Below are 117,023 nucleotides of genomic sequence, written 5' to 3'. Positions count from 1 at the left end.
ACATGTGCACCTGCGGCAGAGCGGGCCAGATGGTATTTCAGTGCTTTGCAGTGCTGAGTGGACCTGACTTGCATGTGATGGATAAAGGATTGTTCTTTATCAATGGCTTCTGGCGAGGCATGTGACCAGTTTCTAGTTTGTGGCCACATATAAACAAAGGCAGCTTCAAGCAAGCGGGGGTAGTGGGGAGCGTCTCCCATGGACGCCTCTATGCCCGAGTCAATGGGAGTGGAACAGTGGTGTAAGTGACACCCAGGGAAAGACTCAGCTCAGGCTGGTGCAAATCTGGAGTAACTCCATTACAGTCAATGGAGCCACACCAGGTCTACAGTTACACCCTGGTTTAGGTGAGACGGTAAGTGGCAAAGCGTACCTTGCACCCCTCTGGCATTCAGCATGTGGGTCACGCGCTGGGGCTGCTGCAGGGGGAGTGTAAGGAAATACAACTAAGGAAGCAGTAAGTGAAAGCAGCTCCCCCCCCCCCACTCTTCAGCTTATGCCTGCACCATCCCCAACGGGCCCGAGGGCCAACTTCACCCCTGGGGGAAAACTCTCACTGACGGAACAATTGCGTTCATATCTGACTCTCAGCTCCTGCTCCAGGCACGCAAGGCCCCAGAGAACAGGCTGGGTACAGGGCAGGACAGATAGCTCAGGGGCGGGACAGATAGCTCAGTGGTTTGGCCTGCTAAACCCAGGGTTGTGAGTTCAATCCTTGAGGGGGCCACTTAGGGATCTAGGGCAAAAATCAGTACTTGGTCCTGCTAGTGAAGGCAGGGGGCTAGACTCGACTCAATGACCATTCAGGGTCCTTTCCAGTTCTGAGATAGGTCTCTCTATATAGATATAGCTATAGATATATATATACACTCCTCATCTAAAAAAAGATATACTGGCACTAGAAAAGGTTCAGAAAAGGGCAACTAAAATGATTAGGGGTTTGGAACGGGTCCCATATGAGGAGAGATTAAAGAGGCTAGGACTCTTCAGCTTGGAAAAGAGAAGACTAAGGGGGGGACATGATAGAGGTATATAAAATCATGAGTGATGTGGAGAAAGTGGATAAGGAAAAGTTATTTACTTATTCCCATAATACAAGAACTAGGGGTCACCAAATGAAATTAATAGGCAGCAGGTTTAAAACAAATACAAGGAAGTTCTTCTTCACGCAGTGCACAGTCAACTTGTGGAACTCCTTACCTGAGGAGGTGGTGAAGGCTAGGACTATAACAGGGTTTAAAAGCGAACTGGATAAATTCATGGTTGTTAAGTCCATTAATGGCTATTCCCCAGGATGGGTAAGGAATGGTGTCCCTAGCCTCTGTTTGTCAGAGGGTGGAGATGGATGGCAGGAGAGAGATCACTTGCTCATTGCCTGTTAGGTTCACTCCCTCGGGGGCACCTGGCATTGGCCACTGTCGGTAGACAGGATACTGGGCTAGATGGACCTTTGGTCTGACCCGGTACGGCCGTTCTTATGTTCTTATGTACGTTCTCCTGGTGCCGGGCTGAGTACCGCTGACTGAATGGCAGGTGGTGACGCGTCTGTTCTTTAAGAGACAGCCCGGAGATAATGCTGAAGGCCTCCTAAAACCACGTGACACTATGCCAACCTTCAGCACCGACTTGGTCCATTGTCAAACAAGCACCTTTGTGCTTTGGCCCATGCTGCGCCCCATAAACGGACTCATCAGCCTCCTTCAAATCCCACCTCAAAGCTCTCCTGTGCAGTGATGCCGACAAAAAACGTGATTAGGGTGCTGGGATGCTGAGCCCATGTGTGTGCTGCCGCCCAGTGTTGTTTCATTGGTTCCTTGTGCCCCCCACCCCTCCTGTTCGCCTGTACCCAGCGGTTGTCTCTTGGCTTATGCTCAGATTCTAAACTCTCTGGGGCAGGGGGCTCTCTCTTTGTTCGGTGTTTGTACAGCGCCTAGCGCAACGGGCCCCTGGGCCCTGATTGGGGCTTAGGGGCTATGGTAATATAAATAATAATGGCCAGGGTAGCTGCTGCTGCTGCTAGGATAATCTCCCGTGGCAGCTTAAGAGGATGAAATATACAGTTATTTCAGCAGCTGCCACAGAGCTGATTTACACAAGCACTTGCACTGAAATAACAAATGGTGTGAACCAAAACCAGTGTAGTCATTTCTGCGTGAGGCTCTGTGTTACCAACCTGCACTGAATCAGCTTTAGCCACTTCCGTCCCAAACGAAGGATTTCCACCCCCAGGTTCGCACTGTTGTCACTGTCTCAGGTTTAGCCCCCTTTAGTCCTGCTGCTGCTCTCTCTGTGCTTGCAAGGAAAAATTAATGAATCTAATAAGGCAGCTTTAACGTCCAGTTGGAGGATCCTCAGAAGAGCATGGAGTCACATTTATTGTCTGGTTAAAGCTGGCAGAACAGGGGCTACTCGGAGTTTGACTAATGCTGTAAAAACCATGATCTGTTTACGAAATTCCCCTTACACTAGATTGGAAGCTCTTCAGGGCAGGGACCGTGTCTCCCTCTAGGTTTGCACAGTGCCCTCCACAATAGGGTCCTGATCCTGATTTGGGAGCTACCATGATTTCTATCCTAAGAGGATATAAATCGGCGCAGCTCCTTTGACTTCACTGGAGGGACTCCAGTTTACACCTGTGGAGGAGCGGGACCGTACCAAGTCATAACACCAGTGCAATTGAATAGTTTTGTGGGACTAAAACTGTTTCCATCACTGAACAGCAGGGCCTATTTGGGAGAGGACTATGACGCAAGCGCCTTTGTGTATATATAAAACTCGGATGGTCTCAGGCAGATCTCACGCACACATTGCTTAGCGTAGGGGTCTCAAACTCCCAGCCCGCGGGCCAGCTGCGACCCCAGAACCTCCCCAATGAGGTCCATGGGGCTGCAGCATTTTGGGGCTGGGTCTCTCCCTTGGCCCCATCTGCCGCCCCCAGGCAATTTACAATGCACCGGCAGTGCAGGGGAGCTGAGCGGCGTCTGCCTGCTCGCTCCACGTGTCTGCCAGCCCCTCCCTGCGGCCCCGGGCCAGGCTGGGGGGCCTCCGCGCGCTGCCCCCACCCTGAGCGCCCCTGCGGCCAATGGGACGCTGCGGGGGCGGTGCCTGGGGGCAGCAGCATGTGGAGGCCCCCGGCCTGCCCCGCCTTGGAGCTCCAGGTAAGCACTGTACCCCCCAACCCCCTCCCAGAGTCTGCACCCCCACCCCCTTCCCAGATACCCCCTCCCATCCCCAAACTCCCTCCCAGAGCCTGCACCCCCACCCTCTCCTCCTGCACTCCAACCCCCTGCCCCAGCCAGAGCCTGCACCCAGCACCCAAACTCCCTCCCAGAGCCTGCACCCCAAGCCCCTACCCCAGACCTCCTCCTCCACCCAAACTCCCTCTCCGAGCCTTAGGCAGGTGGGGGGGGGGCGGAGTTTGGGGGGGCGGGTTCTGGGCAGCATGAGTGACATTATTGGCCCACTGGTGGGATTTGAGGACTGGCACTGGCCCTAAAGTAAATTGAGTTTGAGACCCTTGGCTTAGAGGCAAACAGACACATTGGATTCACGCCCCTAACAAATACAGCACCAGGCAACAGTTTGCAAATGAGCTGTTTGAATGGTGGAAATTGCTCTGCAAACGGCGTGTGTCAGACTCACCCTATGAACATGCAGAGAAATAAAACAACCGGGTGTGGAACAACGACCACCAGAAGCTTTATACCAAAATCAATATTAATTTTCTTGCCTTTCCAGGTGCTGGTCTCCTGTTGGGGCTAATGTTGTTCAGGCATGACATAGAATTATTGCTCAAGGGATCCAACCAATAAATAAACCTCTACTTTAACAGGTGTTATGCCAGAGACATTTCAAAAGGTAAAGCAATTAATAAATCCTAGGCAGAGGCAGCGGCACAGACATTTCTCCTTCTGTCAGCGCCATTCAGCTGGAAAAAGCTGTTTAGACTGGCTTTTGCACCCATGTAAGTGATATCAGATACGGGCCCTGAGCGTGAACAAGCAAAACTGCCTCGTTCTAACTTACGTTGGGAAGCTTTGAATGAAAAGGTGTCTTGTTTCCTTCTGCCGTTGCTCTTCACTTGCCTGTCAAGTCACTCTGCCCCTGTGGTGGAGGCTTCACCTCTGCAACGTGATCCCCCCGCTAGTGTGGGCTGCTGATCCTCAGTTGTACAACACCTTTAACAGCTCTTCCATTCTCCGTCTTGACCAAACCACCGTGTGACTGTCAGCGCAATGTGTCGGAGAAGGAAGTGACTCCAAAAGAAACAAGCTTCCAGCCTTCTCCATCCCCCCTCCACCAAGGTCTCCTGTGTGCTCGCTGTCTGGACCTTGACATCCTACTTGTCCTCACTAAGCTAATCTATTGTGGCCACTTTTTCTGACACTGGTGTCCTGCTCTAGCTCATCTGTTGAGCAGTGGCAGAATTCCAGGGCTTTGCAGGCCAGCTTTCGAGTGGAGAAGAAATCAGTGATCTGTGTATATTCTAAGTGTAATTGGTTTATTTGCCTATGTACACCAGTCCTGAAATGAGATGATCAAATAGCATGCAGGCAATCCCTACTTCCAGCAATCTCAGCCCAGCACTAATGATCTGATGGTGCACCAAGTAGTGATTCTAGCACAGAGCAAACCTTCTTGCTGCTTTCAGTTGCTTCGACTACAGCAAAGCTTGCAATCAAACCTCCAATAACACAAGCAGTTCTTCAACGACTAACAACTTGCTTACCTGCTAAGAAAAAGAACGTCGACGACTATGTATAACAGTGGCACCTGGTGACACCTGCCATAACCCTATTTTAAGTTTTCCAAAGTGCCCATCAACCTAATATCACAATACTAATTTCCCCATCCGTAAAGGTCCATCATTCACTAGCACTGCCCCTGTACCTCTTTCTGATGACGCCACATCTGTTGAAATCCCCAACTATGCTTTTATCTTCTGTCACCTTTACTCCTCTCCCATCGTTGTCCTTTCCACGATATATGCGAAAAGATGCTTTTCCTCTGCTCTCATGTAACAACCACAATCAACTCCATTGTCAGACATCTCTACTGGAGCCCCATTCATTTCAGGATCTGGTTCAAAATGGTTTTAGACTTTCTCCAGCTCATCTATTGATTGTCTCGCTCTTTACTGCCCTCTCCAATCTCCCCTTCCACTCAGCTGCAGCGGTCTCCTTTCTGTTCCTCCCCACAACTGTGCCAGTGCTGGGCTGAGCACCATCTCTGGCCACCTCCGTGAACTTTCCTGGCTCTCTCTGCAACACAACCATCTCTTTTTATAACATTCCCTTTCGCTCTTGTCCATGCCGCTTATCTCCTCTCTTTGCAGTGGAACACTTTCCATGTGTGCAGCAGACAGGGTTTAGACATCTCTGTTTGCTGTCGTTTGCTGCAGTGTCACTCTGGGATTTAATCCTGTGAAGCATTGACAGATGCATTGTGTGTGAAAGAAGCTAGACCCAGTAGCTCTGCAGGCTGGGTGGAACAGCAGCCGCCGAGAGGCCACCTCTCCCCTGTATGCCACAATGCCACCGTTGAGATGAGATGAGTGCGTGAGCTGGAGATCTCTCAGCATAAACAGGACAGGGTTGCTGGGCAGGCATTCGTTGGGAGGGACCCTGCCTTGGGCCACCACAGCCTGGATTTGTCATCCTCCAGGAATGCTGCGTTCCCCAGGTTTTGGGGAGTGCTGAGGGATTCTGGGGCGTGTTTCAGGGCAGCGTTTTTTATATTATTATATACTGTGTACTTCAGTTTCCAGGATGGGCTCATCGGGTGAGATTTTCAGAAGTGCCTAAGAGAATTAGGCATCTCAATAGGAGATGGCACATGACTCTAATGGTGCTGTTGGAGATTCCACCCCAGCGTGGGCCAGGCCAGGTGGCTGGAGGGATTCATTTGAAAGGCAAAATAAAAATATAAAATAAAAACAGCTTGAGATAATTTCATTTCATCTCCCCCAGACACAGTTACACGTATTTAAAGAACTAACACAACAGAATGTACTTTACTGGAATTCACACAAGGAAAGGGCAAACTAGAATAATAATTAGCAACGCAGTTTCCTAGAGAAAGGTTTATGTTTCAAGGTTAAAATCTATAAACAGGCCAATCCTTCACCACCTCCATGAATAGCTTAGAGTCACTCTATGAGCATTAAAGACCAATTTATCTGCCTTGAACTGGAGAGCAAGGACCTGATGCCAGATAAACATAAAACATTGAAAGCCTGGGTAAAAGCGTCTTCATTATATGTATCTACTTTTACCAGTATCAGTCCGCTTCTAGAGAGCTGACATCATGTGCCTGGCTAGAGAGTCTTGCTGGCATTTCAAGGATGCGTTCTCTGCTGCTCTACCTTTCTTCAGAAATATTAAGGCCTTGCATCTGCCCTTGGATACACAGCCCCCAAATCATCTCGCGCTGAGTGACTGTGACACATGAATGCTACTGTCAGTCACAACAAAGGCACCTAGCCCGCCTAGTAAAGAGGCGCCAATCACTTAGTTTTCTTCAGGAGTTGGCTCAGTGCAAATGAACAAGGAGAAGGTTTTGGGGTCCATTGGTCCCAGTCCTGCCCTTGGCTCCAGGCAGCCCCTTGCATCCAGGCAGCGTCCCATTGAAGTCAATGCAAGTCCACTTACGGAGCTCTGACTGCAGACTTGAAGTGCATTTACATTGTTAAAAGGTTGCTATTTAATGCATTTGTTCTATTGCATTTGTTTTTATTCTTTTGAATAGGGCCTTAGGCACTTTTGCAGCGGCTAAAGGACATACATGAATACAGTAATTATATTATCATTACAAGCACTTGGATGCTGTGATAATGGGGGTCACACAAAGCCCCAAGAGAGATTAAATAGGATAAACCAGTTGTTTAACCAGCCTCCTGCCAGCTCTCTCTTTCTGGCAGTTCATGTTTACACCCGTCTGGTTTGTCCTTTCATAGTCCTCAGCTGTTCTTCTGCACATGCATCCACCGGCTTTGCTAACGCCAGCCTTACTGCCGTAACAGAGTGAAGAATCAGGGGCTGTATAATTACCTGGATGTAGACCAACACAGTCCAGTGCACCTAATACTCATTTTGGGGTTACACCCATTAATAACTCAATTTTCAAGAATGCACTGGAGAAAGAAGGGGCCACATCCAGCAGGGAGGTAAATGGTGGTGTATATTACACCTATGGCAGAGCAGATTTAGATTAAATCTCAGGAAAACCCTCCTAGCTGTAAGACCAGTAGGACAATGGAACAGACGCCTCGGGAGGTTGTGGAAGCTCCTTCACTGGAGGTTTTCAAAAGGAGGCTGGACAGAGCCATCTGTCTTTGATGGTTCAGACACAACAAATCTTGCATCTTGGCAGACTAGATGACCCTTGTGGTCCCTTCTAACCCTGTGGCTCTATGATTCTGTATTACATGGCAGGTGAATGTTTGTCATAAAACAGATGTTTGAGTTCCAGGTTTTCTCAGAAGCCATTTTATGGCCTCCAGATTGTACTGATCTCATGGATAGACTATGCGTCCCCAAGACAGATGGCCAGAGATCTTTCTGCTCTGAATTGACACTTCCCTTCTCCCTAGGAAACACTGTGATGTGTGACAAAATGTGCGACAAGGAGAAACATGCAGGAGATATGGCTACACATTCCCAACGAAATGCTTCAACGGAGCTCTCTCTCATTGAGCTGGTGCTGGTGCCTTTGATTAAAATCTTAGTTGCCTATGAATGGAACCTTTAACAACGCTCCGATTTTGCTAGGTGTTAAATTCTCCAATAAGAAGTGGCGTTAAATATTTAAGTAGAGAAATCTGAACATAAATGTAAAATACTTCTGTAAAGTAAACAAACAAATCCAAACCAGGAATTATTCTAACAGGAGTCAGGTGACAGATTGCCTTCAGAAAAACAGTTTAAATAGTTCAAAACATCCACAAAGAGGTTCTCTAAAAGCCAATTGAATAATTAGGCTGTATTTCACTCAAATAGTAATCCAGTTTAGCTGTGACCTAATTACCATTTGACACAGAGGAAGGTTCAGAACAGCAGATTTAATTTACTCCTCTGTGATATTATATGATTGCTCCGTTTGATAGCATTCCCTTCCTCACGATCCCTAATGAAAATAAGTGTCTGTAGGCCAGCAGCCCCATGTTCCGGCAGTAGCAAAACAGCAGACATTGTCCCATTAACTTACTGATAAAGTTTGATTTAAATACCAGGAGCGCTTTATGTACTTGGAAAAGGGAAGCTACGCACCATCCATAGGAGAGGAAATGACTCACCCCTTACTGCTCTTCATTTCAATCCCCCCAAATTTCTCTTCGCTCTGTTGCACACAGTAATTTTTCACCATCATCACCAGCCCAGAGCAATTAGAGTTTCTGCAATCCTGTCACCAGACACCTGCCTGCTTCTTTACTCACCTACATTCCTTTGAAAAGCTGGCCCTAGGTGTCTCGCCATTTGTAACTGTTTTACCATTGAAGATTTTGGTTCTTTGAGAAGGCCGCACCGCAGCAGCATTCAGCAGAATGGCACAATCACTGCTGTACCCGACTGCTGTAAGGAAAGGAATTAAAACAGTTTCTAGCCTGGTCACTACAGCAGCGCAGTAAGACACCAGTGACCACGGCGAGCTCTCGAAGTGCTGCCTGCACTCGGAACGTGACACGTTGCTAACAGTGGGTGCAGCCAGACACAGTTGAACTGCCATGTGGAGACAAGGGCAAACCCGGTCCCGTTCAGCCCACTTGCAGAATCCAGCATTGCTTTGGAAATGGCCAGTGGGGCAAGTGTGAAACCGGCCAGGGAACCGTACTCACTAATAATAGACGGAGTCAAGCATTACCGTAATGTCACCCTTTAATAGCAATTATGGCCTTCGCAAGGAACGTGTGTTTACATGACTTGTAATACTTTTCTGGGCGCCTTCTGGCAGCTCTCTAGCGCTACCTGGAGCTCCAGTTCCATGGGCGTTTTAACTAGTGACTTCAGAGGGAGCCAGAGCAGGGCATAAGTCAGCAGGTGACATAACAATGTTGTTTCCACCATCCCAAGGAGGCAAAGTTTTCCAGGACAGTAGGTGCAGCATGATGTTCGTGCTCAGAACATGGGTGTCTAATCTGTGCACGTCCCTGGTTGTGCTACAGCACCCACCTCCTCCACAGTCACGCGCAATCGCTCATCTGAGGCCCCTGCTCAGCCCAGTCAAAGCCATCAGGTGATCCCTGTGCAGCCAATAGGAAGTGATGCAGCTATTGATGGGGTGACATCTGTCAGAAGGAGAAAACCACCCCAGATACCGGGTGCGGGCTTCCGTGTGGCTGAAAACATCGTAATACTTCAAAGTGTCAATCATGACATCAGAATCAGCATCGTAGGACTGGAAGGGACCTCGAGAGGTCATCTAGTCCAGTCCCCTGCACTCATGGCAGGACTAATTATTATCTAGACCATCCTTGGCAGGTGTTTGTCTAACCTGCTCTTAAAAATCTCCAGTGATGGAGATTCCACAACCTCCCTGGGCAATTTATTCCAATGCTTAACCACCCTGACAGTTAGGAAGTTTTTCCTAATGTCCAACCTAAACCTCCCTTGCTGCAATTTAAGCCCATTGCTTCTTGTCCTAGCCTCAGAGGTTAAGAAGAACAATTTTTCTATCTCCTCCTTGTTACAAACTTTTATGTACTTGAAAACTGTTATCATGTCCCCTCTCAGTCTTCTCTTCTTCAGACTAAACAAACCCAGTTTTTTCAATCTTCCCTCATAGGTCATGTTTTCTAGACCTTGAATCATTTTTGTTGCTTCTCTCTGGACTTTCTCCAATTTGTCCACATCCTTCCTGAAATGTGGCGCCCAGAACTGGACACACTACTCCAGTTCAGGCCTATTCAGTGCAGAGTAGAGCAGAAGAGTTATGGCTCATGTCTTGCTTACAACACTCCTGCTAATACATCCCAGAATGACGTTTGCTTTTTTTTTTGCCACAGTGTTACACTGTTGACTCATATTTAGCTTGTGATCCACACTGCCCCCTCCCCCCCATCCCTTTCTGCAGTATTCCTTCCTAGGTAGTCATTTCCCATCTTGTGTTCCTTCCTAAGTGGAATACTTGGCATTTTTCCTCATTGAATTTCATCTTATTTACTTCAGACCATTTCTCCAGGTTGATGCAATGAAAAATCTCTGTGGCACATGCTACAATGAACCGCATACACTCTTGCTGGTCAGGCTGCCTGAGCTGCCTTTTACTGTTTTCAGAAAGGAACTATAGTCAAATGAGGGTCTTGGTGTTTTACTATGTACCTGGTGTCGCAGTGGTCAGGGGCAGCCCAGCCAGGTGAAATTTTTCTGCAGGGGTGGCAAGAGACATCTACATCTTCACCCTGGGACGGCCACTGATCTTGGCACGTCAATGGCTGATGATTTTGGTTATAAAATGTAAAGCACCCCTCGGTGGCTCCACCGGAAGGAGCTTTCTATAAGGGAGAGGCTGCTTGCTGTGTAATTTCGTTTCTTTAGAATCCAATGGCACTGAGTAACTGCTTTGCTCTTGCGTGAATCAACATTTGTATGACCTGGCCCTCAGTTCCCAAAGCAGTAAACCTCTGAGAAGGTAACATGAATTCTTAGCATCATACTGTGTCCTGCTCGGAATAAGCATTAGTGGGCTCTAGTCATAGCATTTAATAACCTTGAGTAAGTGCAGTGACAGGCAGCAGATAATTCGTGGGCACTACTCCACTGGAGCGGGAGATGTAATTGCCAGCTCGTAGACATGCCAGTCCTAGCCCTGCTTAAGCTAGCATGGCTGTGTCTACCCAAGCTAGAAATTGTACTTCCGGCGCCAGTGTAGATGGCCCCTGCGGGTAAAGCTCTGTGTAAAACACTGGCATCTTATGGCAGCCCAGGACAGCAGCGAAGGGACACAGACCCATGGAGCAGAATGGCGGGTTGGCAGCATTAAGGGAATTTCTGTGTTAACAGGGCTAGCCTCGTGTCTTGTACCAGTGGCACAGCTGAACAGTATGGCTTGTGTGTGAAGTGGACTTATTGGCGCCCATCTAGCCGATGCCAACGTGAAAGCTGCAGGGTGAAGCTTGTCTCACAACAGTGGGCAGGCAAGGCCCCAGGAACACTGTCCCCAAAGTCTTCTGAAATCTCATCAGCAAAGCTGTTCAATTGCAGCGTCACCCCATTTGACTAGGCTCAAAAAAAAGTCTGCGTCTCTCCCATCTGCTTTGGAAAGTGAGAGGTGCGAAGATCAGTGCGTTTATTCCCCATTAACATTGCCAGGGAACTGGTGCTGTTTTACCTTAACAACAGAGTAAAAAAAAAGAAATCACTCACTGTGCTTATAAAGCAAACCAGACCTGAGCAGAGATTTGGGGACCCAAACTAAACCCCTTCCTCCTGGCAGACATGTCCACCACACACCTCCAGATCGGGGTTCTTACGCAGTACAACAGTGAACTGCTGGAATTTAGGAAAAGCAGTGTTGTTCTGAGGACAAGTCCATCTTGGTTAAGGCACAGAGGAATAAATCCACTTTTTTGGCATCACCTAAATTCATGTAATTCATGTGTGACAGTAGTGGAGTTTCATGTTCCTCAGGGTTTCATTGCGCTTTCTGGGTTTTGGGGAATGGACGGGTAAAGACATTTGCAGGAGCTAATGTTTTGGCTTAAGTTATTATGCCACAGCCATAGGAATGTAAGAAAAAAATTAAATACATTCTGCTGATATTAGGTTTTTTGGGCAGGGTACATTTTAATTGGGGACGGGTAGAGGAGAGAAGAAAACAAAGTGAATATTTTCTTGTCAAAAGACCATGAAAATAATTAAATAAGAATTATTAAACCAACAAAGTTTCTTTAATAAATTAATAGCAGCATCACAAAATCCTGGGGGTGAATGACCAGAAAGAAGTTGGGAGGTGACAGCATTCAACCATTCACAAAACTGTTCCCATCTGCTGGCAGGGAGGGAACGTTGGGGTCATAAGGCTGTCCTCTCGTATGGTTATCTGAACAGGTAATATACATCCAAATGGTTTCAGCTGAGTAGCAATGGTCACCGGAGGTACAAGTCTCAGGGTGAAAGTCTCTTTTTTAAACATTTATAAAAGTATTGTAGCATCTATGTTCAATTCTCAGTATCTACATCCAAATACAGGAGGTTCCCTTTGTATCATAACTACTGTACTTGCATGAACAGGATGGAAGGTTCCTAATCAAGGATGATCCCTGCATGTGGACTCTGCTAAATACTAGGATGCCATGACATATGAACTGTTTATACATGTGCTATAAGCTAGTATCATTCAACTTATTGCTAGTACTTTTAAAGTCTGTGGTTGCTCTTTTAAAAATCTAGATAGAGAGATTTATTTTTGGAAAAGATGTGCTGTGAATTCGCCCTGCAAAAATGCTCAACAAAAGGAAACACACAGTTCTGATCTCCTCCAGCACTTGCAGTATTTCAAACCTGAGCTAGAGAAAAGGGCAGCCACGTGAGGAGGGAAGTGGTGTCATTGTCCAGCCCCTCTTCTACCAGCTGCGATGACTTCGTAGACATACAAATGGCCGCATGAGCGAGGAGACGTACTGAACATTCAGGCCAGTGCCTGTGTAGCTGCAGAATACATGCTGCCTTCCCGCAAAGCAGGAGCTAGAGTCACCACAGTGGCACTCTGGTCCTATGCCAGTGTCACTCCATTGATGGCAGTGGAAGAACTGCAGATTTACACTGACATGAACGAGAGGAGACTCAGGCCCAGGGACTTCAGTGGGATCGCACCAAAGGCAAACTGGAGTAATGCAATGGTGGATCAAGCCGTGGCTGTGGATTCCTGTAAGGGCCACAATCAGATAACTGCTGTCACGTGCAATTCAACAGTGTAACCCCTTCACTAAAGCAACAGCTCCATTCTGCACTGCCTTTGTGGGTCCAGTTGGTGCCTATGAACATGACAAGCTTATAGTAAAACCAGTTCACATTAGGCGAATGCAATTCATCCTTGACATGCCTCACCCTTGCTATTCTCGGGCTTTTCACAAGCAGAGACTGCCAGTCACGCCAAAGGCACCTACTTCACAGGGATGTCGTTAGGTTTGTTAATTAGTTAAAGAAGGTATAAGCCGCTAAAGACTAGCTCTGGCATGATGCAGAGTTCGGAGCCAGCAGCACTGTCAGGGCCGGCTCCAGCATTTCTGCCGCCCCAAGCAAAAAAAAAAAAAAAGCCGCGATCGGGATCGGTGGCGGCAATTGGAAAAAAAAAAAAAAAGCCACGATCGGCGGCGGCGGCAGTTCAGCGGCAGGTCCTTCGCTCCTAGAGGGAGTGAGGGACTTGCCGCAGGTGCCGCCCCTCTCCCTTGGCCGCCCCAAGCACCTGCTTGTTAAGCTGGTGCCTGGAGCCGGCCCTGAGCACTGTGCTCCAGAGCCTCACCCGAGTCACAGTTCCTCGCCGACTTCCTCGTACCGTAATGCCTCACTTAATGTCCTCCCGCTTAACGCTGTTTCCAAGTGACGTCGCTGCTCCATTAGGGAACAGGCTCGTTTAAAGTGGTGCAATGCTCCCTTATAACGCCCTTTGGTTGCCTGCTCTGTCCACTGCTTGTAGGATTCTGTGGAAGAGCAGCGACTTTACAAGGGAGCATTGCACAAGTTCCTCTTCTCCACCTCCTCCCCCTCCCTCCCAGTGCTTCCCCCGCCGCCAAACAGGTGGTGCTTAGGACTTTCTGGGAGGGAGGGGGAGGAGCGGAGATGCGGCTGCTCTGGAGAGGAGGTGGAGCGGGGATGGGAAGAGGCGGGCCTGGAGCATCCCCCGGCAAAGTCAGCGCCTGTTCTTCTCCAGGGAAGCTGCCACTGCTGCTGCGAAGGTGCTTCCTAGCGTCCTTGCCTGCAGCAGGCTGTGCCTGTGTGGGGTAAGCCAGGGGCACCTCCCAACACAGTACAGTACAGTATATAGTGCCTTTTGTCTGCCCCCCCAAAATTTCCTAGGAACCTAACCCCCTGCATTTACATTAAATCTTATGGGGAAATTGGATTCGTTTAACATCGTTTCACTTAAGGTTGCATTTTTCAGGAACAGAACGACAACGTTAAGTGAGGAGTTACTGTAGCTCCTGGGGCCAGTCGCTTACTGTTGGTTTATACCAGGTGGGCTGGTTCCTGGGATGGAACAAGCAATGGCCTCACTTACTCTGCTGCCCCTGGGCTCACGGGGCTGGGAGGGGTCTTTCGCCCTTGGGGAGGCTCACAGTCCAAGGCATAACCAAGCAGCAGCCCTCCCAACACAAGCATGAAGTCTGGTTTGCGGTGGCAGGATGCGCAGAAGAAAGCAATGCTGTGTCTCCAGAACTGTGACACTGCCCGTCTCAGGCTGCCGAGAAAACGAACATGTGAATGAACAAGGACATGTGAGACTGGTGAGAGCAAGAGGCTAGGAAAGATGAAACTGAGAGCCCTAATGAAACCAAAGCCCGCATCCCTAGGTAAAGCAAATGACCTGAGTCCAAAGACATGCCACTCAAAGCAAACAGCCTGACCCAGCAGCAAGTGAAGGGCACTAGGCTGATCTAGGAGCTGTCAATAATAGACTTTGCTTGCAACTCTTCCCTGCACTAGTGTGGTGTAAAAGATCTGAACAGGAGCTAACAGTTGCTTCAGAGCCAGACACTGGGCCAAACTCCATTCACCTTTCTCAGGTGAGCCACCATCACATGTCCATCAGACAAAAAGGCATGAGAAAGCGGAGCAGAGCCTGGCCCACTGTTAGCTCAGCATCTGGTTATTTTTAGGGTTCAGGGCAGAGTCAGAGACACTCTATTTACAAAGGAAGGGCCAAGAGAGTTTGCTGGTTTTAATGCCGCCTTTCTAAACCACTACGAGATTTCAGGAACCCAGGCTCAAATGACCCTGAAAGGCCAGGACTGCAGAATTGCGTTCCCTAGTTTTGTGGCATGAACAAGCATCTGCTAGGGACCAGGCTGTGACTGCCAATCTCAGCACACTTGGAAATGAACTCAGAACTGAAAACAGCTCTCCAGTGTGAAAGGTCACCCCGCCCGCACCCCCAAAGTGACCAGTCTGGTTAGCCAACTGTTCCCTTGCAATACTGCTACGCTTAGCGGAGGGATCTCTTCCAGGAGTCTGGTAAGACTTGACGTTGCACTGTTGCATGGCACTTAACATGGGTGAGGATTTAAAGTATATATTTACTGTCAACTTAAAGAAGTTTTCCTGCTCAAGTCCATTTCCGTGGACTTGATCTATAACTATGAATGGGCCACTCGGGACCCCAGCAAATGCCACCGGAGTAAGAATTCAGCCTTTTTGTTCCTACACTGGAAGAAAATGTCAGCATTTTGTCCAAGATGAAAGCAAAATACTTGATATTTTTGATCTAGTAGCAACAGTAAATATAGAACCTTAAACCTGCCCTCGGTGTATGTACGATTTAAAGCACTGGGCTGGAAAGATGAATTTTTAAAAAAAAGCTTTGTTCAGGATGCAGTATTTACATTGTTCTTGGACTGACACATACACTTTTACACAGGTAGATTTCAGCTGCAGAGCCCCGGGTGGGACTCGATTACACGCAGCTCACCCTTTCGCTTACAACATTGCAGCTGTTTATCGACAGCTCTGAAGTCCCCGGTTGCATTTCTAAGCCCTCCTCAGTTTCATCCAACTCCATGCTGTTGAGTTCATTGCCATTTCGGTAGCTATTTAAAGTCAGGTCTTTCCCGTACGAAGCTGTGGAAGCGACATTCAGACACTGGTTTTGTTGCAGTGTCGATTTTTTACTGGGCTTGTACTGGCAGCAGATGTAGTTGGCAAAAGCCCTGCGATAGGTTTTATTGAAGAGCGTGTACACCAGGGGGTTAATCCCAGAACAAATGTAACCAACCCAAACAAACACATCCATGAGTTCGCCCAGGAGGCTCCCGTCACAGGCTTCCTTGCAAAGAACGGACATGATGTTAGTGATGAAAAATGGACACCACAGGATAAGAAACAAAAAGAAGACAATGCCCAGGACCTTGGAGGCTCTGCGCTCGTTGTTGATAGACTGCATGGTCCCTTTCCGAAAGAGCACAGCTTCCTTATTTACGGGAGAGTTCAAGTGGGAGGCCGCCTCGTGGTTCTGGAGCATTGAGATGTTCTCTGTGTTGTTTTCTTTTTTGAGGCAGTTCATGCTGCTCCTTCGCTGCTTGGGCACCTCGCCGTACATGAACACCGTCGCTTGCTTCTGCAGCACCTGGACAGTCAGGCAGTATGAGATCACCATGATGATGAGCGGGATAAAGAACGCCACGAAGGACCCAAAAAGGACGAAGTTCTCATCATTCAGAATGCAGCTCCCATTCACAAACACCCTGGAGTCATCCTGCAATCCTATGACCGGGATGGGCATGGATATCCCTGGAAAAGAGAGAGCGAAAGCAGACTGTTACTAAAGCAGACAAGGACTCCGGAGAGCGTGTGTAAATGATGCGTGCCTCACACACACACACCGCATTTCACCCCGTGCCTAGAGCTGTTCCAAAGACAAGTCAGTAACCCCAGGAGGAACAAGAACACCTGTTGTAATGCTCAACCCCACTAGGTGGCAGCACGGCTCTAGTGACAGAAAGACCTGCCGTCTCGAAACATCGTGCAGGCATATTGGACTCCAGCGCTGATGCAATGAATCACCTCCCCAAGGTTTCAGTAGAGCTTCGTTCCCAGGCTGTTATTTTGAACGTTAATTCTGACCCGCAGACGCTGTCATGGCTGTAGACACGGTGGCTATTTACGACACCAATGAGCTTTGCTATACTCAGGCTGGCACCAGGTTTGGGGAGACTGCGAGGTCACAAGTGGAGGACAGACCCTCGGAATTTCTGAGGCAGGCCCAGGCCAAACACAAGAAAGTGACAACCAGCGAGCTTGTGTGGCCAATCTGTGAACCAATATTGCAACGACTGTAAGAGAAAACCAGCCTGGTTCTTCCTAGTGCTCTGGGGGAAGCACAAGCTGACCTCTGTGGTAGCTCAGCCTCTGGGTGCACAACACCTCTCAGGATCAAGCTTCTTGTCTGTAATTGTGAGGGGAGAGCAGGGGTTTCTGTAAGCTGCACAACCTGTGTGTCTCCAGGTACGGGGGCTATCTCAGCGTATCCCTGGCAGTCATCATACAGGCAGTCTGGTCTGAAGCCTTAGAATGAAGCAATTGTGACGTCTAACAATGAGGCATGCATCAAATAGTGCCTGTCTGATTCCTGTCCCTAGGACCCAGAATGCAACAGGCTACGGGTGTGTACAGGCTGCCATGGGAGGTACGCCTGTGAGAATAGAAAGGGCGGAGGGAACCGCACCCCCCCAGTGTCAGTGAAGGGGTGAAGGAGGCGGTTGTGAATGGGCCAGTCTCAGAGCTGAAGTCAGAGGCACACAAATAAGGCTTTGGGCTGAGACGGGAAGCCCACTTTAAATGAATAAATTAAATTTTACTAGGGTGCATCTTCCAACTTCCCCAAGTACTGGGTCTGCTGACAAAACTACAGGAATCCCTGTATTGGCCAAGGGGGTTTCCCTTGCTCTCTGCACTCATCAATGATTTAGATTTAGATAGTGGCACAGAGAGCACACTTATAAAGTGCGCGGACAATACCAAGCAGGGAGTGGTTGCAAGTGCTGAATAATCACCGGGAACACTGAAAAGATCAATAATTGATTAAATATGTGCGGAAGCCATTCTGCTGCTGGCTGCTAAGCCACCCCTGCTGCTCCTAGTTAAGTGTTTAGATCACCAGCAAGCTCACCCTAGGTTTATACTGTACAGTATCATCTTACTGGGTGATTATAATCTGCGGGGGGGAAACACTTTGCAATACCAAGATCTTGGTATATAAATTAGATATCCATTGTCTTGTGTGTGTCATGTTTAGAAGTCCAAAATCTTTATCTAAAAGCAGAGAGCTAAATGTGCTATTAAGCATGGCGTTCTTTTCCTGCCTTTGCTAAGTGACTTCCAGGATCCTGAAGAATACATCTGAGAAATGTCAGCATCATACATTTACTATTTGCCAGTAGGTTAGTGAGGGAATTTCTGCTGAAAAGCAATGACGCCTATAAATGCTTCACATACCTAACGCTTGTCCTTCATTGTCCTGAGCTACATCTCCATTATCCAGCCATCTCTCCCTCTCTGCAGACTGCCAAAGTTCACATCCAGGCTCTCATCATCTCATGTCTTCACCAATGTCATCGCCTCCTCTCTCACCTTAACTACGGCAACCTTAACCCTCTCAAGTACATTTAACACCCTGCTACTAAAAACCAGCTTAGCTTCTTGGTTCAGTTGCTTCATAGCTATTGAACAATTACTGGGTCAGATCCTGCGGCCCTTCCACAGGGGAGTAATCCAAATGAAGTCAATGGAGTTATATCAGAATAAAACCGGGACAGTGCATGTCTGAATAGATTTTTTGCTACAAGTTGTTAGTAAGAAACAAGCCCACTCTATTCAGAAAATAACAAGGGTCCAAATTCAAGCATGATGCAACTTCACCGAGTTCAATGGAGTTCCACCAGAGTTGGATTTAGCCCACAGTGATTAGATGAACATTCACGGTGTCATTATGATCACATAAATAGGCAATGCTTTTCTATATTATGGAACCTAATTCCCTTCTCAGTGACACTGGCATGAATCAGGAATACATTTATATCCTGTATTTATATTTTAAGTCAAAGCAGATAGCTCTGTGGAAAAATAACAACTGCCGTCCTATTTTGATATCGATAACTGCAAGTGAAACATGTTTGTGAAAAAAGTTTTAAGGAATTCTTCTTGGGAAATGCTGTTACCCTGAAGAGTGATTGTGTGGCAAACAGGATGGGTCAGGCAGGCCTGCTGCACTTCTAAAAACGTTTGTAACTTTCACATCTATTAAAATTAACTTAAACATACCTAAATTATGATGGCTGACAAGTATATTCTACTCTGGATGCATCTGATCGGAGTCATATTTCTTAATAACAGGTGAATATTTAATTTTGTGATGCAGCAAAGCCAGTTGTTGCAGGAACCATCTGATGGCAGGGAAAGGGAAAATCTCCGTTCTGAGAAGGAGAAATGAAATGACTTAGGAGCTGGTGCCAGTGTCAGACTCGATTTCAGAGCTTGAGATGTCCAGGGTCAGGAATGAGTCAGATTGTAAAGCCAGAAGGGACCATTAGCTCATCTAGTCTGACCACCTGTGTAACACAGGCCATTAAATGTCCCCTGCTCACCCCTGTATTGAGCTCAGTGTTGGATTACAGCATGTCTTCCAGCAAGGGAGCCTGTCTTCATCTGGAAGTACCAAGAGATGGAAAGTCCACCACTTCCCTGGGGAGTTGTTCCAATGGTTATTCACCGTCCCTGTTAAACATTTGTTCCCAGTTTGTCATTTCAAATTCTCTGGCTTCAGCTTCCAGCCATGGGCTCTTGTTCTGCCTTTCTCTGCTAGACTAAAGAGCCCTTTGGTACCCGGCATCTTCTCCCAGGAAGGTACGACATACTTGACGTCACCTCTTGATAGGTTAATCAGATTGAGCTCTTTAAGTCTCTCACTGTCAGGCATCTTCTCCAGCCCTCGAATCATTTTTGTGGTTCTTTTCTGCTCCCTCTTCAGTTTTTCAACATCCTTTTTCAGATGTGGGCACTGGACCTGGACTCAGTGTTCCAGGATCGGTCTCACCAGTGCCATATGCAGAGGTGAAATCACCTCCCTGCTCTGACTCCCTATTCCCCTCTGTATACAACCCACCCACAGCATCACCCTGGGAACTCATGTTCAGTCCACTATGACCCCATAATCCGTCCCAGAGTCCCTGCTTTCCAGGATACAGTCCCCCATTCTGTAGGGATGGCCTGAGTTCTTTGTTCCGAGATGTAGAACTTTGCATGGGGCTATATTAAAACACATTGTGTCTGAGTGGGCCCTGCTTGCCAAACGATCCAGATTGCTCTGATTGACTGCCCCAGACTCATCATTGTTTACCACCACTCCGCCAGTCTGTGTGTCATCTGCACATTTTATTTTATATTTTGTTTGAGATTACTGCGTGGGGCACGGGTCATTTGCTGGAGGATTCTCTGCACCCTGAAGTCTTTAAACCATGATTTGAGGACTTCAATAGCTCAGACATAGGTTAGGGGTTTGATACAGGAGTGGGTGGGTGAGATTTTGTGGCCTGTGTTGTGCGGGAGGTCAGACTAGACGATCATAATGGTCCCTTCTGACCTTAAAGTCTATGAGCCTATGATACTGCTGAAAATGTTGAATAGCATCAGGCCGAGAACTGATCCCTGCAGAACCCCACTAGAAACACCCCCATTTGATGATGAGTCCTCGTGGACAACGACTTTTTGAAATCTGTCCGTTAGCCAGTTCTTAACCATTTCATATGCGCTCTCTTGATACTCCACAGTGGTCAGAGATGGCAGATGATTTGGAAAGCCTGGGATTATGACAGATTCCAATTTCTAGGAGGGCACTTATTCATTGCCTTTGAAGAAGAAAGGTTAGAAAAGCACAATGAACACAATAACTGCAGCATGGAGAACGTCGGAGCTTTCCAAAGACTGAAACAAAGAGATCTTTAGAAGTTGATTAAAATATGCAAATGTTTCCGCATAAATTCCTTGCTTTAATCAACCCTCGCTGTCCTGGTTTCGAGGTTTGACAGGGGTGCTCCTCTCTCCCCGTCTGTCTCAAGGCCCAATGCCACAGCACTTTTATTGGGTAGCAGAAGCAGATCCTTTGACTCATGGATGCTGTGGATGGGAGTGGGCAGGAGAGCGCTCGCCATCGGATCTTTGATACGTGAGTGCACTCGGTTAGTCTCTAGGAGTGTGTTACGGAGCGACAGGACAGCAAGTTTCTATTAGGGAGCGGGTGAAACAGTCCAGTTAAGGTAAGAAACGCCCTGTATCCCAAACATTGCCCCATCATTCACAGATAACCTCTTTTGGGCTGTAAGCACCTTCATCCCCAAACAGTCCTCCCTCCAGCCTGGGACCATCTGAGCTGCTCGGTTGTCTCCTTGGGAGAAACCCCCAGCTCCTGCTACCCTCAGGGTGGTGTTTAGACCAGCTAGCCCTGCACTGCCAGGCATACTTCTGATCTCATTCAGTCTTTGTGCACCGGTGCTTGCCTGGAGCTATTCCTTAATCACAACCCAGTGACTGAGACCAGGATGAGGGCCAGAGGCATATTTTTGAGGGCAGCTAGATGGGCCACTCCAATACCTGTTCTGTAGCACAGTCAGGGGCCACTGCTAAATCTGCCCCTTCCTCAGGACTCACCTTCTGGGAGTGGCCAAGTGACACCCCCCTTCTCCTCTATTCCACCTTCCCCCATTTCTCCCAACCACAGCCATCCTCCCCATCACCCAGCCTTGCAACCTGAGGTTTACCTTTGGCTGCCTCTCCCTCCCCCATCCATGGCATGGCCAGTAGAACACATCTGGGAGCTCTGTGCCTGTGACACTTACCTAAGCTGTGACCACAAGAACAGAACTTATGAGGGCAAGACTGGGACTTGTCCCGAGTCATCTCCCTGCCTTACCAGCCTGACCTACTTGGCAGCCATTTTGCTAAAGGTACGCTCTTAACACAGCATTCTCCCCAGATCTGGCTAAATGTATTTGTACGAGTTTACTAAGAACCCTTTGTAGCTCTTCAAGGGAGGGTCCATCTTTTTGTGCTGTGTTTATACAGCGCCTAGCGCAATAGGGTGCTGGGTCCATGTTTGGGGCCCCCAGGCACTAGAGCAGGGGTCAGCAACCTTTCAGAAGGGGTGTGCCGAGTCTTCATTTATTCACTCTAATTTAAGGTTTTGCGTGCCAGTAAAACATTTTAACACTGTTGTATGTAAAGTAAATAAGGTTTTTAAAATGTTTAAGACGCTTCATTTAAAATTAAATTAAAATGCAGAGTCCCCCCGACCGGCGGCCAGGACCCGGGCAGTGTGAGTGCCACTGAAAATCAGCTCGCGTGCCGCTTTCGGCGCACGTGCCATAGGTTGCCTACCCCTGCTCTATAGCAATGCGAATAAATAACTATTATGTAGTAGACTTCAAAGCAGCCTTTTCCTTTCCTGCAGCTGACAGGCACGCAACAGGTCACACAACAATTTCCAACCCACCCACTCCTGGGGTGCTCAATGCGTCTTTAGCCAAGTGGCATCTGAGTGGGAAGTCTCATTTCAGAGCGGCACACAGTGGAAAGACCACTGGGATAGTCTTCCTGCGCCGCCTGCTTTCAGATTTTTGCATCTCCTCTTTGGCACAGGGAGAGCAGGAGGAAAGGGAGACGGAGCAAGACCCTTTGTTCAACAAATTCAATTACAGTTGTTGTCTTAATGCCCATTTCTTGTCATCTTTTAAGGCGTTCTCAAGCCAGCAGCTCAGTTCTCTGAATGCTGCTGAGAAGCCGTAGCGGTCAGAGGGCAGACACTCCTCACAATATAGTCTCAATTTATAAAACAAAAGCACAAATGACCTCAAACACATCTTTGTAAAATATTTCATTATTTGATCCAGAGATAGTCTCGTAAAAAATGCCCAAATGTATATGTACCATTGAAAATGTAATGTCACAGACAAAGTCTCTCACCGTGAGCAGACAACAAAACCCAATTGAGTCAAAAGCAATTTTGAAATCAAGATTGGATATTTTTGAAAATATCTGTTCCAGGAATAATTATTTGGGGGCAGATCTCTGGCCTGTGCTATACAGGAGGGCAGACTAAATGATCACACTGGTCCCTTCTGGCCTTGGAATCTATGAGCACTAACAAAGTTTTTTGCCATTTCATTTCCTAGTGTTTTGAACAGAAAGAAAAGTTGTTGGTAGGAGCTAGTGGTCACTGTAGCAGTTGTAGTTAGCATGGAAGCCAAGTGGACTACTGATCCTGCCCCTATCCCCTTCTCCTCCACACAGCCCCACCAATCAGCCTTGTCCCTCCCAGTCTGGCCATCCTCCCCGCTGGCCCCATCGTACTATTTTGACCAGACTTCTCCCCACCCCATGTGTGTGGGGGGGGGGGGAGGGGGGACAGGGACGTGTCCTAGCAGTGTACCCAGGTTTCCAACTGGACCCAGCCTTGAAATCCAGCTATCTACCCCAGGCATGACGGGAGAACCCAAAGACTCTTTTTAGAGCCACCACAGTTTTCTGAAAAGGAGCTGTATTCTGTGCACTGCTTGGCCCCTCACATCTCTCCTTCCCCACAGCACTACACATCCCCCTGCAGCACAGGAGGCTCAGCGAGGGGTGCAGTGGGGATAGTCTCAGTGGAATGAGGACACCTCACGGAGATGAACACAGCCTGAAACAAGAGTCTGCAGATGTGGACACTGCTCCACTCCGTGTCAGTGCGTGTTCCCGTCCTCCCTCCCCAGGGCAGGACAGCCTGTGATATGCAACAAGCATGCCCATTCTGCTCTGCTCACCCAGTGTCGGCACGCACGTGCTCAGCTGCACACCCAGATGGGCAGGGCTTTGCCAGATCCTCTACACGTGGGGTGGGGTGTGGAGATAGGCTCCTCCGAGAATGACAAGCCCCTCCATATCCCAGCTCAAGTAACAGAGGTTAAGGAGTGGGGGGGGGGTCTCAGACCCCTGTAGATGAGCTGGGGCCCCCCCCAGATCATGGCACACATGTGGGAGGGGAACGTAGAGCTGACCGGTGCCTCTACCCCTATTTCCCCCAGCCCCCCGTCGCTCACCCTCATGTCTCCCTGCCCAGTGTCCCCCATTCCCCCAAACCCCTCTCTCACCACCCATCCCCTTATCCCTCTCCCTGCACTGCTCCCAGCCCCTCTCCAGACTTCCACCACTAATCAGATCCACTCCAGCTAGCATTGGCATGTGTCATATATTTTCTTTTAAAAAATCATTTCAGTGCCTTCTGAATAGTCTGCTGTTCTCAGACTCCCTTTCCCCAAACTAAGAGAGGCAGACTGGAGCGACACACCTCCCTTGTCGCCAGTCAGATGTCTGCTCTGGGTGGGATGTGAACTCACAGTGTCTGTGTGGGACTCAGATTCAATGACCAGAACAGTCTCAGAGCTGCAGAACTGTGAATTTTAGCTGCCTTTCAAAACTCTTGGTCTTGCTCTCTCTCCGCACAGACACCGTGTAATCCAGGAGGTGCTTGAACCCTAGAAATTCTTGCTAGTGTGCCTACGGAGGAGCAAACTCTTCCTCAAATAACGTTGTAATCTGATTTCCCCCAAAGGCTAGTGGGTGGCATGTGCTCTGCTGGGGAGACCCTGGTGTGGTGATCTCAGCCCTGGTTTGATCCCTAGCTCTATGCAAAAATGCATTTCCAAAGGTCAACTTTACAGAAATCTGGGTTTTTCCCGGGGGCTGGATCTCAGGCACCCCCTATTCAAACAGCCCCAAATTTGGACCTCTGACCAAACTCTGCACCTCCAAGAGGCACGCAAACTTTCAAGACAATCTGAGTAACTGTGCAGACTTCAAAGCACTTAGAAGAGTCAAGCTTTAAACAAAAAGCCTGTCTTGACCCTAACTGTAGCAGAGCGATAATAGAGAAGACAGACAAAGGCTGGGAGAAAGGGAATATCTGGTTTTCACCGATAGGGAACTAAGGCACAGAAATATTAAACCACTTATGCAAGGTCACACAAAGGATCTGTAGCCAGTGCAGGAACTGAACCTGATCTCCTGAGTCCCACTCCAGTACGACAACCGCAAGCCTAGCCTTACTCCCCAAGCAAAAGTGTAGAGTCACCTGGCAGTGTTAAAGCCACCTCCATCATCTCTTAGGGCGCCAAAGAAGAGATCTGTCACACGGCTTAACAAAGCCCCGTCATTTCAGGCTGAGGAGCACATCAATCCACTTTCACTTTTCTGTCACCTCTTTTCTGTGCACCACAGTTGTTATTTTCATGAATTACGTTTTACTTTGGTTTTCTGCAGACACAAGGTTTCCTGTCTCGTTAGAATTCCTTCACTGGGTGCCAATCAGCCGAAGACAAGCTGCTCCCATTAAGGAGAGGGTCTGTGAGAGGATTTAATGAACAACCAAGACATAGTGGAGGCAACGTCTTTTTTTTAATTGGCCAGTGTATTAGAGCAGAGCTCCTTTTAGGATGAAATTCTGAACCTGCATCTGCTTTTCAGTCCTTGACTCAAATATTCTGCTATCTTTGGGCCAGATCTTAAGCTGGGATATGTCCGCATAGCCTCACTGTAGACAATGGAGCTATGCCCATCTACAGCAGCTGAGGAACAAGTCCTATATGTGCAGAATTCCCATGAAGGTCTCCATTAGCAGTCAGTATTACAGAATATTGGAGACAAGAGACCAGCTGAGGCCACATTTTCAGCTGGTCCAAATTGATGAAGCTCTAATACTTTAATGGAGATGCACCGATTTATGTCAATTATGTGATAATTGGGCCTACAAATTTACTCTAATTGTGAGCTGAACTGTAAAAAGTATGTGAAAGTTACTGAGATGTTACACTAACCGATAATAACAAATATTGATGGGAAAAGGCACAAAAGGGAGACAGACAGACTAAATTTGTCTTAACAAAAAGGCCTCCAGGACTGTGTTAAGATCAGGCTTGATGAACAAGAAAATGTGGGTCTGGAAATCAGTGAACCAAAATTGGGGTGTTGGAAAGTAAACCTAAGTGGTGGACAAAATAACAAGGGGATGGGCTATTCCACCCATCACCCCCTTGTGGGGTCTTTAAAGAAAGAGACTTTGAGGGGAAAATAGGGAATAACAGACAGAGGCTACTGGAGTGAGCTTCACCATCATGGCTGCCTCCGGCACTTCCTCCTGGGACCCCGGGCTTCATGTCAGCCTGATCCTGAGAAATGTCCTGACCAGACTGGGCCAGAGAGAGGGGCCAGATGACATTGCCGCCTGTACCAGCTCGAGCTGAATCCCAAACACCACGTGGGATGAAATGGAGTCTTAATAACAACAGTTCCAGCCCATCTCAACTACCTTCTTCTCGTCTCCCAGCAGGACAGCTATCACCACCGAAGAGCCTGTAAGACAAGGAGTGGGGGTTCCTTGCCAGAGCTCTCTTCAGCTACAGGGTAAGGCAACGAGGGGAGGTGTGGAAAGGAAAGCCTCATTCAATGCTTTACATTTCAAAGGCTGTCACAGTATTTTCTGCTTTTCTGGATCTGTAATAAAAGGTTGAAAGGATTTGTAATGGTGGGTTTGCCGTGGTGCTAAGCAGGCTGAGGTCTCTGTATTCCAAACCCCAAACTTTGGTTAACACTGTTTAATGTTGGAAAGTGACTGGGTGACGCAAACATGTTGGGCCCATTTATTCCATCTAAATTAACACAACAGCTCTCACCCGGCCCGTGAAGCTGAGCAAAGACTTTTGGCCACAGTGAGGGTCAAACAGATACTTCATGTCCATAAACATTCTCATGACAGAAATAACAGTCCTGCGTTCCCCCAGATCTTTGGGGGGGGGGGTGTGTGAATGCCCTGTACGTGCTTTCATTAACACGCAGTCACTTCACTTTTTCAGTAATACTATTGTTGTGCCTGCCACAGAAGGAGCATTTCCAGGCAGGATTGTACAGGAGATTTTCTGCTTTCGACAAGGTGAAATGTGCCTGTTTAGCCCTTGCTTTGATACTGACAGCTTGTATTTGTTAATAACTCTCTGGCTCCAAATCATGAGCCCCACCCAGGAACAGCCTACCTTGATTACAAGGGTTGGGTAAAGGCCCAGTAACACATTTAGATTTCCCATCTGTCATCCTGCCCATTAGCCACATTTTCCCCAGATTTTTCCTTGTAACGTGTCCTCAGCTCTGTTTGCTAACTTAGGGCTCAAGTATACAAACAGATTCATGTTTGTGCAGCATCCCAGAGGGGTAACTAGGCTCTGCAGGGCACGGAGGGTCCATGGGAGCTGCTTCCATGATCCAGCCGTCCCTACCATAAAGAATTCCTTGCTGAGAAAGTTATCAAACACTAATAAAGACACCTCGTGGCATAAATTCAAATCAAATCCAAGTAACGTGAATTTACTCTAAAACCATGACACACGAAAAGATGAAGGGCAAATATATCAAGTTCCACCAGCCTTCCCTTTACTTTTATGTGTAACCTGCTCTTGTGAGCTGGAAAACTTCCGAAAAAGAATACGATTGCCTTTAGCCCTTGGGGCCCCATTCTGCCAGTGTTCCCCAGATCGAGTAGGACCCTACTCCATGAGTAATCCCTCTGAGATCAATAGGGCTTTGATGTGCTACCTAGAGGCCCACAAGATGACTTCACTGGAACAACTTGCAGAGTAAAGTTCTACTCAGCGTGAGTAAGGATGGAAGGCTCAGGCCCTCAACAGGGGACTATGATAAAATACAGTGGAATGTTGCTTAAGGTGAGATAAGCATGTACTTTTACCAGTTCCTTTAGGTGTCATTTTTCATATTCCTATAAATAAATCTCAGTGATAAAAAAGGTGGAACACCGAGACAGTTAAATGTGGGTATGAAATCCTTTTTAAAGGTGAGTGCTTTATTGCATAGATGAACAGGATACCAATCTAAAGCCTAAAGCATAGCATAGTATGTGAATCATGGAGACTAATCTTGTTTTAACACAGTCCATGTCATACCCCAGCCATTACTTGACTACACGCTCGACTGTGTTTTGTTTTTCTTCAGTTATTTGTTATGTTTTCAATCCACAGAAGCTTTGCTTGGCAAGGAATCATCTTGAAATGGTAAGAAACCATGATGTTCACAATTAATACTACATCAACAAGACATGTGGAGGTCTGCGGCTCATTAAGACATAATGTCAGGATGCCAAAGAGAAGTCACAGCTGCTACCTGCTATGCAGAACGTGTGCAGGAGGTGCCAATTACTTTGTTCTCATGCAGTGCAAGAGACCTCCGTTGTCCTTATGCCAGCCTGAAATGGTGTCGCGCGAACAGGCAGGTTGAGAGATTGCCAGCAAGGCAAGCTGTGTAACCAAGCTTCTTCCGAAACTGGAACGAGGGATGGATAACGAAGAGCAGCATTGAATCTCAACTGGAACAGAGCAAATGGGGGACTTGTAGTTTTGTTGCTATTATTAATACGCTGGGTTAGTGACGCTAGAGAAACAGAAAAACTCATACCTACCAAGAAGCTAGACGTTCTTCCACAGCAAGAAGGCCTGCTGCCTAAGGTTCGCTACAGATCTTACAGCAGCGGGAGAAGTTAGAAAAGACCTGCTCTAACTTCCTCTGGGGGTGGGTGGCTGAGGATCAGGGAGCTGCAACTGGCCTCCTGTGGCTGCCACTACCTACTACATCTGAGTAGCTTTGACGTAGTGGAGAACAGGGCCTCCGGGAGAATTCCCACAAACCCACACTGCTGGGGGTCGTGCTCACTCTCACAAACAGCTCTGTTGACGCCAATAAATAAGGTAACAAACAAGAAACTCAAACTGCATTTCTGTTATCAGTCAGTGTGAGTCAGGACAAAGGACAAGAAGGGCAGTGAATGTGAAGTTGGATTTAAGGGTGTATCGGTCTAACACAAAATAACATTGCTGATGTGAAGGTCTGTATTACACTGAGTTCTGGGATCCTAACATTGGCTCAAATCCTGAAGTTCTCTTTCAATTTTGTCTCAGTCCTTACTAAGGGGAAAACTCCATTGACCTATGCAAGGACATGATCAGGCCCCAAATTTTGAGAATTGAAAAGCTCGATGTATTCTTGCAACAGTGTGTAAACCCACTTCAGGATTCCAATAGGCAATTTCTTTTTGACTAATATTACCTTGTTTGTGCTTTTCCCCACCTCACACAATAGGACAACATAACATATTTAGAGCTTTTCTGCCTCCTGCTCCTGTTCTACATACAACTGCAAGTGAGATGCTTCTCTGTACGAAAATCAACTGGAAAAATGTGGCACGACTCTGGCCTACAGCCACTGAGTGAGAACAGGGAGCTGGCAGTCAGGGCACTTGGCTCCGTAGCCCTGCCACTGACTAGCTTTGTCATTGGGGGTGAGCAATTAACCTCCTCATGCCTCTGTTTCTCCATCTGCGAAATGGGGACATTACCGACTTCCATACGATCTGGAGACAAAAGGTGCTTTGACAATACCAAATACTGTTATCACAAAACAATTGTCATAAAGTCCATGCTCTGGTCTTCGACTCACTCAAAATTCTGACTGACCTTCCTGACATCTGCCTCAGCTATGTTTTATGGAGGTCGGCTGTTTTTTGATGACAGCAACAAAATTATTAACGAAAGCAACAAAATGCCAACATGCTAGGAGCTCTTTCCCCTCTCTCCTAAACTCAGCCCCCAGAACAAGCTTCAGTAGGTAGACAGGCCCGTGGCAACATGCCCTGAAGGTGCTGAGAATCTAGCTGTGTTCAAATTGGCTGGGGGATGTGAATTCCAGAGTTGGCGGCCCCCCCCCCCCCCCAACTCCTGGACACAGAACTACAGTGACTGTCCGCTCTGGTCTCGGCTGAGCTCAGCTGCTGCATGGGAGGAGAGGAAAGGTTCCGAGTCAGCCAGGACCCAACCAACACCTTGAGTGACACCCAGAAACGAAGGGGCAGCCAGTGCAGCTCTGGTAGCACCCACCCAGTATTCGCCAAGCACAAGCTAGATTGTAACTATGCACAGTGTGGAGGCAGAGGCCGTGCACAAGCTGCCCCACCCCAGGAGCAGCCGCGGAGACCCTGTGCATTAGAGACACCCCACTGAGTCACGTTTCCTCCCTGGGTTCCGCCTCGCTGGTAGGGTGGCGGGGCCAGGCCCCACCCATTTCCTGTCTTGCCTTGCCCACTCCCGCCCCTGGCTCCAGCAGGCAGCCTCACTCACTCCCGTGTGCTTGGGCCCAAGGTCTGGTTAGCCTGCTTAGTGTGGGCATGCAGCCCAAGTCACAGCTCTGCCTTCGTCAGACAGGCCGCCACCTTCAGGTGAACTCCCCTCCACACAGCCTGTAATGCACCAAATGAGGCAGCTTTGTTTCCTGCCACAAACAGGCTGCTCAGAGAAATCAAAGCTAAAGGTTTCTTAAAGGAGTCCATTTATTAAACAATCTAATTTCATCAGAGGGTATTCATGTGACTTCCTCTCTTTGGAGCATTGATGCAGGACTAGCACATACACAAACATGGGCTTCTAATACGTATTCTTGGTTCATTCATGACTTGGAAAGTATATTTCCCATTGTTAGTAAACATTAACCTATTACGATTTCTCTAAGTTAAACTCTCACAATTCTTTTAGATGTAAGCAGGATCTGAATGAATTCTCCCCTGGCAACTAGCTGGGGGGGAGGGAGGGAGAGACTTCAGGAGCAAAATGTATTTACATGAACACACCTACTCTGCTTAGATATCCAGCAGATAGAGTGGTGTTGTTCAAAGTGATCAACTTTGGCTGGTGTTGGGTTACAAATCACTTTAGTATGGAATGATATTAACCAAAATCCTTTTTACATTGGGTATCTAGATAGTTAGTGCCCTATACCTACTGAAACTGAAAAGTTCTTTGTCCTTAAGTTGAACCTACTGAGTGTAAGGAAAATAAATTCAACAATAGAATATGTGTAAACTTTTCCCTGCTTTCCCCCCTGACCTTACTAATATAGTCCAGGCATTCAGAGAAGGGACCTCTCAAAGCTAATGAAGAGACCGCAGAAGTATGTTATAATAAGACATGGTAATTGACAAGGGGCATCTTATAATCCAATTCTGTTCTGTAATTGAAAAGAAATATATGTTGTTGCCAATGTTTTCTGTGATTTATGAAATAATGACCTATTGAAAGATGTTTTAACTCATTAGGAAGTGCTTATTAAAACAGGTGCTCTTAATAATAATGATTGATTTAGAAATCCTTTTAGCTTATCAGTCATGTAAACTAAGACACCATAAAGAAATTCCATAAGGAATGCGGTAAAATAAGATACTGAAAACAGTACACATCTCGGAAAAGTAATTTTTCCCTCCAAAAAGAAACTGCTTTGTCTCACACCCTATCAAAGACAAGAGATTTGGGGGGTTAGACTGGGAATGAAAACTGTCAGCATCCCACCACTTACAGGGGCCAGCTCTTCACCCTACATACAGAGTGGTGACGTATATTTTCTTTCTGTATAATGCGGTAGTAATCTTTGACTGATAATTTTTGATTAAATAATTCCATTTGAGCCTGTTATTTGACAATCTTGAATCATTATTATAAATGATAAATTCAAACATGCAACATCGTTATCTGTCATTTTCTGTAGATCCATGGCCAGCACTTACAAAGTGGCCTCTACAGCATTGTAGACGTATGTCATATCTTCATTCCAGTGAAGAATAGCTCTCTGTAGAGGGGTACCTTGGAGGAGTTCAAGAACCAAGATACAGTATATATTTTTCTCGCAGCACACAGCTTAAAGCCACAAGCACGGCAGGGTGTAACAGGGGGGAAAGGGACTTCCAGTCACATTTGGAATCTTGTCCCAACTGCTGTTTATACGAGCAAGACAATATAGCAGAGCAGAGAAAACCATCCTACAATTCTTCTTGCCACAAATTCCTCTTTCCTACAAAACACTGAAACATTTTAGTATTTCTTCCCAAAACTAACCCCCCTCCACTTGGAATCAACTCCTGCCATTGGGGACTCACCTTGCTATTGTTTCCTCCTTATTGTACCAGTGGTTTTCTTTTACTGAAGTGGGTCCTCTCTTTGCAGTGGGCTGTTTTACTTTCAGATTCTTCTCTAATGTCCTTTTCCTTCCCCTTCTGCTTTCTTTGCACAGCAGTTTTATTGCCCCTTTTGTTTGTGTTGTGTCTGTTTATGGTGTTTACTGGCATACTGGTATGTATGATGCAGTGATGCTTGACCATCAAAAGCAGTGGTGTTCTCAGATAGCATTGCTTAGTATGATCACTAGCCAATCAGAACAAAAGATTTCTACTTCCCATTCATTACATTTACTCATGCAGCCCAGGTAAATGTGCAACCTCTTAAAAATCCCAATGGAAAAGAGGTGTAACCAAGTTAGTTACTCAATAAGACACAGTTGGAGTGTGAGCCACATTGCTTACCTATCGATATGGTCCAAACTGCAGCAATTTTCATAATAGCCTTGGTGCGGGAATTGAAGCGGCTGTGCTCAATGGGATTGCGTATTGCTACATACCGATCAAGAGAGATGGCACAGAGATGCATGATAGATGCAGTTGAAAAGAGCACATCTAGGGAAATCCATACGGGACACAATTGTTTAGGCAAAGGCCAAGCAGAATCTGAAACACAGAGAAGAGAAATGAAAGGAAAAGGAGAAGAAAATGATTTGAGAAGCTAGGTCATCATTTATAATCAAAGTGGTCTGGTATTTTAAGCCAATGACATACTTTAAAGGGGTGCATGAATGTGGATGACAGGGAAACCACCTCCAACATCTACATCTACTCAGTCCCTAGCTCAAGGTGTCCAGCAAATTCTCAGCATTTCCCAGGTATCTATTTTCTGTCACTTGCGTTATTGTTCACTAAACACAACAGAATCCTGACCACGCTGAACTGTTGAGTCGGGAATGCCTTTGGGTCCCAGCTTAATTCCATATTCCCCTGGTTTTTCATCTCACCCATGCTTTCATAAAACCAAGGGCTGCATATTGCAATATGCTATTCAATCTGCTTGAGACCAGAGAGTACCACTCCCAATTGGGACTTGTACCAATACATATTTGCTTCAAGCTTTCTCTTCAAAGGGTGTAAGGTACCTTTTCCATAAGCTGACTGGTACCGCTAGCTCTGAATTCAGCTTTAAACGTGCTTCCCAGCTTGGGCTGTTTCAGTATCTGAATAATACTTACCTGCCTCACAGCAGGGCATTTGCCAAGGTGTTTGAAGCTGTAAAGTGCTAAGTATTATGATTTACAAAAGTGAATATACTAGCAACCTGAATTGAGCAGATAGGTTCATCTGACTGTTGTTGGCACATGGCTAGTAGGGGTGTCTACAATTATTAATCAGTTCACTAAGTAGTGAAGTACAGCCTGAGAATAAAACTGCCCCAGAAGGATCCTCAGGGGGCATCACTATTTAAATTAAGGCTGGGAGAAAATTGATTTTTGTATGATACTCTGCATGCGTTAATGCTCAGAATGGATTGTAACAGATCAATGACACGTCCTGCCAACCTCTGTGCTTCCATCTCACCTATCAAAACAATTTAATCAATCGTGTCTACAGCAGCTGCAAACATGAGAGGTGCCCTAAGATTTGAATAATAAGGTATTCCGCCATCAACAGCAAGTTGTTCATTATTCAGAACAACTGATATTTCAGGCAATTTTCACACCGGCCTGTTCTATATCTCAGCCAGGGAGGATTAAATATATCAGCTATAGAATCAACTCTTCAGTAAGAGCGATGCCACATCCTACCTACCCCCCGGCCTCCCATTAATGGAAAACCAGGAAGGTTGGTCAGAACCTCACTGAAACCTTTGTTAAATGGGTAACCAAGCAGGACAGAGCCCAGCGTTTCCTTACACTTAATGGAATCTGAAATGAATTGAACCAAATTAAATGATTTAAAACTGGCAAAGTGAAGATCAGGAACAACTAGCAAGAGAACGTGTCAGAGTGGAAAAATATACATTAGCCCCATCGTACAAGTGGGAGAACTGAGGGAGGGACTAGCTGAGTAGCTGGCCAAAGGCCATGCCATGAGGCTCCAGTTCTGGGAGTTACTTAAGCACATATCTAATTTTCAGCATGTGTGCGTAGCCCCACTGAAGTAAATGAAATTTCTCATATGTTTAAGTTACAATCCTGAATTGGTGCTGAGCTGGGACAGAACTCAAGAGACCTGACTCCAGGCCTATCCTCTTCCTTACTGGATACCAGCCCCGTTAACATAATGTTCCATGAACTTGTGGTATCATTCACTGGGAACTCACCTAGGCCAAAGGCCCTGATTGATATAACCGCCCGTCTTTCTGGACACCACCGCTGTCCTCGCTCAGCTCATTGGATGCCTGTTTCCCATCCCCAGGGAGACCCACAGCACTTTTGGTTCAGACACCACTCCATGAAACAAACAGTAGGGGGTGCTCCGACAGCAGAAAGCGCACACATTTCTAGTGTTTGTCATTTGTCGTGTGTCCGCGTTTCCCTGGGGATCAGAGGCCTGTGTTCATTCTCACCCCCGGGAAGATCTTGGCTGCACACCAACATGTTGCCCTGCTGAGTTGGCCACCCTGAGTCCTGCTCGGTGGCATCCAGTCGTCTGGCTTCTTTTGGAACAAGCGGGAAGTGGTGGATAATTAGTTTAGAGGAGCGATTAAACACCCGCCGCTGGCCCGGGGCAGCTGACTCGGGCTGCGTAGCAGTAACATTGCTGTGTAGATGTTTAGGCTCAGGCTGGGACCCCGCAAGAGGGGAGGGTCCCAGAGCCTGGGCTCCAGCTGGAATGTCTACACGGCAATGTCCCCGCAGCCTGAGCCCCAGAGCCCAAGCCATGCTGTGGATCTTTTATTCCAGTGTAGACATACCTAGAGACCCTTCGGAGAGGAGGTGAGGTAAAAGCCCTTGCTGCTGGAACAGCTGTCGCTGAAGGTGTCTGTGTGATATAAAATCCAATGAAATGGAACATGATTAACTTATGACTAACCCAGTTTATAAGAGGCTTAAGCACCTTTACCATAGATCAAATGGTAAGTCTCCTGCGTTAACTCACGCCTGGGATGTCCCTGCGACCAACCTGAATTGAGGTCAAAGCTTTAGCAGAGTGCAGTTCAGATTTGCTGGAGCTTTAATGATCATATTCTGAATATCAATTAATGCCGGGAGGTGGCTTACACAATGCTGGAAAGAGAGACTCTGATCCCCTTCATGTGGTACAGTAGATCAATATAAGCCCCAAGTCCTTGCCAGCAGCTGCCGGCCCAGGCTAAAACATAGTCAGTCACAGTTAATGCCTTGCCAGTCTTTTTAGTGGGTGTTTCTAGGAGCTGCCTTTCTCATATGGACTTAAGTAAGAGACGAGTATAGGAACTGAAGAATTATTATTATTGCACGTATTACATTGTGCCTAGGAGCCCCAGTCTCGGACCAGGACTGCACTGTGCTAGGCGCTGTACACACAAAAAGACAGTGCCTGCACCAAAGAGCTTTTGATCGAAGACAAGAGACAATGGATTGATACAGACAGGCCAATGGGGAAGTGCCAGGAAATAATGAGACACTATTGATCAGCATGACAGGCAGTGGTGTCAGCACACCAGCAGCCTAATGAATGAAATCAGAATATACAATGAAATCAGGAACTATTTGAACATGACAGCATGCTGAGGAGGATGAAGTGGGACTGGTGAATAGGTATCAGATGAATGGATCTTTGCAGGAGTCTCTGCTCAGAAAGTAAGGGAATAATATTTGCATTCCAATTGGTTACCCCTCTCGCCCCGCCAGGCACAGTGCTGCACTGATCATCAGGAAATCTGGGCACACCCTAGACCGGGAAGCAGGCCTCCTTAGCGCCCCCAGTGTGCCTTAACAAAACACTCTCCTTCCTGCCCAATACAATTAATGACACGGTCGTCATGTGGGTGAATTCTGCCTGCTGAGGTTTATTATATACAGTCAAGAGAGCTCCGGCAGCCGATTTTGCTGTATCATTTCATGATAAAAAGCTTTTTGTGCCTCTTTTCTTTTTTCGACCCCTGAGCTCCCACAATCGGTGCCTGTTAGGGTCAGCTCTGCCCCTGAGGCAGAACAAGCAATTGTACAGGAAGTAAAGTATTCGGGGCAGCAAAAGGTACAGCCGTTGTTTGCAGGCCTGGATGCAGGCTGGCATTGCTAGTAGTCCTGGGGCAGCAGAAATCCAGCCCTGGGGCAGACACCACAGCCCTTTGTTATGGGAAGCTGAGAAGAGGCTTTGCACAGAGCTGCTATCTGGATAAATCTGCAGGCTGGCATCAAGGCAAGGCGATCACCCAAGTCTTCCCGAAGACTAATCCTGTCCATCTTTATGAGTCCAGGGCCCCAGGATGTGCTTACGCTGCAGTGGCAATTATATGTCAGCAGAGACACTTCACTTTCTCAGGGTGTTCCTTAAGTTATTGTGTGATATTAAAAATGTCACTCTTATGACGTCTGGGGCTCGGTGGCTGCTTCTAACATTTGACTAGGCCTTCAGACAACAGGTCACAAGGTATGCCCAAGCCACACAAGCAATTAGTTTTCAGTAAGAACAGTCTGTGCATATGAAAAACACCTACCCAGAGTACGAAGCCAGTCATCTTGGTAAGAAAGAGCAATTGACTCCAGCTGTCATTTCATATGAAATGTAATCAGAGGTACAAGGTAGCTGTGCCATGTGACTGGACAAGGATACAGACTAAGGAGAATAGCAACTTGTTTATTTTAAATGTATAATCTTATATTTCCTTTTCCCCAGAAATAATTTACTCACCGAAGTTAACAACTCCCTTGGTCTTTTTTCATTTCCGTTTGACTGGCAAGTCTCAAGAAATGGCCACGACACCGTTATTAGACGTGCACATGGGTGGGTCAATAATAACTGGATCCCTTGCTCCAAACACCTCTACACTTCAGTGCATGGACAAGTGTGTTTCCAAAGCCAAACTTGCACCTTAATCTGAATTTTGCTCCGGAAGAACGGACAGAACCAACTCCCTGGATTCCGAACAGCCTGCACTTTGGCAGCACCGAACTTTCAGAAGCAGCTCAAAGTTCTATGGCTTGGGTTAATTGGTATCCTTCGGTTCACTGCAGCATCTCAGTCTCAGTTGGGATGTATTGACAGCTCAACCTCCCAGAGCAGTGTCTTCAGCATGAGTTCAACAGTCAGAATGGAGAAAATCCAACTCCATTTATAGGCATCCTTGTGATGACAATTAATAAAGCAAAAATGGGCAGTGAAATTGGCAGAAGGCCTGTGTGTTAGAGACAACATTCTGTGCCAGGAGAAGCCGTCAATCCGGCGTCTGGCACTCGAATTCTACAGCTGCCTCACTGGTGTGAGGGTGGGCACAGCGTGTGGGGCTGAATCATGAACTAGCAGCACCAGGTGCACAGAGGAGGTTTCTCCCTCCAGGTTCCCAGATCACTTTAGTGAAAGCGAAACCAGCCTGACCTGCTGCACAAAGGGTCTGATTCAAAGCCGAGTGATGGCAGTGGGAGTCTGCCTGCTGACTTCAGTGGGCAGTGGGTCAGGCCCAACAGGACAGAACTTAAAAACAAGATTACACTGGGCTCTGTGCAACTCATGTGTGTGCCAGTGGAGTCCACCTTCCCCTTGCAGGAGGCTGTCATGGATCTAGCATGGGCGAGCAGAAAGGATGCCAGACTTGTCGCCTGGAGACCTGGCTTTCATTCCCAGCTCCATCTCTAGCGCTGTGTGAAAACTGGAATTTCTGTCACCTGGGCAATTCTGATATTTCATCATTTGTTTCTGCCCCGAATTGAAATACAAAGTCAAAGTATTGAAATTTTGTACAGAATAAAAGTTCCAAAAAATTCTGAATTTGGAAATGTCTAAACATTTTGTTCAAACTTGTTTTGACATTGGATTGCATCCGCCTAAGGTGACACAGTGTCTCGAGCCCCCAGCCTTCCCTGTTGGGTGGGCTCTTTGGCCAGACTACATCTCCCATGATGCACCATGTTCATGGTAATTCCACAATGCACCAGTGTCGCTCAGCCAGAGTGAAGCCTGCAGTGCATCATAGGAGACGTAGTCCAGCCAGGGAATTTAGCCCCTAGGGGAGAATGGAGGCTTGGAGCACCTGAACTACAACTACCGGGGGCACCACAGCTGCTGAGGCAGACACCTATTAATATCGAGATCACCTTAAATGAAATATTTCATTTCAATTTTTCTTACAGAGTATATGGACCAGAAACTACCTTTTCCATCAAAATAACTTTTTGATGGATAATTCCAGACCAGTTCTATCTCCCATGGACTTGCTGACCCAGGACAATTTTCCTAACCTTTTTGCACCTCAATTTCTCCATCTGTACAAGTGGGCCAATTGCGTTTAATCACCTTCATTAAGCACTTTGATATCAATGGTCGAAATGTAATATATAAATTATGTGCACTATCATCTTCATTGTGCTTTTCACCACTTCAGCAGCAGAACTACCAGTAACTGCAGCTGAAGGCAACTGAATTCATCCTAGGCATAGCAAATGGAGGGGTGCTAAATATTCGTAAGAACATAAGAACCAATGGTCCATCTAACTCACTGTCTCGTCTTCCAACAGTGGCTGGTGCCAGATGCTTCAGAAGGAGTGAACAGAACAGAGCCATTTATGAGTGATCCATCCCCTGTTGTCCAAGTCCAGCTTTTAGCAGTCAGAGGTTTAGGGACACCCAGCGCAAAGGGTTGCATGCCTGACCATCTTGGCTAATAGCCATTGATGGATCTGTCCCCCATGAATTTATCTAATTCTTTTTTGAACCCACTTTATACTTTTAGCCTTCACAACATCCCCTGGCAATGAGTTCCACAGGTTGACTATGCATTGTGTAAAGAAGAACTTCCTTATGTTAGTTTTAAACCTGCAGTGTATTAATTTCATTGGGTGTCCCCTAGTTCTTGTGTTATGAGAAGGGGTAAATAACACTTCCTTATTCATTTTTTCCACACCAGTCATGATTTTATAGACCTCTATCATGCCCTCTCCCACCTTGGTCATCTCTTTTCCAAACTGAAGACTCCCAGTCTTTTTAATCTCTCCTCATATGGAAGCTGTTCCATACCTCTCATCATTTTTGTTGCCCTTCTCTGTACTTTTCCAATACATCTTTTTTGAGATGGGGTGACCAGATCTGCACGCAGTTTTCAAGGAGTGGTCACATCATGGATTTATAGAGGCAATATAATATTTTATCTCCTATTATCTATCCATTTCCTAACAGTTCCTAACATTCTGTTGGCTTTTTTGACTGCCGTTGCACATTGAGTGGATGTTTTCAGAGAACTATCCACGATGACTCCAAGATCTTGTTCTTGACGAGTAACAGCTAATTCAGACATTCACTTTGTATGTATAGTTGGGATTATGTTTTCCAATGTGCATTACTTTGCATTTATCAACATTGAATTTCATCTATTAATTAATTAATTAATTAATTAATATTAATTAATTAATTAATATTAATTAATTAATTAATGGAGATATCCCATCTCCTAGAACTGGAAGGGACCTTGAAAGATCATCGAGTCCAGCCCCCTGCCTTCACTAGCAGGACCAAGTACTGATTTTGCCCCAGATCCCTAAGTGGCCCCCTCAAGGATTGAACTCACAACCCTGGGTTTAGCAGGCCAATGCTCAAACCACTGAGCTATCCCTCCCCCCTGCCATTTTGTTGCCCAGTCACCAAGTTTTGTGAGATCTTTTGTAACTCTTTGCAGTCTGCTTTGGACTTACCTATCTTGAATACTCTTGTATCATCTGCAAACTTTGCAACCTCACTGTTTGCTCCCTTTTCCAGATCATTTATGAATATGTTGAACAGCACTGGTCCCAGTACAGAACCTTGGGGGACCTCACTGTTTACCGCTCTCCACTGTGTAAACTGACCATTTATTCCTGCCCTTTGTTTCCTATCTTTTAACCAGTTACAGATCCATGAGAGAATCTTCCCTCTTATCCCATGACTGCTTACTTTGCTTAAGAGCCTTTGGTGAGGGACCTTGTCAAAGGCTTTCTGAAAGTCCATCACCCTTGTCCACATGTTTGTTGACCCACTCAGAGAATTCTAGTAGATAGTTGAAGCATGATTTTCCTTTACAAATGTCATGTTGACTCTTCCCCAACAAATCATATTCATCTGTGTCTCTGATAATTCTGTTCTTTACTATAGTTGTTACTAATTTGCCTGGTACTGAAGTTAGGCTCACTGGCCTGTAATTGCCAGGATCGCCTCTGGAGCCTTTTAAAAAAATTGGTGCCACATTACCTATCTGCCAGTCATTTGGTATAGAGGCTGATTTAAGTGATAGGTTACAAACCACAGTTAATAGTTCTGCAATTTCATAGTTGAGTTCCTTCAGAACTCTTCGGTGAATACCATCTGGTAGTCATTCACAATGAAACACAGAATCTCTCCGATTTGTATGAGTTGCTGTTTCGAAAAAACACATTACACCAGAGTCTTCAAATGGAAAGAAACATGCAAAATTGAGGGAAATGACCCAAACTCTAAATCAAAAACCTGTGAGTTTTCCACCGTTTTTCTCTAGACAAGGAAGAGAAGGCCTATCATACAGAAGGGTAAATTGTATACCTAGCTCTACAAAAGGAGGTGTTCCCAAAGCAACGGAGCATGGGCAAAACACACTCTTTCAGCATGGGCACCTGAGAGGATTACTTGAGCCAGACTTCCTCCATCCGTACTTGCTAACGTTCTCTCTGGTGAGGACTGGAGAAAAAGCTGCCTATTGCAAGACTGCTGTTAATCCTACTTCTTAGATCCACCAGCAAAGGGGACAGGCAGGGGCAATGTGTAAAGTGACTTCTTCTCCTATCTGGCATGTCACTTTGTCTATAATATCATCCAATAGCTTGGGCAATTTGAAAAGAAATGAAAATAGAGATTGCAGACCAAATTCATCCCTTGTGTGAGCAGGGTTTGGCTTCCACTGAGGTCTTACCATCATCTGAGTGTTACTTGCTTATGCCCGGGCTCAGTTTGGCTCACTGTGTTTAATTCGGAGGCGTGGCTACTGCACATGCACAGTTACTGCAGTTTTTAGAGCAATCTGCCAAGTACTGTATTTTTCTCCAAGCCTGCTCACTGTGACCATGCAGTGGGACACTCGAGCCAAATGCTGTATTAGACCCAGTGACAACATACGTGTTCACAAGATGGTAAAACAAATAATTTTGTACAATTAATCAATTTGGCTTCAGAAATTTTCTGTGGAAAACACATAGTAAGGTCCAGTGGCCACTTTGCTCCCAGCAGTAAAAAGGTATTTGGGAAGGCTCAGGTGTAGGAGTGGGTTTGTAACAAACACTGTGCTTAGATCAGAGCCAGGGAAGATAAAAAGCAGCTTTCAAAGCCCCACATGAAATGAGTTTATTTTTTTCCTTTTGGGCTCAGCTCCCCAGGTAACACAGGCCAGGAGTGAGGTGCTGCAGAATACACAGACCCAGAGATGTTTACTGGTCAGGTGCAACCCCATTTACTGTTTATTGTCTTGGCAAGAAGTGCAAATTTTTCCACATTTCTCTGTTTAAATTGCTTCCTGCTTTATATTCTTATTTTTTCATGTTCTGCTCCAACTAAAAACAGGGCCTGAAGTTCCTTCCCAAAAAACTGGGGGAAATGAGCATGAATTCCAGCCTGGTTTACTGTATGCCATATATACCTGGCGGTCCCAGTGGATGCTAATGATGGAGTGTGGCGTGTTTTAAGCACATCTTGATCATTCTCTGGAGTCTCGTTATCCAAATCAAACCAGAATATACACTACTCAAATAAAACCCACATATCCTGCCACTTATCCCAAGAGTTGGCTGGAAGAATACAGAAGAGGTTTTTCCCAGTTCCATGGGAAATGAGGCTATATATCCTTTTCAGTTTGTGATTACCAGTCTCTCTGATTCATTTAGACTCATAGACTCATAGACTTTAAGGTCAGAAGGGACCAATATGGTCATCTAGTCTGACCTCCCGCATGATGCAGGCCACAAAAGCTGACCCACCCACTTTCCCTTGAAGTCTTTAAATTAAGTCGCAGAGAATCCTCCAGCCTGCGACCCCTGCCCTATGCTGCGGAGGAAGGCGAAAAACCTCCAGGGCCTCTGCCAATCTACCCTGGAGGAAAATTCCTTCCCGACCCCAAATATGGCGATCAGTAGAACCCCGAGCATACAGGCAAGATTCTACAGCCGGACCCTTATTTTACCAGCGATGGCTCGTTAATGCCTAATTGACTAAAATCACGTTATCCCATCAAACCATTCCCTCCATAAACTTATCTAGCCTACTCTTGAAGCCAGAGAGGTCTTTCGCCCCCACCGTTTCCCTCGGAAGGCTGTTCCAAAATTTCACCCCTCTGACGGTTAGAAACCTTCGTCTAATTTCAAGCCTAAACTTCCCCACGGCCAATGCTACAATACTCAATTATAGCTTTCACTCGGTTTGCACACATGTTACTGGGGCAGCTTTTAGTCCAGTATGTCTTCATCGATGTGCAATTCCCAGGGGACACAAGCCTATGAAATTCTTTCCTAAACTGCCACTTTCAGACAGATTCTGCCATTTCTCGGATTCTTTAAAACATTCCAGGCTGAGAAGTCATGTAGTGTGGGGAAAAAACCTGTGCTATCTCCCTTGTTAAAAGCACAGAAGATGTTTTATGCAGCAGTAATATATTGCAATTGAAGCATTTTCTATTAACCATACTTTCTGATATTCACTTTAAAGTTTCTTAGCTGCCACAGACTATACAAAAATAGAAAGCAATTACATACAGTTTTAACATTACTGCTCTGCATTATTCTCTAGGGAACTTAAGGCTTTAATGAGTCTCATTCCTCTCTCTTATCTGAGAGAGTATTTGTAAGCCTGAAACACCACATCACTAGATGTAAAACTATGTATTTCTCTTTCACTAATTTACTTCCTTCTAACTTGCGTCCACAGACAACCAATTCAGAAATGTCCCTGTCATCTTGTGAGTCATATAAATGAGCATATGTAAAAGTCTTCATCATAGTTGAGAGGTGCCAAATACCTTGTTTAATCATTGCAATTGTCAATGATTACCCTCTTCTTTTACAGAACAGAGTGCACTTGGGATCTTTTTACAGGGTGGACAAGTGTTCTGACTACAGGAGCAGCAGGACTCAAGGGCAGTGCTGCAAACTTTCATGATTTTATCATGAGTCTCATGGTTCTTTTCTTAAATACCAAGCTCCTGGAGTCATGTTATTAAACCAGAATCTCAGCTTTCATTTAAAAACCCCACAAGCTTCTAGCCCTCATGTTTTTGGAGAAAAACTTTAAAATGTGATGCCCTAAGGAGCAAAAAAACAAGATGATGAATAAAAATTACCCCAAATGTATTATTTTTAAAAATCTCATGATGTTTTAGGTCTGTTTTATGATTTTTGAATGCCTGGGGTTGGCAATATGGCAACAGCAATTCCACAAGTAAACTATGCTCCCCACATCTCTAAAGATGATAACATTGACAATCCTGATGTAGACTAGATTCGGTTCTGTATTTGGAAAGAAGCTGGATGATGTTTTCATGTATTACAGTGATAATGAAATATGTTCTACTTCATCAATAACTAGAGAGGATGCTAAATGGTCCTAAATTATTCGTAGGGTAGGAATAAACATCAGTTTTCAGAATGGAGAGAGAAAAATAGTGATGTTCCCCAGGGGTCTGTACTAGGCCCAGTCCTATTCAACATATTCATAAATGATCTGGAAAAAGGCGTAAACAGTGAGGTGGCAAAATTTGCAGATGATACAAAACTACTCAAGATAGTTAAGTCCCAGGCAGACTGCGAAGAGCTACAAAAGGATCTCTCAAAACTGGGTGGCTGGGCAACAAAATGGCAGATGAAATTCAAAGTAATGCACATTGGAAAACATAATCCCAACTATACATATAAAATGATGGGGTCTAAATTAGCGGTTACCACTCACGAAAGAGATCTTGGAGTCATTGTGGAGAGTTCTCTGAAAACATCCACTCAATGTGCAGCGGCAGTCAAAAAAGCGAACAGAATGTTGGGAATCATTAAGAAAGGGATAGATAATAAAACAGCAAATATCATTTTGCCTCTATATAAATCCATGGTATGCCCACATCTTGAATACTGCATGCAGATGTGGTCGCCCCATCTCAAAAAAGATATATTGGAATTGGAAAAGGTTCAGAAAACGGCAACGAAAATGATTAGGGGTATGGAACAACTTCCATATGAGGAGAGATTAATAGGACTGGAACATTTCAGCTTCGAAAAGAGATGACTAAGGGGGGATATGATAGAGGTCTAAAAAATCATAACTGGCGTGGAGAAAGCAAATAAGGAAATATTATTTACTCTTCATAACACAAGAACTCGGGGTCACCAAATGAAATTAAGAGGCAACAGGTTTAAAACAAACAAACAAAAGGAAGTATTTCTTCACACAGTGCAGTCAACCTGTGGAACTCTCTGCCAGAGGATGTTGTGAAGGCCAGGACTATAACAGGGTTCAAAAAAGAACTAGATAAATTCATGGAGGACAGTTCCATCAATGGCTATTAGCCAGGAGGGGCAGGGATGGTGTCCCTAGCCTCTGTTTGCCAGAAGCTGGGAATGGGCAATAGGGGATGGATCACTTGATTACCTATTCTATTCATTCTCTCTGAAGCACCTGGCATTGGCCACTGTCAGAAGACAGGATACTGGGCTAGAGGGACCTTTGGTCTGACCTAGTATGGCCGTTCTTATGTTCTTAAACAGCAACTACTGAAGTTAATAAACTTTTTTAAACCCTCACAATTGGATAACTTGCACCTAGGAGTATTAAAAGAATTGGCTAAGGAAATCTCTGAACCATTAATGTTATTTTTTAAATGAAGCTTGAAACAATGAATAAGTTCCAGGGGATTGGAGAAAGGCTCCCTTCATGTCAATATTTAAAAAGCGTAAATGGGATGGCTATCAGCTGGCTAGACTGGCATCTTATCCATCCAGGCAAAATCCTGGAAAGGTTGATATGGGACACAATCAGTAAAGAATTAAGGGATGGTATCACAATTAATACCAATCAATATGGTTTTACGGAAAACAGGTATTGGCAGACAAACTGATACTGTTTTTGATGAGATCACAAGTTTGGTTGCTAAAGATAATGGTGTTGACATAATATACTTAGACTTCTGTAAGGTATTTAATCCCGGATGAGCACTGTACAAATCAATGTATCCCATATTAAATGGATTAAAAACTGGTTAACTAACCACAAAAAGTAATGGCAGTTATACAATAGCTCCTTTGATCAATACACGTTTTAATCTAGCCAAATGCAAGATCTGACATCTAGGAATATCGAATGTAGGTCACACTCATAGGATTGGGGACTGTATCCTAGAAAAGCGGTGATCTGAAAAGGACGTGGAGATCACACTAGCTAACCAACGGAGCAAGAGCTCCCAAGGTGATGCCGTAGCTAGGAGGGAAAATGTGATCACTGGATGCCAAAGCAGGGTAATATTGAGTAAGAGTAAGGAGGTGGTATTAAGTGAGACCATGACGGGATACTGCAACCAACTCTGGGCCTATGGGCCACATTTCAACAGGGATGTTCAGAGATCTGGCATGCCAGGTGGCCAGGGCAGAGGATGGAGCTAATGGGGTCCCCTGGGTATAAATTCAGGGGTTGGGGCCTATAACAAGGTTGTGTGTTTAAGCAGGTGTAGTGAGTAAGCAGGAGCAGTTGTGTGTGACCCTGGCCAGGAAGCAGAGGGATGGTCATTTCCTGGGCCCAGGGTGGAGTGGATTTCTGCAAAAGCCTGTTTGTTGTATGTTTTCAATGCTGTTCAGAGAAACAGGACTTTGTGTATATTTCTATAAATAAACAGATTGCGTCAAAGATTACTGAGTCCATGTCATGGTCATGGGAGGAGAATTACATTCACAGCCCTAGAAGTTATCTTTCCAGGGCAGAGTGATGCTTGGAAATCTTGCAGGACTGCTGCCTCGGGTATATCTGTTCTGTTGACTAAAGGTTTTTGCAAGTAGCAAGCTCGCGCAACATCACTCTGACAGAAGCTTATGGCTCCATCCTGAAGTGCGTAATTTTTAGTATGAATTTATTCTGTAGATTTGATTGTAATTGTGATGTTAGCGGTAGAGTTAGTGATTTGCACTTTAGGCAACAGTCTTCCATTGCCTCATAACTCATGGGTTTGCAGAAGACTAATTTTTTAAACTCATTTCTATGTATGAAAAAGAATATTGAGAAACTGAAAATCTGTCAGTACACCTGGAAATACAGCACAATAAATGATCTTTTCAATCTTGCTACAATGGACAGGACTGCCTTCAGTATGGCCACATTTAATTCAGTGTAACCGCATAGTCAGAGTCTATGGATTCATTTGTTATCCTTGAGTCACCAAAGTCCTTTTTTGTTAAAGTGCCATTAAGAGGATTAGGTATATACAAGGTTATGTATAATACCAACAACTGGCTGGTTAAGGCTTCTATTCTGCAAAGCACTTAAGCTCGTGATTAACTTTAAGCTTAAAATCAAGCCTGTGCTTAGGAGCATTGCTGGATTGGGGCCAGAGTGATCAGCACCTTCCATGAGTGAACCCTTAATTAGCAAGAGTTTATTGATTTAATCTACTTATCCTCTGAGCTAGCTGTTCATTTCCTTCCACACAGAAGGTTTGAATCCCGGGACACAAGGTCATAAGAACGCTGGAGCTGAAGGTGGGGATGTGGAGGGGGGGAACAAAGGTGCTATAGTTTGAAGCGTAACAATGATCTGACCTTGTGTTTTCTCATAGACTTGCAAATAATTTAAAGATTCATCTCTATAATAAGGGAGATTTTTCTGCAGCTTTAACGAGAGCAGGTGTGACCAGTTATAGTTACTTATACACAATATAAACATATAATAAAATACATATTATAGACAGCGCTGTTCATTATTAGAAGTGTAACACAACCCGAGTCGTTGCTGTGGCCCTGATTCAGTGCAACAGCGATGCACGTGCTTACATCCCAATAACTTGGCTGGAAAGTTAAGTTAAGCCTAGGCTTAAATGCTTTGCTGAATTCTGACCTATAAAAATAATGGAGTGAGTTAACCCTATTTCACACTGCCCAGGGTATTTCATAGTGTGGATTCTGTGAGAGATGATAAGCCATCGTCAAGTTAGTGACATTTCACCTGTCTGATGACAAGGTTAAAAGCCAGCAGAGCTAGTCTTTGTAAAATTCTGCCCAGCTGGACTGACAGCTCCCCTGAAAACAGCTAGAAATGACGAACGTGGAGGAAATATATCTAGCATCCCTGTCACACTGAAACGTGTCTACTTTTTATTTCAGCCCTTTCTCGCTCACAGAACAAGAGGTTTTATTGGTCCTGCAAAACCCAGGATCTAGGCTACTTATTCCTGAGTGCCATTTGTTGGCCCCTTGTCTATTAACTGTTTACATACACTCATTTAAAGAGCTCGCCTACAAAAGTGTGCACGTGGTGCTGTGGTCACCAATGGAAGAACCAGAAGAAGTCCCAGTTTGGAATTTCCTTGTGACAGTTGCAGGTAAGGAAGCTTTCACTAAGGGTGTCTGAACTTGTGTGACACAGAGAGAACACCTCAGTCAGCTTACTCAGTGGAATCCTTTGTTAATGGGTATTGTTTACTTAGCTAATAGCAGGGAAATCAAAGCCAGACGGTTATTAACTTTTCTAAATGGATTCTAGTTACTCCCTGGATCACAGAACTCCAACCAAAATGCAAGCAAATCCAAATTTCTAATAAAATAAATTGGAGATCACCCTAGAAAATGCATACAATTCTAGTCAAGTCCATATTCTGCTGTAATGATCTGCTGACCCTTCTAATAGTGCCTGTGACACATGCATTGTAAAGAGAGACAGGCCACTTTCTGAGCTTCCAGAGCTACCTCGCAAGGATTCCCACAACGTTCCCACTCACTCGCCCACCTTAAAGGGCTTTTGCTCATAATTGTCTTTGTAATGAAGTCAACCCTGTAAAACTAGGGCTGGGCAAAAAAATTCAGCGGAGCCATGAGCTGACCTGATGCTTCGCTCACTCCTTCAGCGCAAACCTTTCACGGCGTTTGAGAAATCACGTGGCTCGGGGTGCTTCTGGGCCCCTCTCCTGGGGCAACTCTCCATGGGCTCTTCAACCTGCCATCCGGGCTCCTCCAGCTCCTCCCCTCCCTGCTGTTCCACTCAGAATTCTGTTTCCTGTCACGTGCATATGCACAGCCAGACACGTGTAGCTTCATAGCAAGGGATCCTGCCACATCGCCCTATTATGTATATTGCAGCAGCTCCCATAGGCCACCGGCAGAATCAGGCCCCATTGTACCGGGGGGAGGAGGGCTTCAAACAAATGAAAAGTCAGTCTCTGACCCAAAAAAGCCTATAGTTGGAGGGCCAGATCCTGCCACCTTTACTCCTGCTACTGCCCGTGGGAGTAAACACTGCTCCGCGTGAGCATGGACAGCAGGATCTGCCCTGCGTGCCTGAAGAGCTCATCCCCACAGCACTCGTCAGCCCCCAAAGCTACAGCAAGCAGAGATTTCAGACGGGCAACTCAGCCTCCCATCTCAAAAGCGCGTTGTGTTGCTGAATGGGGGGGGGTGCCAGGTGGGCCACTCGCCATGACTCGCCTCCAGAGCCGAGGGGCAGCAGCAGCCGCTGCATGGCGCACGGGGCGGACTGATTTTCACCCGCCGGCTCGGCAGGAATGCTCAGTGCAGGGCCCAGCTCTCCCGCGGAGACTCCAGTGGCACTCTGCCGCAGCAACGCCACCCCCAGAAACCACTCCCACTTCTCTTGCTTTGTAACACTAAGTCCACGGGCGCGTTCCCTGCATGGGCTGGTTATGCCAGGGAATGGAGAGAGGTTTTACACACTGGCAGATTTAGGGAGATCCATTTCCCACTGGCTTAATCAAGATTACAATATACTCATTATTTGCCATTCAGGTGCAGACGTTTGCCACCAGTTCTGCCCTCGAGCTTCCATAAACCAGGGTAGGAGATAACTCAGCCCATTCTAACTGCACCGTGAAAGCTGGACTCTCTACTGCCTCGCACAGGAGATGCCAGTTTGTGTCAAAGGGGCCACCAGCTTTCGCTGGCTCCAAAACACATGTTCTGCACTGAGTCTGAGGAGGATAGCCAGCTATGCAATCTGCATTCTGCTCCCTCTTGGGTGGAAGCCCAACGCAGAGGGACAGCATAAGACTCATCCATCACTGAAATCCCTCTTCAGCCAGCAAACCTGGAATAATTCTGACCCCTAACATGCTTGACCTCTATTGTCTGGTTCCGCACTGCTGACAGACGTAAATACCTGCATCTTTTGGACACTAATGGACCACATTCACTACATGTGGCTTTTCCAAGAAGACGGCTAACTTGTCAAATCAAATGACAGAATGTTAAAGGAAGCTGTATAGAACTTGTTATTGGTACTGTCTAGATACCTGTTATCAAAAGCTCTATGTGAGAATCAGACAAACTGACACTAGTGTGCCTTTGTCCTGCAGCACTTGCACCCTGTAACATGCTGCATGGTTCTGAAACAGGTGCACAAAGGCACCCAAGAGGATTTTAATCTTTGCACTCTGAAGGATTTAAAAGACCGCCACCAAGCCACTCTGGTGCCATCATCCTGCAGTCCTGACCCCTGGTAGAATCATAGAACCACAGGGTAAGAAGGGACCGCAAGGGTCATCTAGTGAGTCTAACACCCTGCCACGATGCAGTCATTCTCTTCCTGGCTGTGAGCTGTCACCCAAAGAACTGAGTGGCCCTATCAGTTCTGGCTGGCTGAATACCGAATACCCCTCACTAACCTGGAATCATGGGCAGGAGTCCCCTGTGAGAGAAAGTGGTACAGGACGAGAAGCTGCAACATTGCAGGATGTACTCCCGAGAGTTATACAGCACCAGAGGTGGAATAAGGCTCAAATAGATGTTGACGTATGGATGAAGCCCTATTGTTTTAAATAGCACAAAGTGAGAACTCAATGTTCAGAACCAAACCACCACAGGATGTTACCTTCGTGTGATTTTGCCTCCTTAAGGAGACCGCCCCCAATTCACATATATGGACACTACAGAGGTATTTGTAATCTTCTTCCTCTTACACAAGCAGGACAGATTAGAAAAAGGAAGGAGTGGAAAAGTCTGTCATGTGGTTCCAGCGTTTAAATAGCACTCCGATCTTCTTCTACCGCTCTTGCTGTTCCTGTTTGGTCTCCTGATTTGGGATGGGAAAGGACTTTTATCACAAAAAGCCCATCATACATCAAGAGGACTATTATCAAAAACATTGTACATCAAAAGGTGAAAATGGATTGGTCACGGATAACAATTGCAGTGTGCTGATATCTTCAGCGCAGTGGGAGCAGGGGGCTTATTGCCGGTTTGTTAATAGGAGTGAAGAATGGAAATCAAAGTACTCACAGAGCATGACAAAATTCAAGCTCTAGTGACAAACTTCTCTAGTCTGTGGACTCCCACATCTGAGAAGTTGTAACAAAACTGGGTATTTGATTGCTATGGATCAATTAACAAACGTTATGAAGTTTGGATACTTTTCTGAGCCTCTTTGATCTACAGACTGAGATGGAATCTCACAAGACAGAGTCTCTCATGAAACTTGTAATTTCTGGTTAGGTAGGAAATTTGATGAGAACAGCAGAGTAGCAGCCTCACAATATATTGGTATATCTGACCCCAGGCTTGGCCCAAACCAGAATGCACTGAGGGGCGTGAAAAAATGGATTTGTTCCTAGATCTAACGTATAAAACAAAAATGATGAGCGCTCTTGGGTTTAACCTTCAGGCCAGGCTGCACGGCCCAGCACAAACTTTTACCAATGGTATACTGTTACCATCTAATACCTGTTGAGTGGCCTGTGTGACAGCCTTCATTCAGACAGGCGTTCACATCACAAATCTCCCGCCACCTCTTTGTTGACAATCTTGGCACAGAAGCCACTGGAGGCCCACCCTTCCTGACACCCCTAGACGCGGTCCCTTGAGAAGCGTGTCGAAATACAGTAGTGAGGTAGCCTGGGAAGACTACCCAGATGTTGCGCATCCTGCGCTACTTCTACAGATGAAAGACAGCTTCAGCTGAGCACCTTCCCCTGCACTGAGCTCACGCACGTTTACGTTTTCTAACGAGAGAAGAGGAGAAGTTCACTCCACTGTTCCCAGGACACCTCTCTTCATAACGACCTGGAGGGAACCGGCTTGGCTGAGAGGAAGAAAACAGGGGATTAAGCAGTGGAGGTTGTGGAGAGAGGAGGGCAGTAAAGAAATTACTGCACAAGTGGTACAAGCAAAGAGGAGAGGCAGCGAGCTTGAACCTGAACATTTCCTTCTGCTCTCCATAGTGCCTTTTCCGATGAAAGTTAATTTGCCTAAGTATGCACCAGGGAGTATGGCAGGAAGATTTCCATTCAGGCAGCCAGCCAGGCTGAGCAGGAGCAAAACTTTCTTATGATAATTGGATGCACTGCCCGTAATGCATAAAAATCCCCTCCTGGGCAGGGGTTTCCGTAACGAGAGAGTGTGAGCGATGGTTCTGGTACTGCATGTCCTTGACTCTTCGTGTAAGTATTAACAGCCTTAACGGCAGCATTCAGGTCCCACTTTGGCACACCCTGGGGAAAATACTTGTGTGCTGCTCAGCTGATTGGATAGGGATTTAGTGGCTACAGCATGGAGGTGGAGGGCCCATGTGCCAATATTCCTGCCTTGAGCCAATTTCAAGCCACATTTGAATGAAGAATTTATCTGATCACCAGTAGAACCAGTGTTTCCAGGTGTGACATCTGAAGACTTCAGAATGCCCCAAGTCTAGGCAGATGGTCTGGGACAGTGGAGACCTCTCGCAGGCGGAGATGTGTTATGCTTCTCCAGCGTGATCAGTCTTTATTTCTGCCAGACAATTGTGGGGAAGAGGCAAAGGGCTATACCTTCGCCCCGCACAGAAGCAAAGCAGCATTCCCACCTCGTGCTGGAGAATGGTAGGGAGGGGCACATTCTCCTGCACTGTCAGAACGCCGTGGGCTGAAGGCCCTGTGCCTGCTAGCTATGGGTCTGGGGCAGTCCCCCGGCTGGCTCTTGAGCATGCTGGGGCACACGCTACCCCTCTTCATCCCCGGCTTGCAGAATGGCTCTGATATAGGTGTAGAGTCAATAGTGCTTGGATCCCCACACACAGCTCCTGCCAGCAGGGTACAGATTCAACCCACAATGTAGACGTGTTTAACTCCCAATGCCTCTGCTCTCTCGGGGAAGAAGGGCATGTTAATCTTTTAATCGGAGGCTGCCTTCAGCTCTTCTTCAGTTGTAACTTAGCTTTTACTTAATCAGCTCAAGAGAGGATTTTCTACATTCACATCCACGTGCAACCCTCTGCACGCCTAGTTCTGATGCCCACTTCCAGAATGCAGGGATCCAGGAGAGGACAGAATGCTAGGAATGTCCGAGAGATTCCCCAGCCATCACTAGGCGGCAGCAGTTGCAATCCTTAATACAATTCTCCAAGCAGCCTATGGCATTTCAATGGACTGTCCCCCCATAGCAGCTGCACCCAGTGACTGTAACAGCCTACTACTCACCTACAGCCTCCTCCTTTAGCTCAGCTGATCAGGGCTCATGCTTTCCCTGTTGAAGTTGACTGGTTCAGTCCTTGCTGAAGACTGTGGCATCTGTATGAAGCCATGGTTTGTTACAGACACATACCAGTTCAGGTACGTGGTTCTCCTCCTCTTCAGCTTAGATGTCTGTGTTTATCATGCACCAGGTACTATGGACACCAACCAAACTAAAGTGAACCAGTTATCACAATCAAATATATGCTGGTCAGGTCAAACAGACATTGGTAGGCTTTTATGTCTGCTCTACGAAACTCATAGGGCTCATTAACTTTTGATCAGATTGGGGATTTTAGTATCAATCTCCAGCACCTTACCTGTTAGTTCAGCAACACATGCTAACCTGTTCGCAAACATCTTTCTAACAGTTGTCTAGAGAAACGTCATGCAAATTGGAAAGAGACATCAAAGTCACCATTTACTGAGAAAGATTTAATAAAACTAATGTAGCAGACAAATGTGACAAAGTAGCAGCAGAAAACCTCAAAACCATGAGTTCACTTACTTGATCCTGGAAATGTCATTTAGGCTTCTCAAAACTATCCAGAGCAACACATAACACTGATGTGGTTTTCTTGTCATTGTCAGAAATGATCCCCTCGTCTCTTTACCCTTCTTTTCTAGCTTTGTAAAGTGTCCTTATTATTACAGTCATCTCATTAAGAAAACCTTCTTACAAAAAAGGCAGCATACTGTATTTTCATCATTTTCCTATAATTTTTTTTTTGCATGCAATCGAATTTACCCAAATTTACCAAGGAGGAGACTGGACAAGATAACTGATGGCTGGGAGGCACTTGCACAGCACTCTAACTCCTACACAGGAAAGGGTGACATTCTCGTTAAGTTACACAAAGTCAGATATGCAGAAGTACAGCTGACCATCATAAATTCCCTCTGCACTAACCCTAAAGTACTTCAGTATCTGCGGCTGGAGCCAGTGGGGGAAAAGCAGCCCGATGTTAAGCCTTGCGACAGACCGGGAGTCTAAGCAGTTCCTGAAATTATAACACAGCATGTTGGCAAATGTTCCGAAGTCCAGGCGACAGGCTAGCTTCCTGCCCCATATTCACGCTGCTGAGATTAGTATAGAGAGATAGAACTGAGCAAGAAATTATTCACCCTGGATAACTGGTGCACTGAGATGTCCTCCTTTGCTCAGGCAGCTTCTGGGAGCAGTGGCAGGGGCATTGACAGGACAGCCTGTAGAAGAAACGAGGATTGATTCACAGGGTATTGGGGGCGAGCGAGGGGGGCTGATGGAATCAGTTCAGGGTGCTCCTCTGGGAATGCTGTGGCTGGCCTGGCCATATCTGTGCTCTAAACCCCAAGGCCACCACCTGGAAAGTGACACTTCCCATACCCCGGGGTGAGATGGTCAGGGCGGGTCACACTGCACTGCCATCCCTTTCTCACTACAATTCCGTGGAATTTAGGATTTAAAAAAATCATCCTATTTACAAATGTGAATAAATCCAAATGTTGTGGCATGAACATGTCCGCGGTGTACTGAGAAGTTCTTTCCTCTGAGCTAGGCTCTGGGGTGTGACTCACACACTTTATCTGGGTTTCTCTCCAGACCCCCAGACAAGAGAAGGGTGGGAACTAGATTCTGAAAACTAATAGGGTCCAATCTGCAGGTGGAGTAACTGGGTGTAGATCTATTGACTTCAATGGAGTGGTGCCAATTGACACCAGCTGAGGCTCTAGCCCATCAGGCTATAAGCAGTAGGTGAAAACCGAGATCAAGGCAACCCAAAACTGGAAACAATTTCTTCCCACCACTGGAGTCTCTCAGGACCAGAAGCCCAAGGGCACCAGCCTTGGGTCAAGCCAAGCGGTGCTCAGCACTGGACTCCATGTAGGAAAACAACAGTGCTTTTACACCATGTTGGTGTCTATGATCCCTAGGGTGCTGGGAGGCTGCTTTGGCCAAGGCATAAGTTAGAGCAGCCTCAGTGCTGCTCTAAGCTATTGCTGCCTCCAATGGTCCCCACGAGACAACTATGGGAGCCAGGGATTTCTTAGCATAGCGTATACTAGTCATGCCCACTTTGTCTCCACCAGTTAGGACAGATATAAGGCTGCTTTGCAGTGCAAGGATGTGATTTAGGATTTGGCCCAAGATCTCCCTGTTGCAATTCTACTCAGAAAAGTGACTATAAATGGCTGCTGAAGACCCTTCAGTCCTCTGCACTGCAGTCATGTAGGATCCGGTGGTCTTAAAGCAGGATTTCGGGGAAGCCTGCAATGGGGCAAGGTTAGAGGGACTAGCGTGTAAAACTGCTAGTACATGACATATACTCAAATCAAGCATGTACAGCCAGTTAGAAGATCTAGATGTTATATGAGTTAAACACATACTTAAAAATGGTTTACTCTAAAAACAAGCTTGATTTTTGTAAAGTGTTTGCAATTCCAGTCTGGCTATTACTTTCCTCTCTAGGGGGAAAAAAAGGCCAGTAAAAATAACCAAAGAACTATAACACCTTTTTTTTTCTTTTTTAATTACTATTTTTTAATTTCAGCGAGACACATCACTAACTGACAATTCCTTCTTCGGAGCAGCTGAACATCAACTAATAATGCTTCCCCCCCCAAATCTATAATGTCTAAATACTTTCGACTGCTAGTTTTATGTTGGTTTATTATCCTTTATCCATTTTTGTTTTGCTACAGTACGTGCATGTTTTTATTTCTTTTTAACAAAACCCCTGAATGTTAATGACAATGCGGGAATGCACACATATGGTGCTTACTGGAATGGAAAATGCCAAAATACCAGCATAAAAAGTAAATAAAGAATTCATGCATTCTAATTCACATTTAACGTCACAGATCTGTAAACAAAGAAGGCACTAGGATGCTGCATTGACAACATTGTGTTTTATTCAAATTGACAACAGGGCTCATGTAAAATTGAAATGCAACTAAACACACAACGGAACACTACATGTTTGTTAGGCTCGAACGCTTTGATCAAGCACCTTAAATTCATATATACGGATCACTACATAACTTGTAAAAACAGCTATTGCACAGGGGTGTGGAAGCAAAGTATCCAATTTAACAAGTGAGACACCCTTATTTTTAATGCTCTGGATAGATCATTAAAACCTTAAAAATCAGGATGCTTAGACCTAAACAATGAATTATATTTTAAAAAGAAACGTAAAAAACAGCAGCGATGCAGTGTTCTTCATTCTAACCAGGCACACTCGCGCATGTACGATTCCATCTGCACGTGCAACTCCCACCTGCCTACGCATACATGCATATATATTTGCAAACAAAACTTCGGTGGCTATATTTGAAAAAACTGATACTTAATGAATTATATTTGTGACGCTGACAGGCCAGGGGCCAGCACATGCCAAGGCTCCCAGGCCTCACTGAACACAGACAAATGCACAGCGAGAAGCCAGTCTGGCTCACTTGCGTGGCAGCATGGTTACAACAGATGTTAAGTTGATAAGAATGTGTTTAGACTTGATGAAATGCTTGTAGGATGGCGCATGTATTAATCTCACTTATAACATCTGTCGCCCATGGTATAAAGTTATATTGAGTGTTTGCATTGTAAACCTCTGTAACTGTATAACTCACCCAACAGGAAAGCAGCATTAATTACCTTAACGTCCTGGTCCTGCACACAAGAAGGCCCATTGAAACCAAATGGGCCATTGTGAAACATCAAAGGACAAAGACTTTGTTGATTGTCCCCCCTCCCTACCCCACCCAGGAAGAGGAGACAGGTGCCGACACTTGTTCCCTCAGTTTGAACTCTGGGGCAAGGGAATAAAAATGCCTGCCCACAAGGTGCCATCTCACTGTGCTGCTTGGAATTTGAAGAGGGCAGGTGAAAGGTCTGCACAGCTCCCACAACTGCCGGGCTCCCCGGCCAGGCTCCATGCTGGCCTGGCCAGGGGGTGGGGCCTTGGGGGGAAGAGGAGGAGAAGGGGGGTGAGGTCTGCTCTGGCAAAAAGTGGATGGGCCAGGCCCCCCTGGGCCCCCGGTTCCAGCACCACTGAGCAAATGACATCAGTGCTCTGGGACCTGCACTGGTCCCAGTCAGTCTCTGGGGACACTTCAAGGTGTCTGTTTTAAACTGCACTCCCTAAATGGCCTGGGGACCGCTGATGTGACTGACCCCACCATTCTCCCTCTGGTGCACTGCCACCATTGTGATCACGGAGGGGGTGATGCCGTATCCCCTTCAATGGGCAGAGAGGGACAGCTGGCCAGGTTTTCTCCCTAAGGGCCCGGGGGCTCTGCACTGCCCTCTCTGCCCGTCCGAAACAGCCCAGCTTTATTGACTCTCAGGGCATGTGGAGGGCCCATTCTTTCCTCCTGACAGAAAAATTAGGGCACCCAGACAGTGCTGTTTTCTGCGCCGAGGGATAAGGATTTTCTGTTCAGAGTTGCTGCTTGACAGACGGGTGAGGCTGACTGAGATGCATTTTGCTTCTGTCACTTTAATAATCTGTCCTGCATTTCAGAGCGCCAGCACGGGCACATCTTGTTGCTATACACTGAAATAAAACAACTAAACACACACAGACACGGGCCGTGCAGCGCCAGCAGACCAGAAAGAAAACTGGCCCTGAGAGATGCAGGGCACGATGGTACGGGCTGAGTCAGGACTTGGAAACAGGGAACCGTCCCCTGGCAAAGGCATAACAGTGATCCGATGCAGAGGGCCTGTATATTGCCCCAAGGGTCGGTCCTGGGGCCGGTTTTGTTTAATATCTTTATTAATGATCTGGAGGATGGTGTGGACTGCACTCTCAGCAAGTTTGCCGATGACACTAAACTAGGAGGCGTGGTAGATACACTAGAGGGTAGGGATCGGATACAGAGGGACCTAGACAAATTAGAGGATTGGGCCAAAAGAAACCTGATGAGGTTCAACAAGGACAAGTGCAGAGTCCTGCACCTAGGACGGAAGAATCTCATGCACAGCTACAGACTAGGGACCGAATGGATAGGTAGCAGTTCTGCAGAAAAGGACCTAGGGGTCACAGTGGACGAGAAGCTGGATATGAGTCAACAGTGTGCTCTTGTTGCCAAGAAGGCTAACGGCATTTTGGGCTGTATAAGTAGGGGCATTGCCAGCAGATCGAGGGACGTGATCATTCCCCTTTTATTCGACATTGGTGAGGCCTCATCTGGAGTACTGTGTCCAGTTTTGGGCCCCACACTACAAGAAGGATGTGGAAAAATTGGAAAGAGTCCAGCGGAGGGCAACAAAAATGATTAGGGGTCTGGAGCGCATGACTTATGAGGAGAGGCTGAGGGAACTGGGATTGTTTAGTCTCCAGAAGAGAAGAATGAGGGGGGATTTGAAAGCAGCCTTCAACTACCTGAAGGGGGGTTCCAAAGAGGATGGAACTCGGCTGTTCTCAATGGTGGCAGATGACAGAACAAGGAGCAATGGTCTCAAGTTGCAGTGGGGGAGGTCTAGGTTGGATATTAGGAAACACTATTTCACTAGGAGGGTGGTGAAGCACTGGAATGGGTTACCTAGGGAGGTGGTGGAGTCTCCTTCCTTGGAGGTTTTTAAGGCCCGGCTTGACAAAGCCCTGGCTGGGATGATTTAGTTGGGAATTGGTCCTGCTTTGAGCAGGGGGGTGGACTAGATGACCTCCTGAGGTCCCTTCCAACCCTGATATTCTATGATTCTATGATTATTTCTTTGGTACAACCTTAGTGACGGCTTTGCTACCAGTCCCCATCATCAGAACATTATTGTTTGGTACTGACAGAATTAAAATAATAATGTGACACGCGAGGTGCCGTCCGTGGACAGACACACAGACAGGACAGGATTACACTCTTTGTGATCTCACTTTCCCATCTGCATCATGTTGTTACCAGGGATGTAGCTATTGTTTAAAAAAGTACCTGTTTAAACTATTAAAATTATATCGGTTAACCGTTTAATCGTTAACACGACAGGGGTCAGGGTCTGGGTCCAGGTCTGCCGCCTGGCTCCACACAACGGGGTCAGGGTCCAGGGTTGCTGCCAATCTGTTTTAAACTTTAACTGTAATATATTAATGGTAAGACTAATACTTATCGATTAACCATTTAACCGTTTAATATTTTACGCTAGAGCACAACTCCTCTCTTTGAAAAATCAAGTGAAATGGATTCCTGCTGCCCATCCTGGCCCCAAAGGATAGGCTCGGCCAATCAGGGACCCAGATGAAACACCATGTATTTACCCTTCCGTGACCTCTCCCAGCAGCCGCTCAAATGAGAAATTCATCAGGGACCAGCAGCCCCACAATATTAGTGCAAAGAAGTTCATAAGCAGCTTTCACCCAACCAACTTCCAGTGAAACCATTCTGTGTCTACAAACTGACTCTGCTCCTGCAAAGACTGAAGCACGCACTTAACTTCATGCACTGGGAGCAGTCCCATTGATAGAACTTGCTGTTACTCACACTGCATAGGCACATTTCGGCCTGTGCTTAAGTCTTTGCAGGATCAGGCCCTAAGCTGACGGTGAGTACATTTAAGGTTTGAGCTGAATGCTTCCTACTCATGTAGTGTTAGATCAGCTGTTCTGGACACACTCCAGCTCATGTTCCCCACCTACATGTGCCATATAATGTCAGCTGGATAGTTGCCTGCACTGTGTGGGGTTGTTCGGCATTGCTAAGCAGCCGCTGCACTGCAGTGGTGGGGAAGTGCTTCCCCGTCCATACTCTGCCGTCAGTAAGGATAAGTCTACACTGCAAAGAAGTGGCGTGTTCTTAACTTGGGTTAGCCAACGTGGGTTAAAATAGCAGTGGAGACAAGGCAACTCGGGTTAGCAGTTAAGAACACACCTTTTGTGCACTGCAGACATATGCTAATGCTTGTAGTGTATTTTGGGAGCCATCTAGATGAGAGGCGCTTTGTTAGGATCATGGTACGATGAGCAGCCATTATTATGCAGAGGAAGAGCGGAGAGAACTGGAGATGTCAGAGCAAACCTGCAGTGCTCTGCATGAAATCTTGGCCTCGCTGACATCAACAGCGACACTCTCATTGACTTCACTGGGCTCTGGGGTTTCACCCTGTGTGCTTCTCAGGTGACCATCCCTTTCCCCACCTGCATAGCGCACAGCAAATCCATCACCAGGGGCTGTAATGGGCTGCAGCCTTTTACTACTGATGGAAACCAAAGAGGTAGCAAAGCGCATCTTACCTTTAGAAAAGAAGATCACTGGTGTCCTCTACCCTCTGAGGTCTTTTCTTCTGAGGTAGAAAAATAGAACTCTCTCTTTTCTGCTCAACACGCCTCTTTGAATCTGAACATGGATTCATGCTCCTTTTTCCAGTTTCACACAACCTTGTTTGGGCTTTTCTGCTACCAGTGCCATTGGTTAAGAAAGCTAGCAGCCCCCCAGAGCAAATTGCCAGATTCTGCCGCATCCGTCTGCCACAATCATGGCTCTCTGAGAAAAGCAAAGCTCAGTCAGTGAGTCTTTCAAACTGGCAGTACCCTGCGGTCCTCAGAATACCTAACGGGGCCAGATGCAGCTGGATTGTTCAGACCCACGATCTATCATCAACAGATTGCACCTGAACGGAAGGCACGGCACTAGTTTCCAATTGTCAGACACACGTGGCTACATTCAGACCTCGGGCTGCGCATGTGTGAAAAGCCATGGCCAGTTGGGGAATGGTACGGCACACTGTTTGCCCTGCTCTGAAGCCTGTGGAACCCACTGCCACTGGGTTCTCCATCGGCCACAGCCATGGAAGGGGATTTCAGAGGCAGAGCTTATGGCAATGGGGTGTGATCCTCCTTATTCCCTCAAGCCCCTGCTGTGACTGACCATGCTCTGCTGACCCAAGCCATCGCCATGGACGGCTGCACGGGGCAGTGTTCTCATTCTGGCAGCAGCCTGATTTCAGGTCCATGTGAACACGGAGGGAACGCAGACAGCACAAAGCGGCTAGGAGGTTGGCTTAGGCCCCTCTGATATTTCTGGCATTTTTGCTCCTGGTCTTTAGCTGCACACATTGACCCAAATTCTGCTCTGCGAGGTTTACATAGCGCACCAACTGACTTTTGGGGGGAAAAACCCTGTTATTCAATGAAACATAACAGAACAAGGTAACACAACGGAGCAGACATCAGATAGATCTGCAACCACAGAATACATCTGAGATCAATGAACAGTTCAGCAATTCTGGGAAAACATCCATCTAAACCTTCCCCAATGAAAAGCCATTACCGCAAGGGATGCCAAAAACATCTCTCTAGAAGCTTATCACACCAAGCATATTTAATCAGGTGGGCTTTGTTGATTTAATGGTCTTAATTGCACAGGGAGGTTACCCCGACAGATCAGAGAGTACAAGAATAGGAGAGAACAAACGAAACACCGTCAGTGCACAGAAAAGAAAGACACACACAAAAGAAATAACAAGACAGGCGATCACATAGCAACGAGTAGCCGGTCTGCATCTGCACCTGACAGCAAAATATGGCCTGCAGAGTCCAGTAAACTCATTGCTCTATGAGGCAGGTTACAACTGGATGATCGGGATCGCTAGAGTAGCAAGGGACTGGCACAAAACCACTACCCATTCAATAGCTAGTCTTAGAATGATGTTCCCTGCACGCCCTTCTTCTTTAAAGCAGCTGTTAATTGCCGAGGGGGGAAGTCTGGCCTCTTGCTGAAGGACATCCATTGTGTGTGTCCTCAAGCCATCCCCACCCCCAGGCAGGGAGAACTAGCAACCACCCTCCTCCGTCAGCAGAGATCAGTCGATCCACCCGTCACGTCCCCTACAGGGGAGGAGCATGCTGGGGCAGGCGTCTGCTGCTCGGCAGGGTTAGAGCAGCTCCCGTCCCACTCCGGCTCTGCAGATCTTCCCGTCTTGCACCTGTGTTCTGGGGACTAGATCTGACTTATTTACACTGCTCAGAGGGCATTTGCTGCTAGAGCAAAAGCTTGAAAACAGAATTGTTGCAATGTCTGGTTCCCTGCTTTCGCCCAGGGCTGGTGGAGCCAAAGAAAGGGGGAAGGGGCCTTGCTGGGGAGGAAATTAGTCTACGTTGGGGTCTTTGCTCTGCCTGATTCAGAGCAAAGCTTTTCATCCCAGATGATGCTGAATCAGGCAGAGAAGGGACTTGAACCTAGGGCTCCCGCAACCCAGCCCAGCGCCCTGACCGCAAGGCTACATAGAATATATGTCGTAGTTCCTCTTCTCTGCCCCCTCTCTCTCCCCTTTTCCCCCGCCAACAAACACCTCACTGAAACTGCTGTGTCTTTGCAAAACATTTCAAATATTTCATCTGTTTCATTTCTGTAGAAGTATTCCAACTGGCTCTATTTGCCACCACTTCCTCCATCATGGAAGCCGTTGTACTTGAGGCACATGCATTTCCAATGAAGGAGACACTCCAGCGTGCAGCACTCAATGGATTGTTCAGTAGAGTTAGTAAAAACTGATGCTTGACCAGCAGAACAGCATGGGGAAATGTCTGCAGAGGTTACTAACTTCCAGCACGCGTACCGAAGGAGAATGACAACAATGATCATTCTCAAAAGAAAGGGCAGAGAAAGGTGCTCCTCGTGCAATATAAGCTTGATTCCGTTAATTAAAATTAACGAAACCTTACCAGAAGTCCAGAAGGGAGAATTGCACATTGATTACAACCAGTCGTTTATGTCCAGTTAACACATCTTGCCTTACGCAACAGATGGCAATTTAGGTCAGATTTATATCAACGTATTAGTAAGATCCCATGGTAACTGGGGTTGTTTATGTCATTGTGTTCATGTTCCATCTTGCTTGCTTTGACATTGGACTCTGCTTATTATACACAGCAGAGAAACTGCTCTGGAATGGGGCCTAACAGGAGTAAGTCCTGCCTGCACCGATTAAACCAGAGATTCAAGCCATGCTGCCAACAAAAACCAGCTGGGAGTGTTAGCACAGACAACACTCTCTGATCCACTGCATGTCTGATTTGTTACAAGAATGGCTGAAGCGTCTATGTAAACGTCGCAGAGTAAGAGGGCTATTCTCCCACCTTTTCTATGGGATATGGACAGTCTGAATCCCTACATGATACAACACAAACCTATGCTTTGGGCTCCACTCAGCTACCAAACTCCCAGCAAGCCAAGCAACTGCCTTGTTTTGACAGCTTGAACCATTCCCCTGGGACCGCAGTGACTGTCCTACCCCTCCTGCACTGATCACGCCGCTTCACACTGCAGACCCACAAACGGGCTGTTGCTTTTGTCTGCTCCCAATAAGTTCTGCTAAAGGACGAATGGGTTTTGGTCTGTGGAGCGAGAGGAGGGCTTCTGGGCAGAACATTTACAGTGGGCCTTGAAAGAGAAATCTGGAGACATTTACCAAGAAATCCAAGGCTCCAGGGAAATCTGCATTTTTGCAGGGAGCATGCTTAAAAAGCGTGACAATCTGTATAAAACCGTCCCTAGCAGCTGCAGCCACGCACAGAACATTTCTCAGGGAGTGAGAAAGCACATTAGGCACCGGGGCCAGCGCCTGACCCGGGCAAAGCATCGGTGACAAGTCTAACATCTGGTGCTTTGATAATGGCATCTGCTCATAGAGAGACAGTTCCCAGCCTTGGGTGGATGGTGCTGCCGGTGAGAGATGCTGCTCTGCGGCGCTCCCCGCTCCTGTCAGCCTGGGGCTGAGACACCAAGCTAGAGTGGCTCCTTAAACGCAGGCAGATCAGGCTCCAGCTCCACCAGCTTCATCCATCCAGTAAGCAATCCTAGAGGCAGACCCTAGACGAGGCCCGGGAGCTCTGCTAATCAGCCAGCAGCACACAGTCCCTCATCCTGCCACACCTGCCTCTCCAGGACAGTGCTTTCTAAGCCCTAACTGAAATGGCTTTCCATCCCTTGGATTGTTTCAGAAGGTGCAACTTGAGGGGACATGGAGAGAACGGAAGCCTCGGGTTGCAAACCTGATGCTACCTTTTCTTCCTAGGCCAGAATCTCAAGCTCATGCCGATGATGTTGCTTGTATCTTGCATTCTGTTATCGATAACCCACCAGCAGCTCTTCACAGAGAAGCCTGGAGATTTCCACTCCCTCCCTGTGCGCCGCTCTCACCTCACCTTTCCTCTCTTGCAGTCTCAAGCCGACTAGGAAAACCCCAGACCTAACCCTATAGAAGAAAGAGCAGTACGTGAAAATCACTAGTGTCGAAGGGCCGGGTAGGTATCCAGATGACAGGTGCAATCAGGATGGCAACTTCTGCCGATACGCCGTTCGACCCAAGGAAACAAACACAGGACCACAGGAGGCTCCAAAGCTATACGTATCCTGGGAGATCCCAGCCAGGTTAGACACATTACATGATTTGACTGCAGCCATGGTTATGGGGAGTAGATTTAATGCAATCATGTGTATCCTTTGTCAGGTTTCCTGTAATATTCATAGATTCATAGGTTCATAGATTCTAGGACTGGAAGGGACCTCGAGAGGTCATCGAGTCCAGTCCCCTGCCCGCATGGCAGGACCAAATACTGTCTAGACCATCCCTGATAGACATTTATCTAACCTACTCTTAAATATCTCCAGAGATGGAGATTCCACAACCTCCCTAGGCAATTTATTCCAGTGTTTAACCACCCTGACAGTTAGGAACTTTTTCCTAATGTCCAACCTAGACCTCCCTTGCTGCAGTTTAAGCCCATTGCTTCTTGTTCTATCCTTAGAGGCTAAGGTGAACAAGTTTTCTCCCTCCTCCTTATGACACCCTTTTAGATACCTGAAAACTGCTATCATGTCCCCTCTCAGTCTTCTTTTTTTCCAAACTAAACAAACCCAATGCTTTCAGCCTTCCTTCATAGGTCATGTTCTCAAGACCTTTAATCATTCTTGTTGCTCTTCTCTGGACCCTTTCCAATTTCTCCACATCTTTCTTGAAATGCGGTGCCCAGAACTGGACACAATACTCCAGCTGAGGCCTAACCAGAGCAGAGTAGAGCGGAAGAATGACTTCTCGTGTCTTGCTCACAACACACCTGTTAATACATCCCAGAATCATGTTTGCTTTTTTTGCAACAGCATCACACTGTTGACTCATATTTAGCTTGTGGTCCACTATAACCCCCAGATCCCTTTCTGCCGTACTCCTTCCTAGACAGTCTCTTCCCATTCTGTATGTGTGAAACTGATCTTTTCTTCCTAAGTGGAGCACTTTGCATTTGTCTTTGTTAAACTTCATCCTGTTTAACTCAGACCATTTCTCCAATTTGTCCAGATCATTTTGAATTATGACCCTGTCCTCCAAAGCAGTTGCAATCCCTCCCATTCTTGATTCTCTTTGGATTTTGGTGTGTGTACAGCACGAGGGGAACAGAACACAGGAAATAGAGTATGAGAAGAGACAGGAGAAGTCTGTCGAAACCAGAAACCACTGTGGTGAGGCTAAGATCTTTATTTCAAAGCGCATTGTATCACCTGTTAGTTACCCATTCTGCATTAGCAACAAGGCCTGTCTGCACTGTGATAATCCAGTACTAGGAACTAAACAAAATGATCAAAAATTAACAGAAAGGGGGCAAAAATATGGAGCTGATAACCTCACAGACAGAGTCATACATGAAATATCAGAGAAATCAACGTGGCCTGCATTACACCACCTTCCTGTAGAACACGTAGACGCTAAAGGCTTGTATTTCATAATCGATATATTTTCAGAAGTGTTCGGTACTAATGAAACGTGATTGGCTTTAGCTATGGTGGGAAGCACCCACAGCATAACTCCCCCCACCCCCCAGCTACATTTATACTCCCCAGTCCTAATCAACCATATATCATTTCAGTTCCTTCAGTCCTGGTGCTTGGCTACCAGTTTCCCCGGACCATTTAGCCACCTACAGATGCAGATAGATGCCTACTGGGATTTTCAAAAATGCCTATGCAGGGTAGGTCCCTGTGGAGTGGTTACAGAGTTCCTGGTTATCACAGAGGACCAGGATTTGGGGGGGGAACTTAAAAAACAGAGGGGACTTCCTGGTCAGGGAGCTCTCTAGTTGCTGCATAAGGCATGGCCCTTTGTGTTTATATCCTTACATTGCATGGTGTTAACCGTGGGATCTGAACCCAGACCTCCGGAGACCACGATTTGAGTCTGGAAGACTGATCAGACCCCATCAAAGACTTGCTCATTAGCATACAGTTCAGGACTATTGAAATTCAACTGATCAGGGAACATAAAATTCCTTAAAACTATTGATTACTAAGTTTATCTTGCATTGAACACACACACACACAATTGGTTTATAATTTAAGTTTTAATCGTTTATTATGAAGAAAGGGAGCTGTGGAGGGGTTATAGAGTTCCTGGTTCTCTACAGAGAGGACCATGCTGCACTGCAAGGGGAACTTAATAAACATGGACTTCCCGGTCAAGAAGCTGCCTAATTGCTCCTTAAGGCATCACTCTTTTGATGTCCTCACACTATGTAACTCCTATCGATTTCAATGGGAGTTAGACAACGAGGCTCTTCTGAAAATCCCACGAGGCACCTATGTGCATCTTTAGGCACCTAAATAGATTTTAAAACCTGCCCTTACCACCCAGTGCTTAACAGGAGGGGGAAAAATGTCCACATGGCTACTTACTATTTGCTGTGACCTTGAACATGATTTAAAGCTTGGGCCCCAGATAGGAAAGCATTGGTATTGCCTCACAGCACTACCAAGCTGCCAAATCATCTGTACCAACAGATATTTCCCAGGTTAAACCCATTTGGCACACAAAGCATAGGAACCAATGGACAGTTCCAGCACGGCACAGATGTAATAACATTCTGAATTAGGATGGGGTTGCTCAATATATGTTTTAATAATCTGGGGGAAAAGAGTGAACAGTGAGGTGGCAAATTTTCCGATTAGCCAGAATTATTTAGGATACTCAACACTAGAGAAGACTGTGAGGAATTCCAGAGGGATCAGACAAAGCTAGGTGAGTGTGTGGTATAGCCACAGATAAACTTGACTGGTGATAAATGCAAACTAATGCACGTTGCAAGGGATAATCTGAACTATTCCTACGCATTGCTGGGTTCTAAACTAACTGCGACCACTCAGGAAAATGGTGTCACTGTAGACTGTTCAGGGTGTAGCAGTGGTTAAAAAACTGTCCAGATGCATATAGAACGGGATGGCAAAAAAATACTGAAACTATTACAATTCCATTATATAAATGAATGGTACAACGAACAGCAAAACTGTGTTCAGTTCTGGTCAACCCATCCCAAAAATGATATAGCAGAAGCAGACAGGGTGTAGAGGTGGATGACAAAAATTATTAGAGACCTTGACCAACTTCCACATAGGAAAGACTGAAAAGATGAGGACTTTTTTTGCTTACAGAGGAGATGATGAAGAGGGAACATCACAAATCATATAATGTCATGAATGGTACAAAGAAGGTAAACCAGGCACTTCTATTCACCCTTTCTTATTGCACAAGGATAAAGGGACATCCAATTAAATTGAAAGGCAGCACTAAAACTGAGCTAAACTAAACTTAAAACTGATAAAAAGAAACAAACACATACTTACCTGTGGAACTCCCTGCTACAAGATATAGTTAAAGCTAAGAATTTAGCGGGATTCATAATAGGATTGGCCATTTATAAGCAACTGGATGTGGTGGTGATGGGACCTACAGAAAACCCTGAGACAGACAGATAGATAATCCAAGGGATATAGATCATCATGGCACTAACTGATGGAGTTTCAGAGGAAACACCCCTCCAGGTAGGTTATTTCATTATTCCCTAACTGTTTAGTACAGGGGATTCTAACAACTTGCTCTGGACACTGTCAGAGGCAGGATAATGGACTACTACATGGCCCTAATCTGGTCTGGTAATAGATTAACTTTCCTCAGTCTCCTCATTGATAAGACTTTGGTTTGCTGTATTTGTCAGATGCTACAGCCACTGCAGCATGTAGGACTTTGGAGACTTTTCCTCTCTGACTTTTCTTGGCTCTTTCTCTAAGGCATTAATCATTCAGCCCACTTAACATTGCCGTTTTATTCAACAGTGTAAGAGAACCATCTTCTCCCCCGGTTCCTGTGGTATCATTTCTAGAAGGGAGAAGCAAATGGGGGGAGTCCCTGTCGGAATCTGTGGCCTGTACTTCAGCTTCTAGAGCTGTCTCCACAGCGCCTCTTCTTTCTAAGTGCAGAGCCAAATTCTTCCCTCAGAACATTTACCTCACGGGTAGCTCAGTGTGTGAGCTGAGAGCACTTTGGCTCTGAGTGCTGGTGGGGAGCTGGGACTGGTACAGCGTCACATTTGTTGCCTTGTAAATGCACCTTAATTTGCCCCAGTTACGCACGTGTGATTTTGGGGCTGGGGAGTGACTCACGGATGCTGAATGAGGCTTGCCCGTCTGACCACTCCTATTTATTATGTGCTCCTGTTTTCTAGAGCAGGAGTGGATGGGCTGCTGCTATTTTCCATTCTTCTCACCACTGGTCTCTTCCCAGCCTGTGCCCTGGAAGTATCGTGCCTTTTTCCTTGCGCTGCTCACCGTGGTTGTTTATTTAGGTCACACTGGAAGCTGTTACACCCTCTCACCCCAATTTTTGTTTTATCAACTGAGGTGGCATTTGAGCCTTGGGCAGTTGAATATTCACCTTGATTCTTATTATCACCTTCTTCTTCAGCTACTGGTGCTCCGTGCCCATGTTCACTCCTACTTTGCTTAGACCCTGCGAATTTAGTCTTTACTAGGGCTGTCTGAAATAGCCTCCGAATTAGCTATACCATTTTTGCATGTTCACCCAAAACAGTAAATATTTTTCATTCTAATCTGGATGTTTTCACACAGAAAAAAAATTAACCATACTTTCTGCAGGCATAAAATTGTCTCTTCACTACAAAAATCCATGTCTCCTGCGAAACTACCCATTTTTAAGGATTTCTGCAATGATTCATAACTACATGGTTTTCACTATCACAGGCAGTGTTCACTGACAAAAATGGAAACTGTTCCCCAAATCAAATTCACAGATGTTTATGACTGTATCAGGTAGTTCTGAATGTTTGTCTTCTACCTCCTGCATCATGTCATTGCCTTGTAAGGGCATCGCCTTAGCGGGATTAAATTTTACCTTTCTCGCGATGCCTCACCGGGCCCTGGTGAGGAGTAATTAGTAAATGACTGTGCAGCAGGATGAAAACACCAGGTGCTACATGTGATAAATATTCATATAAAAATTCCTCATACTTCCAGCACACCCAGTGACGCCTGTTGTGTCCCTCAGGATCCAGCCCTAGTGCTATTTTACTCCTATTTCCTCCTGACCCTATTTTTACTTGTTCTCACTCCAGAGCCATGATACCCAGCTGAGCCTGTAAACCCCACAACATTGCTCTCGTTGCTGTATAACTGTCTCTTTGACATCCAGGTTTTGATGTCTCTAAACTTCCATAGACCAAATGTCTACCAGCTGGAGTAAGCATAGCTTGCTGGCTTGCAGGCGGCAATTTCACTGTTCATTTTGTTGAGAATCATTCTCTTTGACCTGCACTTGACACTCATGGCTGAAACCTCCGGCTCATTTTATTGTATTTAATTGTATGTACACACCAAAGTGTTTCATACTGTTACTTTTTCCTACACCCTTCACACACACAATTCTGACCCACACGTTCAAGGCTGGCTAGCCACAGTTAATACTACGTATAATGGATAGAGTAATTACTGTAAATTATCAGTGAATTCACATGGTGTATAGCCCCTGCTGTTTAGGCAGCATGTTGTTCTGTGCTGCTGTTTCAGAAAATGTCAAGCGACCTCAAGGTCTGTGGTCCATGTTAGCACAGCTGGAAGATATTTGCATATGCAAAACATGGAGACATCTAGGTAAGGTATTCCAGCTGTAATGTATTGCTTCTTTATTTAATGTGTCCCATCACTTGCCTTTTGGGGCTGTTTCCCTGGGGTGAAAAGGGGATTATTGGGCTGCACCTACCTTCTCAGGCATTACATTAGTTCTTTAATGCCAAGTAACTCGGCTAGTCTTGCCCGACCCTGTCTACCAGCAGGGTTTCCATCCTGAGTAGCCAATGCCACAATAGAACAAGCGAGACAAGGTCAGGCAAAACTCGGTGGTTGAATGGGTTGCTTGATCCAAGAACTGTTTCTAATTTTTTCTTTCTGCATAGGGAACACACAGATAAATCTGCCACAAGTGCCAGGAGCATCTACATGTCACCATGTAAATAATGATAATAATTACAGCTCATCATCATCATCATCATCTGGTTGCTCCAGCAGTTGGTGCTAACACACACTGCCTCTAATACTAGTCCTCCTGGAAGCTGCATACAAGACGTCACGTTTATATTGTCTCCTAAAACCCAAGGAAGAGCTCTAAAATGTGGACTCCTGTAGTCACAGTACAGTGTGCTGGTCACTGCTCTCAGGCCACCTGCTAGTAACAATTGGTCCCCAGTTGGTTTGGATTTATCAGAGCCAAAGGTATCTTTCCTTTCTCTTGGCGTTTGTGACAACTTTCCCAGTTATTTATACTAGGAATAATTCCTGTGACAGTTGGCTTAATCCTAGGGACAAGAATGCATTCAGATACACAACACTTCTTTCTTTCTTGTAATTACCAGACACAATAGTCACCTAGCAATGTTATATTTTTCCCAAGCTAATGCTAGTCAATGAGGATCTCCATCAATTATCAAAAGCCACAATGCACTCAGAGCAGCTGATGCCCTCACAGTTTAGTTTGATATCTATTAGCTACAAGATCACAAATTTGTCCATCAAGACTAAACAAAGTGTTAATTTCTCATCTACTTTCCCCCCTCTACATATTTATTAATTAGCAAACTAATTTATTTAGTCCTTTAGGAATTACATGCCACAGCAGACATTCTAGGCTGTCAAAGAGAACTTGTCTATTAGTCCAAGACATGCAAGAAGGGCTAATAGATAAATATGTCAGAGCACTGACTAATTGGCAAAAGGTCAGGCTTGATGCATCCTGCCACCACTTCTTTTGTAATCCGTTTTTGATACTGACAACTTCATATTTTTTAGAAATAAAATCTATGCAAAAGCCTTTGGAGAGTGTCTATTCAATTTCCCAGATATGCCTGAAGTGAAATGTGCTTAATCTACTTTGTTAGATGAAAATTGAGGAAATGGACCTACTCTGCAAACTAAAATGTATCACTGGCTCTGAGAGAGTTGATGTGGAAATCCATAAGTAACTCTAATTTCTCATTTACCGAATATCTTATTTCAGGTGTTGTTTGGGGTCCCTTCCCGATTACGTACATCAAAAATCATTTTACAGATTTAGAACAGCTCTATTATCAGCTTTGAATGAACACCTGGCTGTATTTGCAACAGATGCAACAGATGTGTAAACTCTGCACAAGTAGAAAATGCACACTTCAGAGATTTACACATTACACTATTGAGGCTTGGCAATCATGTCTTAAAGCAGCATTATGCTCCTAAGGTAGAACTACCCTTCAGTCCATGGACACGACTCCAAGTTATCACCAGTAGAAGCACTGCACAAGTATTGAATGTGGTGTATTATTAGAACCACAGTTAGTATATTTCCCGGCTCCCTAGTACTAGGCTGTATGCTACCTTATGCCATGTAGAACGTAAAACCTACCCAAGTGTTTGTACGTTTATCCATTGAAATAAATCCTCAGGGCTGGGTTTCTTTTCAGGAAGTCGGGGTCATGCAGAAGAAGGACATTCTTTGGCCAAGGCTGGCAAAAGGGACAATTGGACAGACTAGCAGAGAACTACCGAGAAAATACATTCCAGCACCTTGTGCCTTTGCTTCCTTATGTTCTCACTTAACTGGCAAGTTAAAATAACACAGCTAAAATATAGTACAGAGAATGGACAGCTTGCATCTGTTGTGGGAAAGGAAGAGCTGTTTAAAGGGAAAACTGCCGTGACTAGGTATAGTATGCTAGATCTAAACAAATATATAGTAAATAAGACTGTCTAGATCTGTATGTATCTGCACTAGAGGGGATTGGATGAAGCCCATTGCACCCTTTCTCCATTGAACATTGGTATTTCTGGGACAATAGAGACTGCACCCCAACTACGCTTGTTTTCATTTTGCAAAACGAAAACCTGGCTGACAACCCAAGAACAGGGCTGCATGGCCCATCTTGGATCCTATACACTGCAGGCAAACTTTCTCCAAGCCTGCGCAACTGTTTCATTAGCTTCACAACTGGGTGAAATTCACCCCTTTGCAAGGGACCAACACAAAACGTATGCACCAAATAAGCCCTATGAAGCTTAGCATTGTGTGATAATGCACTCCACGTAAGTAGGGAGGTAGAGAGGAGAAATTTCATCCATGAATAATGCTGTATCACTCAATGAGAGTGATTTCCTCATACTTCCCAGCAGAAAGTCCCAGCTGATGCAGTCACTGAAAGGAATATATATCCATTATTATTAGGCATCATTTTCTTTATTTATATGGTGCCACCGTTATGTATGGCTCTTTACAGACAGACAAAAGACAAGCTTCCTGCTGCTATGTTAAAACAGCAAACATCACCCCGGACAGGAGCAGGAGCGGGGTAGGGGAGAACAGGGGTGTGGGGAGCATGCACTGGAAAGGCAGGAGACTTCAAAAACCCTTTCGCCCAGTGTGATAAGTGCTGGTTTTCAAAGGGTTGGCCAGCATAACAATTGTTTAATCACTCTTAAATTAATTGCCCTTCAGCCAAAGCTTCAGCCAGCTCAGTGGAAAGGTCTGTTGAATGGGCATGGAGGTCACAGAGCAAACAAGTGGTTAGGTTGCATTAAGAAAGGTCTCGTGAATTACCCACTTGATGAGTGAACGTCCTCACTTGGAATATTGTGCCCATTTTTGGTGACCCTATTTCAAAAAGGATATCACAGAAATGGCAACGCTCTGGAGAAGCGGAAATAAAATAAATCAGAAGCCTGGAAAGCTTGGGCTACGCACTTTAAAGAAGAGACATATGAGAGGAAATCTGACAGAGGCATATACAATAATGCCTGTTCTAGAAGAAATCAATAGGACATTGCAATTGACCCAGGAGGAACCACTCAATGAAATTAAAAGGCAACATATTTAAAACTGAGAACAGGAAATACATTTTACCCAATGCATAATTAGCCTGTAGCACTCGCCGCTACTAGATATTATTGAGGCCAAGAGTTCAGCAGGATTAAAAAAAATAGAGGATTAAGCATTTATAAAAGTAATAAATTGTAGCTACGCTAGCTGGGATGAAAATGGCATCAGCCGACCTCTGACTGCTGGGGTTAAGAAAAAACTCCCCGAACTCCAGGTTACAACATAATTGTTCATTGTGGCAGCGTAATACCTCCTCCCAAAGGCGCTGGTGGTACCTACTGTGGGAGAGAGCACACTGGCCTAGACGGGCCATTGGCCAGATCCACGCTGACAATTAAGGTGCAGAGTTACAGAATGTTTGGTACGGGTAAGACACAATCCATCAGTGCCAGGAAGTTGAAAGCAAAGGTTTCCAGGCCATCTTTAACTATCCAACCCCCTTTGGTGCTTACAGAAATGTATTTCAGGAGCTGAGCGCACTGTGAGATCTTACTGTATGAATGATACATATTCCCATTTCAAAGCCCAACAGCATGCGCTGAGGTCAGAGTGATGAACATCCTGTCTTCGGCAGTTTCCAGAAAATCTTTTCATGTTATTTTAACACTGAACATTTGTTTCAGATGCTTCAGACAGAATTGCCCAGATCTTCCCCCTTCCCTCCTCCCCCACAGCCTTTCCAAGTCTGCAAAGGTTTGCTATCAAGCTCAAGTTTCCATCCACCTTTCGTAATGACTCAGAAAAGAAAAGGAGAGGAAGAAGAAGAGGGGTGCAGTGATAATAAAACGGAACAGAAGGAAATGGAGCAGTACAAAGTGAGAGCCAATGTTACAGAGCTGGAGTTTGCTGGCAAGTTTTTCAGGAAGGAAATGCTCACCTCCTATCCTTGACTTTAAAGGTTATATACCTGACTTTAATGTCCTCATGTCAAATAACAACAACTCAAATTAAGGAAGTTTGTTCCATTTCACTGCACCTGGAGATACAATTTTCAGCCTTCATTTTTCTAAATTAGTTAAGTTGCACTCGCAAGCAGCTGCATGTGCTAGACATGCTCTAGGAATTAATTTGGGGAAGTTCTCCAGCCAGTGCCACGCAGGAGGTCAGACTAGATGATCACAAGGCTTCCTTCTAGCCTTGGAATCTATGAATCTGATGCACAAGTGCTGCAAAAAAAATGGGTGTTATCTGGCTTGTTAATGCCAAGTAGATGTTTTCTGCCTCTCTGAATCATATGCCTTTACAATTAAAGGCTGTTATATAAATGGAATTTGAATGATCACACATTGAGATAGCAACTTCTCAGTTACAGAAAACAGATTGAGGGCCAAATGCATTTCTAGTGCAACTCCACAGAAATCACTGGAGAGACCCCAGGGACAAATTGCTCCTGACTGAAGAGGAACATACTTGCCAAGACATACCCTGAGAAAAGATCACCAGTGGGTTTATCTAATCAGGCATCTTATTACCTTTCGGTAGTTGCTGATGCTCTCTTTTTATAATGCCCTGTAGGGGAGCTGTGCTACATTCGGTTACAAAACGACGTTCCCCCAGCTCACAGGGTGCAGAGGCCCCATTTGAACACAGCAAGAGGGGAGTTTCCTCCTGTAGTAAGGATACAGATTGAGACAAAAGTCCCAACCAGGCATTCTGAGGAAAGCTGGGGTCTCCATGAAAGCAGTTTCCTGATGGCTGGAGGCAGAAGAACCTCTGCGGGAGGCTTTTAGAGGGTGGGTTTGGTTTTTTCTGTTTGCTCTCACAGTCTACACCATGCAGTATACGGTATCCTTAAGAATAAAGTCTCCGGGGGAAAATCTTGTTGGATAAAAAAAGAAAGAAAAAAAAAGAAACCTTTTGTTGAGGTTGATCTTCCCCCCAAACCTACCTAATCCCTGCCTCCAAGACCTCAGGAATACTAAAGTGAAAATTGTGAAACACGGAGCGTGTGAGGCTGAGGTTTGTGCCAGGGGCTGGATGCGCTTATGGGTGCAGTATGGCACACTGGGACCGCGATGGAGCAAACTGCTATCTTCTTCTCCAGAACAAGCTTTCATTTGATTACAAAGGGTAAGTCTCCAATTGTTATGGTTGCAAAGAAAACCTCAGAAATGTGCATCAAGCATACCTGAGGCAGAGACATCTAGCTGAGTCTGCAGAGAGCTCGGCGCAGTCACTCTGAGACGTGCAAACTGCCCTGTTCACCTCAGTGAGGGGTGAACTCAGACGCCCAGACGCAATGATTTAAACGTTAACAATAGTGTTAACTCTTTCATTCCTCGTGTGAGACAGGAGGGGGAGGGTCACTGTGAACAAGGGCTCGTTTCGGTACCACACGTGGGTGGCATTTGGGAGATGGCAGCAGTTATGGTTTTTATCCTGGGCCAAGAAGGAGCGGAGCCGAAGGAGCCTGTCAGAGCCCATGGGAACGTTCAAGTAACAACAAGGGCAGCCAAGCCCAGGGAGCCCAGTGGAGTTCCACAAGCTCGCACAGGCACAGTTTGAACAACCTACCCTAAGCAGCGTCTTGTTTTGGTGACACGTGTGGATGGGGCTTGTTTGGTGGGCGGAGCTTGGGCGAGCATCCCTTCCGTGCTGCCTCCCTGACCCCTACTTTGTGCGCAAGACAAGCGAGATGCTTTCTGTAGATCGCAGCCAGATTCTAAGCACTGATGGCTGCATAACTGGAAACAGGTCGTCTGAGGTAAGCCAAGTTCTAGGCTGCAGTTACAATCTCATGCTCCTCGGTGGCTGTGTCAAGATCAGACTCTAAACTCCAGTGCACCACTTTACCCAGCACACACCAGAGGCGTCCATCTCACCCGTCTTCTGCACCAAGCACCTTGTTTGCCTTCTGAGTCACAGATTCCACGTCTCTGTTTTTCACTGCTGTATTTCTATGGTCTTGGAGGATGAAATTAGGCAGGTTTGGTCCTGAGAGCGCCTTTTAGCTCTGGGAAATATCTGAGATTCTGGGTAAACAAAGGTGGGGTCTGTGCCAAAGACCATGGCTCCAAAAATGCTACCGATGAGAGAAAAAAGTTGTCTCTAGGCATCTCAGACTAAATGCCCAAGCTATGGGCGAAAGAGGAAAATACTTTTTAAATTCTAAACCTGAATGGATCTGTGGTTCAATAAAAGCTTTAGTCAGTGGGGCCAGACGGTTGTATTGTGCTCAGAGTTTTGCATTAAACAATCTTTTCAAGTCGCTTCCATCCCCTGTCCCCTCGACAATGGATCATTTATTATAAGCACCGTGGTAGTGCCCCAGTCAGGATCAGGGTGTAATGCTCCTGCTTCTGCACATACCATTTGACAGTACATGCAGGGAGGTCGGTCGGTGCTGGCATTGTGCTTTTCTGCTCTCACACTCCCACTGTGTTGAAACCTGAGGGCTAAGATTCATTGTAGTCTCCCCCAGATTACACCAGCCTTCTGACGCTTGGCCATGCCCATGAGCAGCACAGCATTATGAGCAATCTCCTTCCTCCTCCCGGCGAGGGGACACAAGCAGAAGGGGACTCGTGTGTGTGTAGATCGATGCTTCCTTTGCTTTGCCCTGATCCCTTCCTCCCTACTGCTGCTAGCAGGGGTTTCCTTCAGGCCTTCCCTCCACCTCCACGGCTGCTGTCCCAGCCTGCCTATTTGTGTGGTTTGAATTACAAGTGGGATGAGGAGAGGAGGGGGAAATGATTTTGTCAGGAGACTCCGATCAAGAAGATCCGCAGGTTCCTCCAATGTGCCTGACCCAGCCCTGTTACCTGAACATGCTCACCTAGTGCACTGCGCTACAGTAACTCCTGGGTAAAGCTTGCGTGGTGGGCCTCTGCTCTATGGCGAGACACGGCAGCACAGGGCGCCTGCCAGGCAGATCCAGCACTAAAGGAAAGGGAACTGGTAAAAGCCTCTAAAATGCAGCGTGCACGAACTGGATGTTTTCTATTTAAGTGAGTTCAAGTAATTGCTCTCTTGGCCTAACAGAAAATCTATTTCCATGTGTTTTGAAAACTGCCAAAGATATTTCATTAGGAAGTTCACTTCCGTACATTTACTTTCTGTTAAGCCACAGGGGTGGGCGACTCCGAATTTATGCAAGCACAAGGTCAGTGCAATCATGCAGTGTTTATGTGCTCCCGTTTCAAGCTACAGGAAATATGGAACATCACAGTATTATTTCTTACACCCTCAAGAGAAGTTTGCATGAAGTCAAATTAGATGTACTCTCCTTGTTGTAATTTCAGAGACAGTTCCATTTTTGGCCAGGCGAGTCTGAGCATTACAGGAAGTGTAAATAGCAACTGAAAACTAAACTCAGGAATTACTGAAAATAAAATACAGGTGCTGTGCAACTATCACAAAAGTCTAATTTGAGGCTAGACAGACAACTGTAAATAAAAGGCTTTATGCATAAGATTTTGAACAGCTAGAAAGTCAAGCCATGAAATCCGTACACAAATGATACAGTGATTTAATTCACTGCTGACAGGACACTTATGCCTTAGAAACCTGTGCACTTGGTCAGTGCATTTAGAAATTAAAACACTATCTCACGCAGTGGTTCAGTCAAATGAAGAAGTCACATAAATATCCCTATTTTTAACTTTACAGGCCAGTAAACCAACCACTAATCAAACTCTTAAGTTAAGTAACCAGCAAACGTATCTGCATTGTTTGTTTCTGAGAACTATTACTACTACGGCATTTTAAAAAGAAAATCAGAAAAAAGAGCCCTGAGAAATGACTGCACACGTCTTTCCTTGCTGCAAAGAGGTAAATGCGAACCCCTTGGAACACTTGAGGAATTCTGAGTCTCAGTACCAAGCCTCCGAAAAACAGAGCCAAACTTCCAGTCACACCCAGAAAAGGACATAGGTGGATATTACCCCTACAGGATGCTAACAGTGGTTATGCTTAGGGCTAGTCTACACTAGAAGCGCTACAGAGGCTAAAACCACCTCCACAAGAGGTGCTAGCTAAATCGGCGGGAGAGCTGTCCACACCAGTGCTTAGGTCAGTGTAACGTACATGGTTTATTCACACCCGGAGCGACATAACTTTATACCAACGTAAGTGACAGAGGGTACAAGCCCTCAGAAAGCCAATATTTTACCATAGTGCAGAATAATTTCCTCACCCACCCACCCACACTACAGTAGTCAAGTCAACAGTACAATGATAATACTTAGCAGTTACATAGCGCTGCTCACCCATAGATCTCAAAGCACTTGAAAACGGAGGGTGTCATTCCCTTTGCTTTACTGATAGGAAACTGGGGCACAGAACGGTGGAACAGCTTGCTCAAAGGCACATAGAGAGGCAGGGCACAGCTGGGAGTAGAAGCCGGGCATCAAAGCGCCTCGTCCAGCGCCCCATCCGACAGATCACCCTGCCTCCTGGGAACAGATCAGTTTGGGCGAGTGCTCCCACCTCATGGAAGCAGATGTAGTGACGTGAACGCAAGACTGTCTTGGGAAGGGAATGATGTGGCCAAGGCTACATAAAGAATTGCACCGAAAATGCCCCAAGCAGCCCATTGGAGAGCTGGTCTCAGCAAGTTCCTGGCAAATCCTTCTTGGTGGGGTGTATATTGAAATAACGCTGTACCCCACTACAGTTTGTTCTGCCTGTAGTATTCCAGGGTTCGTCGTGAGTTCACTATGGGGGTGGCACATTTTTATCCTACGTTTAAGGGTGTTTTTAGAGGAGTTACTGGTTCTGACTGCAGCGGTCAGGGCACTCAGAAGGGAGGCAGATTGATAACAGGGATCCCAAAGGAGAAGCATGGCTAGGGATGTTCACGAACTGACTACAGACCAATGCTGTACTCCATCACGAAATGGCAGAAGCTCCCACCTCGAAATGTTTTGGACAGTGTCGGTGCATGTTTTACAGTCCTTGGGAGGAAGTTCAGTAGGTTAGGAGGAGCCTCAGCTGGGGAGAAGTGGCAATGGGGTATCAGATCCCGAGTAGGATGCAATGGAATGGTCACACTGACCCTGTCACACACTGGAGAAGGGACGGGAGACAGCCCAGCCATTATCGTGAGATGTCATTCCAGAACCCCATTGCTGCGCCCGAGTACAGAACTATTATTTGGTGTATGACAGCCAGAAATCATTTATCTGATGTTTTTGTGGCACATAAAGCTGCAGATTTTTAACATCCAGAGGGCCAAATCTATTGCCTTACTCACGTGAGGATGTGGCCCAATGTGTGTTTTGTTACAGTCAGTTCTTGGAAAGCAGCTACACTTCTTCCTGCCCTGGGTCCCAATCCTGTGGGATGCAGAGTGCCTTCAAGCCCTATTGAAATCAATGCACGTTCAAGGCACTCAGCCCTTCTTAAGATCTGACTCTGATTTAGAGCCCCTTTTGTCTTGCCATGAGACAAGTGAGCTGGAGCTGTTGGCGAGGCACTGCTGTTATTTTCTAGCTACTTCTCTCTATTCTGGGTTTTACCAAAATGATTTACGGCATATCCTCTGAGAAGGAAAAATATTCTCCATCCATGCAGTTCCTTATAGCTGGCCTCGGTAAAAGAGATCATCTCTTAAAGGTTTTGGGAGATCGCTCCTATCCTGACAGCCTGGGGCCAAATACAGTTTCCAAAGGAGCACCCATTCCCCCAATAAAACAAGAGAGAGAACATTAAAGCCCATTATTTACTCTACATTTATACTCCTCTGGTTATTCATGCACTGGGTACAAACTGTGCGCAGCAATTCACTGCAGCCACTGATACCGATCTGCTGTCAACTATGTTCAGTTGAACGGGGGAGAAAATGGAAGTCACTTACCGTATAGAATTGTAATGAGGGAAACGGGCATGACTAGGATCCCCACCAACATATCTGCCACCGCCAAGGACATTAGGAAGTAGTTTGTGGCATTCTGTAGCTTTTTCTCCAAGGAGACAGCCATAATTACAAGGATGTTCCCACCAATAGTCAGCAGAATGATAACCAAAATCAGGAGGGCTGGCCAGTTCTTCTCCCTCATGGACATACGAGAGACTTCTCCCCACTCAGAGGCATTAAGAGGGTCGGACGTGGGCAAACTCTGATTCAGAGTCAAATTGTTGCTTAAGGGCCAAGCCATCAGACCACCATGCAAACTAAAATCTAGCGTCACAGACACCGTTGTTAAGCTGACGAATATCCCAGTACCATTGACAGTGTTCATTCTCTGGAGCTGATTTTCCTCTTTAATTGTTCCTCAACGTTAATTTCTTTTTCAAATGGAGGGTCCAAGGCAGCAGCCGAATTTCACAAAACCAGCGCCAGAAAATTGTTTGATCTTCCATAATGGACTAACCCTTACAGAAGTTAGAGTGGAGCTCTTCTGGTTTTCCTCTGAGATGATGTTAGATGACCACTGATTGGCAACCCAGAGGGACAGGAGATTTCATAAAGTTCAACTCATTTTCATGTCCAGCATTCTGCAAAGAAAAGAGAAAGGCACCTTCTTTTTCACTGAAATCACAGTACACGCAAAATGCTCTACATCCCCATGCAAATGACATTCTCCTCCTCTCTCCTCCTGCTGGTTAGAATGTTCTCCAGACTGCAAGTAATTTATCTTATGGGGACAGACCATGCCTATAATTATGTAGGGGGAAAATCACATCAGTGTGTTCTGGCTGGTTAAAAGCTGATTATCGCTAATTAAATGTTTTGTGAAACCAGCAAAAGCAAGTCTGAAGAGCGAGACATGTTTCAGTTGATAGCCACTTCACAGATCTTCAGTCTCATATACAGTAGCAATTGTACGACGCTAGAAACTCCAACAAATGCTAATAGCACAGCGAAAGCGCAATATAAACTATAATCTTCAATGGAAGTATTTGCACGGAGCTTGTACGCTCAGAGATGAAGCACAGGTGTCATTTAAAACACTAGGACCAAAATGATTAATCCTGCCATAATAAAGGAGACTATGCTTTGTGTTTGTTTTGACAAATGCATGGTAAATCAAACCGGACATATATTCTTATCTGACACCATTGCTGCCAATCTTTCCAAATAAACAAACAATTAAAAACCGGGGGAGGAAAGACAAACCTTTGCTAAACTAGACCAGTATTTTTACATTTGTCTTCATCCCTCCGAGTGTCTCTATGTGCAGGAGGCAAGCACACCATGAATTCAGTGGCCCAAATCCTGTTCGCCTTACCGATGCAAGCCGAGCCATAGCCCTGTGATGTCAGAGCTGCTCAGCCACTGTGTCATGGAGATTGGTTTTCAATTTAGAGTTCCGAAAAATCTGTTTTTTCAATTGACAGATTCTTTTTTCATAAATCGTTTGAGGCCAGAAGGGGCCATTGGATCAGCTACTCTGACCTCCTGTATAACACAGGCCAGAGAAAAGAACAGGAGTACTTGTGGCACCTTAGAGACTAACACATTTATTTGAGCATAAGCTTTCGTGGGCTAAAACCCACTTCATCGGATGCATGCAGTGGAAAATACAGTAGGAAGATATATACACACAGAGAACATGAAACAATGGGTGTTGCCATACCAACTATAACGAGAGTAATCAATTAAGGTGGGCTATTATCAGCAAGAGAAAAAAAATGTTTGTAGTGAGAATCAGCATGGCAACACCCATTGTTTCATGTTCTCTGTGTATATATATCTTCCTACTGTATTTTCCACTCCATGCATCCGATGAAGTGGGTTTTAGCCCACGAAAGCTTATGCTCAAATAAATGTGTTAGTCTCTAAGGTGCCACAAGTACTCCTGTTCTTTTTGCTGATAGAGACTAACATGGCTCCCCCTCTGAAACAGGCCAGAGAGTTTCACCCAGGAACTCCTGCATTGATCCCAATAACTTTTTCTTAGGCCCCAGTTCAACAGGCACTTAAGCATGCTCCCTATGCTTAGCTGAATTGGGGCCTTAATGACTCAATTGTTTTGACCTCTGATCCCGCACCATGAAACCAATGGCACTGTGCAGGAGCCAGGCCTCTAATGAAATGCAAAATTTCACAATCAGCAACGGGAAGAAACTATGAAAGAAGAGCACTAAGCAGCATCAAAAGGAAATATGCTGTTTTTAGCACATTTCTCAGCTTCTTGTCATAACCGACAACACACAAGTGATATTACGTCATCATTTAAAAAATATGGACAGAAAAGACTCTCTAACATATTGTTTGTATGTGATCCATCACTTTGCTATCCAAGGATCAAAAAGTTAAATGTAATTTACAGGATTAAATTAAATGTTATGTAAAAAATACGTGCTCAGAGTCTTACAATAAAATGTTTAGCATTCACAGTGGCTTGGTTACTTACTAATGGGTCTCACATGGGAAAATATTTCTTCAGTGAGCAGAGTGTATAATGAACCCAGGTTTGCTTCTGAACTAGAGCTAATTACTTCCAAAGATCTGCAGACCTCAGGGTTAGGGAGAAGTCTGTGAAATTTACACAGAAAATAGTAGTGCATCTGCACATGCAACTAAAGTGATAAATCACCGGTAACCACTTATTTACTCAACTCTTAAAAAAATCCCCAGTGACTTACCAGTAAATTGCAAAATACTTCCACAACATTCACATTAAAATGATCAATGAAAATAGAGCTGACTACAAACTGCTTTCCTTCTGCTAAGGGAGCACTAGTGAATGACATGCCACTTGGACTGTCTTAAAGCAGGGCATGAAGGTTTGCTCTGTCACTCACCCCCATTACAGTTAACAGGAATCTCCTGATGATCAGAAATTCAGGGGCCTTTCATCAGATACATATGCACAGCACTGAAACCAATGAGAACTGTGCACATGGGACTGATGGCAAGACGGGACTCCTGATGTAACAAGTGCTGATACATTATGTGCTACAAACTATTAACACTCCTAAATTAAACTTGCTCAACATGTTAAAAAAATAATTTCCCCCCCAATTATTCTAGTAAATTAAAAAAAAGAAATAGCCCCCCTGGGAAGTAGCCTGGTGACTCCACCAAACTCGATGGGGTTCTTTGCAGTGTTAATGAGATATTCAGAATGTCACAGAAATCTACCAGCAGCACAAAACCCCAGGAACGTTGATCGGTCTGACTGGAACATTAGAACCCAGACGTCCAGAACAACAACAACAAGGTCAAAGAGCCTGGGCTTTACAGGAGGTAACCATTCCTTGTACTAGAAATTGTACCCGTCCCATTGATGATTTGGGGCTCAATCCTGCAAGGTGCTGCGCACTCTGATCCCAGTCCTGGAAGTGCTAATGTAGGTACCTCATGTTAAGCACTTAAGATCCAATCCAACTCCTAATGAAATAAATGTGTCTCTTTCCACTGACTTTAATGGGAGCTGGATTGGCTGTGTAAGGATTTAGGACTAGTGTTTTACAGGACTAAACCCTCTATACTTTCACGTGAATTTGATTGGAGGCCACGTAATAGACAGCAGGATTATTTACTGTTGTGCTCTCAGTAACAACTCAACTTTCAAACAAGCACCGCCAGGGTTTCCCCAATACCAGCTCTGTTAGTTCTCTGAGCATTGTCTAGAACAGCGATACTCAGACCTCACTGCTTCAGGAGCCAAATTAGTGATCAACAGTGCCCACAAGAGCCATGGTGGTGCGAATCATTCTTTCATTTACTCTCTCTCTATTATTCTCACAGCAAAATGACGGACCTAGTGTTCCACAATTGGTTAATAACAGAGTAACAGCGTCCTGACTGGTTAATAACTTAGATGAGTTAAGAATGAAATCACACAGTGTTTTAATAGCATGTGTTGCAAAGAGCCACAGGAGACACATGAAAGAACCACTTGCAGCTCCCAAGCCTCAGTCTGACTGGTCTAGAAGAATGGGGCCCTAATCCCTGCCTGTGCTCCCCGAGGCTGCTGCAAGAGAAAGAAGGGCACTGGTAGGTTCTAAACATGCGGGTCACATGAGCCATGATGACTTCAATAACACTCACGCTAATAACGGAAGCCGGAATTGCCCCTAATTTCAATCTGATAATAAGTGGGCCATGTTTATTGGTGCTACATTGTGTCACGTGATCCGATTAAAGTTCAGTAAATCACTCCACTGAGAGAGCAAAGAAACACACCTGAAAACGATCGGAAAGCAAGAACGACACCAGGTTAAACAGAGCCGTACAACCACCGTGAGATTATGAAGAAGACACGTGCGGATGTTCTCATGACATCCAGGGCACATGATATCAAGAAGGCTGTTACAGAATGAGGTCTCACTCTGGAAGGTATCAGAATAATAAGCAAAAGGCAACATTTTAGAATGGAAGCAGCCAAACAATGTCACGCTGGAAATGAATAACTTGGGTGGAAATGATGTCAGAGGCTGAATTAAAATTTCCCAGGGAACAGAAGTCTTAAAGAGATGTTAAAAATGAGAAGCAAAGAATCAGAAACTCAGTATTATTTTTCCCAATTTTATAAAAGCTCCCATCACATTAAATATCTTGGGCCCTAACATAATCCCAGCCCAACGGCCCAGGGAGACCAGCCTTTCTTACATGCCACATCAGAAGTTATAAACTGAGGAAGATTTCATGAAAAGAGGAAGATAAATCAATCTTTACAGACTGAATGAGAAAATCTTCCAACAGGCCTTGACTACAAAGGAATTCAGGCAGACATCCTCCTGCAGGGAGCTCTGCCATGGGTTTCCTGAAGCAAAAGGTCTCATCCCAAAACCAATCAGGACAGCAGGTTGGGATGGACACAAAGGGCAACTTGCTAGGTCGTATGTCCAACCACACATCCAGAAGACAATTCTTCCATGACTCAACATTACACCACAGCAGGGAGGCTGCTATAGGCACACACTGAGGCTACACTGGAGTAGACAAAAAGAAAAAAATCACTCACTCATTCCTCACTTTCAGTTTTCAAAATGAAGCCTCCGTTCTTCAGACACTAATGTGCTGTGAAACCTTGAGTGCACAGAGCCATGTTTGATTCCCCACCAAATACAATTTGCATTAAATAAAATGATTACAAATAGGAGAAAACCATTTATCAGAAAGACCCGAGGAAAGCAGACTTCCCGACTCGCCTTCTTGCTGCAAATGAGCTGATTGCACACACAGAGATAGAGCCTTAGTGAGCCACTTTGTATGCAAAGTGTGTTTTCCAAATCTGGTGGAAATATATTCTAATTTCCTATAAAGAAAAATAATTGAACACTCTAAAATCCAGCTCGTCTTCTCAGCATTCTGCTTCTCTGTACGTGTCAGCAGTTAGAACTGTACATATAATTATAGCGATAGAACAATTTGGCTATGAAATTCAGGAACTGAATTAAGGTTGGATTTAGGACTGGAAGGGTAAACAATTAACCCCACTCTCCAACTTCCAGTTTTGCTGAGAAACATGGAATTGTTTCTTTTAAACTTGGCCCATTAGCCTGGCTATTATTAACAGGGACAAGGGAGAAGAAGTCATTAGTACTCTAGCACAGAGGTTCTAACAAAACGGAAGGAAATGCACTGAACTATTATAACACCAAGGGACCTAAAATATGCTCAGTGTTTTGGGGGCGCAATTATGAAACCAGCCTTAAAACCTGTGGGACATATTTGTGCAGACTCTAGAATAGCTGAGTGTGCAGAACGGGGTGCGGAGTGCTTCTGAAAGTGCTCCTGAATGACAAGAGTAGGAGCCCACAAGTTTCCCTTTCAAACCAACAAAGTTCTGCCCAGCAGGCCAGGCCACAAAATCTCCAGCACGTTCACTTGGTCTCTTTACACCGGAGCTGTCAGCTGGTGAGAAGATGGTAGCCTATCGGTACAAAGAACCAGGTGTATGCGGGAGACAACCCTTAAGTTGTTGGGAGTCCCAGTCTCCACTGACAGCTGTTGCCTGTTGGCTATTGCATCTCATGGTCCCCATAAATGAAGTGAAGAGGCACCAGGTTCTGTAGAGTTCCAATCACATCGGTCTCCTCAGCCCCAGAGTGCCCCACATCTCAATTTCCTTTCCCCCAAGATCAAAAATCCTTCGCGTCAGCTGGGCAAGCTGGGCAGAGCTAGTAGACATGGGAACAAGAGGTTAATACTTGCCTGTGATGCCTGCACAGCTGGGCACAAGGATGTGAGCCATTGGAAAGAAAAGATGCCCAAGAAAAAGGGAGCACTGTTCTTAGCCCATAAAATGCTTCCAGGCTGCATTCATTTATTTTTGCTCTGTTCCTTGGCACTCCTTTTTGGGATTCCACACCTCCAGCCAACTGACCAGGAAAAATGCCATTTTGTCTGTGCATGAACTTGTAGCAAAGACTATTACCCCTGCACGGCTTTGCACATGGGCTTGGTCCTGACCTTTCTAACACCGGTTTTATTTATGCCAGCATAACTCCACTGACTTTAGCTGTTCTGAGGCAGTGTGTTCTATACTGGGCAGAGGTGAGACAATTGCTCACTCGGAAAAAGGATACTCTGGAACCTTCTCACCTCAATATCTGATCCACTCTGCTCAATAACCAGTTCTTCTCACTTGCTTATCTAGATGTGACCTGAGGCAAATTTTGTCCCTCGCCGTAGCACCAGGGCAGTTTTGGATCCAAGTGCTAATATCTGTGTTATAGTGAAGGAGTGGGTAACAAAAATAGTTTGGGCTTGTTCTTGTTGCCACTGAAATCAAAGGCAAAGCCCCAATCAGCTTAAATGGACAGCTGGACCATTCTTTTCTGTAATACCACTGTTCTAGTTCAGATTGCTAATATGTCGTCTTGTAACAGAAATGTCTTAGAAAAGTTATCAGGACAGAAAGCCATTTCAAAAATGCAATGTATTTTGACCTAGGCTATAGCTGACTGTAAGAATCTATAGAGAGACAAGGTGGGTGAGGTAATTTGCGCAGAATTCATGTCCCCCACCGATTTTTTCCCCCTCTGAAAATAGATTCTGCCAGGGAGGCACTGCAATTACAACTTTCACCCACCAGGGACTGCTGTGGCATCAGAAAAGTGGGCAGCTGGCTCTGGGCTGGAGCAGCCAGCTGCTGAGAGGAAGGAGGAGAGGCTGCCTTATTCACAGCGCCCTGCCAGGGGGGCCAGGTAAGAGGAGTTGGGATATCAGGGGAACATACAGAATGGGGCACAGAGGGGTCATATAGAGTGGGGCAAGGGCACAGAAGCTAGGGGGGGTGACAGTACTGAACAAGGGGCTGAATGAGAGCGGGGGTGCAGGGACACGTGGGGACGGGGCAGATGTGCCTGACTGAATGAGAGAGGTTAGGGGTCAGCCAGGGTCTGCATGGGGAGGCTCCCCAACTCCCTAACAATCCCTCCCCCCCAAATGCCCTGTTCCATACTTCTCCCAGCCACACCCAACAACCTTCCAGGTTCACTCCCAACCTCCTTCCCAGAAATTACTTCCCTCTCCCTCAGCTCCTCCATTACCACCGACTGCCCCCAAGATTTTGCACTGCTTCTGAGGTATGTGGGAAATACGGCTCTATATTGTAGTTTAAATGAATTATTACTCAGAGTTCTGTATTAATATGCCTAGTAAGGAATCTATTCGTCAAAAAACATTTCCTGAATCTTTTTTGTTGTCTGTATTATTACAGACATACTTGCTGACAGGTATATTGAAATAAATTACCAAAATAATTGATATGGGCAGGATTATATTGTGCTTTTTTTGACAAATAAAATATGCAGAATTTTAAAATATTGTGTGCATAATTTTTAATTTTTTGGCACAGAATTCTCCCAGGAGTATTTATTGGACCAACTTGTGTTGATGAGAGAGACAAGCTTTTGAGCTTACACAGAGCTTTTCTGCAGGTCTAAGAACATATGTTAAGACAATACAGGAGACTTTCCACCTAAGTTCATTTTGCATAATAAATAAACCTTAACTGTATAGTAGGGCTGAAGGCTGAGCTTCATACGGAAAATCAGCCAACATCATTCAGCACCTAGAAATTAGGTTAATTTTTTTTATATAAAACAAAAATTTAAAAATTGGTTTCTGCGTTGAAGCCATCAAATTATTTTCCTGCTGTATCTTTTAGTAATCATGAGGTGAAAGGCCTCTGACTAATTCCTTCAGCTACAGTCTTCTAAGCACATCACTATTGCATAAAATAATTAATATTTTATTAATGAATTTTACATATAATTTAAAAATTATCTCCATAACTTTAAACTAAAACTTCACACCTATCACAGATTTTGCTGAGTTAACATCAAAGGGAAGATGCTAGATTTTGAGGCCTATTGCCAATTACAGATCAATAAATTATCATTATTTCTTAAAATAATTGTTTAGACATCAACAGATCAAATTCTGTTCTGTGCCATTCTTCTTTTTGGTGGGAGTGGGTGAGTGACAAACACTAGAATTCTTTAATCTTTTAAGCCTGATCCCTTGTGTACTGAAGCTAGGGAAACGTTTTTGTTTGTATTCTATTGAGAATGTCTGAATTATTTAAAGTGAGAGTTTGGGAGGCTGCACATCAGAGAGGTTCTGGGAGACAGAGTCAAGGGAAAGCTAAAGTTAAGTTTGTGCCTCAGCCTGCAGTACTGGGGCTTTAGTAGGGATGGTGTGACTTTCAGGAAGGTCTGCCATTGATGCTCTGCCACTAAAAGAAAATAAAGTAACTCAAACTTTCTTGGGATCAATATTATTTTTTCCTTAGATTTGATATATTTGTCTTTAACTCCATGTCCACCTTTATAGCTTAGCAAAGATTTGCAGACCCTTATTTGCTCTGAAGGAAAACAGCGCTCTCATGATAAATTTTCAATATTTTTCTTTGAAATGGACTAGATCAAAGCACATTAAAGAACTGTTAATGCACATCAGCAGGGTCCACATGGGCAGTTAATCCACACCAGGCTAGTGCAGGGTATATTCACACCCCAACTTCAGCAAACTAAACATTCGTGTAGACAAATCCTAAAACTAACCAAGGACCCAAGATGCAACTTTATGCCTAAGTGTTCTCTTGAGGGTTTCCCAAATTGGAGCCTAGAAACTAGTGCTTGGTTTGGGTGTATCCTTTCATAGTATGTACTTGGCACATTCTCCAAAGTTGTTCGGTGCCACCAACATAGTCAGGAAGATAGTAGCAGTTCTCACAGAAGGTACAGCAGACAATCAATGTAAAGAACACTTAGCAGAATTTCAGGCACTCTTCACTGAAGAAAACTTTTTATCAAACGTTTTTTTCTTTCTGGTGCAACAAAGTATTATTTAATGACATGCACAGTAAACAAAAAAAAATCATTATTCGCTTCAAGAGAAAAACAGATTAGTTTAAACCTAGGATCAGTTAATTATATTTCTTTGGGTCATAATTATGAATCACCATAATTCCTCCCCAAAACAAATAGCATTAATTTCCCTCTCCCTATCTTCCCTAATACTGTGTCAATATGACACTAATTTATTTTCAGTGACGGAGGTGCCTTCAAAACAAAAACTCACAGAAAACAGCTTAATCTATCCTCAGTAGGCCGGACTAGGGTCTCTCTCTCTCTCCTTTAGTTCCTAAACCTGAGCAATGTGGAACACCCCAAACACATACTCAGCACCTATCACAATCAGGTCCTTAAAGATCACAAGTGGTAAATGTGCTACTCAGCTCAAATATATGATCAGTGCAGTGTTATGACTCAGGGTCTTATCTAACTTACTGCCACTGATATTTACTAAACTGAGCATTGTTACCCTTTCTTTTTTTCTTTTTTTTTTTGCACACATTATCTAGAAGAACAAACCTGCTAACAATTTAATTACATCTCTTTTTTATTTGATAGTCACCGTGGCTTGACATTCGCCCCTGTACAGAGCCAGGTCAAGGACACCATTTTGTTTGCCTTACCTGTTGCAGAGGCTTTATACTGGCCTTTTGTGTGAGGGGGAGAATTTCACTCCAAAAGTGTATATATGATATGGGACACTAAATTGTGATGGTTTGCAAAAAACCACTTGGCTTGTGAGCTGTCTCTGGCCTGATTCAGGAAGGCATCCCTAGTGAGGACAACACTTAAACATGTACTTCAGTCCCATTGAAGTCAACAGGACTTAAGCAAATGCTTAAAGTTAATCAGCTTCCCTGATTCAAGGCCTCTGGAGGATTCTCCTCTCTCTGTGACTGCAGGGACCCCAGTCATGCTGCCATTGGAGTGACTCTCACTCAAGTACAGCCGGGTGGGACATTTTTGTTTCATGTTTCCGGAACGTGATGTTTCGCTGAAGCCAAAACCCTTTCGTAGTGAGGTATCAGTTTCCATGAAACTTTAATCAGGAAGGCTTTTGGGTCAGGGGCAGGAGAATGAGAGACACGTATAGCTGGGAAGTTAAGGTACTGGGATAGGTGAGACCAAGGCTCAAGTCCTGCTCTACTTGATTTGGAATGAAAAAGCTCTTCTCTGAATCAGGCTGAGCAAGGATTTGGCCACAGCTCTCCCACATCCCAGGCCAGCACCCTAAGCACTGGGCTACAGACACACACTGATAGTTTTGTGGAAGGGTTTTGTTTTTATTCCAATGTGGAACAAAAACACATTTGGAAACCTTGAAAGTTGGCATGAAATGGAATTGTCGTCCTATGGTCAAGCTCCTACTTTCAAGTCCCTCCTTATCTTTAGCAGACACAGTCATGGTACATTTTTCAGATAATCTCCTTAGGGAATCTTCTGTGTTAGTTTTTCATCCCAAAGCTTTACTCTCAGTGCTGCCATATTAAAAAGCACATTTCATTTTTTTCTGTTCAGCTCTGACTCCCTCACACTCTTCTGCCATCAGACAATCCGTCTTCCTTTCCTGTCTCCAAAACCTCCAGCTCCCCAGCTACTGTGTCTTGGGCTGGAAACCAGCTCTTGCGCTATCTGCTCCGGGAGTCCACAAAAATGTTCAAGCCCTCAAAAACGATTAGTTTCTTGTGTCTCCTGTCCTCTGAGAGGCCAATATAAATGCCTGCCACCTGGAGGGAGGTTACATGAAACCCAGATTTGTAAAAAACAACCTGAAGAGTTTGATTGGCATAGCTCATATTTAGGGTAAGCAGCTTGCTGGTGCTCTAATCTGTGTATATAAAATATAAAAGCCTATTCCAGAATAGACACATACACACATATTTTAGGGAAGGATAGTGAGGATTCATCTATCATTTCATAAAACCAGTTCCTCAGCTTTTGCATCGAGCAAGAGATCTGTTCAACATATTTCTGTTTGGGCCATTTTATTTTATTTTATTTTATTGGTCTCCACTCCAATTTTCTGTGCTTTCACAAATTATCCCAATTTTGAAACATCACTCATTCACTATCTGAAGAAACAGGGAGAGAGCATGTGACTAAAATAATCTTAAATGTTCAAAAATATAATCTAGGTAATTGGTTTTTGGTATTCTCTCAACTATGTCATAACTTTGTGCATAATATGGGCCATATGCTACCATGGCCACTGGATTCAGATGTCTTAACTTCTAGAACTTGAATTCTGTTAATTTTCAGTGCTACAAGTCTCTAAGACTCTCAGCTAAATTTCTAAGAGATTGCTCCTGCCAGGAGACTTTAGAGGGTTAAATTACTTCCAGTTCAAAAAAAAATTTCCGAATGAGAACATCAACCTTTAAGGATAGTCATGAGGACATATCTCTTCTCTGATGGCGTAGTCAGTGGTAGGTAACTGAATCGATTTTACTGGGACAGTATTCTGGTGATTTCAGTTCGAGTGCTACCCAAAAAGACTCGTTATCTGAACTTGTGAACATACATGTTCTTCATCTACAACCACTTTTGAAAAATAATTATTGCTAGATAAGGTGAGGCCCCAGGCCCACCGTAATCACTTGTAGGAAGCTGCACAGTGTCTCCTCAAAAATAAAGCTTAGAAGTAGATCCCACCTAATAACCCTATCAAAATCTAACCTCGATTCATGTCATCCCAACCAGCCTTTGTTTGTGCCAAGGATTCCGTGCTAACTAAGAAAAAACATCCTACATTCAGGTCTTTATTTAAGTTAAAATCCACAAATTAGTTATTCTGTTTGGCATGAAGCCTTAAAATAACGATTTCCACATTGCTGGCTGCAAACAGATGTTCTTGTTGTGGTGTACGAATGCTGTTCAGTGCTGAAGACCTTTTAGCTACTCTTGCAGCCAGAAAGCTATCCCTCCACCCCCAAACTAATGGAGCTCTTTGATGTTTTTCTTCTTGGAAAGATTAGGAAGCTAGGTAGAAAGAATAATGGTGTCACATGTTCTCTCGGTCACTTCCTACAAACGTGCACTTGATTGTAACAGTTTCTGTTCTCAATTAATGTTGTTTCAGACGCCCAGCATATGTATAGCGGAGTCCTGTGTGCACCTCTAGTGCTGTACATTAATACTGTCACGGTTGCACTTAGGTTTCTCTACATTCTAATTGTTTTAATGCCAACTCTTGATGCATCTTCTACTTAGATTGTTACTCCTATTCCTTATTTCTCTCTGCTGTACCTTACATTTGAATGCACTGTCACATGGATTTCTCTAATTCAAGTCCTTGCAGAGGTGTTTATTTTAAACTACAAAATGTTTGATGGTTGTTTTCAGCCCGCTGTGACTGCAGGGTGATAACAGGGCTTATGTTAATCCTCCCCAGTTTTAGGTATTGCTTGGACTTCTTTAGAGAAATCAGATAAGCAGTAATAGGAAATAAAAAGGCAGCCACAACAAAGAATTTGTCTAATGAACTGGAAAATTGCTCACAGTTTTTACCATAAATGTAATTAAACCCTAGTAATGAAGTAAAGCTTCTATGACTAAAAGTTAGTGTTATTCACAAAAATGCATGCTTTCAGAGCAGGTGACATTAAACAGGAGAAGAGATATTATTGAAAGAAGAAAAGGGTTATTATATTTCCCTCTGTTGTACTGCGTGTAAGAATCAGCAAACCATTAGAATCTGCAGCAACAACCGGCTAAAGACAACAACTGAAAGGCTAAAATTCCAGCATCAGTGCAATGTGAGAGACACCTTTCAGTCAGATGTGACTCTCTTACAGGGGCAGTTGTGATCTAGGGACCTGAATTTGGGACTGAGAGCCAGGAACTGCTGATTGCTAATTACAGCTCTCCTAAGAGGCTGGCTCTGCATGTGTGTGGAATTATGCTGCCCTGCGGTAACTGGTCTAATATTAACAGAGGGTCCTGTGGCACCTTTAAGACTAACAGAAGTATTGGGAGCATAAGCTTTCGTGGGTAAGAACCTCGCATCTGAAGAAGTGAGGTTCTTACCCACGAAAGCTTATGCTCCCAATACTTCTGTTAGTCTTAAAGGTGCCACAGGACCCTCTGTTGCTTTTTACAGATTCAGACTAACACGGCTACCCTTCTGATACTGGTCTAATATTGTGGATACAGGACTGACCAACTTCAAGCAGCATTAACTCCTGCTCAGTTTTCAGACTGGGAATCTGAAGGGTCAATAACAGACACAAGCCCTTGTGCACCTCCCCTTGCCAACTGGGGAGGAGCGTTGGTATGACCCTAAGGCGGGAGGGCATGATACCATAGAAGCAGCATTCCTCCGGTCCAGGCTCAAACATTTACCCCTTGGCTCCACCGAGGCTCTTAAAATGTTCCTATAGACTTTCCATCAATATTTACACAGAGCTGATTCAGTTTCTAAAATCCCTTCCCCACATTTTTATGACAGTGTCTGATGGGAAGTTTTCCTAAGGGAGCATGCAGGATTATTGCCGGGAGCTTGTCACATTGCCCACTAATTATTTGCACACTGGTTGCATAGCCCCATTGCTGCACTGGCCACACAGTCTGAGGAGTGAGGGCACATTCACCTGCGCTACAGACTCTAGACTTTTAGGGATAAATAGTTCACTGGGTTTTTTTTAACTTCTGCCAAAAACGGTGACCCACAAGCATCCTACTTGGCTATATTACCCGCAGTCTGCCTCCTGAATGTTTGCTATTCTGACGGGGAGGCATGCTGCACATCCTCAGGCTGTTGTTTATTACAGGCCCGGCTCCCAAAGGCAAAAAGAGAGAGCTGATTTTTATGCAAATTACGTGCAGCAGCTTTGGAAATCATTTAAGGGAGGAAATGGATCAATGGTATTAAAATAAGGCCAGGCTCCATTGCTTTCCTTCTGGAGCCACTTTCTTCTCAGCGTTGTTTCCACGGCCAAAAAAACCCCCACAACATTATTGGGGAAACAACAATTAATTACATTTTCTCTTAATACTATCTATTATATTTTCTGAGTTGCAAAGTAATCAGCTCTCCTTGTCACTTGCAGGTGGGAGGAAGGGAACAGCTCTGCAGATTTCATGGTCTTTGTTGTTAATATAAAATAATTGAGATGAGATTATCATTGGGGTATTAATATTTCTTCTCTCTTCTGGGATAATGGCCATGGAAAATAGAACTAGAGCTAAACTCTGCCCTCACTGTCACCCATCCAACCCCAATGCCTTCAGCTTCAGCATTCCCTGGCTCTTCTCCCATCTAATGCTCTCTTGCTACTTCTTTGGGCCTTGCGGATGGTTAGTAAAGGAGGGAAGAGTATGGCCCTTTGGATGTTAGATGAAGCAGCGATCTGAGGAAAGGTAAGCCAGAGAATTGCTTGGAGATATTAAAAACTGAGAACTGTAATAATATGGCATGAGAGTCTTTAAAAAAGTCAAGGAAGTTTGTTCTGGGAGATTCATACCCTTTCAGGTCCAGATGGATCAGTGTCATTGCAAATGCAGAAAGCCAGTGCTGCTTTGATTTTAACTACATAGCACTTGGTTACTACAAGACTAAAGGAAGTCCTAAGAGACAGATGGAAAAGGAACCCTTAACTCCTGGTCTAATAATGAAGACCAAAAGGGCAATGTTAGACAGGAACATTACAGAGCCAGTCTTTACATCCTTTGGGACTTGTTCACACTTTTGATTCTAATAAATTGAGAAGAAAGAGCAAACTCTGTTTTAAGAACTGGGTATTTTCAATATTCTGTTTCTTTCATGTACTATCTAGGCATGCGAGATCATGCTTTATCTTTTAATTCAAAGCATTCCCCACATTTGTTCTTAAACTGCATTTTTAACATGACATTAAAGTATATTTTGTTCTTCAACCACCTTAATTCCTTCTTTAACTTCCAAATTCCATTCTCTGAAAGCACAGTCTGATGATTAACCCAAAGTCTGACACAATATATTTCTTCTTATCAAGAGAACAACGTCAGACGAAATCTGTTCAGATACCTAACACTGCTAACACGAAGCAAACAATAGTTAAGAAGATGAAATTAGGTTGAATATTACCCAGAGAAATGAGAACTATCGGCTGACTAAAACTCATTAAACAAACACAGGGAAGGCTTTGCCAAGTTGGTTTTATCAGCGTGAATGTGCATACCGGAGCAGCCTGGCTCAATGGAAGGGCCATGACTCAACTGTCTTTGATCCCAAGGCAATCACAACATAGGATGGGGAAACAGAGGAAACCCAGTGAGATGCGGCACAAATACATCCTAGCAGGAACTGGGAAGAGCTAGGAAACAGGGACAGAGCAGTATACACCGAAATATGTGCAGCTGGGTAAATACATGCTATATGTGTGAAAGTCTCATTGTTGCCTTTGTCTCCCGAAAACATGTTATGCCCTAAGGGCTTGATTTTGCCCTCAGGCATGGGGGCAAGTCACATGTATAAAATCTGCTGCTGCTGCACAGCTGGTGTGATGGTTTTGTAGCATATGGTAGGGTTAGCTGGGTCTGAAACACGGAGCAGCAATGGGGAACTTGTCGCCCTGTCCCCATGTGTGGCCTCAGCCCCCCAGGCTGTCCCTGTCCCTGCAACCTCGTCCTCTCCCATCCCCGTGTTTCTAATTCTGCCCTCTCTCTTCTCTCACATGCCCCAGTTTGTTCCCATCCCTCTGCCTGTGCCCTCCCCTCCACACATCACCCCACGCTCTCAGCTTTTCCTCCCTCCTCCTCTGTGCCCCGAGGAATACCTAGTCCTATTGCAGCTCCCCCTACCATCGCCTCTGCTCCCCACCACTTCCCCACTCCCCTCCTCCTCTCTGTCTGCCCTGCTTCTTCCTCTTCCCTTCCCACCGCAATGTAACGGGAGGAGGAGCACAGGTCCCCCTCTGGTGGTGTAGAACGCTACAGGGTGCTCCCATATATTGGTTTCCTGCTCATTAACAGGTACCTCACATTACAGCTTAAAGATGCCACTGCACCCCTTCTCTCTTTAGCGCTCCCCCCAAACCTGCAAGAGTTCTTCATCCCTACACCCAGATTTGACCACCCTGGTCAACGGCTCTCCCTGAAACATAGGCTTCCTGCAGAAGTCCAAAATGATCTTTACTTCCTTTTATCTTTTTCCTCCTAAAGTTCACTTCCTTGTTTTCAGTCTCTTTCCATCTTGCACCGACTCCTTCCGTGTCTCACTGCCCATTTCCATCTGGATATATTTTCATTACTCAATTACACAGTATGTCACCAATGTTCTTTCCATTTTCACTCTTACTAGAGCCGGTTGAATGCTTTCATGATATTTTTCCCCCAACAAAAGTGGCTTTTTGACCAAACCATATCAATTTGGTAAAGATTTTCAGTAAAAATACAAATCATTTTTGTTATATTATGTTTTTCCTCCTTTTGGTGTTCTTTCCTTTCCCCTCCTTTTCCAGTGGAAGAAAAGGGGGGAGTAGGAAATTGAATTGAGACTGAAGACCCTCAATTTTTCGTTTAGTTTTGGTTCATTAAAAAAAAAAAGTAAATGAAAACCGGCGTGAAAAAAATCTCCAGTGACACAACCATTTTGTTTTTTGCTTTCAATTTTTTCTCTTGGAAATTACCAAGTTTCAACCAGCTCTAGTATTATCTAAGTTCTCCTATTACCGATTTTCTTAATACGATAAATTATATTACAAAATCATTAGCAGTCAGAGTTCCTGAGCTTTTACCTATTTTCCCCTGTTGTTATCTAATTTCAGTTCAGGTTGCTACCACTTCATGCTCAATGTAATTTGCTTATAATTGTCATTAAGCTCAAGCAGGAGACCTGGCTATTTGCACTTGTGGTAATTGTGTATCTGTATCTCATTCACCCTTTTGAACGAGTGTAATCCTCAGCAGCAAGTGTTTTTCCATCTGTTCCATTTTCTAACAAAGCATTGTGCATTTTGACAGCACTGTTTTTTAATTCTATCATCCTTCATGAGAGAAGATGCTTTAATTTGGAATGCCTCCTGTCTCCGGCTGCTGCTCACAAACAACCCAGAGAGAAATTTTCATCTCATTTCCACCAGTGTAAATCAAGAATGGCTTCCTTAAAGCTAATGAGTCTGATTCGCCTCATGTCAGTGTAAATACACCGATTTCAGTCTAGTCACTCCCGATTCATAATGGAAAATCAGGTCCGTCGTGAACGAGATTAGAACCAGGCTCTTCACTTACAGTGATCATTTAATCTTAAAATTATTTGACAATTTTAACACATATCATCTGTGAGAGAGTCGGGCTGTGTAATATGTCCAAAGCAAGAAGAAAGAAGCCCACTGCTATGACATAACAGACACGTAGGCACATCTGGGCAGGGATGTAACAATGCTATATTATGTAAAATGGTAATTGTGATGAGTGGAACCACACAACACACACACACACACAGTATTTGCTGTAATAATTTCCATGGAAGCGAACTGCAATGACACAAACAATTGCATATGACACCAGTAGATGAGTCAGGCAAAAGGAAGAGAAGGAAGCTAAATATAATGGAAAATGGTTCTGTTTTCATACCTATAACTTCATAATAGGCAATGAGAAGAAACTCAATATAAAAATTCAGTAACAGAAACATATCCCAGTATGGTCATATGAAATTACGCCAGCAGGCAAAACCATGTGATGTTTCGGGGCGGGGAGGTGTCTGACACTTGCTTTGTGCTCAGGCTGTACAAAAAATACACATGAAGAATGACTTCAGTTTGAAAGAGTAGAGAGAAACCTGTTCTCATGGTCTGAACACAGGACTCAGGATGTCACATAATCCCGAGTTCTAATCCCAGTTCCATCACTGACTCTTCTACGGCCTTGGGCAAATCACGTAATCTATCTGCCTCTAGTTCCCAACCAGCAGAATGGGAAGAATAATTCAACTAAATTTACTTCCCCCACATGGATGCCGTGAAGAGTAATTAAAGGAACATCGTGAATTTGGGAATCTGGTTAATTACAAAAGTGAGCTTCAAGTAATTTCTTGCCCCGTACTTGTCCCTGACCTCCTCTGCCAGTTTTGGTGGTTTTACAATCACATTTTCCAATTTGTTTATAAAGAAAACATCTCCCTTTTTCCTGTCTGAAAGACCAAAACAAACAGCAGAGGGCCCTTGGAGATTCATAGATTCCAAGGCCAAAAATGACCATTGTGATCATCTAGTCTGACCGCCTGTATAACACAGGCCAGAGACCTGCCCCAAAACAACTCCTAGCACAGAGCTCTTAGACTAACTGCCAATCTCGATTTAAACATTGTCAGTGATGGAGAATCCCCCACAACTTTTAATAAGTTGTTCAAATGATTTATTACTCTTATTGTTAAAACTTTATGCCTTATGTCCAGTCTAAATTTGTCTAGCTTCACCTTACAGCCATTGGATCATGTTATACCTTTCCCTCCTAGCCTGAAGAGACCATTATAAAATATTTATTCCCCATGTAGATACCAACACACTAATCAAGTGACCCTTTAACCTTCTCTTTGTGAAGTTAAATAGATTGAGATCCTGGAGTCTATCACTAGAAGGCAGGTTTTTCTAAATCTTTAATCATTCTCGTGGCTCTTCTTTGAACCCACTCCAATTTATCAACATCCTTCTTGAACTGTGGATACCAGAGCTAGACACAGGATTCCAGCAGCGGTTGCACCACTGCCAAATACAGAGGTAAAATAACCTCTCTGCTCCTATACGAGAGTCCCTGGTTTATGCATCCAAGGATTGCATTAATCCTTTAGACCACAGCATTGCATTGGGAGCTCATGTTCATGGTCAATTATCCACCACAACCCACAAACCTTTTTCAGTGTCATTGCTTCCAAGAATAGAGTCCCTCCATTGTCTAAGTATGGCCGACATTCTTTGTTCCTAGATGTATACATTTACATTTAGCTGTATTAAATTCATATTGTTTGCTTGAGCCCAACTTACCAAGTGATCCAAATCGCTCTGTACCAGTGGCATGCCCCCTTCATGATGTACCACTCCCCCAATTTTTGTGTCATCTGCAGACTTTATCAGTGCTGATTTTATGTTTTCTTCCAGGTCATTGATAAGAACATTAAATAGCGTAGGGCCAAGAACTGATCTCTGAGGAACACCACTAGAAATACACCATTCAATGAGGATTCCTTGTTTACAATTACATTTTGAGATCTATCAGTTAGCCAGCTTTTAATCCATTGGACCCTGACTGACTGACTGGGCTAGCAAATGCACAAAGTAAACAAACTGAATAACAGGAGACGGAAGTGTGATACTTAAGTGCAAAAGGGGTTCTTTAAAGATGAAAAGCACTACACAAGTGTTAAGTATTATTAGTAATAATACATATTCAATGTGGTAGAGATGTGTTCCTTAACACAGCTGAGTAACTTGAGACAGACAGGTTTGGACAAACATCTGAGCAAACTGCACCTTCTCCCAAAATGCAATCAGAGCCTGAATCTTTGGAGACCTCTATTAAGGCTGCTTAGCTCCATTCTGGTAGCACAAAACAGGCGTCTAGTCAGCCTACATGATCAGCTGCAGATTCCCCGTGCACCGGGGGATCCTCCCGCAGCACAGCACTATTGTACCACGCTGCATGCAGACTTAGTCAGCTCTGTAGCTAGAACAATCCACATGCCTGCAGAGTCCAGGTTTTGTGCCATTTCCAGGGGCCAGTTGTGAGGAGCTGGGTAATTGGCATGCCAGGTCCACTTTTCCCCAAGGCTGCTCCCCCTTTCTCTCCTGCAACCCCTGAGACATGGAATGCTAGTGGTGTCTGGTGCACGTACCCCTCACCTGGAACCAGAGAGCATCCCCAAAACCTTACGGCTCCGGGGATGGGCTTCGTTCACGGCTTGTCTTCACAGCAGAGTTAACTCAGGCTCTAATTCAGGTGTTGCCCCTAACCTGGCTGTGATCCACACACAGAACTCCCTTATCTGAGCATGATGGTGCTTTACACCCGGTCTAGCTGGCCTGTCCTGGAATACAGCCTAAAGCCCAAGAGCTGTTAATATTTGGGCTGGTAACCTGCTCGCCTTGCAGAGTAGACACAAGCTAAACCACTCGGGTGCAGATAATCCTCCAATGCCGCTTCAGATTCCCCCACCCCCAGGGGACCATAAGGACAGTCAAGTTCTCCCACAATTCACTGGGAAAGAACTTAATTGACTGCAGCACAAAGAATGATGAGAGATGCTTTCAGAAGTCTCAGCCCCACACTGAACTGAGTGCAGCACCAATGGAGACACAGCAACTCAGGCAGTTCTTTGCAGTGTGACCACTCACACCCGAGCTAGGCTAATACAGGCGCTGTGACATGAACACATACCTTCAGAGAGCATTCTGTGCCTTCCCATTCCCATTCACAAGAATGCAGGACAGGACAGGATGTGGCTGCAAACACTTTGCTTAAATAATACAAAGACTAAGGCAATAATAGCTGAAACCCAGGAAATAAAAAAAAATGAATATTAACTTTATTTTATCATAAAAACATGAATTATTGATATGTTGCCAGCTTTAACTATGAATTTCTTGGTTTCTCCTTCACTTCTCGCTCTCTGGCCCCTGCATCTACCATCTGAACTAATCCCCAATATAATCTCTTTTAATTCAATTTTTTTACTTTTCACAGAACTCTAGGGATCAGTTTCACAGTTCAAAATTATTTGGCATTGGTTTGCTTAGCAAACATGAAAGTGATTTGTGCTAATTTTGTTCTCTTTATGAATATATGCAGAAATAAAGATCAGATCTAATTTGGATTCTATCCCAGATAAGACTGGAATACAAAATGGCTGAAACAGAGTGCGAATGCCAACCTCATGGCATTTCCAGCACAAACGTGCTCAAAATATAGTGAGGAAGGGAAGGCAGTCTTGCAGTGTTTGGTGCTGCGAACGAGTAAAGCAATGACTGTTCAGTGGCATTTTATGGCAAAGGCTAGAAAATAGGATAGAGGCAGAGGCTGAGGCTGAAAGAAGAAAATAAAGGGAGATCAAAGCTGGGGACACTAATGCAGAGTAAAACAAGCCTTGTCCCAACTGACAGTTTGAACAGACAAACTAGCATTTAGAATTTATTCCATTCTAAATAATCCAAAAGCCACTAATTTGCTGTTTTCTTTTTTAAAAGAACTTATTCCTAGAATAGAAAGTTAGAAATTAGATAAAAATTGACAGGACCATTAGACAACCCTTTTCAAGAGGATGAACAATTATTGTACTTTGGGTAGTTGAAATAATACTGCAAATCAAAGACGAGCTCTAGTTTGTATGAACGATTGATGCAACAGGATCAATATCTTCTTCCAAACTGATGTCAGGCAGAGTGTCAAGAGACAGGTGGTCAAATGCACTTTTAACAAACTCAAATAAAGAACAATAATGAAACTATCAAAACAACTTCTATACAAATCAGGCAGTGTCTGCACTTTAACTGCTGAAACAATGGCAACGGAACCCTAATCGAGTCAATTTTCTCCTGAAAATGATTACTAAATTGCTGACGTTTTGTCAGCCAGGTGATATCAATGTGAAAAGCTCAAAGTTAAGGAGGTAACACACTATCTATTGTCAAGGGAAAAAACAGGTTTTTATCTTTTGCTGTGTAAAGTACATCTGGGGGGAAAAAGCCATTCTACCAGCAGCCAGGCAAAACTCATGCAGCTTCCAAGGAGGGAAATGAGTCCAGCTGTTTCCAGCGTATGGGTTCATTAGTCCTATGGCTTTTGACTCTCATTGGTTTTAGTAGTGCTGTGAACTAAATAAATTTGGGTGAACTCCTGGGCTTATTAAAGCCAATGGGAATTTTGTCTCTGACTTCAGAAGAGCCAGAATTTCACCCTTTATGGTTAGTGTGACAGAGAGATAAGCATGTGTTTGAATCTAATGGACATGCAGGATTCTCCATTCCTTGAACTCTTTAAAGCAACATTTGGTGTCTTCCTAAAAGATGTTCTAGGCTTGATGCAGAAATTACTGGGTGAGCTTTTATGCCCTGTTATTAAGGAGATCAGCCTAGCTGGCCTTAAAATCTATGAATCAAATCAAAAGAAAAGCCAAGGAATAGAACCCAACAGTCCTGACTTCCCGTCTCATTCTCCACTCTCTGCCTACTTTAGCTAAAGTTAAGGCTCCTACCTATTAGGAGATCTGAATTAGAAATACTGCTATCAAAATCTCCACCCACAGTCTAATATTTGACAATGGCTAACTCCTCTTGACTTTCATGGATCGTATCCTACAGTTTAATTTTCCAAAATGCTAAACAACTAATATAAATTAAATAATCACAGTCATAGCTAAGATCTGGCAGCATGACTAGCAACTTAAGCACCCTTACACCAGGTTGTGTAACTTTCACAAATCCACAATTCAACACATTGTAGATATTCTAGACATGAAATAGCATATTATTTACATTCATTAAAAGGTATAATAGACTTCCATGTGGGACTGGGCCAAAAAAATCTCATCTTATTTTTAAATTAAACCGGCATTGTTTTCTCTCTCATACACATTCTGTGCTATAAAGGTCAAACAAGTAACAAACACATAGAGTGAGTAACTGAGTTCTATCCAGCTAAAGAAAGTGTCTGTCCACTCCAGGCTGTTTGTGAGACGGGCCCAGAGCATGGAGTGCTCATAAACGCATAGCTTCTCCACAGATATTCTGCTCACAGCCCCCACTAGTCTGTTCAGCCCCAATATCGGGATTAATTAGTGCATGTGAATATCAGTCGTAGACCATAAATTAGCCTGCTGCATCAGAATTCTAAAGTAAAACTGGGTAGACTGATAATTTGTATGGCCCAGCCTGTGATCAGTACATGGAGATAGGGAAGACAAACACACGGAACTATCCAGAACCCAGATATCCAGAAAATCCTGAACCTTGGTGGGTGGTGCTGAAGTCCAGTGGTACAAGCCCCATCTCCAATCATAACATACTATTTCCCTACACAAAACTGCTTTTCCTGTTAGGCCTCAAATTCAGCAAAAATCTTGCACTGCCGATACAACTAAAATTAGATCAGTGATAAAGATACAGATACTATGCAAGTCATCAAACTTGGATCTTTGTGAGGATGTTGACTAACTTGAGATGTTGTAAAGATGCCTGGTGTTCAGAAGCACTAAGCACCCATCTTCTGAATATCAGGACCGTAAAAAGTACCTCAAAGGTGGACACCCAAAAATGGAGACACCCGAATTGCGAGTCATTTCTGAAAAACTTGGCCTCTACTTTTAGCATCTAGATTCTGCCATCCCCCTATTGTTTCACATCTCAGCATCCTCTGCAGTGACCTGATGTTTGAATAAAAAGACAAAGAACCAAAAGTTGATTTAGGAAGATGTAATTCAATGTGATGGATGGACCTTAAAAGATTTGTAGATGTGGCTCGGTTTCGATGCTTATCTAATGTTTACCCAAACCGCCTGGGTTTACAAATTTCACACAAAGTGAATTTCTTCCGAGATTTCCAGTGCTTCCTGGTGCTAGCTGGATCAGAAGTACCACTGGAACCCTCTCTCCTAAGGTATATTGCACAACAATATGTGACTACGTTTTCAGAAACAGAAGCCAGAGTGATGCCCCCAGTTTTCTACACATGAATGCCGCCTGAGATTGTGCAACCCACTTGTCAGCGTGTCTTACACATCCCACTCTGTGCCCAATCCACAGAGGATGACAGTCTGTTGCAGATTTAAGCTAGCAACCATGGCTCTTTATCTGAAGGGGAACACTCTTGTGCTATTAGCTCTAGACGTCTCTGGTTCAAATACCCAGATGGCCAAAATGGCCCTCTGTGGCTGGGAGCTGTAATCTGAGTGTGCAAAAAAACATTCAAGTCAAGAATGTGGTACAATTTCGGAGGATGGTGGAAACCCCTTTGAAAAATGTATCCCATCAATGCCAAGATGAAACACCAGAAAAAAAGAAGCCAACTTTTTGGAACTTCAACATTCAGCATCCTGTCCTTGTGGGCTTAGTTGGGTTTGGGCCAAATCCCGAACTCCTTACATTGGCAAAACTCACTGAAGTTAATGGGCCAAATTCTGAAAGGTTCTGAGTGCTTGCAATTCCACTGTGTTCAATGGCAGTTTCGCCTCAGGGAGGAGCGAGAACAATCTAAGGGCCAGATTCTCCTTTTCCCTTCCACTTGCCCCTTCTGCAGATGCACAGAAAGGAGCGGTCCCCACATGCATAGGGGCTAGGAAGAATTACAGCCTCTACAGGGGCTATACATTGTATAGGTTACATTTGGAGCCTCAGAGTTTCTCAAAAAAATAAAGAAAAGCCATTGTCCCAGGACACACAGACACCCAGTGACAAGCACAGCACCTAACAGGACAGCCAATCCTTGCACGTGAACTCTCCAATTGGCACTTAGGAGGGGTAGTGCCACGTGCAAGTGCAAAGTGTGCAATTGCTGAGCTTCAAAGTTCTGCTCTTTACAATTATTTGTTTCCAGCAGTGTCCCCAATATTCTGGGTACCTTGAACATGCAAGTGAGGGGGGGGGGGTCCTCGCCCAGGTAACGCACAGTCTAAGAGCAGACAGACGGGTCATGGGAAGGGAACAACAAAAGGAATTTTCTATATGAACCAACAAGACGCACTGTGGGCACTCTTAAGAGTTCCGCATTAACAAGCGCGTCCCGTTATCAGGAAGGGCATGAAAACAGGTGAAGAAAACATGGACACAGTTTGAAGTCCAACAGGAAAACTACCCACCCAATGAGACTGGCAAGTCTTTATTCTTGTCTGGCAATCAGTACCTCTTCTTTTAAATGCCTATTCTCCTCACATAGAGAAATTGCAGATGTCATCAGATCCTAACAGAGATGCCAGGCATAACAGTTTTTGACAAGACATGATAGAGTGCTCAAGTCAGCTCTCCAGCTTGTGTAAACCAACAATAAACAAAAACTGCTTTACTGAAGGGACCAACTGCACTAGAAGAAAATTCTTCTCCTTATTACATGTCCTGAGGTGGTATTTAAGGAACATTTCCCAAGATCTGCCCCATGCAGCCACTGGACTTTGTTTCTGTTTCAGACCTGGTGATATCTTTACAGCAGAACATGGTCACTGACAACAGCTTTCAGAGAAATTAGCTGAATCAATATCGTAGTATGTATTTAGTCCATATACTTCCCTTTGGATTTTGTTTTCTTCCATAAGATAACACTCTGAATTAACTCTCCAGTAAAGAATCATGGCCTGCGGCAGTAAAAAGAAATGAAGTGTAAACCTCAGGAGTTGTAATCCCTCTAAGCTACTGCCTAGGTCTGTTTTTGTTCTTTCCTCACGAGATCTTTTGAGTGCTATTCATTTTAGAAGTTTTAAAAGAAAGTGCTAATGTTTTTATTGGAAGCTTTTAAAACCTTTAGTGAATGTTACAGTTTTTGGAAGGGTTCCAAGATTTCCCGTAGGGATGTTTTACAATTAGTCTAAAAGTCTACCTTACTTCTCTTCTCTCCTCACTCTCTATCACACACCAAGAATTTGTAATCAACCACTCCGCAGAATGTCTTGTTTTCCAAAGGGGATTGTTCCAGATTATTTATCCAGTTACAGAGACTGTACAGAACCTGGATAGGATTAACACAGGAAAATTATTTTTCTATGTAAATTATTTGCAAATATTTTTTTAACCCCCATATTGTAGCCATGGTAACAGAGCTGTGCAAACTATTTCCCTCAAAATGGAAAACCCTGAAAAAATGCACTATTTTGAGTTAAAAATGCAATTTCCTCTGAAATTTTTTCTATCAGCAAATATTTTGCAAAAGTTTTTCGTGTTTTTTTTCTTTCACTATTGGTTGCCAGGGGAAATGCCAGGGTGAGTTTTGTGGTTCAATTTCAATTTTCATTCTGGGTGGCTGAGTTAAGTCTCACGGTCAAAGTCACAGAGTATTTCTGCAGGTTCCCCGATTGGCTGAGGCTACCTGATTGAGCTCAGGTGGGCCAGCAGAGTCTATTTTGACTTGTGGGGCGAGGCTTCTGTGGGATGGAGGAAGGAGACGTGCTCCCGAAAGATGCCATGGCTGGGAAAGGGCTTGGCTCTGCACCCCAAAGTCACTAGCAGACCTATAACTTCACCTATCTAAGAAAGTACGACTAAGGTTCCTGTGAGAGGCCCTCTGGAAGACAAGGAGATTGGATGGCTACAGGGCCAGACTGGGCCTCACAGACTTAGTTTAAATAAGCAGCCACATTTTGGGATGTTTCTCCAAACCGAACATCAGCCCTTTTGTGATTTGCCCATAAACTAGTTTCATAAGATTTTTCCCGGTCTTCAGGGCACTTTACACTTCAGGGCCTTTATAGGTAGCATTGCGATTGGGAGGCTGCTTGCTGTGGTTTTCTTGTCCATTATGTAGCTTTTCTATTCTGAGGCACTGGTTTACCATGCCCTTTTGTATGTGGCTTTGCAATGAGAAGGCTGGTTTAGTGTGTGCGCTCGGATGCATTTGGCATTTCTTTCAATTTGTTGCCCTTGTACTCTTAGATGTGCAACAAGATTCACTTAGAGGAAAAGGAAATGACTAGTTTCAGATTGTGAATTACAGCTGACAAAAGGAAATGTGAACAATATAAAATACCCATCCCCACAGTCCATTAATCCAAGGTTGAAATCACCTTTCCATGTCCCATTCTCTAGTTTCTATGTAGCTCAATAACAGTTGGCTTGGGCTCAGGATCACCACTAACCTCCTTTCACAGTCCATAAATTCATAGATTTTGAGGTCAGAAGGAGCCAGTAGGATCATCTAGTCAGATTTCCTGCATAACATGGGCCACAGAATTTAATTAAGTGATTCCTGGAGCCCAGAACTTCTGGTTGAGCTAGACCAGATCTTCTAGAAAGACATCAAGAAAGACATAAAGACTTCAAGTGACACAGAATCCACCAGGGACCTTGGAAGGTTGTTCCAATGATTAACTACCCTGACTGCAAAAAAGGTGTGCTTTATTTCTAGTCTGACTTTGTCCAGCCATTGGAGCTTGTTATGACTTTGTCAGCTACACTGAACAACCCAGAAATCTTCAGATCTCATCAAAAATCCTTCCCCATATAGGTACTTATAAACTATGATCAAGTTACCTCTTAACCTTCTCGTGGATAAACTAGACAGATTGAACTTTGTTAAACTCTCACTATAAAGCAGGTTTTCCAGACCTTGAATCATTCCTGTAGCTGTTTTCTGAGCCGTTTCCCATTTGTCAACATCCTTTTTAAAGTGTTAAGACCAGAACTGGACATTATATTCCAATCATGGTCTCACTAACGCCACCATATCCCTACTCCTGGGCAAGATTCTGCTATGCACAACATTCAAGTTAGAGCAGCGTACTGGGAACTCATGTTCATTTGGTTTCCACCATGACCCTGAAATCCTAGAAATGTAACCTACATCTCTTTTTCCTAGACATAATGCATTTGCTGTATTAAACTAATGTTATTCAAGTGAGCCAGTTTACCAAGGGATCCAGATTACTCTGTAAAACTGCTCTGTTCCCATTATTACTTATCACTTCACCAAATTTTATATCATCTGCAAACTTTGTCAGCAATAATTTTATATTTTCTTCCACATGTTTGATAAAGATATTGAATCGCATTCGGTGCCACTAGAAATACCCCCACTGGATGATGATTCACCAGTTACAACTACTTTTTGAGATCTCTAGTTAGCCAGTTTGTAGTCTATTGAATATGGGCTACAATGTGAATTTTTATTGGCACGTCATATGGTACTAAATCAAATCCCTCACAGAAGTCTAAGTATATTATGTGAACAGTTAATTTTGTAACAAAGCTTGTAAGCTCATCCAAAAAACAGTATCAAGTTTGTTTGACAAGGCTTATTTTCCATAAAACCATGGTGTATAGCCATGAAATGAAGGCTAGCTTGGTGTTCTCCATTCTTCATCAAATATTCCCAGACCTGCACTGTTCTGTCTACCCTCTCATCTGCTATCAGCTACATGCACACCATCCTCTCTCTTCCTCACCTCTGTTGCAAAGGAAGTCTGTGTGAATGAATATCTGTTGACACATGTAAATTATATGATTCTCTCTCTCTACTACGCTCCATTCTCTCACTAAAAGAAAACAATTAAAAGTGACTACTGTTCCTTCTGCTTCTCCCCAACATTTTGTAAGAATGAAATTGTGCACAAAAATGTTTTTATGGAAATTTTAGCCAATTCAGTGAGAACAGTACACGTTGACATGAAATTGCATAGCCCAATGAACTTTTGGGTGCACAAAATCACCTAGAATGGGATAGACATTTCTTTTTGCTTAGAACTTCACGTTTAACCCCGACCAAATCCTTATTTCTACACAGTAAAATGTCTCAACTATTTTATTTCACTACCAGCAATAAAGAAGAGTGAGGTTAGAATTCTACATGGTATTTTCTCAAAATGTTACCCTAATTAGCAGGCCTTGGATATTTGGTGGGAAATTACCTGCACATGGCTGCAGCCAGAGTAAATTAGTCACAAAGGCGCCGTTTAGCTTCAAGAAGATTACGTATCAATATAAAAATATGTATTTGCCATAAGTTACCAGAGCTATTATCCTTTACAAGAAAAACACTCAGGACATAACAGGCATGGCGAGAAACATCTTCTTACACAATACACATTTCTGTGCTAATCTAATAAATATAGAATAATAGAAGATCAGGGTTGGAAGAGACGTCAGGAGGTCATCTAGTCCAACCCCCTGCTCAAAGTCCAACCCCAAATAAATCATCCCAGCCAGGGCTTTGTCAAGCCAGGCCTTAAAAACCTCTAAGGAAGGAGATTCCACCACCTCCCAAGATAACCCATTCCAGTGCTTCACCACCCTCCTAGTGAAATAGTTTTTCCTAATATCCAACCTAGACCTCCCCCACTGCAACTTGAGACCATTTCTCCTTGTTCTGTCATCTGTCACCACTGAGAACAGCCAAGCTCCATCCTTTTTGGAACCCCCCTTCAGGTAGTTGAAGGCTGCTATCAAATCCCTCCTCACTCTTCTCTTCTGCAGACTAAATAAGCCCAGTCCCCTCAGCCTCTCCTTGTAAGTCCTTTGTCCCAGCCCCCTAATCATTTTCATTTCCCTCTGCTGGACTCTCTCCAATTTGTCCACATCCTTTCTGTAGTGGGGGGCCCAAATCTGGATGCAATACTCCAGATGTGGCCTTACCAGTGCCGAATAGAGGGGAATAATCACTTCCCTCGATGTGCTGGCAGTGCTCCTACTAATGCAGCCCAATATACCGTTAGCCTTCGTGGCAACAAGGGCACACTGTTGACTCAAATCCATCTTATCATCCAATGTAAACCCCAGGTCCTTTTCTGCAGAACTGCCGCTTAGCCAGTTGGTCCCCAGACTGTAGCAGTGCATGGGATTCTTTCATCCTAAGTGCAGGACTCTGCACTTTTCCTTGTTGAACCTCATCAGATTTCATTTGGCCCTATCCTCTAATTTGTCTATGTCCCTCTGGACCCTTCTCTACCCTCCAGTGTATCTACCACTCCTCCCAGTTTAGTGTCATCCGTGAACTTGCTGAGGGTGCAATTAATCCCATCATCCAGATCATTAATGAAGATGTTGAACAAAACTGGCCCCAGGATAGACCCTTGGGGCACTCCGCTTGATACCGGTTGCCAATTATAAGTCAGTCTTTCACAGGACTGTGTGCAAGTAGAACTTCAGCTTCCATTATGCTTCCCAATGAAACTATCATGTTAAAGAAAACAACTTACAGTTTTGATGGCAAGTAGCTTGACAAACGATTATGCACAATTCCACTCTTGACCTTCTTTTACACCTTTATCCTATCACTTCCGACTGGGTGGTTCCCATTGCAATGAGTTAGCATTAGCTTTAGCCAGGATGGCGGGATTTCCAGCTTTCCCCAAGGATATATTTAATGCTCTTCTTTAGAATGAGGTGTGTGTGTTTGTGATGCTCTATGAGAACAAATCTCTGATCCCCAGAGACAAAACAAACGGACATCTTGCTCATACACAATGTGGTTTCCCATTATGCTCAAGCAGTCAGCATCCTAATGTTGCTCCTTCGTGCAGGAAAATCAGCATAATACTGCAGAATATTATGTCTGTCTAGCTGCCTGCTAACGTATTACTATTTTTTAAATTTATTCATTGTGTGGTTGCCTTTCACTCTCAATAAAAAGGCTAGATAATATTCTAACTATGCCAAGTCTGAGTATCTGGAATATTGAGTTAGTGATATGATTAAGTGGGACAAGCTGGGTGAAGCAATATCTTTTATTGGATCAACTTCTCTTGGGTGAAAGAGACACGTTTTTGAGCTTACACAGAGCTCTTCTTCAGGTCTAAATGATGGGGTCTAAATTAGTTACCACCAGTCAAGAAAGATTTTGAAGTCAGTGTGGATAATTCTCTGAAAATGTCCACTCAATGTGCAGCAGCAGTCAAAAAAGCGAACAGAATGTTAGGAACCGTTACGAAAGGGATAGATAATAAGACAGAAAATATCATAATGATACTATACGCCCACACCTTGAATACTGCGTGCAACTCTGGTCACCCTATCTCAAAAAAGACATATTAGAATTGGAGAAAGGGAACAAAAATGATAAGGGGTGTGGAACAGCTTCCCTATCAGGGCTGGCTCTGGCTTTTTTGCCGCCCAAAGGAAAAACAAACAAACAAACAAAAAAACCTGCAGGGCGGCCAGAGCCAGGGTGCAGGGGAACTCCCTGTGCTGCAGACGTGCCCCAGGCAGCGGAGTGTGCACCCCGGCTAGCGGGGAGGAGGGGCAGGGAGCGGGGGGGGGGAGAGAGAGAAGGGGGGTGGCCAGGGCTTCCTTCTGCTGCGCCGCCTGCCAGGAGGGCTCCACGCCGCTCCGGTCAGCGGGGAGGGAAGGATACGGGCTGCTTGCTGCAGACCTGGCACCGGCTGGGGCAGACGAAGCGTGCAGCCCGCTCCCAGCAGGGTGCTCCCCTCCTCCGCGCCGCCGCCCCCTACAGGGCGGCCGGAGCGGCGAAGCAAAAAAAAACTGCAGGGCGGCCGGAGCGGCGAACCAAAAAAAAAAAAAAAAGGATTGGAGGGAAGCCGCCCCTTAGAATCTGCCGCCCCAAGCACGAGCTTGCTCGGCTGGTGCCTAGAGCCGGCCCTGTTCCCTATGAGGAGAGCTTAAAGAGACCGGGACTGTTCAGCTTAGAAAAGAGATAACCAAGGAGGGGGGATATGATAGAGCTCTACAAAATAATGACTGATGTGGAGAAAGTGAATAAGAAAGTGTTATTTATCCCTTCACCTAACACATGAACCAGGGGACACTAAATAAAATTAATAGGCAGCAGGTTTAAAACTAACATAAGGAAGTACTTCTTCAGATAACACCTAATCAACCTGTCAAACTTGTTGCCAGGGGAAGTTGTGAACCTATAAGTAGGTTCAAAAAAAGAATTAGATAAGTTCGTAGAGGATAGGTCCCTCAGTGGCAACTAGCCAAGATGATCAGGGATGCAGCCCCATGCTCTGGATGTTACTAAAGCTCTGATTGACAGACGCTGGGACTGGACAACAGGGGATGGCTGATTTCCCTGTTCTGTTCATTTCCTCTGAAGCATCTGGCACTAGACACTGTCAGAAAACAGGATACTGGGCTAGATGACCCATTGATCTGACCCAATCTGGCCATTCATATGTTCTTAGGTTTGGAAAAGATTACCTTCCACCAACAGAAGTTGGTCCAATAAAAGATATTACCTCATCTACCTTGCCTCTGTCATATCCTGGGACAAACACAGCTCAACAACACTAAACAATGATATGAATAGTAAGCAAAATCCTACCGGTATTTAGCCTCAGTACGATACCATCAAAAGAACCACCCAAATGGTCCCATCCACACTGCAATTGGCCCAATAGTGGGAAAATTCTATCCTGGATTACATGAGTGTAACCCTACTTTAGTCTGTATGAGAGGTTATTTCCTCCTTTCACGTACTACTGCCAATGAACAAAACACAAGCATACACTGAAGTAACTCTGTGGGTCTATCTGAAACTAAGAACAAGGCTCAGACAAAGGTCCCCATCTATCCTTAACTCACTCTTGCCGATACCAGGTATCCTGGGGGTGACTGAAACACGTTGAAAAGTAACACATTTCAGAGTTACTGAAATACTTGTGCACAAAAAGTTACGGGTGAGGTGGCAGCTTTCATAGATATCATAGAATCATATCTGACTTGCTATACCCAAACAAAAAGTGAGAACTCTGTTATTCTCCGACAGACTGGAAGGGACCTTGAGAGGTCATCTAGTCCAGTCCCCTGCACTCATGGCAGTATTATCTTAGTCCTTTAACTTCAAACTTCCATTCTTTTCTTGGTTTAAGTCAAACATACCATTATTTTTGTTACTATTGTTATTTTTAATAAGAGAACTATCTTGGTTACCAACATGGTATTTTCAATGTATTTTAAATAGTAAGTTTTACATGAGATTCTGTTTGTCAGGAATGATTCGGTGCTGTGTATCATGGAAAAGAACAGTCCACATCCACAGTTCAATGCATGTGGACAGTTAACCTGCTTCTTGGGAGATCGTCCAGTTCTCCTCAGGATGCAGAGAAGAAGGCACAACTCAAGACGTGCTGCACAGAAGCTTTGCTTTTCTGCAATGTCTATCTTCACTTCCCATGGACATGCCAACTGCTGGATCCCAAGACCAGCAGTGTAATTCTGTGTTTTTGAGACAGAGCAAAAATGCTCTGAAAGCAAAGAAATGTGAATGTAATCCTCCTGTCACCTCCCCAGCATGACTGTGTAGGAGGACAGACATTGTTCAAGGGCAGAAGTTAGGAGAAAAAAAATACCCAGAGATTGTAACTTCACTGAGGATTCAAAAGGCATAACAGTGCCAACTGGGTTTTTGATATTTGATGCTTCTATATTGTTCAGCTTCATTTTGGGGACTGAAAGGCATGTGTTTTATACTTGTTACATAAAAGGGACATTGTAGGCATTCTGATTTAAAAGGGCTCTATTCAGCCAAAAATATCGACAACTCACTGCAGTGTTTAAACCTGCAGAAGCCATGAAACACTGTGAAACTTGACTCTGTATCCGGCCAACTGATTCATTCAAAAATCAGGACACTGCATCCCCCACCTTGCTCCCACACAGCGTCGTCAGCGGAGTCCACTGATATCACAGACGTTGATCATATTCCATGTGCAGCAATGAGATAAAATTGTACCTCTTCATGTCTTAGAGAAAAGGACAAATTTAGCACTCAGGTTCAAAAGCACTTGTGAGTTTACACAACACCAGCTAGAACTGTGCTGCAGGGAGCAGGATGATTGGGGCTTAATTCTAGAGGACGACTGATGGTCTAGTGCCTAGTTCATTGACAGAGCTATGTATATTTAAAACAATAACTATAAACCCTCCAAAAACCCTCCCCAAGCAAAACACTCCAGTGCACACACAACTCTCCCCCAGGGCCAGATGGGAGAGACAAAGAACAACACACGACAGCTCTTACTCCCATTGATGCACAAATGGGAAGCACTCAGGTACTGCAGTGATGAGGGCAGGATACAAACCTCTCCAGAGCAGAACAGAAGAATACCCAGCGCTTTAGAATGAAGATGAAATTACAATGCCACAACATTTGTCTTTTGAATGACACTGCAGTGAGAAATTCTAACAGACTCCTTCAAATATAGTATTTTTGCTACGACATATTATTTATTATTTGATGTCAAGTGGATTCTTTTTTACCAGGTATGCCTCGTAATGCCAGCGAGAGTTATTTGGACTCCTGCTTTCATTCAGCTTGAAAATAAAAGACAAGCACAACATTGCCAACTCTCATGATTTTATCATGTCTTCCCATATTTTATGTCTTCTAAAGCCCCAGCTCCTTGAGTCAGGTGATTTTGTGAGAATCTCAGCTTTTATGTTAAAAAAAAGGTACATTTCTAGTCCTCGTGGCTACAGAGAAAAGCTGGAAAACATGACCCTCTAAAGTCACAAAAAGCAGAAAGCAAACACAAATAACCCAGAATGGAGCATTTTTTAAAATCTCATGATTTTGGGGCACTGTAGCGGGATTCACTTAGAGGCCAGCTGGCCTGGTAGACAGGCCACAACTCAGTCTCCAAAACTCTGGGGGGCCTTGTTGGGGCAACCTGGGGGCCTGGTGGAAAAGTTACAGCCTGTCCCTCTTCGGGTTCCCCCCAGTTGGACTAGGGCCATAGGGAAGGGAAGGGTAGCAGGACCAGGGCCCTCCCTCTCCACTAGGTCCCATCCCAGGGCCCAAGAGGAGACAGGGTTTGTTTCCATCCCTTCTAGCTGATACCCCAGACCAGCGTACCCTGGGCCACTTCTTGTCCCGCTCCCCTGGTGTTCTCTTCAGTTTGGGGCCTGGTCACAGCCCTCTGCTTCCCTCCTCATGCAGGGTTGTTCAAACAATGATTCAGACAGTTGGGGCTTCCCAGCTCCCTTCGCAGGGTTCAGTGATTCCCCCTTGTCCGGGAGAGAAAAAGGGGTCAGGCCCTTGGCTGCTTGATTGGGCCCTACCAATGTCCAGGTCATTCCCTGTGGATTCCTGTTTCCCAGAAGATACTAGCTGGCTTCCTTCCTGTCAACAGCTTCTCCTTCACTCTCCCCCATTTTACGCAGCTCCTCCGTATGGAGCATGCTCTCCAGCTGCTGAGGGGCAGGGCTTTCTTGGCCACTACTGCTCCATCCTTTCATCTTAGCGAGGGGTCCGTAAACCCCACCCCAGGCACCTAACTCCTGACTTTGGAATGCTTGGGGTTGGCAATGCTGCAGTCAGAAAGCTGAAACGAGAGTTTAAAATGCTAAAAGAGCCCCACTTGCAAACACAGTCAGATCACAATTACAGCCATCAAGCCTCAATATCTGAAAGAAAGCTGCCCTTCTCCAGAGTATTATGTGCAAGGCACCCCCCGCCCCTTGCTAGCGTAAGGTCAGATCTATGCTAGAAATTGACATTGGTTTAACTATGTTGGTCAGGGGTGTGAAAAATCCACACCTGAGCAGCACAGTTAAGCCATCCTAAGTCCCCATGTAGAGAGTGCTAGGTTGACGGAAGATTTCTTAAGTGTAGGTACCATCTACATTGGAGAGCTACACGGCACAGCTCTGCTGCCATAGCATTTTAAGTGAAAAGCCAGTGAAAATGAGGTTGGATCAGAGGCTAAAATAGGGAAAGAACAAGTTAAAAATCACTTAGACAAGTTAGATGTTTTCAAGTCACCAGGGCCTGATGAAATGCCTCCTAGAATACTCAAGGAGCTGAGTAAGGAGGTATCTGAGCCATTAACGATTATCTTTGAAAAGTCATGGAAGACGGGAGAGATTCCAGAGGACTGGAATAGGGCAAATATAGTGCCCATCTATAAAAAGGGGAATCAGGACAACCCAGGGAATTATAGATCAGTAAGCCTAACTTCTGTACCCAGAAAGATAATGGAGCAAATAATTAAACAATCGATTTGCGAACACTTGGAAGATAATAAGGTGATAAGTAACAGTCAGAATGGATTTGTCAAGAACAAATGGTGTCAAACCGACCTGATAGCTTTCTTTGACAGGGTAACAAGCCTTGTGGATGGGAGGAAGTGGTAGATGTGGTATATCTTGACTTTAGTAAGGCTTCTGATACTGTCTCGCTTGACCTCATAAACAAACTAGGGAAATACATGCTACATGGAGCTACTATAAGGTGGGTGCAAAACTGGTTGGAAAACCCGTTCCCAGAGAGTAATCATCAGTGGTTCACAGTCAAGCTGGAAGGGTGTATTGAGTGGGATCATGCAGGGATCGGTTCTGGGTCCAATTCTGTTTAATATCTTCATCATTGATTTAGATAATGGCATAGAGAGCACACTTATAAAGTTTGTGGACAATACCAAGCTGGGAGGGGTTGCAAGTGCTTTGGAGGATAGGATTAAAATTCAAAATGATCTGGACAAACTGGAGAAATGGTCTGAAGAAAACAGGATGAAATTCAATACGCACAAATGCAAAGTGCTCCACTTAGGAAGGAACACTTAGTTGCACACATACAAAATGGGAAATGACTGCCTACGAGGGGGGAGCACTGCGGAAAGGGATAGGGGGGTCCATAGTGGATCACAAGCTAAATATGAGTCAACAGTGTAACGCTGTTGCAAAAAAAGCAAACATCATTCTGGGATGTATTAGCAGGAGTGTTGTAAGCAAGACACGAAAAGTAATTCTTCCACTCTACTCTGTGCTGATTAGGCCTCACCTGAAGTACTGTGTCCAATTCTGGGCACCGCATTTCAGGAAAGATGTGGAGAAATTGGAGAAGGTCCAGAGAAGAGCAACAAAAATGATTAAAGGTCTAGAAAACATGACCTACGAGGGAAGAGTGAAAAAAAATGGGTTTATTTAGTCTGGAAAAGAGAAGACTGAGAGGGGACATGATATCAGTTTTCAAGTACATAAAAGATCGTTACAAGGAGGAGGGAGAAAACTTGTTCTTCTTAACCTCTGAGGGTAGGACAAGAAGCAATGGGTTTAAATTGCAGCAAGGGAGGTCTAGATTGGACATTAGGAAATTCTTCCTAACTGTCAGGGTGGTTAAGCACGGGAATAAATTGCCTAGGGAGGTTGTGGAATCTCCATCACTGGAGATTTTTAAGAGCAGGTTAGACAAACACCTGTCAGGCGTGGTCTAGATAATACTGACCTGCCTGGAACCTGAGAAACAATGGGTCTGATTCTCCGCAGCCTCACACGTAGGGATTTGAAATGACACTAGGTGACTGCAGAGTAAGTGTGAAATGCTGCCCTTCTGGCTTAACAGCATTTCTCCTCCACTTACCACTCACTCTGCACAGTTGTATTAACCACACAAGGTGTCAGGCCATGGGGAGGCAGCCCTGGGGTTTCCAGCACATCGAGTTCTGAGCTGGGAGGAGGAAAATCCTGGGCTATAATCCTGGCTCCCATCTAGGGCTTTGGACATGTTCCCTAGCCCGTGTGCATCTCAGTTTCTCTATTCGTAAAACGGGTAGAAGAGCAGTTACCTCCCTACCCAACATGGATGCTATGAGGAGCTACAGAAAGGTCCCAATTCTAAAGTCTGGCCAAACTATGC

General features: G+C 44.9%; 1 protein-coding gene across 1 annotated transcript; it reads right to left on the bottom strand.

Moving 5' to 3' along the window:
* Positions 1–15,606: 15,606 nt before the first annotated feature.
* Positions 15,607–79,804, bottom strand: HTR2C (5-hydroxytryptamine receptor 2C). Its single transcript, XM_065411062.1, has 3 exons — positions 79,420–79,804; positions 32,134–32,334; positions 15,607–16,439 (listed from the first exon to the last, which is right to left on the bottom strand). Exons 1-3 carry the CDS (start codon positions 79,802–79,804, stop codon positions 15,607–15,609), a joined length of 1,419 nt encoding a protein of 472 aa, XP_065267134.1.
* Positions 79,805–117,023: the final 37,219 nt, after the last annotated feature.

The sequence above is a fragment of the Emys orbicularis genome, chromosome 9, assembly GCF_028017835.1.
Source record: "Emys orbicularis isolate rEmyOrb1 chromosome 9, rEmyOrb1.hap1, whole genome shotgun sequence".
Taxonomy (NCBI): domain Eukaryota; kingdom Metazoa; phylum Chordata; order Testudines; family Emydidae; genus Emys; species Emys orbicularis.
This window is presented reverse-complemented; position numbering and strand designations above follow the sequence as displayed.

Coding starts and splice junctions, on each gene's coding strand:
- HTR2C (XM_065411062.1), bottom strand. CDS start 79,804: ATGAACACTGTCAATGGTACTGGGATATTCGTCAGCTTAACAACGGTG. Junction 32,335..79,419: donor CCTCATTACAATTCTATACG/GTAAGTGACTTC, acceptor TCTGTGTTTCAG/ATTCTGCTTGGCCTTTGCCT. Junction 16,440..32,133: donor AGTTTGGACCATATCGATAG/GTAAGCAATGTG, acceptor TCTCTTTTCCAG/GGATATCCATGCCCATCCCG.